The sequence below is a fragment of the Gymnogyps californianus genome, chromosome 14 (assembly GCF_018139145.2).
Source record: "Gymnogyps californianus isolate 813 chromosome 14, ASM1813914v2, whole genome shotgun sequence".
NCBI lineage: Eukaryota > Metazoa > Chordata > Aves > Accipitriformes > Cathartidae > Gymnogyps > Gymnogyps californianus.
In genome coordinates, this window is record NC_059484.1 from 21,884,265 (window position 1) to 22,011,783 (window position 127,519).

Below are 127,519 nucleotides of genomic sequence, written 5' to 3' on the forward strand. Positions count from 1 at the left end.
TGGAGGTGATCAGCTGTAAATGGAAAGTATGTGGGGCTATTTTCATGAAGGCACTTGGAGAAAGTGCTGCATCCCCTGACCTCTGCTAACCTTGGGGTTTGCAAGAAGCCCAAACACCAAGTGACTTCCTGGAGGAGAGCTAATCACCTATAAGAAGAGCTTCCATTAGAGCCTAACCCAAGCTCAGCCTGAACCGACCCTCCCTCATCTGAAGAAAGGCTCAGCCACAAAATCCCTGAGGTAGAAGTGATTAGCCTCTGATCGTATTTACCAGTATCTGTTTCGATGGGGGAAGCAACTGTAGAATAGCGGCTGGTTTTGATTCCATGGCAGCGCCGAGTGATCCTGTTGAGCTCAGTGGTGCTGGTTGGCTTCCCGCTTCTCCGCTGTTGTCCCCAGAAGCTTTGTCTGGTTCACGGACACCTCAAGGATTACTTTGAAAGTTTTCCTTCTTGTTCTTGTGTAAAGCAAAGAGTGACTCGTGATTTTTACGATGTATTGAAAAAGGTACTTTCTTTCTTTATAGGTGCTGAACCTGTAGTGTTGTCTTGTCAACTCGAAGTTACCTTTTATTGTCAGCAGATTTTAAAAGGCATGCCAGGGATCTGTAGCCAGGAATTAACTGTTTGAAGTAAAGCTTAGCTTTTCCTCATCTGCGATACATATTGTGCCCCCCTTTAAAAGTAAAACTGCAGTCGCTTGATTCTTACTGAAACATACACATTTGTTGGAGGCACTGGGAATGATTTTAATGAGGCAAGGACACAATAATTTTGGACTTCCAAATTGAAGGCTTATCTCTGGCATCACCTTGCTTATGACTTCGGGCAAGAAATGTATATTGGTTCTCCCACTTGTCACACAATAAACAACTTACCTAACACAGTGACTGAGCTCGCTGCTGGAGAAGGACTATATGAATGCCCTTTGTAAATGCTACACTAGACCATGTTAAGGGATCTAAAGCTATGTCGGAGTTCCAGAAGCCACATCTGAAGTACCTGACAGTGAGTGATGTCTGTAAAAGTTGTTAAGATTGCTTTGTAAGAGATTCTGTCTAACTCTGTTCTCTAAATTTCTTTCCCATAATGCCTCCAGCAGTAGGAGACAAGGAGTGTAGCTTCTATTAAATGCGAAGGAAGGCAGGAGACTTCTAGAGTTGCAAGATAAATTTTATTAGTGAGATTTGGCATTATTTTACGCTTTTAAAAATAATCTACATTACAACAATTAGAAGGTTCCCTCCTTGTATATGCTTGCTGAGAGCTCAATGTTAAGACTGTTGGGATTGAGAATTTTTATTAGATTATTTTTGTATTTAGACCAAAGGTACTCACAGGATGTTGTATTCCAGTTTCTGGGGAATAGAAGTTGAGGGGGTTTTGTAAATTGCCCTATAGTATGGTTAGTAAGAACTGTTCTGAATGGGTTTAGGTAACTGTGCCAGTCTTTGAACATCGGTGGTGCTAACAGAACTGAACTGATACTGATATTGGCATGACATTTCTAGTAGTAGTTATACTTGTGCGTGCATGTATGCTGTGTAGTTGAATAACTGGTATTTGGAGATCCAGTGTTACAAAAGTCTAAGTGAAAATGGGTTCGTACTCATAGCAGTGTGAGCGCCTGTGAATGCAGGTGTATTTAGAGGTGAATTTTGTTTGCAGTTACTGATGAACAAGCCTAAGAGGCAGCCATGTATATAAAGGTCATATGTACATGCGAAAAGGACATAGGACACTTGGAGACAAACCCAAACTGACATGTTTTGCTTTAATTTCAGTCTAGAGTAGGATTTGTCTGAGTGTCAAGCATTTTCCTATGTAATCCAGGACTTGACAGGAGGCTGCAGTTGCAATCAATAACCTTCTTAGTAGGGGTAAGGGGCTAAAGGTCCATAGTGAATATGAACAACAAAATGCTAATACCTTTTTCCGTATCAACCTGTCTTAGAGCACTAAAGTGGGGAAAGGGGAAAGATCGCAGTGCAGATGAGTGGAAGATGAATGCAGTACACTGTGTGTGTGGTACAGACGGCTCAGGGAAATCTACGCTGTTGTTCTCACAAATATCTTCACTGATTTGTGGAATATTGGAAAGAACAACATTTTTTTTCCTCCCTGTCACTCTCCACTAAATTCTGGAGATGACAGATGCTATTACACTACAGTCAAGAGTCTTGACACCTTTCTAGTCCCACCATATAGAGGATGGTCTAATGTAGATATTATAATATAGTATCATGGACTCTGTTTTCATTAAAGAATGGTAGCAAACGTGGAAACAGTGCTGTGTCTTGATCCAAATAGCCATATTTCACTAGGTAATTGGAAATACCAGCATTTGTACTCCTCTTTATTAAGAAGACATGATATTTGTTCCTACTGCATGGAAAGATGATGTTGCTCCTCTGTGCAACAGAGGAGATGGTTCTGCTCCATGCAGTGGTTTCCTTGCCCTGCCTGCCCAGGAAGCAAAGAGAAGGCTGGAATTTCAAATGGATATATTAACACTGCAGAAGGACAATTACTCTGATACATGCGATAATGCAAGATTCTGTAATAAGGTGCCTGACAGTGACTAGGAACCACAGCATATTACCTAGCTGGTGCTTCCCTGGCAACAGATAAAGCACAGGGTAAAAAGAAATATCCACCTGTTCTGCATCTATTCAGGATTGTAATATTGTTTGGCTGTGTATAATATTGTTCAGATCTGTTGTATCTCACAGGATGGGCAAGGGGCACTACATGTGTGCATGGAGGAGCTGCTTTGAGTTTCTAGCTATCCTGAAAGCGCAGGCTGGCTGATGAGGCAACTCTTGCACACAATTGACTGTGGACTATTAACCTATGCTCAGAAATCAATATTCACTTAACACCACATTTTAACAGGCAAAGGCAGTACAAAATAACAGCAGTTACACAGTGCACACATTTACACTCAGAATAAACAGGTCATGAAATAGAGCTTGGCAGAGGAGGAAGAGATTGGGCTGGCAGCATGGAAGGGGACAATGACAACTTGAGTATGTGGAGAGGCACAAGGGAGTTGCAGCTCCCAGAGGTTTTTGCAACTGAATGTCCCAGGGGTTTTGTGGTCAATACAGCTTCAATGAGCTATATGCATTCTTTAAGCATTACTAAGAAGGTTTGTCCTGAGGCCAGGCAAGGTCATCCTTTGCTAGATAAGACTTAATTTATGGGGGTTGAGCACAGAAATCCATCTTAACCCACAAAACCCAAGCCTGTGCTAGCCATGATAACAGATGATATAAGTAGGTTGCAAGGGGCAAAACAGAAAGGAGCAAGAATATAAACTGTAGTATAGTGCCCTTGATCTGGGATGGTATTTTTCGTATACTTAAAAGAATGGATTTGAAAAAGGAACTGAAGGTAATCCAGAACTGGTGTTTACCAGGGACTTTATGTGTATGTTTACTGAGCTTTACTTGCAACCCACCCTTGAGCGTGGACTTCAACTCTTTAGGATGGTATGCTGTACTCTGTGCCTTGACAGGCTTGAGGAGTGGACCCACGTGAACCTCATGAAGTTCAACAAGGCCAAGTGCAAGGTCCGGCACCTGCGTTGGGACAATCCCCAATATCAATACAGACTGGGGGATGAATGGATTGAGAGCAGCCCTGCAGAGAAGGACTTGGGGATACTGGTGGATGAAAAATTAGATACGAGCCAGCAATGTGCGCTCTCAGCCCAGAAAGCCAACCGTATCCTGGGCCGCATCAAAAGAAGCGTGGCCAGCAGGTCGAGAGAGACAATTCTCCCCCTCTACTCTACTCTACCCCACCCCACCTGCAGTCCTGCGTCCAGCTCTGGGGTGCCCAGTACAAGACAGACATGGACCTGTTAGAGTGGGTCCAGAGGAGGGCCACAAAAACTATGAGAGGGCTGGAACACCTCTCCTATGAAGAAAGGTTGAGATAGTTGGCATGGTTCGGCCTGGAGGAGAGAAGGCTCCGGGGAGACCTTATTGGGGCCTTTCAATATATAAAGGGGGATCATAAGAAAGAGAGAGAGAGACTTTTTACCAAGGCTTGTAGTGACAGGACAAGGGGCAACGGTTTTAAACTGAAAGAGGGTAGGTTTAGATTGGACATAAGGAGAAGTTTTTTACAGTGAGGGTTGTGAGACACTGCAACAGGTTGCCCAGAAAAGTTGTGGATGCCCTCTCGGTGAAAGTGTTCAAGGCCAGGTTGGATGAGGCTTTGAGCAACCTGATCTAGTGAAAGATGTCCCTGTCCATGGCAGGTGGGTTGGACTAGATGATCTTTAAAGGTCCCTTCCAACCCAAACCATTCTACGACTGTATGCCTGAGGAAGAGCTCCAGAAGGTGGGGTGGTAGGACATGCTGTCAGGTCCCTCCCTGCAGTCCGAAACTGAACCCTGCACAAGTTCTGACAGAAGTCTGACTTTTGTTTTAAAATACTGTGCTGGAATATTAGCCTGACTGTTACTCAAAATGCTAACATGGCAGAAGCAATGGTGGGCACCATATCTGCAGAGCTCAGTGCAAACTGGTTGGGGGGAGGTTTTCAGTGACTGCCATTCTGGGTTAAGGCTGTTCCATTCCTCTTTTCTGGAAGCCTTCTGTTTCCCAAAGGTAAATCAGTAGTGGGAGGTGCCTGGATATGGAATAAGATTAATAATATGGGATGGAAAGATGCCATTTATGCCAAGTTAATGTTGGCTCAGCAACAGGGGCAGGAACAGAGCCAGAGATGGCCAAAAAATAGCAGCTCCAGAATATACAGAGGAGGCCATAGGCATACTGCTGTGTTCAGAGATGTCTCGCTGTGTCTTCCCTTCAGCCACCTAGGAAAAGGAGGAATGAATCCCAGTTAGACACATTTATGCTTAAACGTCTGGCTGCAGAGTCTCCAGTTCTGAGCACTAATGTGAGACTACAGGAAACTCCTGTGGCCAGGCAGCACAGCCTCCTATTTCTGCTTGTCTGTGGAAGGAATAGCTTGAGGTAAAGTGGTCCAGGGTTCTGCATGCATGTGGCATCCCTCGCTTTGATGTCCAAAATCACCTGTTTCCAGATCCAAGGTTTTTCAGCTACTGTCTGTAGGCCACTTGACTCGCTGCTTTGTGAAGGCAACAAAGCAATGCATACCTGGGACATTTCTGAAGCAAGAGATGCGCTGGCACTGTCTCCTTGGAAGCTTAAGGAAGATGAATAAAATAAGTCTTCCTGTCTTTCTAGAGCTGTCTGCTTCAGGTGCATTTGAGACCAAATAGTATTTTCTGCAAACAGAAGTAAAGCAAGAGTCTTATTGTACTTTTCTTGTGCACACCTTTGAGTCTAGTGAACAGAAGTCTAAGGAAGTTACTTTATGAAATGCACTCATAGGCTGCGTGGCATTGATTTAGAAAATACATATTCTCTGTTCAGTGAATGGCCTGTTAGTTTGTGGGTTTACTTGTGCAGTTGAGCAGGCTGCAAAGCCAATTTGCACTGTACTTGAGGACCTTTGGGTCCCTCTGGGACTTTCCCAGCTGTCTGTTTTGTAAGGGACAGGTATGTAGTATCTCAGATGGGATGTTTAGGTTGTAGGTGTATCTATAGTGCTGGGTGTAAGGCTTTTCTACACAGCAGGAGGTAGGTTTAAATATTAATCATTTATTTGGCTGGTTTCTTTGATATCCTTTGGAAGCTTTTACAAACATAAAATATTTAAATCTTATTAAGGTCTGTTGCTAAAATGCTAGGGAGATAAAAGAAATACAGATTTAGGATTACACAGTTGCATGTAACAGGATTTTTGTAACTGCTATGCTGCTGAATCTAATAACAGGGGCTGTGTCAGGAGCTACTTATCTTGGCCAAGTAAGTGAGGGACAAAGGCGAGCATAGGAAAGGAGGGGGAGGAGAGGAACCCCAACCCCATAATCCTGGTGCACTGACGTGGTTACTCAGCAACCTATGGATACAGCATGTCTGACCTCCCCTTGTGATTTTTTTGCAACCCCTTCATTTGAATGCAGTTTGGAAATAGCTTCGTGGTGTTTGAGATGAACAGAAGTGTTGCCAAAAGATACAGAAACACTTCTGACAGCAGATCCAGGCTGGTCCTATACGTTGGATAGGAGATCATGGAGAAACTGCAGAAGACGACAGAACTATATGCAAGAGCAATGCACCGTAGGATCTTGAAATCAACAGGATTTGAATTTCCTTGTGCTGAGCTGTTTCTCTGATTCTGTGACATGATTGATGCTTACCAAGGCATTTGTTGCTCTCAAACATGCCGAGTATCTGGTCACACTTCTCCTTCTGGTTGCCGCTGCTCTCACAGGTACACCACAGGGAGACCTCCACACTGGAGTTACTGACATAGTTGGGTGTCATGGGCGTGCCTGTCCCAAACCCCCAGAAACTGGAATCAGGATTTACTTCACCAAATGAAAGAAGCATCATGAGTCCTGTTACACTAAAGGGAATGCTGCCCTGGAGGCAGAAGCCTTCCATTGTGATATGCACGTTACGCAGGGGAGGTCAGGAGCCCCTGCGAGGTGACCCAGGCCTGGTGAATCTACATGAAGTCTGCTGGGCTGTGAGAAAGTGTGGAGATTGCCTGAGTCAGGGGTAGCAATCTGATGGTGAGGTATACTGATAACTGAAGCTGGTGCAAGCATTAGATTGAAGGATGTGAAGCATCTGCAGGGACTCAACTGCGGTACTGGTATATGGCAGCAAAAGGTGCTCTTACTTCTTGTGTAGCTGGCAAAACCGTGTGGCCAAACGCCTTTTGCCAAACAAATGCTGCACACCTGTAGCGTGCCATTCAGCCAGAGTTCATTTAGCACAAAACCAGCAAAGACATCTGGAAAACCGGAAGGTATAATCTAGATTTACAGCTTCTGAGATGCTGCTGCTCTTTACAGCTCCTCTTTTGAGCCACTCTGAAAAAGTATTAGCAGGTTGGTAGTGAATACCTAAAACCAAAGACAACCTTCCTTCTAACAGCTGGTAGGGCCATGTTCTGGCTGGCTCTGAGAAGACAGTGTGTACAACACTAACAAACCATGAGCAGTCTAAAAGTCAGGCAGTGAGGGAATGTCATGTTTAATCGCTGCTGTGATGGGATGTAACTCCTGCAGCAGGAATGACTGAGTTCATACAGGCCCCGAGAGCCCTGCTGGTCAGGCATTTAGAGCACTTTGCACCAGCTGATGATGCAAACAGGTGTCCAGAATTCTCAGGCAAGTGCTGCTGATTTGACAGCAGAGGATGGGACAAAGTAGAGTGATAACTGCCATGGAAGAGCTCTCTTTGGGCTGCATTTACCTCAGAAGCAAGAGGGAGCACTAGCATCAATTAGGCTAAGGCATATTCATTGGTATACTGAGCGCTATCTCCTGCAGGAGAGTGAGATGGTCCTTCACAGCGTCAGAGTGTGCCTGCAAGTTTGTGGCCTGAAAGCATCCACCCTGTATGTTCCCGTGGATATCACTTACCAATCATCCCCATGTAGGCCTGCAGGCACGCAGCATGGTTGTGCTGAGAGCAACCACCTGGAGACATGTCTGCAGGTTGACAATTTTGCTGGAAGTCAGCCAGCCGGGATCTGTAGGAAGGAAAATGAGACTATCAGTGTCTATGCTGTTCTCTTCTCTTGGCTAACGTCCGCTGCTGCCAGACCTACTTGCAGATATGGTCTTCCAAGCAGGAGTCCAGAAGCCAGAGGCAGTTGGGTTTGGTGTTATACCGGAAGGAACAATCGGGAACAATAGTTTTCCGGCGTCGTTCTCCACAAAGTTCATCTTGACACGGACAGAATAGGATCCTTTTGGTGAAATCCTCAGGGACTTTCTCAAAGAAATTCCTTAGCCCTCTGTGGCATTTGCGACGGTCACACAGGTCTTCACTTCCTGCTCCTTTGGTGCAGATGGAGGCATAGTCTGTGCGCAGACGAACACACTTCTTGCTCAGATTACAGATATGAGTTGCTTTCAGGCATGGATTTGTTGCATCTCCTGCTAACTGTGAGCCTATAAAGCCAAAAGAAACCCAGAAACAATGAAGCAAGTCTCCAGAAGAGATTCTGTGTGGAAACAGGAGTAGCCCTTACTTGATGGTCAGATTGGGAACATCAAAAAGAACAAAGCAAATTAGTCCTGCTACATGCCTGTAGTATGACATTGCAGTTATACTAGTTACAAAATCGTATTTTTTATTGGTTCATGTTAGGGTGTTTGTTTCAGAGAATGCATCATTGTGGGTTATTCCCTGTTCCATAGGCCTGGATCTGTGGCTATATTTGCGCTTGGTAGGGGGAACAAATTTAGGCAAGTATCCAGAGCAGGTGTTCCTCTGATTAAAGGGGCCATTACCCCAAATTGTTCTTCTTAATAATTTTCAGCCCCTGAAAAGATAAGAAAGGGCAGCATTATATCATGTAACCATTACAATCCTTACCTGATAACAGAGCTGCCAGTTTATTATAATCTGTCTTCCAGTGTTCTTCATTTGCTGGATTCTCATAGGGAGAGGTCTCCAAATTGAAATAACCTAGGCAAGATACAAGATATTTTATGCAGTGGGAGAAATGCTTTGTGACCAGCTTTTTTTTTTTTTTTTTTTTTTCCTTCTTTCTTAATTGATTTTTTTTTCTTATTTGTGCCTGGCTGTTTCCTCAGGCTGGAGTTCAGAGTTGCTCTGTCTTCCTCAAAGCCAAATGCCAAGAATGGTTCTGCTGGAGATGCAAAGGTATTACTGTGTAAAAACAGCACTACATTTTGTCATCAGACTTCCTCTGGCTGGAATTTGGTCTATGTTGACATCTGGGTTTTTTTCAGCCTCAGTACTAGTGAGGAGATGTGCAGCACAGGCGGTCTTTAGTGGGAGGCAAAGCAGAAGCATCCCACTAAAGCTGGAAAGAAGCAGCATGCTCAAGGATGCCATTACAGTGTGTGTCATAATCACACGTCCGTTTTCAGTGACGGACAGACGTGACCATTTTGAGGCGATTTTCACAGCGGTCTACCCTCACAGCACTAAATCGAACTGCCTCAGAGTAGCCATCTCTGACTCTTAGGGTCCCTGGTGTATTTGAAGGGCCGGTCCCAGACCAGATCAGCTTTCTCTGCTTACCAAACAGAGCAGTAATGAGGTCTCTTCACTAGGAGATGTGGTTCCAAAGTGATACCTGCAGTGTTGGGAAGTGGCCTTTCGCAGTTGTTTTCAGATGGGGGCAGGGGTGAGCCTTACCTAGTACCTTGTAAACTCATATTATTTCATCTCACCATCTGTCACGCTGGAGTGAACGGTCCAGAAAACACGTAAGCAGTGCTCCTGTCTCTTCATGCGCCGGTGACACTTGCAGTGCAGCAAAGAGCTGTTTCCGAGGTCTAGCTCTGCGTTCAGACATCTGACCCTGCTGTCGTGATCCAGCGGAAGGAAGCGAGTCTTAGCCAGGGCGCAGTTTTCCAGGATCCTGTAGGTAGCATTGCAGGCAGAGTCCGAGAGGCACAGCTGTTCTGCTGCTATGCAGTCGCTCCTTGGCAGAGCCAGGAGGTCTCCTGGTCAAGTAGGGAAAAGACTGTTAGGATCACAATCACGACGGATGCCACACAAGCACCTTGTCATTGTTCTGTAGGCATCCTATATTTAGTAAGGACTCCTCTCAAGAGGCAGAACAGGTTGCGGTCTTTCATATGGAGTAGTAAGGAACAAGAGCTGTCTCCATTTAGAAACAAAAGGATGACTATTCACGTATGAAAGAGGGAACAAAAGGTTAAAAAAAAAGTCTCAAAAATAATTTTGTTTAATAAACCTTTTTTTAATCACCCTTAACTCTTTCAACGTGGCCAGGATCCCGGACAGCTCTGTATGTTATGGAGTAGTAAATCCGTGTGGAAACCTTGGTGTTGCTGAGGCCTGCTTTGAAGAAGCTCTTCTATCTGGGCAATGAAAACTGCAGTGCAATAAGCACACAGTGACACCATACTGTGTGCTGTGAGTCAGTGCTGCTGCCATTGCTAAAGTATATACTGGTCATTAAGAGATGTACTGAGAACGCCATTTGTAGGGTGTAAAAACAACTGCTTCACTGAGCTTGGAAACTTAAGAATAAGAATGCATATTTTTTGCCTAATAGAATAAATCCTTAACATAAGATGCAAGTAGCTTCACACAGAAGTGCTGATATGCAATCAATTTAAGTATATAGAACCGAGTCCCTGAAACCCCTGCCAAAAATGCTGGGATGCAGGCTTGGCCTGCCGGCTTTCACCTGTTGGTTGATTGTGAACTCTGACTATATCTCTGTGTGTGTATATTTGCATAACACATGCATTGATGATATATATATATACACACACACACATGCACCACCTTATGTGGAAGTATTAAATAATCTCAATCTAACAATGTAGTCTTTAAAACTAGACTTTTTTTTCAGCTTTTTAAATTTTTTATATGGACTGTTGTCTCCTATGGCTAATACTGGGGTGATACCTGGCATAAGGTTCTCACAGGCAGGTGAATTCAGTCCGTGATCTTTCTTCATTTCTGTAGTATATGAATCTGTGTTTACAGTAGAAGTACAATGAAGACCTGGAACAAGACTGCTAATAAAATTTATATATAGGCCAGTATGTTTCTTCCCTTCAGGACAATATTGCTTGGCTGGTTTTAGGAAATGACTGTGCTGAGCCTTACATCTACCCTTAATGTTCTTTGGGTACATGATCTTACCTATCATTCTCTTGTTCAGGAGATGCAGTAGTACTATTTCTGTCTGCCTTCACTACAGATTAGAAAAAAATCTTGGTACAGCTCATATTACCTGGTATACCATCTTCACCATCTAATTTGTTCTCCTACTTCCCTCACTTTTGCTGGCTTCATCAGTTTATTTGCTGTAAGCAGTAGGCTGCATAATTCTATGCTAGTCTGCTTCTCAAACTTTCTACTTTTCCTATAGCCTGGTAATGCCATCTAGGTGTCTCTGTCTCACTTGTACAAATTTCTTTGCTTTTCTAGCTACTTACTGTACTTTGTTGTTCACCTAGCTGTTATGTAGAGACTGTATGACTTTGTAAGCTCCCTGAAAACCAAATCTCTCATCAGAAATGCAGAACAGTGGGTTTTGGTTAGGCATTACACCTAGGCGCAACCTTAATGAACATTCAGAGTGTGATTACATCCTGTAAGGCTGCAATCAGTGCAAATTCCCAATAGCAAATCGGTCCATTCTCTCCAGCAGCTTTTGCAACCCTAAACTGAGCGAACGGATCTACCCCACCAGGCCAGACCAAAGTACCATCTCCCCAAGTATCCCATCTCCAACAGTGGCTTGCAGCAGCTGTTGTAGGAAGTTCATAAAAGGATGGGATGCACTTTCTTAGCCTTAAGAATTCTGCTCAGCAAGCACCTGAGCTTGAAGTGACATTTTTAAAACTTTAAAGTGATACGGTAATTGCCGGGGTAGAGCAGAGCTGGGTATAAGTGGATGGACTGTGTTTCTACCACAGGCCTGTACCAGATGCTTCAGGTGAAGCTGCTGTAAACCTCAAATTTAAAACAGTCCTACCCTACAGACATCATCTAATAGCTATGCATTGTCTTAAGCCCTAATACTTGACATGTTGTTTCATTTTTTAAAACCTTATCTTAGTATTCCAGATAATAACGTGAAAGAATGAGAAAGCTAATTCTTTCCTAGACCTATGGTCTAGGTTGCAGAACATGTTAAAGATGCATGTGTATGGGAGTCCCTTCTGTAGTTTAAAAAAAAAAAAAAGGTTAAAAGGTAATAATCAATTCACAGACTATGATTATTTATACTTTAGAAAAAAGGGATAGGTAATACAATATCCCTTTATTTTCCCTTTTCACTCCACGTCCTGTCATATACATATATATGTATTGTTTTGATGCCCCTGGTTCACCACGCTATTGAAAGAGAGGATGATTGCAGAAGGGAAACCTTTCCTTTATTAAGCACAGTTATCAAAGAAGCATTTGTATTTGGACATGGAAAATTGTGGGAAATCTATTGTAACCATGTGGCTGCAAGTGCTACTGAGGTCTCGGTGCAACAGCCCATTTTTATAGTAGTTATTGTGATATTCAGCAGCTGCAGCTTTTTCTGAGTGTAAAGCACTGACATCCCGTAGCCAGGGTCTAGGAATGCTTCAGAGCAGCTTCGTAATTTCTGTATTTCTAGTCACATCAGCCACGAAGACTGCACAAGAGATGAATTGGAAAGAGGAATAATTTCTATCCTCGGCTCTCGTGACTTGGCAGTAGTAGAAGGCAGAGTAGAACAAACAGCTGCATCTCTGCAGGAGCTCCTTGGGTTGGTCTTTGCAAACCGAGCCTCATCTCAGAAAACTATCATCAGCCTGAAGCATTTCAGAGGGGGAATGCATGGAGGGTAGGTATCAAAAAAAGCCCTCAGCAAAGTCAGTGTGAGAGAGGTACAGCAAGGATCTGTTAAGGCAGGTCCAGCCAGAGCAGATGCTCGCTCGCCCGCTTTGTGCCTTTTCTGCCGCCTTGAGGGATCAGCTCCTGGCCTCTGCCCCGCTCCGCTGCGAGTGAGAGGAGCGAGGCGTCCCCCGCCGCCGCCTCAAGCCGTGCCTCGAGGACAATCGCCTCCCCTCCCCGGAGCGTCCCTCCAGCTCGGTCCCAGCCACGTTTGCAATTCACCCTTCGGGTCCAAGCAGCAGCGCGCCTTTCCTGGTCTGAAAAGCGGGTTCTTCCCCGCGGCGTGCGCCCGGGGCAGCGCGGCGGCAGCGGCAGCCGGCGGCCGGGGAAGGGAGAGCCGGGCAGCGGCCGGGCGCCCCGAGCCGGGCCGCGCTGCAGGCGCGCCCAGCACCGGGGGGAGCGCCGGCCCCGCGGCCCCGGCGCCGCCTCTGCCGCCCGCAGCCGCCCGGCGGCAGGCACGGGACGCCGGCGGCCCCTCGGGGCGGCGGCGCGGGTGCCGCTCGCCGCCCGCCGGGAGAGGGACGGGGGACGCGCCGCCCTGCCCCACCGCACTCCGCAGTCCGCCCCGAGCCCGGCGCCCGCCCCGCCCGCCGCCCCGCGCTCCGGGCGCTGTTACCGGCTCGGGAGAGGAGCAGCCCCAGCAGCAGGGCGAGCCCCATGCTGGAGCCCGGCGCCGGCGGTCGGTCGCTCCGAGCGCTGCGGCCGCAGCTCACATGCTGCGCGCAGCCCACCGCCGTCTGAGCGGCCGCCGCCCCGCCGCGGCTCCGCACCGTCCGCCCGGCCCGGCACTGCCCGGCCCGCCCCGTCGAGGAGCGGGCGGCGAGCGCCGCCCCGCGGCCCGGCCCGGCCCGGCCCGCCCCCGGGACCCGGCTGGGCGGGGGGGGGGGGGGGGCCGCGCTGCCCGCCGAGCGCCGCGCCCGTCCGCCCGCGGGGGTCGCGGCTGCGGTGAGAGCCGCGGCGGGCGGAGAGGGCGGGCGGTCGTCGGGCCGGCGGCGGGGTGGGGTAGGGCGGCGGGGCAGGCGGGGCTGCGGGGCGGCCCGCCGCGGCTGTCCCCGGGGCGTGCGGGGGAGCTGCTGGGCCCCGCGGGGCAGGCGGTGCGGGGAGGCGCTTCCCAGGCACGACTCGCCAGGACGTTTCAAAAGGGGCGCGTTTGAAAGGGGTTGTGGAAGACGTTTGTTCGTTTGTTTATTGATCCGTCGTAGCACTGAGAGCAAAGCTGTGATCGCTCCGTGAGGAGCACCCACAGCGGTGTACTTTGGTAGAAGAAAGTACGTCTTTGCACAGAGGGAGTGTTCTTTGAGGGGACAGATGCTGACTGGCTTGTGAATTAACTCCCTTGGTGCTTCTCTGGTCTGCAGGAGGGATGGGCGAGCTTCTGGCTTCTTCCTATTGGCTTTGTTGTGAAGGGTCTTATTTCAGTATCTTACCTGTTGCCGGCTCTGCCTTGAGTGAGCTATTTGTCTGTATCCACACTAAGGATGGCATTTCGGAGAGCCTACCCGGCATTTAGGCAGCTGTGCTTCTTTTTGAACAGATCCTTCTTTTTAGTTTGCATCCTAAGGTCAAATTAACCAATGTGAAAAAGTAACGCTCCAACCTGTGCACGTCAAACATTAGTATATGAAAATGAGGCAAACCTTTTGTAGGTCGATCGTTCGCACAAGTAGAGACCTACCTCATCTGCCCGAAAAGCCCAACAGAAAGGGTAATAATTGTGCAAATAATGCATTAAGTATTCGCAATCCAATTCAGTGGTGACCTCCTCTTCCTGGGTTTTGAAAAAGATTAGCCCTTCTGCTTACTGCAGGGAGCTGCTGTGAGAGAATTCTTCTGAATGTGAACAAGTTGTCCACAAACACTGGAGGCTCTTACTTCATGCTTAAGGAGGAGAGAAAAATTATTCTCACCATGGCTCAAAGTCTAAACAAACTCCAATAGCTGGAGGAGCTTAAGGAAAATGGTGGATGGGATGGAGTCTTTTTGACTTTGTAGTGAATTGTTTGCAGTTACCATTCAGGAGGAGGAAACAGAGTAGTTAGACTGAAGAGAAACTAGAAGCAAAGAGGTTTACTTATAATGACGACGTGAAAAAACAAGTGGCTTGGTCCTGTGAACTTCTCTCTGTTTTTGTGAGAAATGATAAGAATAAACAAGTGGATCTGAAAGTTTTTAATCATGATCCAAATTATAACTGTGGCACAGTAGAGACCTGTTTGGATGATTACTACGGCTGGAATATTAATATAGTAGTGTGCAACTTGTGAGGAATAACAGGCAGGAGAAGAAGAGGAGATGTTGCCTTCTGTGTCATGGATTTGTATACTTGCTTTAAGACTGTAGGAGGATCTTTTCTAAGTGATTTGAGTGATTGTAAAAGGGAAGAAAACTGGGCACTACCATTTATGTTCCAGGCTGCCTGGCAGTAAAACCAAGCAGAATCATCCAGTGCACAGCAGTGGGAGATTATTGCTGCCCAGGCATCCCTTGTTACAGGAGTACCGGTGGTACAGGAAGTTTGTGGAACGTGTTACTGGCTTTCTTGGTACAGAAGATGATGACAACCACAGGAGGGGAAGCTCTGCTAGCCCTGATTGTAGCTGACAGGTATAGCTTTTTGAGAATGTTAGTGTAAAGGGCAATTTGGATGGTAGTGGTTGTCAGTCTGTGATCCTTAGTCTGTTGTTTCTATTTTGCTGTTTTTACGCTTCTCCTAAGCAAAGACAGATTTCAGTAAACTCAGTGAATTGATAGCCAACATCTCACAGGAGAAAAGCCTGGAGAAGAGAAAACAGTGTGTGTGCCTTGAGAAAGAAAAGAATATAAACAATCTTAACGTCAAGCTCTAGGAAAATTCTGGAATGCATAATCTGTTAGCATGTGGAAAATAACAGGCTTGCTATTTGTCTCCCAGATGGATTTGCCAAGGACCAATACAATTTCTTCTACAACAAGATAATAACTTTTATGGGGAGGGAAGAAAAAGAAGAGATCATATGTACTGGGGATCTTTAAGAACAGCTCTAGACAGGTCAGTCCAGCTTGGTACGAGAGAATAGTTTAGAGGATCTTTCAAGTTCCTTTCCAGACTGTTTTTCTGATTCTGTGATTATAAATCTTCACCCAAAGCCCACTGAAATGATTCATTACTCAGCTTTGAATTATGCCCTGCAGCAGGTAAAAAAGGAAAGGGAAAATTCTTCCTTCCATGTTAAAGCTGAATGCTGTAGCAGTGTTTTCAGGTTGCCTTGGCAAGTGGCCAGGTAGAGGAACCCTCACTCAATGTCTGGTGAAGGTTGGCCAATTCACTACGCTTCACTAGTCAGCACAGCCTATGACTGCAGCGGAATGGTCCCTTTCTCGATTTTTGCACGCTTGTATGTATCTTTGCCTGGGACCCCTGACATACAAGGTTATTTGGTTATTCCTCCCTCCCCACACACATGCAGAGCAGCACTGTAACTTCATTACAGGTCTCAGAGAGTTGGATAATTACCAGTCTCTCACGACCAGAGCTTTCATCACTCTTTCCATTTGAAATTGTATAGGCCAGCTCTGACCTGTGGGGGTCATCTACCAGTGTAATGTATAATATCTCAGGAATCAGTTTCTCTAATTCTGTGCAAGGTCCAGGCCTTTGACCTTCTCCAACAGCTGCAGAAACAGTGATCAACTCTGATCTGATTTCCTCAGCTTTTAGCACCAGTTCCATGGTTTATGTTATCTTTGTTGCTCTTTGCAGGTTCATACAGGTCCTGGCTGATTCGGGGTTAGTGATGTCAGCAGGTCCTGTGATGACAGATGACACCAAGTTGGGCAGAAGCGTTGATCTGCTTGAGGGTAGGAAGGCTCTGCAGAGGGATCTGGACAGGCTGGAGCGATGGGCCGAGGCCAATTGTATGAGGTTCAACAAGGCTCAGTGCTGGGTCCTGCACTTGGGTCACAACAACCCCATGCAACGCTACGGGCTTGGGGAAGAGTGGCTGGAAAGCTGCCCGGCAGAAAAGGACCTGGGGGTGTTGGTCAACAGCCAGCTGAAGATGAGCCAGCAGTGTGCCCAGGTGGCCAAGAAGGCCAACAGCATCCTGGCTCGTGTCAGCAATAGTGTGGCCAGCAGGACTGGGGCAGTGATCGTCCCCCTGTGCTCGGCACTGGTGAGGCCGCTCCTGGAATGCTGTGTTCAGTTTTGGGCCCCTCACTGCAAGAAAGACATTGAGGTGCTGGAGCGCGTCCAAAGGAGAGCAACGAAGCTGGTGAAGGGTCTGGAGAACAGGTCTTATGAGGAGCGGCTGAGGGAACTGCGGTTGTTTAGTCTGGAGAAAAGGAGGCTGAGGGGAGACCTCATCGCTCTCTACAACTACCTGAAAGGAGGTTGTAGCGAGGTGAGGGTCGGTCTCTTCTCCCAAGTAACAAGAGAGAGGACAAGAGGAAATGGCCTCAAGTTGTGCCAGGGGAGGTTTAGATTGGATATTAGGAAAAATTTCTTCACCGAAAGAGTTGTCAAGCATTGGAACAGGCTGCCCAGGGAAGTGGTTGAGTCACCATCCCTGGAGGTATTTAGAAGACGTGTAGATGTGGCACTTAGGGATGTGGTTTAATGGTGGACTTGGCAGTGCTAGGTTAACGGTTCGACTCCATGATCTTAAAGGTCTTTTCCAACCTAAACGATTCTATGATTCTATGAAATAGATATGTGACTAAGGCTCATAGTAAGTAAGTTCTTGTCAGATCTTTGCCAGTATTTTATTTTATGCAAAATTGAAATGTTAACCTTGTGCATCAAGGTTGCATGGGGATTAAACACATGCAAAAATTGGACACCTTGTTCCTTTTCTTCTTGTACTGGCAGATTTGTCCATAGCAACTTGTCAATACCTACTGCAGTAAGCACCATTCTATCCATAAGGCTAAGCAGTACCTGGGTGGTGTATCATCACTTAAGTACTTAAACACACTCACTTAAACACAAGCTTGTGAGAACTGTTACCATTTACACATGGGACCTTGAGGCACAGAGTTGCCCAACTCATCAAGGAAGTAAATTTGCATGCAAATTATTTGAGTCCAGAGCTATGCAGTCACATTCATGTGATCACACTCTTTTCCTAGCGTCTAAAGAGAGTTTGCTCCTCAGCAACTGGTTGGAGGGTGTCATCCCTGCACATATATGAGCGATGGGCTGTCACTTCAAAAGAGCTGAGGGAAACATTCAGTGAAGTAGTCTGTCATGGTCAAGTAGGCAATCAGTTACCTTACAGAACCAGAGCCAATGTTATTACAGAGCTGCAGTTCCTTTCTACTGAATCCCATAAAAATAGAACTTGCGCTCTGACTCTGGAGTGAACCATCTTCCTCTGCTTTTATTCTCGGAGGTAAATGCTGCTCTGCCTGATGTGCATTGGGATCGAAGAGGACAGCTGTATGCAAGGTGATCAGGTATCAGGTTTGCATTGTCTGATTCATCATTATTTCGTCCTCACGGAGGTTGTGTGGTTTTGAGTGTTACACTGAGAATCATTAGCCAAAGAGAGCAACTGCTTTTACAGCAGTCGTAGGAACTCCCTCTCCCTCTTGGTACATTAGAGGCAGCATGACCAGTACAGCTTTGTACATTTCCTCCCCGCACCGCCCCACCTCCTCCCCCTGGAATACTGCCTTACTCTGCTTTTCATTTTGTTTTATCATTCATGAGTCTGGATCCTGTGGTCCTTGCAGTGCAGATTACAGTCCAGTTGCCTCTAATGGAAAATATTAGCACCAAACCTCATGTTCTTGAAATTCATTGGAGCCATCGCAGTTCATCTTCGTCATATTGTTTTCAGGCTATAAAGGACTTGATACAGTGCATGCAAGTTTTTCCTCTAACACATTAAGAACTCATTCAGCAGGTTTGGGCACATGGCAGGCCATATCTATGTTATGTCTTATCACAGACTGTGTGTGAGGTGCACGCAGGATCCTCTGTGAAACAAGAAATCCATTCACCGTGCTGGTGCTGTTTCCTCATTAGTTGTTCCTCTCTTTGGTGGCAGGAAGATCCCTACAGTATCTGCAGGAGGATAGTTTCAGTTTCCTCTTGGCGATGGACAGTCCTTTCCACTACTGGGGAGCCCTTTTGAACAAATCGAGAGCACAAATCATTAGTTTCCCTCTGAAATGACTGTATATCACTGTATTAAAGCACGTAGCAGTTCCAGTGATGTGCTAGGCGTTTCTTCTCTACATCTGCGACTGCCACAGTCAGTGAAGAGCGGGTTTGACCAAGCAAGTATTTTGTTTGCAGTATGTGCTGAGTTACTTAGTTGTACCTTATTTTGTGTAGTACTAATCTTACGAAGATTATAGCACACTGGTCTTTCTGCTGCTTTTTTCAGGATTTGATCACGACAACCCTTCTTGAGTCAAAACCAGAGCGTGTTACTGTGCAATGCTGAGGCTCTGACAGCTGAGCCTGGGTCATTTGTAAGGAGTACTATCAGAGTACTACTGCAGGAGGCAGCACAGAGGAGGGCTGTGCAAACACTTCTCTGCCTGGGCTAATATTTACAGCGCCACACTCTGCTCTTTACAGGGCTAGAGACAGACAGCAGACACTCACAGCTCATATTAACACCTGTACACTACAGAAATATTAACCTAATGCAAACAGCCCAGCAGAAGTTAATGTCTATATTCATAGAAAACCAAATAAAAACCTCTTCCATTTCCTAGCATGAGTGCTAGTGCCCTGAACAGCTCTGGCTGCTCATTGCCAAAGAAGGTTCAGGGGTTTGACATCCATAGCAGCTACCCATAGTTTTCTGCTTCAGTACCTGTGGTATTTGGCCACTTCTGGCTCAGACAGTTTTATTCTTTTGTTCCTGTGAATAACGCATTCAAAGCTGCTCTTGTATTTTAGCCTCAGTGTGGTTCAGGAAGCAGGAAGATCAGAGACATTTAGGTGTCTGTCTGGATAGGTACAAAAAGTCATATAGCTTAATGGATAGACTGTATCTTTGGTGAGAATAACTGTCTGTAGGTCATCCTACAGGAAAAAGGAATTAGTAAATTTACGATGATAATAATTTAGGGTGAGCAACTGACATGCTGAACAACAGTGGAGTTCTGTAACAGGGCAGGGTGACCCCACGCATCTGTTCTGGCTGGGGACTGACTGGCTGAGGGGCAGCCCCACTGAAAGGACCTGGAAGTTGCCATGGATACCAGTAAGCTCTGAGCCTGAATAAGACAACCCCCACACCACACTGTATTAGGAAGAAGATGGCCAGAGACTGAAGGAAGTTATTCCTGTCTGCTTAGCAGTGGTCTGGCCACCCGGACGGCTGTGTGGAGTTCCTTACCCCTGAAGTTCAAGAGGGATGCGGAAGAACTAGGGAGGGTCCAGTGGAGGGCCACCCAGGCGGTAGCATGTGACGTACAAAGAGGTTAACAGAGCTGGGCTTGTTTGCTTGGCAAAGAGGAGTTTCAGAGGCGATCTATATCAGCCTACAGCTACTTGAAGGTGAGCTGCAAAGGCGACAAACCCAAACTCATGTTGGCAATGGCAGGTGATATAAGTGATGATGGCCACAATTTCTAGCTTGGGTTGTTCAGGCTGGATACTATGAAAAACTTCTTTGCTAAGAAGTCGGTGCAGTGCTAGGTTATCCGGAGACATGTTGGAGTCTGTATCCAAACTTGTAGAAAAAGCCACAGCTGACTTGCTCTTGTGTTGGTGGTAGTACTGCCTAGCACACAGGTTTTGGATTACAGACTCTGTAAGTCCCTTCCCACCAACTAGTCAAGGCAATGGTTAGTGTGCGCGTGCTTGGATGACAGATTCAGAAGCAATCCAAGTCATGAGCAGCTCAGAGGAAAAATTATATGTAAAAGGAAAGCCAAAATATTTCTTCAAGAGAAGAAAGGAGCTCCTTAGAACAGCACTGCTCTGCTACCTTAAGTCTAAATTTTTTCAGAGACAATAACATAGAAAAAGTAAGTAGCTTTAATAATGCATTACACTAGATTTTGATTCAAAGACATTTAAGTGATGCACTGTCAGCCCATTGTTCTGATCCTGGTATATCCATGATGCATATTGTCAGAGCAGCTACTTGCTCTCTCCTTGTCTCAAGTGAAGCTAAATTAGCATGCCGGACAGTGGATCTGGCAGTGGCAAGACAGACCCAGGCCTTAGGGTAGCAGCTGTTCAGAGGCACCTACTATACTGAACATGATAACAGACAGAAAAGTAATGGAACTGAAAACAAGATTTTACTGTTCCTGTAGGTTGGCAAGGTACTTAAACAGGTACGAGAGCAATCAAGTTACAGAACATGTATTAGATTATTTCCCCTTGATTCGGTAGCAGCCCTACCGCTGCTTTCCGCAATGAAATGGACTGGGTTTCCATTCATTCAAGCCATGAGGCAGGGGACTCCACGGCACATTAGGAAGCAAAGATCAGCGGTCCCACCCTGCTGCCACCGTCACTACTTTTCACTGCTGTGGAAGACAGAATCGGAGGCAGCAGGCTCCAGCTGCTTGCGGTAGGTTTTTATTTTAATCACTCCTGTACATTTTCTCTGCTTTGCTTGTAAAAGAGATGGGCACACGGCAGGGCAGCAGCACAGGGGCTGTTTACTTTGCATCTTATCAGCAGCATTAGGTGCTTTAGAGACTACCAGGAAAGACCCAGGTACGAGCCGCTCCCACATGGCAGGACTTTGGACCACAGCATAGAGCTGCTGTGTCCAGATGGACGAGGCTTTCTCTACTAGTTCTGCCCCTGGCAACAAGGTTTCTAGGATTTCCAATTTCTTTGTCTGTCCCCAGAAAACCCCCCTCTTCCCTCCTATCCCTCGTGTTCTTTTTAAGCATCCAACAAAGTACTTGCCCTAAGAGCTATCAGCAAGATACTGTTGACAGTCCAGGAGGATACCTCACTGCGCTCAGAGAGGTTTTAACTGAGACTTTTTATACAGAGGTGAAGATCAGTCAGCATAAATGTAAAGGGAGACTCCATGTGCCATACGCAATTGTGCTCCAGAACACTACGGCTGTTTGGCTAATAGGTGAGAAGGTAACGCTTGCCTCTGAGATTTTGCATGCAAGTCAAATGGGTAAAGCTGTCCAATTTTTTTTTTTTAGTAGCAGCATACAGACACTGTTGTGGTGGTGTTTTTTTTAACTAACTCATGCTGAAGGGAAGCTGTGCCAATAGCTGAGGCACCATCGCAGGTATGCTCATGCACCTCTTTTACCCCAACAATCTAGATAATTTGTAATAAAATGGAAGATGTTCTAGCTAGATCCCCAGGGCCCTGCTCAGTGGCAGGTCACATGGCTGGGGAGGCAGGATAGCTGGGAGTAACACAAAGGAGTACAGCACCATCTCGTCTTGATGAACACACATACACAGGGGCTACCATACTGGAGTCTGTAGCCCACCTAATGCCCTGGGGTGAAAAAAAATCCCCTCATGCAGGCCTAAGGCAGCTCAGGAACGTCAGGTACTCTGCAGGGCTCTGCAGCTTCTGTTTGTGCCATCTCTCGGGAGAGACCTGTCCGAATCCCCTTTTCCTAGGAGTGAGACGTGCTGGAAAAGCCATTGGCTGCACCAGGTCGTGGCCGTGGCTGCCTGCTGGGTCCCGTCCTTGCACCGTGCCCAGGAGCCCTGGACGGAGCCCCGCTGGGTGCACGGCAGGGCTGCGCTGTGGGTCACCTCAGCCCTTACGGACAAGCATGCACAGAGCGGTGTCCAGAAAACACTGCTAGGGACAGTGCTGTGTTTATTTCTACCATCTCTAGAGGACATGCAGAAAAGGTGAAACTCTCTTCCTAGCGAGCACGATCTTCAGGCTCTCTTGCTCTCAGGTGCGTTTTGTTAGACAGGAGCTGATAAATGAATATGGACACATCTTCTGAGAATCACAGCCTTCAAAAGTATTACTTCATAGGGCAGGAGAAAGTTAGAACATACATGCCTGGTAGACTGCAATTCATTTTACTCTGGCACCTAACGGAATTCTAACAGAAAAGCAGTATTTTCTTTTTTAACTCTACTGTCATCACCCCCATTTCTTGCCTTTTTTAATTGTCAGGAGCTCTGTGGTGACAGGTAACTTAGCTGTAAAGCAGAACACACAAGCTCATTGTGTATGACGATTAACTCTCAATTAGCATCAGTATTTCTTTACCTCGATGATTTTCTTTCTTACTACATACCACCTCAGAACCCATGCCAAACCGTCGGAGCCGGTCGGCTCAACTCGCCAGGCTCAGGCCCAATTATCTGGAAGAGGGCAGTGCGGCCATTTCCCACGCTAAATCGCAGGCTCTTAAAACTGGTCCGTCTCGTCAGCACGCTGGGCTGGGGGTTGCGCGAAGGGGCCACAGCCGAGCCGCCCCGCCGTCGGGGAAGCCCTAAGCCCGGAGCCAGGGCAGCAGCCCGGGGCCCGCCCCCGCCCGCCTTACGAGCCGTCCCGGCCCCGCGGCGAGGCCGCCCAGCCTGCCGGCGGCGGGGGGAGACGTCAGGCGGGGACGCGCCGCCGGGCTCCGCGCCCGCCGCCGCCAGGGATCCCGGCGACACCGGGGGCGGGCGGCTCGGCGGCGCTCGGGCCTGACCGCTCCGGGCGGCGCGGGGGGGAGGCCCTAAGAGGCACGGCGGCGTCAGCGCGGCCCCGCCGTGGCCCGAGACCCGCCCGCCCGCGGCCCCCGGCTCTCACCCGGGCACGGTGCTGAGGCGGCGGAAGCCGCGGGCCAGGCCGGCGAGGGGCACGCAGAGCCGCTGCGGGCTGCCGGGCAGCGAGCGGCCGGCCTCCCGCGGCAGGCTCAGCAGCAGCCCGCAGCGGGCGCGCAGGCCGAGGCGCGGACCCTGCCCGCCCCGAGGGCGCGGCGTCCTGGCCCTGGCCCCGGCCATGCGCCGCCGCCTGCCCCTGCCCCTGCCCCTGCCCTGCCCCTGCCCCTGCCCCTGCCCCTGCCCCTGCCCCTGCCCCTGCCCCGTCTCCACCGCCACCACCGCGGCACCGCCGCGCTCGAACGCGCACAGCGGCCCGGACCCCGGCCCAACGGCGGCCGCCGCCGCCAGAGGGCGGTCGGTGCGGCCGGGCGGCACGCTCGGAGAGCGGCGTTCCGGTTGAGTCGCGACCACGTGACTGGAGGACAGTGCGCCGCTCAAGAGGCCGTTAGTCTCGTGGGCGGGGCGTTCTGCTTGCCAGAGGGCTCGGCGTACTTAGCGAGCCAATCACCGCCCTCGGCGTAGGGGGGCGCGGCCTGCGGCGCGTAAAGGGTGGGCGCGCGCAGGTGAGGCGTCAGGCAGCGTGAGGAGAAGGGTCGCGGCTGCGCCGGTCCGCCCGGTGCCCGCCCGGTGCTAGAGCTGTTGTAAGAGCCAGAGGGTCCCTGATCGCCGGGGGGGGGGGGGAAGGGAACCGTGGTTCTGCGGTTCTGCCCGTGGGCTACCTGCAATTCCTCCAGCACTTTGGGTAATGAATGACCTAATTTGCAGAGCCCCTTCAGCTGAACAGATTTCCTCTTGCTTGGGACAGGCCTTGTTGTTGGAGCCCTTTTCCTCTGCTGTGAACGTGACAAGCGTTGGTACGAGGCCAGGCATCCCAAGAGAATCCTGCTCAATGTCCAGGTTGGCACTTGGGGGCTGTGCCTGCAGCATCTCTCCTGCCATGTCTTAGTGCTGGCTGCTCCCTTCCCAGATCAGATGTTGAGAGGGATGAGGTTGTCCTGCAGAGGAGGCAGAAGCAGATTGACTATGGAAAGAACACTGTGGGCTACCAGCTCTTCCTTCAGCAAGTCCCCAGGTGAGATAGTTCTGGGTCTATTAACTTTCCTACAACCCTTATGATTGTGGCCGGTTGCAGATATTACTGGGGAACAGTACCTGAAATACCACTTGAAGCATCCTCTTTCCCTTTGAATGAGCTAAAAGCAGCTTCACTGCCCTTTCATATCCCCCTGGAAGGGGGAGAGGGGAAAGGAGGAAGACTTGCTGCCGGATAAGAGGAGTTTAAGAAGGTTTCTAGTCACTTACGAATACTGTGCTTTGCTCTGTGCTTTTGACCCCCTGGCAGCCAGGGGTTCATCCTCACACTCCAAACAAGTACAAGAAATATAGCTGCTGCTGTTGGGATATGCAGATCAAGCTGTGGAGGTGAGCTCTGTGTGCCTGGGACCCTTGTAACAGGTATCCTGCTCAAGATGGACAAGGACTTCTGGAAGACACTTCTGTACATTGTCCTAAGTGCCTATTCAGTCATGTAAAGGAAAGATGCCCTTTGGGAAGGCTTTCCTCTCTGCAGTGTCCAGCACCAATTCTGCCATCCTGCCAGCTGCTTTCTGAGGACTGGAGAAGAATAAAGTGCGGAGTCTCCTGTGCTTGTGCAGTCACCCATCTCTGTCCTGTCAGTGCTGTGGGAACTGGAGTCTGGCATGCTCCGGGACATGCAGATCTAGGCTATAGGCATCTGTGATCCTGATGTCCACCCAGCAGGTGTTCTGCTGTGGCATGAAGGGAGGGGACCTGACCACTTTACCCCGTTTCAGAGAAACAGCCCTGCTTGTGATGGCATCAGGGAACGGCATGCTGTTTCTTGCCTGGCCTGGTGAATGAGGTGGCTGCCTGTTCGAAAGGCCGGGGCTGGCTGCTCTCCTGGGACCCGCAGTAGCGTGCTCCAGCGACTTGCAACCTCAGGAAACGCTGCCCGGAGGAGCCGTGGAGGGACCGGTACGTCCGAGCCCTGCTAGCCAGCGGTGCTGAGCCGGCCGGGCGGCTGATGGGCCCGGCGCCCTCGGCGAGCTGCTCCTCGCTCCGGCTCCGCTGCTCGAGCCGGCGCCCCCGGCACCCGCGTCGCCGTGACTCCCCCCGGGACCACCGCGTTGCCCGGCCGCGCCGCCGCGGCCCGGAGCGCCCCCGGCACGGCTCGGCCGCTCCTCCGCCCGGCGGGCCGGCGGTCGCGCCCCGTCTCCTCCGCTCCCCGCGGCGGGAGGGGTTGCGGCCGGCGCAGGGCGGTGCCGGGGGGGCTGGCTGAGCGCCGGAGCTCTGGGAGCCCCAGCTCTCCTCTGGCCCTCGGTGAAGCCCGGCTGCGGCTTCCTCCTCTGCCGCCCGTCCGCGCCGTGGTCCCAAATCAGGAATGCAGTGGCCATTGGCAACCAGGAAGTAAACATACTGGCGTACGTTTGTATCCGAGTTATTAAATTATGGTAATGCCTTGAAATATTCTAATCTGTCAGCAGTTATAATTGTTACGCTACACTGAAATGCTCTTTGTTCCATCGAGTCAGAACAAGTCAGTCTTAGTGTTCTGACAGTGACCAAGAACTAGTGCCTGAGAAATCAAAAGAAACCTGATTGGAAGATTTTCCAGCAGCCATCCTGGTTTCCAGTGATCTGCCACTCCAGGATTTCCCAAATTGGAGGTGTTTAGCAGTCCTGAGTGGGCTTCTCTTTTGTGAATGTGATGGGTGGGAGGGGTGGTTTTGTTTGTTTTTTGATCATTGTAAACTTGTCGCATCCCTAGCGAGGAGTTCGACTGTTCAACTAATTGGGGAGGGGAAGGATATAAGTATTTGCTCGACACTTGCTTGGAACCTGCCAGTTCCACTTGGTACTCATACTCGTTCTTCATTCACTCTTTCCAGACAATTCAAGAGTCTATAGAACTCTGTCTGCCCTGCCTCACTGTCTTTTCCAAACTTAATTAATTAACTGTCTTAATCAATTTCACTGCTTTTTGTACAGAGCTGTTCCACAGCTTTCCTCATTCTCAGTGCCTTCTGTAGTGTTGTGAGTGTGCACATGCACTTATAGAAGGTGATTGGATAGCTTAACACCTATTCTTATGCTTGCTTTCTGCATTGTTGGCAAGCTGACATTTGGGGGGACAGGGAGAGGGGGAAGAATGGTTCTCCTATCATCTTTTATCTGCCACAGAGCCTTCAGAGATTGCTGGAGGTAGCAAACCGCTGCCCACTGACTTAATGGTCTTTGGGTCAGGATCTCTACTTGTAGAAAAATAGAGCTAGAGGGAACAGGTCGAGGTCCTCTGGTCTATTCTCCTCTCCCAAGGAAGACCAGAAGTTCTCCTGTTGCCAACCTGGGATACTCTCACTGTGTAAAAACAAGCATGCTGGGTCAAACGAAAATCTTACTAACCAATACGCTGTTTCTGAAGGCACCTGTAAAACAGTTTTCATTCTCAGCACTTTCCTTGATTGTTTTTGTTTGTTTAACGTATGCTTTTATTTGAATTGTCCGTAGTTTGTGTGCTCCCAACATCCCTGGATAGCTTATGTTTTCAGCATTGATTGTAGTTCATCCTTATGGATGATGTTCAGCAGCAGATGCCTTGGGAAGCACAAAAGACAGGGTATGTAATGATACTACCCTAAAATGCTGTCCAGCAGCTTGCCACTGAGTAGTATTAATTACAAAGACCTTTATAGTGGTTTAATCTAGGTCATGATTCACTAGCTTGATGACGATATCCCATAAAGCAGCTTCAGAAGGCTCACTAGAGTCAAGTCAAGTGATCTTTTCTGCTTCTCCCTTATCTATAAGGGCTGTTACTTTGAAAGAGAAAATAGGTTAATTCTTGACAAACTGTGTTGGAGATGAGTAGTAGTCTTATTGCTTTCCACAAACAACTTACATGCACCAGATTTTTTTTTTTTTTAAATTACAGGCAAATTCCTTGGTTCATAATCCTTAGCCTATCTTCTTGTCTCTTTCTACATAGGCAGGTTTTGGCCTCTTTCATGCTTCTGGTATCTGACTCTCTCTTCATGAATCTGTCATTATTTCAACTAGTTCATGAAACATCCTGAGACGTTTAAGGGTCATCAGACCCAGTGAGCCTGAAAATACTGCATTTTTTAAAGCACTTTCTACGCTTTTGTTGTATCTTTGCCAAACATTCTTACCTTGTTATTGTTTAACTGCCCTAGTCACGAGCTCACAGTTCCCATTATCACCACGTTGCCTTTTGCTCACCAAACCCCAACTCACAGCAGGAGAAAGGCAAACGGATTTGTTAAAACATACAGTGGTATATCTGAATGGAATTTGGGAGCTATTGAAGAAAAGGGCCATGTTAAAGTAGATCAATTGTATGGACTTCAGATCAGGTACCAGGAATGTTTGTATAATAAATGGGTTGAATTTGTTCTTCAATAAACTGTACAGCACTTGCTTAGTGATGTTACTTCCCCTGTGCTTGTCCTAATCTATGTAGTGGATTCTCAGGGTGAGTAACTTTTTCTCCCTTACCTGGACTGATCCTAAAGTTAACAGATTCTCGGATGTGGTACAGGATCCATTTAGTTGATTAAGGTTTTTCTCTACATTGGCCGGGAAGGAGGGCAAAAATAACTCATGATTTTGAGGCTTTTAGAGAGGCAAAGCTGGATCTTGTGTTGAACCTGTCTGTAGTCAGCAAACGTGTATGTTGTCTTACGTTGTGGTCAGGCACAGCAAGGGATGTGCCTCTCTTGATCAGACTCTCCCAGAGACTCCATGGAGTTTCCAGGGAACACAGTAAACAGAGCTGCAAGGGAGGCAGGGACAGACGATTTACTCAGTGCTGACCATGCTGATTCTGTGGATTTAAATTTTCTCATTTTCTGAATTTACTCTTCCTTGTGCTTGCTCTGCTTTTCTGAGGAAAGGTATGTGATCTGGGATTTGTGAAAGGTACAGTCATGACATGCAAAGATGGGTCCCTGGGCATTAGGGGATGATGTGGGAGGAGGATATAAAAAGGGCTATATCTTGCTATACTGTTTCTGTAGGCAGAAGAAGTTGGAGTGGCTGTGCCCAGAATAGCCCAGAGCAGAGGAGGCAAATGAATGATGGATATATATGATATACTGGTAGTCGTCCATGTTAATTTTCTTCCCCAGCTCCATCATGGAGGTCACGGGAGAGGGAAGAAGCTTGCTTGTTGGATGGGAGTTGGTTTACTGACTAGAAGACTACTTGTAGGCTAGGGGCTTGCTCTCCAGTTAGAAGACTGACTTGAGCAAGTACTGAGTGGAGCAGAAATCTGCTCTTCCACAGGGAGCTATGGTGAAAATCGGCATGGCACGCTTCACTGCTTAGGGTTTCTGGAGCTGGCCATCACTACTGTGTGGGCTGGTGCAAGGGGTTTTGGTCCCTCCGGAGATGTGGTGACTCTGTTTCCCTCCATAGCCTTTCCCTGGTCACCCAGATGTGGCCTGTGATGGCAGTTCCTCCAACTCGCAACTGTTAATTTGTCTGGATGGATTTTACCTGTTTTACCCACATCGGTCTCTTCCCACCTCCAACTCTTTTGTGGTGGGCTTTGTTGTTGTTGTTGGTTTGGGTTGGTTTTTTTTTTTTACTGGTTTAAATAGTTATCAGAGATGAGGTCAATACAAACGTGGAATGGATTTGATCAGAGGTCAGTTTGCAAAGTGGGTGTGTAAGTTTACGGAGTAAGGAGAAATGCTCAGACCCTTTTCTGGCTCTAGGAAGCACAAGACTGAGACTTTCATAGAATCAGAGAGTGGTTTGGGTTGGAAGGGACCTTAAAGATCATCCAGTTCCAACCCCCCTGCCATGGGCAGGGACACCTTCCACTGGATCAGGTTGCTTAAGGGCCCATCCAACCTGGCCTTGAACACTTCTAGTTGCTTGAACACTTTCCTCTTGTTTCTTTTGTCTCAAGACTGTGTTTCACCATATGTCTAGTCTTAACTCTCTTTGTCCCACCATGCATGATTTTGGCTTTTCTGTGGCATCAAAATTAGCAGCTGGACTATTTGCTATGTGACAGTTCTTTAAGGTTGCTCCTGTTGTTCCACAGCACAGGCATGCATGTCCTATGCTCTCATCTCTGTCACCTGTATCCAGAACTGCAGCTTGCCTGTATTTGTTCAGCTGAGGTTTTGGTGATGTTAGTAAGCAACTGAGATAATCAGCTTTTCAGCATGTTGCTCAAATAAGCTTCTTTAAGAACTGACGGTGCAGCAGCAAGGCCTTGTGAATTCTGGGAGCTGGGCAGTGACTGTGGCATCTGCTGCACTTCAGTTTGGTGCATTCAGACTTGTGTACGCACTTACTCACAAATTTCTTTGTGCTCAGTTTCTTTTTTGAGGAAAAAACGGTAGCGAAGGAGGTGATTGCATGTCCTGGTTTCGGCTAGGATAGAGTTAATTTTCTTCCTAGTAGCTGGTATAGTGCAGTGTTTTGGATTTAGTAGGAAAATAATGTTGATAACACACTGATGTTTTTAGTTGTTGCTAAGTAGTGTTTGTACTAAGTCAAGGATTTTTCAGCTTCTCATGCCCAGCCAGCAAGAAGGCTGGAGGGGCACAAGGAGTTGGGAGGGGACACAGCCAGGACAGCTGACCCCAACTGCCCAAAGGGATATTCCATACCATAGGATGTCATGCCCAGTATATAAACTGGGGGGAGTTGGCCGGGAGGGGCAGATCGCTGCTCGGGAACTGACTGGGCATCGGTCGGCGAGTGGTGAGCAATTGCATTGTGCATCACTTGTTTTGTATAGTCTAATTCTTTTAGTAGTATTATTGTCATTTTATCATTACTATCATTATTTTTCATTCCTTTCTGTTCTATTAAACTGTCTTCATCTCAACCCATGAGTTTGTTTTTTTTTTTTTTCTATTCTCTCCCCCATCCCACTGGGTGGGGGGGAGTGAGCGAGCGGCTGCGTGGTGCTGAGTTGCTGGCTGGGGTTAAACCACGACATCGCATCTCCTCTTTCACCTCCAAACTAACTGGTGTATATTAATGCTCGGCTAAGGGAAAAGCCAGTAAGTTTTGGATATCCAGAATGTAGGCTGGAGTGAGGAAGGCTTGTCCAGTCTGTGTCCTCACTCACTTTGTCCCGCCTCCTGAGGCTTGCTCCATTTGTGTAATGTCCTTTGCTGCCCCACCTATCTCACAATGATTGCATCCTTTCTTGCTTGGTCAGAAGGAAACTGTCTCTGTTTAGGGCAATCTGTGCAAACAGGACAGATTCTGGGACCCATGCCTAGAAATAACCAGCTCCAGCTCTTTGTGGGCATTGGGTAACAGTAGTAATGGAGACTGTTGTGGGCATAGCTGGGGAGCTAGAAAATTAGCCTGCTTTGTGATACTGTGCAGCTCGTTTGTACATGAAGCGTGAGCAATTGTGGTGACTAGATAAGGGAGTTGAACTGTGATGTTAGCACACACTTGGGATCAAACCTTCCTCCAGGAAAGGCAGTCAGCGTGACGCAGTCAGTGGCAAGGTAAGTGCAGGATATTACTAGATGGGATGCAGAGATGGTGGAGGGGGTATTGTAGTGCTGATCCACTCACAGGACCATGGGACGAGTGTGGGAGATATGGCTGCAAAGGTGGCAAGAGAGAAGTTGAGCTGTTTTGAATGGCTCCCCATTTTGTCTCATGCAGAGAGAGCTTCCTGGGAAGACCTGAAGCTATATCCCAGGATCCACCTTCCAGGCAATACAGGCTTTTGTAACCACCCTTCCTGGTCAGCTCCTTGCAGCCAAGACACTGCTCTCCGAATGGCAAACTTGGATCTCAAACATCTGCTGAGTAGTCTTTTACTTTGGAGAAGACTTTAGTTCCCCTTTCCAAGAGGTACTGCAGAGGCAGAGCCGAGCCAGGCCCAAAAAGCCTGTGTTCTCAGCTTTGGCGAGGCCTCCAGTGTCTCCTTTCTGCATGCACAAGGCAGTAATGAACAGTCCCCCTTTCTTTAGTCCGGGCCTATGCTGGGAATTCCCTGTCCTCCAGTTTCTGAGAATTGGAGACATCTTGGATCTTTACAGACTGCACTGCTGCTTCTCGTTGTTGCTTTTCATTCTTGCCCTTCCAAGAGAGTTCATGTGCCTCCATGCCAGACGTGCTGAGATACCAGCGACCTCAGGGGGCACACAAGAACACGTCACAGGCCCCCACTCAACTTACACAAGATGATCCACGTGAGGTGGTGTCGGAGGGCTAAAGGGGCAGAAGCAACAGGGCAGCCTAGCTGCGCTTTCTGGCTTCTCAGGTGAAGGACTTGGGCTCCTGCCTCTAAAAGCACAACAGAGGCAGAGAAAAAGATGCCCCCAGCGCAGCGCAGGCTAGGTGCCACCTATGGGACGCTTGCCGGTCTGGTCACTGCTGCAGCCGCGTTCTGAAGGCAGGCACGAGAAGCCATGTAGCTTCTCCCGCTTGCCTGAGCGTTCTGGTTGCTCGTGAGGATCCTCGGGGCTGACGGCCGCCGTGATCGGTCCCCCCAGCAGCCGGGGCTCGGGGAGGCGCCTCTCTGCAGCCGTACTTCTCTCCCTGCCCAGCACTCGCGCACCCGGAGGGCCGGGAGGGCTGGCGGAGGGCCCCGCCGCCGAGCGGGCCCGGCAGGCCGGAGCGCGGGGCCGGCTCCGGGCGCGCAGCCCCTCCCCGCGGGCGGCGCCGCGGAGGCCGCGCAGGTCCCGCCCGGCGCGAGGGGCGGGGCGGGGCGGCCGCCGCTCTCGGCCCTGCTCTGCGCTCCCTCGGCGCCCGGCGGCCCGCGGGAGGAGGGCGGCTCCCCGGCCGGGCCCGCAGCCCGGCGGGCCGCGGCGGTGGTTCCCGGCCCGCAGGCGCACGCCGCTCCCGCAGGACCCGGACGGCCCGGAGCCGGCTATGACCAAGGAGAACTAGGGCCGGGAGGACCGAGAGGCCCCAGGGCGGCGGCGGCGGCGGCGGCGGCGCCCGGCTCGCCCCTGCCCTGCCGTGCCGTGCCGTGCCGGCGGAGGCCGCTGGGCCTCGCTCGTCGCCTCACCGCAAAGGTTTGTGGGGCGGGCCGCGGCGGCGGGCGCGGGCCGGAAGCGGAAGCGAGCGGCGCCCCAAGCTGCGGCGCCTCTGTGGCGGCTGGGCCGCTCGGCGCGGGGCCGCGGCCCGGCCCTTCCGCTTCCTCCCGGGAGCCGGCGGCGGGCGCGTCTGCGCGGGCGGCGGGAGCCGGCGGCGGCGAGTGACGGAGCGTCCCTCCGCAGCGCTGAGGGGCGGCGCGGCCCGGCGCGGCCCATGGACCGGCACAAAGTGAAGCGGCAGCGGCTGGACCGGATCTGCGAAGGTGAGGCGGGGCGGGCGCCCCTCAGCAGCGGCGGCGGCGCCGCGTGGGGCCACGCCCGGCGGCGGCGGCCCAGCGCCCGGGCGGCGGGGACCAGCGCCGGCCGCGGCAGCGTGCTCTTGTGCGGCGGAGACCCCGGCCCGGCCGCTGCTCTCCCTGTCGGGCTGAGGTGCCCGTCCGGCCGGCGGCGAACAGGCCTGCCGGCGGCTTGTCCGGGTCCTGCTGCCTGCGGGTGGGCTGCCACCCAGCCTTTCTGCAGCACGCTGCCTGCGGCCCTGCTGCTGGGGGGCGTCGGTGCCCCGTCCTTCTAGAAAGGGACGGCTGCCAGTGACTGTCAGAGGCCCCGTGAACGTACAAGTCCTTCTGCTCACTTAGGGAGGAAATAGACGTAGTATCTTGGCATGCTGAGGTGGGGCGGGGGGGAGAGGTTAATGGGGAGTAGGCCTGGAGTGGCTTTATAACTAGCTTCAGGAGCCTAGAGTGAGATGGCATGCTTCTGAGTAGACCACCTCTGTTATCTCATTATTGATAAAACATGTTTTGTTTTTCTTTATATAGTGGTGGCAGGGGTTTTTTTTTCCCTAGCTTCATTTCCCTGTGTTTGTTTCCTATTTATTTCTTTTGCTTTGACTAATCCCTTCCTCAATACTCTAAAACTCTGACAGAACTAGTGACTTGTTGGACTAGCAAATGAGGGTTCCAGAATTCTTGTCTTTCATGTAATCACTCCTGCCGACTTTCTTAATAGGCATACGGCCTCCTATTGTGAATGGCCCAATGCCAGCACGGCCACTGGTTGCACTCCTGGATGGACGAGATTGCACTGTGGAGATGCCCATCTTGAAGGATGTTGCTACAGTGGCATTTTGTGATGCTCAGTCAACTCAGGAAATCCATGAAAAGGTGGGCAAGAAAATGTGCAAGCATTCAGACATAGAGCTCTGCCTCTTAGCGTAACCAAAGCAGAGACTGATTTGGACTGGTTTTTGTTGTAGGTGCTGAATGAGGCAGTAGGAGCTCTGATGTATCACACCATTACCCTTTCTCGTCAGGATCTGGAGAAATTCAAAGCCCTCAGGGTCATTGTGCGTATTGGCAGTGGCTATGACAATGTTGACATCAAATCCGCTGCAGAATTAGGTATGATGACACCGTTAGGGCTCTGTTGCAATCAGAATTGAATGTGAAGTGGAACACTGCACATGTTTTTCTGTTTTATAGCTGAGTGCATTTCAAACCTTTTATGTAAAAAGATTTGGAGCTGCTTAGTATCAGGCATCTTCAGGAAGTTGACCAATATCGGAGCTGGTAGGTGGCTTGAAAAAAAAGAATCTCAGGTCTCAGATTTTTTTATATGCAGGTGGGTTCTGATTCAACACGTTATTATTGATCCCTTTAGAGCCCTAGGCATGTGAAGAGCCTGTGGATCAGGTGACAAAAAGCTGCTATTTATTAAACGTGTGGCAGTGAGACTTTTGGACCTTGTAGTCTCCTAGGTGAAGTGGATCATCTAAGTACCCTGCCTCTTCTTTTTTAGGTTTGTGTCAGTGATTTGAAACCTTTCTTTATGTAATGCAGATCAGATTAAGCTTAAATCAAATGCAGATATTTATGTATAAAATTGAAGTAGGCATTACAATTTCCAGATCTGTAAGAACAGATGAATTGCAAATAAATGAAGAGTGCATATTTGTCTAGTGCTTGAATTAGGTCTAAAGAGTCTTCTCATCTGAATGATTCAACTGAATAGTCTCAAGAGTTCCTGGCAAGGTCTTTGGCTCTCATCCAGCCATTACATTTTTGGGCTGAGTTTGGAACCTAATCTGCTCTTAGGGTTCTCTACTTAAAGTCACCATCCATATCTTTGATTCATTCAGATTCAAAGCTTTCCCTTTCCCCCCACTCCACACTCATTAACCCAAGGAGAAATGGGTCAAAGTTCTTTCACCATCAGGCTGCTGCTTGCCACTTTTGCTTTGGAGCGATAGTATGATGACCCTTACGCATGGCCAGATTTGCCTTTTCATGGACAATTAATGATTATTTTCATGCTTAGCCAGGCCTTTTAATTCATTCTGAGGTAAGATACTGTTCCTTATGTGTTCTGAATCTTCAAATCAGACCAAAGGGCTGTTGTGTGTGTTTGCGTTTTCTTACATTTAGGCGTAATACTGCATGTAAACACAAATTTGTGTCTAGCTGTGTAAGAGATGAATGCATGTGGCTTGTCTGAAGTTGAATGAGATGGTAACCAGTGAGATTAAAAGAAGTTGGCTTTCCCTGTCTCCCCTCCTCATGTCCTCCGAGTTGTCAGTGTGGCATTATGGCACAATTGTAAAGGATTTGATAGAGAAAAGGAGTCAGATGTCTGGGATTGTGGGTGGTCATTGCTCTTCTAGTTCTCTTGGGAGAGTGTGGTCTGAGTTCAGTTGAATGTCTCCTCTGTAATAGGCTTACAAAAGAGTGATGCATTGCTGAATTTTACGTGCCTTCAACCATTGCCTAGATTTTATTCCTAGTTTTTAGATAGGTGGTGGACTTTTGAGGAGGAAGAGTTTCCTTGGTTTGGCAAGTGGCTAGGGTTAGGTTTGGGAAGGGACCATTTGTTCATCCAGTTATTTTTATTCTTGGCTGGTTTGTTGAATGAAGGGTAGCAGCAGTGAAGTGGTATGTTGCCAGCCTCCCCCCCCCCCCCCTTTTTTTTTTAATAGACTGCTCAGGAATGACCAAATTTTGCTACAGTGTTCCATCATTGCCTTTCCTGACAGTAAGTTGTGCTTCCAGGACTTTAACTCTGTTTGCATTAGTAATTTACCTGATAGTTCTAGCTGTGGGTTTTATGGTCCCTCGTGGTTGTATGTTATTCTAGAGTGGGAGTGTTATGTGTTGTTATTTTTAAGTGTAACTTCAAATGGATTTAGAGAGGCTCCTGTGGCTTCTCTCTGCGTTTAATGAGTTAGTTACTTATTGTTGCTCCTGGGGAAGCTGATGCTTGCAGTGAGCATCTGGACTGTGAGGCACGAAAGAGCTCAACCATCTGTCTTAATTCTTCTACAGTCTGCTGGTTAATCTGTCAGGAGTATCACTGGAACGAGTGCGTGTTTTTGGATGCAGATCTTCTAAAACAGTCAGTTTATTGCATCACTTGTATGACCCAGTTTTCTCATTTCAGCCTGTTTTTTTTTTTTCTGGTGAGTGTGTCAATCAAATGGATATTTATAAGGAAGGAATGGTATTTCCTTGGGGTTAAAAAGCTGGCTGGTTGCATCTATGTTGCTGTAGAATGAGCTTCTGAAATGAATCCTGTGTTTCTTGGCAGTGGTTCTGGAGCACTGAATTGTCTTTCAGAGCTTATGCCTGAAGAGCTCTATGTTGGTTTAGTGTTGTGATGCTAAAAATCTTATATGACCTCTATGGCTTTGTAGGCATCGCAGTTTGCAACATCCCTTCCTCCTCAGTAGAGGAGACTGCTGACTCCACCCTCTGCCACATCTTGAACCTCTATCGCCGTGTTACTTGGCTACATCAGGCTATGCGGGAAGGGAATCGAGCCTCCAGTGTAGAACAGATTCGAGAGGTGGCTGGAGGTGCTGTGCGTATCCGTGGGGAGACTTTGGGCATCATTGGACTAGGTAAGTGATGGGAATTGTTAGATTGAAAAGTGAACTGTGAAAGTTTTTGGGAACCTAAGAGTCACAGACTGAAAAAAGTGATAATTTCACAGCTGTTCATTGTGAAACACACTGACTCATAAGGAATGCTAGTGCCCTATTCTGTGATGCTGGATATCTTCAAGAGTTGGGTGTATGTCATGGGATTGGGGATTTTTTTCCGTATTCAAATGGATAGAAGAATTGGAACATTCAGACAGCTCTTCTCGGTGACTGTTTCCCTGTGTGCTAGGTTCTGTATCAGTAACAAAGCCACCTGAAAGCTACCAATTCTTTCTCCAAGTTCCTGTAATCAGATTGTTACTGCCTCTGACTCAGGGTCCAGATTTGGTTTGAAAAACAGAGCTCCTTCTAGGCTAAGCTCTGGCTATTGCATGGGGAAGGACTAGAATTAGCCACATGGGATCAGCACTGAATAACCTCCTCTGGATCCCTATGGCAATCCTAAGGGTCTCCAGGGCTGCAGTACCTTGGGCCCTGGCAGTAAACTCCAGTGTACGCTCCCAGTCTACCCCAGTATCTTGTCTTTTAAAGTTTGTTTTACCTTTCCTTGATGATTGTGGGTTTTCTTTTGTGAAGGCCGAGTTGGACAGGCAGTGGCTCTGCGAGCCAAGTCCTTTGGCTTCAACGTGATTTTCTATGATCCCTATCTGCCGGATGGAGTGGAGCGATCCTTGGGTTTACAACGAGTAGGAACCCTGCAGGATCTACTAATGCACAGCGATTGCATCACATTGCACTGCAGCCTGAATGAACATAACCATCACCTCATCAATGACTTCACTATTAAACAGGTGCAGCAGGAGCTTGATTTCCCCCACAGAGCACTGTGGAAATGAATGCAAACAGAAACTGCTGCTTTCACGGAGGCTGAGAGCGTGTGAATCCTGCTGCCTCTGTTGTGTGCCTCCGGCTGCCTTTGGAGGCTGGGAGCGTGTGGATCCGGGTGCCTGTGCTTTGTGCTGTATAGAATTTCATGTTAAGAGAAGAATAGGATTGGCTCTTTTTGCCAAGTAATTTCATTTATAAAGAATGTTTTAGGTGATTCAGTAATTTCAAATTACCTTTAAAGTTCATAATTGACTCTGCTGGTTAGAGCCAGACGTGGTGTGGCTGGGACTGTGTAAGTGTCTTTACACAGCTCTGCCAAAGCCTCTCTGCCCAAGCCCACTGCAAAGTCAGTCTCGGGCTCTACTCCACTAGCCTATGAATGCTTTTCAGTGCTTTCATGAGAGACATCTGGACGTTGTAGTCCAGTTTTGTATAGCTGGATACTTGATTCATGTCCTCTTTCTTTTTTTAATGTAGTAGGATGAATATGGAGTGCAGAACTTGAGAGTTCCACTTTTGCCCTTGTTGTCTTGTGGTTTTGTTTGTTCATTTTTAAAGCAAATTTCTCAAGCATTGCTTGCAGGCATTTCCCCTGTGGTTAGCTTTGCAGTGAGAGCACTCCTAGTTCGTCCAGGCCTCATCTAATCACTGCAGGCTCCTGCTCATTTCCAGTAAACTTCCCAAGATTCACTTAGCTTCCATGAAAAGTCTCATTCTCAACCCACTTAATATTTTTCTTCTTCCAGATGCGCCAGGGCTGCTTCTTAGTGAACACAGCCCGGGGAGGGCTGGTAGATGAGAAAGCCTTAGCGCAAGCCTTGAAAGAGGGGAGAATCCGAGGAACAGCATTGGACGTGCATGAGTCTGAGCCTTTCAGGTAACATTGCACCTGCATGCCTGCTGCTATGCTGTGACTCGCCTACGCTGGATGATTCTTTCGTTTTTTTGTTATTTGAGTTACAGTGATACCCGAGAGGACAGATGGAGTTATCCCTTCTGGAGAGAAACCACCTTTTTCTTTTTTTTTTTCCCCACAGCTTTGCTCAGGGGCCCTTAAAAGATGCACCCAATGTCATCTGCACCCCTCACACTGCCTGGTACAGTGAGCAGGCTTCCATTGAATCCAGAGAAGATGCAGCTAAAGAGATCCGCAGAGCTATTACAGGTAATGAGGAAGACCGTGTGCTCTGCAGCTGCTGCTGAATTAGTATTCTTTTGTTAGTTCACTGCAAGGATTATGCTGATTGTTCTGAAAACTTAGACTCAGTAACTGGTTTCTGGAACTGGAGCGTAAGTTGATACTTGTCTCTTTGCCTTCTGAGAATCTTGTAACTAATGCTGGAGTGGCACTTTCCTTCCCTGGGGAAGCCTTGTACCTAGTACATCTTCCAAATCCTTTGCAATAATTCCTTTGACAGTTATACTGTACACCTTTTTTCTGGAGTAGTACATACTGTCTCTTGGGGAAGGTGAGGCTTGGCAATTGCAGTTTGTGGCCAATAATTTCCACAAGATCACACAAGTGGGAAGGAAGGATCAGTTTCTTGTCTTCTCCAGAGACGGTTTGTTTAGAGGAGAGTCTCCCCTGCCCGGTGTTATCCTGTGGAGGTAGATGGAAAAGATGTTGCACGTTCCCTTTCTACTTTCCTTTGTAAATGCTTCAGGGAACGAGCCCCTCCTACTTGTGTCCTGTTTTTTTGTCATTCTTGGCGCTCTTGCAGGTCACATACCCGATGCTTTGAGGAACTGTGTTAATAAGGAGTACTTGCTGTTAGCAGCTCAGTGGTCCAGTATTGATCCTGCAACTGTCCACCCAGAACTCAACGGAGCTGCAGCTTACAGGTGAGATATGTAGGTTGTCCAAGTTATTGTTTCCAAGCGTATCTTCCTACTGAAGTAGGCCAACATCCCTCTTTGGGTTTGAGAACTGCTTGTACCTGCAAGCAGGTATGTTTCTGTTCCTGTATACTCTGTATATGAGCTCTTTCCAGAAACTTAAACAGCAGCATTTCTGAAGCTGCACTAGGATTTAACATTTACTTGGTCATATTTAGTTCCAGCTGCATACTGGTTAATTTTTCCAAATCCTTGCCAGACCTGCCCAAGAGATATCTTAATATAAGAAAGTCTGCTGGGTGCCTGAAAAGAGGTCTGGATCTTAACATTTAGACGTTGTGCATATCATTAGGGCTGTATAAACAAAGCACAGTTCTTATCTGTAGCCCAAATATGAACTGTTAAAGAGACATTGTCCAGTGGATTTGGGCAGTGGCCTAAATAGGGTATATTTCAGTTTATTTGTCTGTTACAGACCTGCCAAGTGATTGTGGGCAGGTCGCTTCCCTTCTGTTTTCCTCCCATCTGCAAAGTAGGAAATACTCTTCCCTTCTCTGAGAGATCTACAGAGGTTCAGATACATTTATGGAGAAGGCGCAGGGAGGCAGAATGGAAGTAATGGAAGAATGGTTCATGAGCAATTCACGGGTATTGCTCTCCTATTTTTCATCTTACGCCTAGCTGTTTTATTAGTTCAGCTCCTTACTTTTTCTATCTTAGAGCCCAGTGAAGGATAACTGGCCGCTTGCATTCCTCCTGCTGATGGGGAGGGAATTTCCAGCCCTTCAGGGTACCTTCATACAGTGCCTCACGCTGTTTTCCACTGGAGATAAACTTTGTACTTGTTTTCCGAATGCTTAGTGTGTGACCTGAGACTATTTCTGCCTGTCTGAGAACAGGTGTCATTTGGTATTAGGTTATAACTGCTACTCTTCAGCTCTGGAGACTTTCCCTGTGTTCTGTCTCAGAGCATTTCTGTTAGAAAGAGGGATTTGTATTCAGCAGGTGCCTGAGGGCACGGCTCCTTTCCCCTTGCATAACTCTGTTGGACAAGCTTGTAATTTCTCTGTTTCTATTGGTTTTAGGTTTCCTCCAGGAGTAGTGGGAGTAGCCACCCCTGGGCTACCAGAACCGCCAGTAGTGGAAGGGATTGTAGCTCACGGGATCCCTCCTGTTTCTCACTCTGCACCGCGTACCCCTTCCCCAGGAGAGACGAGCAAACTGGATGCAGACAGAGAGATTCCTGCAGACCAATAGCGGCATCTTTCTCTCCTCTCCTCTGGCAGCAGAAAAAAGTAGGAGGGTATCTCCTCCTAGGACCTTCTTTAACACCCTACAGAGACTGTTTCCTGTTCATACAGGATGGGAGAATGCATTTCATTACCGGCAAACTTTAGCTCTTGCCTTTATTTTGTAACCCTTTAGTTTTAATCTCTCAATGAATCTTTCTCCTTCTCTGGGGCAGGGCAGCAGCGACCTTGCCTCCCCTCGGAAATACTTGGTTTAACGAATGAGTTTTCCCATATATCTGCCTCGGTTGTCTGTGATGGGGAACTGTCCGTGTGCACTTGAAAATAGAAGTGGAGCTGCCTGATCAGGGATGGCCCTCAGTGTTCCTAACATCAGACTTCAGTGCACACTTTTCAGTTGTGACTTGTAGCTTAAATTTAATTTGGCTGAACCTCTCAGTGTAGCCATGGGGAATATTAGAAAAATATTAGTGAATTGGAGAAGTTGTGACTATTGTCTTTATTATGCCCTTGGTAGAATGCAGCCTAGGCTCAGCTCTGTGTATTACTTCGCTTGTTTTAATTAAGGTTTCCTGTGAGAACAGACATAGCGCAGGCATTGCTAGTTCTTGACCATACAAAGTTTTGTCTATGCAGTACTAGGCCTGAAGTTAAAAGTAACAGTCTCAAAGCCAGCCTTGTAAATAATTTGGAAGGGATTAAAATGTCATCAAATGTGTTCTGGTGGCCACTGTGTTTGTGAGGCTTCAGAATAGTTCACCCTGGAGTCTGTGTAACTCGGAGAAGGCAAGAGAATGCAGAAATGGGAAAAACTTGCACTGGGAGACAGCAAGTAGCAATAACTTGCAGCTGCAGTTGCTGGTTCCTCACACACACGTACCTCACAGTCTAATGGCGGTGTTTATCCACAAGGTATCTATCATGTTAGAATTCTAAGCTTTGTGCTAGATTTTTTTTTTTTTGGCATAACTGCATCAACTAGAAGTAACATACCACTTGTCTCTATGGCGATGGAGAAGGCATCTTTTAACAGTTGACCAAATTACTTTAGCTCTGCTAGCATATACTGCATCTCCAATAGCGGGCAGGGCAAGACAGTGTTTTTTTACGTGAATAAGCTTTGTGATACTAAAGGAGAAAGAATACTCTTAGCTTGTCACCTGAAGCCAAGGCAGGATTGTTGCTCTCAAGTCTTTTCCCATTTCCCAGATGACTGAATACGAAGCGCTTCTTTGAGGGGTGTGGCCTCTTCAGCAAAACAGGTTCCACAGGAGATTTTCCTTAATTCCAAATCTTCCTTTAATTTCATCTTGTTACACTTTAGTTACAGCCTTTCCGTGCACAAGATGTAACAATTCCCGATTGATTTGTTCATGTTGTGTGGGTATATTAAAGTAGGTGCTATATGGGAGGCATACCCTGTGTCTGGGTTTGTCTGCCTATCCTTGATTCTTCCCTCTGTTGTGTGTCTGTGACTGGAAGCTGAACAGCTGGGAACAGACTGGAAATACAGCTTGAGGTGTGGACAAAATCCTCTGTTCAGGCTGTTTACAGTTTGGGAAGCTGAGGAAAGCTTTCGGAGCCAGTAAGTTTTCAGATCCTTTCCTAGTTTTAAATTTTTCTCCAATACTGCCTTTATATAATGGCTTACTACTGATACAGTGAAGTGATTCATTCCTTTCTCCTCCACCCCCCCCACTCCCCACAGCAATTCAAGAAAGGAAAATAGGCAAGAAGTAAACTTTGGGTGTTTTCTTACAGATTTTACACTTTAACTGTTTAGCATTAGTGAGATGATACTAGTTCTCTAGTGCTGAGTGTCTTTTTTGATAAGGATTTGTCTCGGTGAAGGTTCTTGGCTTCTGTGTTTTCACGGATGATGCTGATTCTACTTAAAATTCATATACCTCCTTGGCTGCTCAGGTATAGCAGATCAGACTGGGACTGGTGGTGGGCATAAGTTACAGGAGAACTTTTTCTAACAGAAGCTTAGAGCTCAGAAGCACGTTGATTGCAGCTGTACCTAAAATAACCAGCAGCACTTTCCTGAGTTCTCTAATCTCTAGGAAATCTAAATTTAACCAGCCACTTCTGACAGGCAGATGGGGGAAAGTTTTCAGGGACTGGGAGCTCATCTTCTGTCTATTACCACATTAGGGAAGCAGTCTGTCAATAACTACTCTTTCCTTATTTGCTGCTGAAAATTCCTGCCCCGCTTAGAGGTTCAGGTCTGAGATTATTTTGTGGTAAGGGGCTTCTAATTAAGAGCTTTGTGAATACAGAGGATCAGAGTACATTGACCTTGTCTCTTCTAGAGCAGAATGCAAGATAGATTTATTTTTTTGAAAGAGGCAGTAATTTTTTTTTTTTCTTAACTGCAAGTATCTCTACAGACCAGTCAAATAACTGAGCAGAGGAGAGTGGAAAGATCTCATTTGGGGGACACTTGAGTGTCTCGATTCTTACTTTTCGTGCCTAGATATACTGGTGACTAGTAAGTGTAGGAATTAAATAATTGATGTCATAAGAAATATTTCCAGTTATGGGTACTAAGGAGTTGAAGCTGACGGCATTGATAGTGGCTCTGTTCTATCCAACACTATGTAGGCTTGTGATTGGATATGAAGGCAATTTTCCCCTTGATTAAAGCCACAGCAGAAAATGTTGAGGTAAAAATGAACAGAACCCTTATCATGACCTCAAAGAAGGACTCTCTTTGTGCTTACAGGATTACTCTGCGTGTATGCCATTTGTACCTTTGCTTATAGACTGAACCTATTATCACCAAAGGCTGTTCTGAACAGACAGCTCAAAGAAAAATTTACTAGTACTAAAGTACAGTGGTCTTCTCCATCCCAAGTCCTTTGTTAGCACGCTCTCCTGTGTGATACGCTGACTTGCAGCTCCCCCTCCCAAGCTTAGTGCAGTATACAGAAGTGGAAGGATTTTTTTTTTTTTTTTTTTAATGCCTTCCTTCAGAACTGGCGCAGAGCTTTAATCCCAAAGAACAGAAGTCTCCCAGGGTGAGGCAGGAGTGCCCTAGCTGCACTAATCTGCTTACAGGAGGTGCTCACACTGTCCCAAGGTACATTCTGTTTGTCAGGGTCACCGTTGCTGACCAGCTTTTTTATAGAGGACTCAGAGTTTCAGAAATATATTTTTGTAGACAATGACTAAACTGTGAAACATTGAAATAAAGCATGTAAACAAAAACTTACAGCACTGTCCTCTGTACAGATGTTTTTCTCACTTCAGTTCTCTCCTGACTCATTAGAAAATGTTTGATTACTTCTTGGATATATTTTAATAAAGTTCTCCAAAGAACATGGCTGCTGTCTGTGGAAGGGGTGGCCTTAGATACAATATTGACGGGGAGGGTTGAAAACCTCTGCGGGTGAGTGTCTGCATCAGTCCCGCTTTTCTCAGAGGAGGTAAGCTGGATCTTCTACACAATCACTCCCTCAATCAGCCACTCTGGCAAATGACTTTGGATTCTGGAGCATTGACCGTCAATCAAGGCTGTGAAGGTGGCAGACTGGAGAAAAAGCCATCTTCAGTGGTTAAGGGGCAGCTCTGGATGTAGCCTGGTGCTTACTTCTCACGAGTTGAAATTGTGGTAACTGGTTTTGCAGCCTTTTAAGTGTGTAGTTCAAATATACATGTCTAAACAGCAGTAGCTGTCTTCACCTTTTTACAGTAAAATAGTATTTGAAATTAATACACAAAATTAGCCCATGAAACTAATTTTTCTAACATATAATAAAAGTTGGTGCAACAGAATTAGCGTAGAAAAGTGGTTAGGTATTTCATAAATTGAAGTTAATTCATGTTCCATGGCCTCTGCTCCCTGTGTCAATCATCAATGAAAGTTGGAAGCCCCTTCCTGCTCTTGGCGGATTATATCACTATTGTCTTGCTGGTGCTGCGCACCTTTAGAATACGCAGCTCAGGAGATGGGATATGGGAAATGCCGGCCTGCTTTATCATGGCAATTTCAGTCTTGGAGCTGGTGGAATGGGAAGGGGACATAGGACCATTTGGAATCTTTCACATGGTGATAGCATTTCTAATACATAGCTGATGATCTTACCGTTTCAGTAAAGAAACTTAAGACACGAGGGTAAAGCCTGGTCTTCAAATAATGTAGTACTGATTTTGGATTTACCATGACAATCACTTAGATGCAAGACATAATGGCTTTGCTACCCTTCAGTAACGTTTCATGTAGGTATTGGCTCCTGCACTTTTTTCAAAAAAAAAGGGGGGGGTGGTAGTAAAGCTAGTGGTGTGTAGTAAATCAAAACTCACAGATGCTGTACAGCAGAGGAGGCTAGAGCAGAGTTCTGATGCCACTAATGTTTGTTCCTAAGTTCTATGTAGCAAAATACCAAAGGCTGACCCTGCTTCCAAAAAAGTCTTTTGAACTGTCTCTTGAAGTAATAATGAGTCTTAGAATCTGTTCAGTGTTTTATCTGCGTGCCACATCAGGACTAAATCACACCATTAAGAGTAGAGATAATGGGATGAAATACACTTCTGAGGACAGGCACATTGATTGGGCATCGCCTTACCCATTTTCCAGTACCGTAAATTGCATCCCTCTAATCAGAAAGAGAGAAATGTTGTCATCTACTTAAAACAACCTGGCACAATCAGTTTGAATAAATGAAAGTCAAAGCGAGCAACTTGCCTTTGCTGCTGCTAATTCAGTGCCAAATGTGGCTCTCCCAGAGTGAGGAAACAGTACATGCACAAGAGGAAAACAACTGATTTCCACAAGAATATCCTTGTTCTGGTATGGAGTATAGCATCTGCTCCTCATTCCAGTTCCTACTAGTGCTACTGTGTCTTTACTGTACAAGCAGAAAGAGAAGTAAAGTTGCATGTCATTTCTCTAACAGGGTAGGATTCTTAACTACTTTGTGGTTATTCAAGTATGTTGAAAAGGAGCCGGTTTAGGGCATTGCACTATTCTACATGAGAACTGTTCAAATGTATCAGCTAATCATGACATCCCATTAACAAAATGATTTTGTACCTTAATCACCCCCTAAATGCACGCCTTTTCAAAATCTGCCTCACTGAAAAGCACGTACACCTGTGACGCACTGCTGTTATTCTGGGGCCAACAGCATTTACTCGTGCCAATCTGAAACATTTAAAACCGCAACTCAGACCCCACATCTCAAGCTGTCACTGCACTGTTTTTTGCGTGTGTTTACCTCGAAATTTAGCTAAAAACTCCTTAATTTCTGTGATAATTTCAGCTTTTGAACTTGGCGTGAAAGAGAGGCCCTGCCGCGGGAAGGCCTTCCGCTGCGGCTCCTCCCCGCTGACCGGCTCCCCTGCCCCGCCGCGGGGCCCGTCCCTCCCGGCGGCCCCTCAGCTGCGCCGCTGCTCCGGCTTCCCTCCGCGGCCGCCGCGGGCTCCAGGCCCTCCCGGGCCGGTCGCTGCCGAGCCCCAGCGGCGGCGGCGCCGCTCCCCGCTCCTCACGGCCGCCGGGAGCGCGGTGCGAGGCGGGGCGGCGCGGGGCATTGTGGGGCAGAGGAATGGGGGGGAGACTGTGCGAGCGAGGTGCATGCCGGGAACGGGGCGGGCGGCGCTCGGAGGCCCAGCGCGGGGCAGTCGCTTGCTCGGTGTCTCGGGGCGTCGGCGGCGACCGGTGGGCTCGGGCCAGCGGCGGCGGAGGCGGCTCCTGCCCGTCGGGGATGGCGGACGCGGCGGCCTCCCCCGTGGGGAAGCGGCTCCTGCTGCTGCTGGCGGCGGGGCCGGGCGAGGGCGAGGCGGTGGGGCCGGAGCCGGGGCCTGCGCTGCCCTCCCGGGCCTGGCGGAGCGGCACGGTGCGGGCCATGAGTGGAGCCGTGCCCCAGGACCTGGCGGTGAGGCCCCGGCGGCGGGGGGGGGGCGGGGGGGGGGCTGGGGCGGCGGGCGGCCGCGGGCGGGGACGCCGCGGGTCGGGCCGCCCGCGTGGGCCGCGGCCTCCCGCCGCCGGCGCGGGCCGCTGCCGGGCCGGGCTGCGGTGCGGGCGCGGCGGCGGGGCCGGGGCCGCGGGGCGCCGCCTCCCCCGGGCGGGTGGCGGCAGCGCCGTGCTGGCGACCTGCGCCCTGCCTGGAGCGCGCTGCCCGCCGCTCCCCGCTGGGCCTGCCGGGACGCGCTCCGGGCCGAGGAGTGGCGGGCCCGGCCTGCGGCGAGCGCGGTGGCGGAGCGGCCCTGCGAGCTGCCGGGGCACGGGTCTCTTCGGGGCGGAGGGGGTCCCGCAGCCGCAGGTGCGGCGGTTGGAAGGAACGTACCTGTGAAACAGACGCGTCTGGGGCGTCTCTGCTTTCTGATGCTGATGCGTCTGTGTGTAACTTCTGAGTGTTGTTGGGTTTTGTTTTGGCCTGGTTTTTGGTTTTTTTCCGGGAAGAGGTTAAGCGTTCTTGGTCAGACTGAACGATGCCCCTTGTTTGAAGGTGTAATTTTGAGCGGGGATTATCGATTTCATTCTGTCTCAGATTTTGTTTTCAGCTGTAGGAATTTGTGCTTCGTGTAGCGTGTTTAAACGCTCTTTAGCGTTTGTTTGGTTTATTTGTAGTGTAGCTCAGTGAGATGTTTGGGTGGAGATCTTAAAAAGAGCTCTTAAAAGATATATGTGCTGTTTCTCTTTGCATGTGTCAGTTCTGCAAGTATTCGCTGTAAGTGATGGCATGCTTCTGGGAACTGTGGCTGTTAGAATGGCCCATGGTAGGGGGAATGAGGTTCTGTGTTTGTGAAGAGTTTTGCTAATTCTCTTTATGATTAGCTTTTTAAAAATTTGTTGATGTTACAATAAGTTCTTTGGGCTTCTTTGTAGAGTTCCAACTTTGAGAATGTTCCTTGACTTCCTACAGTGATGCTGCTTTCTTTGGCCTTGTTTTGGAACTACAACTAGGGCTATCGGTAGGAAGTAGTATGCTGGTTTTAGCTTTGCAAACCCAGGTGGCCTGGCACCCTGCGTCTGCAGTTGAGGGCTGTGGTGATGTGTTCTAGCTGCTCCCTTATTTGTTTAAGGAGAAGGGGGAAAAAAAACCCCAACATGCAGAAAGGGGATCTTCAAAAGGAAAATGGGACAAGTGTTTGAGACTGTCTGAAACGTGAGAGTGTATTGGGGCTAACTAAGACCTGGTCTGGAGAGCTACTCTTGTAGCAGACTGCATTTGACATGTGTATCGTCAGTACTCTTGCATTATGGAATCATCCATCTCAAATATGAGTATGATGTAATGAATTTTTGGTGTGCCTGATCTTATGTTATTACTATTTTGCTGGAAGGACTGGTGGAGTGTTGCCTTTTTTTTTTTTTTTTTTACGTGAATCTCTGTCCAATAAGAGGTAGTCACTTGTTTGCTGGTTAGTCATTGCTGTCCAACCATGTGACACCTGTTAGACCACCCTAACAGAGGAAAAATCAACTTCTGTGCTTGATAGCATGGGAAAAATAGTATTTTTTTGGTGTGTGAATTCATTACCTTCGTTCAGCACTGCAGTTCTCACCCCAGTTCTTTTCATCAGTAACCTTCCACTTAGCACAATTTCAGTGATGCAGCTGTCTCTAAACAGTATATTCTCCAAATCTGTGCAAGAACTTTTAAATGTGAACTGTGTAAAATACTCAAGACAGATTTTTCAGAGTTCTGTCACGTGGAATATTTAGTGTTGTCATGGAACCTTCCATGCATAACGAACACTGCTTTGACAACGATAACGATGTACTATCAGAAAAATAAGTCTTCTTTTTAAACTCATTCTGCCAGAAGAAGTGACGAGTTGGCACCAAGCAGTCAACCACAGTTTAGGAAATACTCATCTAAGGTAAAGTAATAACATGGACTAGGTCTGAAAAAGGCTAGGAAAAAAATCTGTTCTGCTCTTTGGGTTACTTAAGTCTGCACTTTCTCATGGTATCCTGTAAGGATGGTTTCACTTACTAGCCCGCAGTCTGACGTTGGGCTTTTAGAAATACAAAGCTGCGGTCGAATATCTACACCTTTCCGAAGCAGAAAACTCAGGAATAGACAAGAAGTATAGAACTTAGAGTGTTTCAGAAAGCAGCTGAAATAGCTGCTTCTTTTTTTTTTTTTTTTTTTTTTTTTTTTTTTAAATATTGGAATTTTAGGAAACTATTACTTTTTCTGGTGGGGTGAAGCCTCTGAAAAGGTTTTGCTTTTTTTCCCTGTATAAATTTGGTTTTAGAGAGTAGCTCTTAAATATTCTTACTTTGATAAAATGTAGAATAATTTAACAAAAAATATATATATAATGGTCAGTCCTAGTTGTGCCATCTTCAGAGCACCTAGAAGAAATCCTGAGGAAAAACTGTGTTGCTATTAGAAAACAGCTTTGCCTCTTCTAACTAGAAACAGATCTTACCCTTTTTCTCAAAATGTCTATTAGGACAGAATCATAAAAGACCTGTAAAACAACGTGTTACATGTTAATGGCAAAATAGCTCAACGTGTCACATGCGGGACTGTACTGCTTTTGCCTATGTGGAAGACAAAAGTGTGTGAGATGACTATTTTAATCCATACACAAGCTATACAAATACCGTGGAAGTTAGGAGGCCTAGGACACAAGGTGTTTTGAGTAGGACCGTTTGGGAATAATCCACATATGCTGCTTATAGTAGAGAAAGGGTTGGGGTTTTTTTTTCCCCCTTTATGGATAGTAAGTCATGTCTCTCACAAGTTTTTTTTATGTCTGAGTTTCTGTCTATTTCCTACAGTAATCTGCACATATAATTGAATGTATTCTGAAGACATTTTCACTTGTACATGATATGTAGATTATACAGCTTAATGAAAACATGTAGTGATCTGAAGTATCTTATTCATAAGGGATTTCATTGAATAAAGTTGATATTTAGAAACGATCTGAATTGTGGAATAAGCTTAATTTACTTTGCAAGTATCAGAACTGTTTGACTTAACAATAAATATCAGGGTATTTCAACTAGTTTTTTCTAACTAGGTCACATTGGAAAAGAATATCTTTCTGTCTGGAGACTGTATGTAGTAGATGAGGGACACTGGAACCCTACAAGACTGGATTTAGATTTACGTGCTCTCAAGCAGTTTTCGGATGCTACTTGAAAGTCATCCTGACAGTAGAGAAAATGTGCATATACTGTCCGTTTGGGATAGGGCCTGTGGAGGTTCTTGCCAGCTGTGCATATGTGTCTGCTGCAGAATTTCCGTTCTGTGATTGCGTCTGAATGGGGAGTTTGTAGAGGCTTTCAAACTGCAGTAGATATGGAAAGAGGAGTTTTCAGACAGGGGGTTGAAACTGGCACTCTGTGGAAGTGGTGGGAAGGGTCATGACAAGCTGGGGTTGTATGAGTCTGGGATATCCAGATTGCTTTCTGTGCCACTGTACTTGTCTTCATTTCCTTCTGTCCTGCAGAAGTCATCATGTTCCCAGATCATTCTTCCTCTCAGCAAGACACTTGCATGCTTTTGCGTATTGAAAAGAGTATATGAGGGGAATGGACCACAGAAAGTGGTCTAGGCTTTGTCTCACTCTCTGAGTAATGTATCTTATTGCTGCTGTTGAAGGCAGGATACCGGGCTGGATGGATGTTGGTAAGACCAGTAGGCATATCTTTAATGCTTCGGGTTGTAAAAGAGATGTTTAAGAACAAACAGGACGTGGAACATTTTTTCAAATAAATTTTTGCTTGCTTTGCAAGTAAAATACAGTTCTTCGAAGGAGAGCTGACTGCAAAAGTAGTGGATGTACATTTTCTCCACTTACTTTGTGATACTTTATTGGTGGTCTAGGTACAAAGTGCTATGAATGCTTGTTATGCCACAGTTTTTTTTCTGATAGCCTTTCTGTCTTCCCTTGTGTGGAAGATAGACATCCACACCGGAGAATTTGCATTCATATGGTGAGCAACGTCTTCTGTGGCTCCACTGATTACTTTTCTCAGGGCTCGGTAGGGTTATGAGGGATTCTGTAACCATTTATACTACTGCAATGCAAGGAGCAGGGATGATAGGAGGGGGATGGAATACCTCTGTGTTTGTAGCTTATGTAAGTATAAGTTTACGTGATTTATTTAAAAAAAAAAAAAGTCTTGGCTTCTTTGGCAGTGTAACTGCAGTAGAGGAAACTCGGTCTGACTTGCAAAATTCTCAAAAGGATCTTGGCAGATCTGAAGTGGTTATTAAGTTATAGATGAGGAATGGGGTGGAAACTCAAGCTAATGAGCCTTCCCTGTCCTGTGCCATCTCTGGTGTCCCTGTGTCGTGCTCACCGAATAGCAAGGGGCAGGGCAGATGGTGGCTGTGGAAGGGATTGATAGGGCTGATCTTGGCAGTGGTGTTACCAGGGCTGGCAGTGGGACTGGGAGGTGAAGGGCTGTTCCTCCAAAATACAGGTTATGGAGAAGTAACTAACAAAATTTGTGTGGCAGTGTACAAGAAAGGCTTATTAGCCTGCACACATTTGGTTAAACCCTTTGCAGAGTTGTCCTTACACAACACTGATTCCATGTCCCCTGGGTACCTTCTCACCCTGCTGTCTTCCATGTTTCTGTTAACTAAGACACTCCAAGTTCCTGTCTTTTTTTTTCTCCCCTTTTCCTTATTTGAGGATACTTGTTATAATTTCTTGACACTTGGTAGCAATTACTGTACATGTGCAAGAGTTTCAGTTGAACTGCTTTATTCCTGGGAATTATGGAAATGCCCGCTTTGAATGTTCACGGTGCCTACATGGCGTTTATGCAGTGTTTCTGATATTTTAGGAAGTGTCACGCTATTGAACACGTGCTATGCTGATCTGCACGTGTGCAGTAATTTCAATACATTTTAAACCTATTGGACTTGCACAAAATAAATACGTTTGGGGGAGTCTAGGTAGAAATATGGAAGCTCTAGATTGAGAAAGTAAGCTTCTAAGAGAAATGCTGCCTTTAAATACAGCCGTCTGAGTATTTTTCATTTGTGTCAATGAAAGAACAGTTGTACTGGACAAGGGCAAAGGTCCACCTAGGCCCCCCCTCTGCCCTGTCCAGTCTTGCACTGGTCAGATGTGGATGTCCCTACACAGCTGTGGAAGGAATCAAAATTGTTAAGCTTCCTACCAATAGGCTGCCAGGTGGGAGTTTTCTGAAGTGATACTTAGCTGTAAAATCACACACAGCATGACTGCTATATATTTGCATCAGTGAAGGGCTATAAAATAAGTTTTGGTTCATCTGATAGCGGATGCTCTGTAGAGCTCACTGACTTGTAAATATTGGACTGACTTTGGAGGGTTGGTCTCTTCCTCCTCTGTGTGGTGTTTGTTGCAGCAGAATCAAAGATTTCAGATTCCCTAGTTCAGACTTAGTGAACCATGGTTATTTGAGTTTGGAAAATTGCTGCGCAGGTAGGCTTACTGCTTAAAATGTATATTCAAGGAATCTTACTAGAGTTAACCCATCTTCTTTATAGTTAGTGGTAACTGCATCTACAAGTTTTATTTATACTCATGTAAGCGATATGAAAAATTGTAGTGTTCTTGCATGTTAAATTAATAGGAGTATTCAGATCCAGCTTTTGCAAGTGAAAGCTGGAAAGTTACTGTGTACTGGCAAAGTGTCGGCAGGAAGCTCCTTGTAAGTGTTTGCATTTGCAGATCAAACTGTTTGCCTTTGAAGAAGTTGAATGTTCCAATTACAGGCAGAAGAGATTTAGAGATTTCATCCAAATTATTTGTTTTGACCTTTTTGAATATTGTTTTGTAGTGTTGAAGTGTAACAACAGAAACAAGGAAAAAAAGGCTAGAAAAATAAAATATACTTTGGCAAGACCTTAGATTTTTTCCCATCATTGTCAAAACATAACATATTTTTCCTTTGGCAGTTTATTTTCTTGGGTGGACAGTGTTGACATGGTATATACAGGGCTTGCTTTTTACCAAGTAAAATGCCATAAGCTGGGAAAGTAGAAACCATATGTTTTACGATCTGTTTGGTGAATATAGAGTCACTTCATTTAGCTGAATTTTTAGTTATGGCTACAGAAAGCAGTAGACTCAGTAAGAGCTGTGCAAATAGAGTAAAATTTAGGTCCCTGTCTTGACACATTTGTTGGTATGTTTTTCTCTAAGGTGGTTGTATGTGTGTCACTTCAAATAAAAACGAAAGACTGAATCATGCATTTGTAATGACAGTAGTTCAGCACTGCAGCTGACAAGGTTTTTGAGCTGCAGGTTGGCAGCTGGGAGTCCATTTTGTCATTCAAATGGTTGCAGAAAGTCAAGTTTCTGTAATCTCCATACTAAGATGTTTTCTCAGTTTTCAGTGGAAGTACCAGTGGACATACTAGAAGATCGAAAGGTTTCTTTTGTTTGTTTGTTTATGCTTCTAGGTGTGACTGCAGGGCACTGCCTGATGCAGGAATTCCTGTGGAATACTAGCAGTTGCATACTTTTTTCTGTCAGGTTTCAAATGGAAGACTGATTATTTCATAGGAGGTGAAAACACATGGACTTGTGGGTATGGAGCAACTTCTGCTTGAAATGCAAGTGATTATGACAAAGTTGTTTGGGGTTTTTGTCTTATTGCTGTGTTACATCTCTCTGCTTTGATAGCAGTCCATTTCCTAAACATTTTGGATGAAAAAGGTAGGCCAGTGTTTTAACCGAGCAACTACTTCAAGAAATCTATTTTGTAGTTTTAACTTCTTAAGGTACAAGGCATTAATTTTTTTTTCTGTAGGAAAACACTCTTCTACATGTGGTATGTATATACATATTCCTTGGGCAAGTTCTGTGTGCTGAGTAGCTGTTTTCTTTTGGCTGATGTTGTTCTGTGCTTCAGTGAATTCCTTGATTATTAATTAGACTGACCATTCTTTTTTTCCTTCAAGGTCTGTCTTGTGATTGTTCACATTTCTAGGGTTTTTCCATGCACATATTTTGACTTCTCCCTGTTGCTACCATGTTTTTACAGAGGTCCCACTTTTTAAACCAACTTCCAAGCTGATGGTGGCTTCAAAAATATTTTTGTATAGCCACATCATATTCTTATAGAAACGTTTGGAGAAATGTCTTTCCAAGAAGACTTAGCCAGCATAATGAAAGTTTGTGTATCATGTTTGGTTGTTGAATAGCTTTATAATGTGGTCATAAAATACATTTGCTCATACAGTAACTTCTCTCGATAGTGTTAGAGTGCTAAGTAGTCTTAATGCTTCCAGTTTCAACTGCCGATTACAGAACCAAAACAAAACTCACTTTTACCTCCACATAGCTATTGTCCTGAGGTCACTGTGCTTGTGACTCCAGTTACTTGCGCAACGCTTCATGCTTTCCCTGTGAACCTGCTGGTGTCTGCATCTAATAATTTGCGCTACCTCCTTTTGATTATGTTGCGAATTAATCTGATAAAATAATGATGAAATAATCAAAATTTGATTCTACATATATAGAAGAGTTATAAAGCATAGGTTTGTTAAGTTTGAAACAATTAACTATAGAAACTTCACTAGAAATTAATGGCCTACAGAAACTTCACTACAGATTAATGGCTTTTTGTTTTGTTTTAAGAAACCAAAGTGAATGATAGTCTGCTTTGTTAACGGTCAATGAAGGACCGCGTAGTGCTGCCAAGTTTAAGTGAAACTAGGGGAAAGGTAATTCCGGCAGGGGGAGATCACGACCGCTGACTCGTAGACCACCGACTCAAGAAACGCACCGACCCAAAAAGGTTAAGGAAGTAAAGGTCTCAAAAATCGTAATGGGCATGCGTAGTAATTTACATGGCAGGTGAAGAAATTTTAACCAATCATTTAGTAGAATAACAGTGAATATGTATTGAATGATTAAATGTGTCAACATCTCGTGTATAAAGTGATGGGTTTTGATGTGAAGGTGAACACGGTCTGGCGGAGCTTTCCCCTGTGTTCCCAGTGCTGAGTTAAAGGAGTGCCTGCTCATCTGCGTCTCACTGGTGTTGATAAGTTCTTTCCGTCTCGTTTGGTGACAATTAGATGCTCTGTCTAATCAAGGCATCCAACTTTTCAATCAGTGGCAGATTTATTTTTTTCTGTAGTTTCTGTTTCATTTTGAAACTGTTCTTATCGCAAGCTTATCTGTAGTTGGAAAAAATCTTACTACTTCTGTCTTGTTATCATTGATTAACTGATGATGCTCTTCTGAGGTAGCGCTGCTTGGTAGCGACTGCCTTGTTGCCAGTACTTGCTGTTGGGAGTCCCTTTTTAGTATCTCACCTGCACTAGATGGTGAAGTTCCTTTTGCAAAACACACAGAAAGATGGGGAGGTTTTCTTGTATAGTCAAGTCGTCTTTGCAGTTTTTGCATGCTTAGCAGACCTTTTGCCATCTTTCTGAATTTCCTCCAAAAAGCCATGGTTTTGTTGATGTCCACCTTGTTAATTTTGACATTAATAACAACATTCAGAGATGAGTTTCATTTGTTAGAGTTGCTTAGTATGCTAAATGACATTGAGATGGGTGATTCTGGAGAGAGGCTGACAGTTTCTTAGACATTATTCTAAAGAATAGCATAATATTCTAGTTAAGAAGAATAGCTTTGGTTTCTTATTTTTAGATTGTTGAGAATGTGGCATTAAGCTCCAGGTTAAAGCTTTTCTTTGAGATCGGATTTCTTTTAACTATAGTCATGTGGTCTATCATCTAAGAACCTAAAATAATTTTTTTACTTTATCCAATTTAATCTAGAAAACTCAGCAAAAATGAGATATGCTACTACTTTATCATTAACGTTTTTTCAAGGAAGATGCCAAACTTGGAAAGCAAAGGAAAAAAAGTGAGACAAACCAGAATTAACAATTGGAATAGCAAATTTTCAGAGGCTGTGATTGTAAGAACTTCCAAAACCTCCTCAGATTCTTCTCTGGTCTGCATAAGGTACTGTTAGACTTGAGGCCAGGAATGTGTCTGACGAAATTTGGTACTTTTTATGCCAGCTTTATCAGTGACATTATTAATTATGTTGCAATAATAATTCTACTGCTTCAGTGCTTGCCATTTTAAAACTAATAATTTTCATCCTGATTTTACCATTCCCCTTAGACTTTTGTAAATCCCAGCCTTCTTCATTTTCAGTGCAGTGCCATTTGACGCTTTGGATACTCAAGTTCAGGTTAGATGCAGTAAGAGAAAGTTCTTCATATCATATGTAAGCTATGTAGTTAAAACTTTCTTTCACTTTTAACTCCTTCCATTTACTGCCGTTCTTTTTTTTTGCAGCCCCTCCCCCAGCCCTCACCTGAAGCTTATTCTAATATTTGGCAAACCACCCGTATTGTCTTAATAGACTAATAGTTATCAGGTTCTTTTTTCTTATTTTTAAATACAGGTGTTGTATTTGCCACTTGCCAATTATACAGGTACCAATTTTAAATTGTTTAAAAAGTCTGGGTATCAAACCTGCAATTTAAGGTGTTGCTTTTCCTTCAGAGTTCTGAACTGGAGGTCCTCATCCTTTTCTTGCTGATGATTGAGTTGTAGAATACTTGAGATTAGGAACAGCCTGCTTGAATTTCTAGGTGATTTGTTTTGTGAAACAGAAGATATCATCATCTCTACAGTCCAAATAGCTGCAGAAAGAAAAAGTAGTCAAAAAAGATTGTCATGCTATTATTTCACTGAAGTTGGTTTTTATGATACTTTGATTGGGATGCAGGCAGACATCAGGTAAAGATGCATTTTAGAAGAAATAACAACAAAAAGCACAGTATTTGACAGAAATAGGTACGTGTTTCCAAAACAAATTTATTCTATGAAACTCACACTTTCCAATAGCTCAAGTATTTCAAGTTACTAATAGCAGAGAAAATTCAGAACTGTTAATTTTACTATAAATTAAGGAAAAAAGGTGTCACTTTTTAATGATAGGCCTGGGGAGGGGTGAATGAGTTCTTAGTGTACAAAATGAGCTGGTGCTGCTTCAAAAGGCAGTCTGTCTCTGGCTGTGCAGCAAGGAGATCTCCGATGGCAGGAAGTTTCTGTAGGAATGCAAACATTTTCTGAAATAAAGTTCCTCTTAAAAAGCAAAGCATAGTGATTAACATATTTGGCTCTGACTGATGTAAAATATACCACAATTACTGGATTCATTTCAGAGTGCGAGGAACATTACATAACTGGCTTGAGATATGGCTTGCATAAAGTGGTACGGTGTCTAACGTGCATGGCGTTGCAGTTTTTGATTCAGTTGGTTTGATAGACTCATGTTGACCATGCAGCCACAGGGTTACTGTGGTTACTGTTAGATCCCAAATTTGACTTGGATAGCATTTGTTATCAGAGATACCTGGCACAGTCATTTTCTTGTTTAGTGGAAACCAAAACTGTCCAAATCAGCTCATATCTGGAAGTGTTCAGCTGCTTAGCAGTTGTCATGAGTCTTACTGGATAAAGTGGAAAAAAGCAGTGCAGCATGTGGGAGAGACAATAGTACAGTATTTTATGTTCCTGCTCTTAATGTGTAAGAAACAACTTGTCGATGAAGACTTCAGTGGAAGAGTTTGGACTGATGTTATTATTAAGTCAATACAGTAGCTAGCTACTATCAAAAAAAAAAAAGTAATTGCCCTTCCTATCTCTTGTGCATGATGCTTCATTGGACCCTTGAGCAAACAGCATGGAGGAAGATTGCAGGAAATTAACAGTTCCTTGTGTGTGCTTGGTTTCTAGGCCACACGTTCCCTAAATGTACACACCATGGAGTCAGCTGTGTTGCTTGTTCAAGGGGAAACAATGGGACTGTGTAGTGACAGCAGTGAGGCAATGTCCTGGCGCTTTCAGTAACAGCAAGCTGCTAGAGTGTGATTTTGATCTTCATCTAAGCTGATTCTAAGGGTTTTTACCCATCTAAATTTCTAAAACACATTAACTACATAAACTGACTACAAAGAACCTCCAGCATTTTTTCAAAGTACTGTTTTGAAAGTAACATCTTAAAGATACTTTGCATACAGAATTATAAATGCACATATTTGTTACTTGCTGTGTATCAGGAGAATAAAGCTCTATGCTACTTGGAGACTTTTTAAATTTTGAATTTTGGACAGCTGCTTTGCTTTGACTAATGATCCTGTTTTCATGGTGGCCTAGTCTCACGGGGAGGGGGCACCCTCAATCTGCCTTTTGCATTTGGATTGTATTAAGTGGAGTCTTTGGAGTTCCAGGCTCAATGTGAATCTGCTTGTACTTCATCTTGTGTTGTAAACAAAATCGTACATCAGTTTTGAGTAGTGTCTTGTTACAAGGATGAGTTAGCACCGGTTGAGGCCAAACTAGATTGCTCTCACATTCATACCTGTGATAATTAAGGTCGTGGACAGTCTCTGTGTCACAGAGGCACCGACAGGGCTGATTGTACAGGGCTCTGAGTGTTGCTCATTTTTGTTAAAACAGGAGTGTGGCAGTTGTAGTGTGCTCTAAGATGACTGTGAACTGAAATCGGTACAGAATGGGGTAGGGCCTTTCCAAAGATGAGACTTCTTCCCTTGCGTTTTGTGGTTTGTGTGTAGTTTCCAGCACTAATTTTGAGCTGTGATACTCACATTACTTGACATTTTCCTCCATATGTGTGGCCAGCGTTAGGGCCAGTAGTGATGCTCAAGCTGGAAATGCTATAATGCTGAAAGAAATGGCATACTGACAGAGCGCTGTGGTAGAGTCTGTTTGTTTTGGCACTTTGTCATTCTTTCCTACCGACTTAACCCAACTCATCTAAATACATATGTTTTTGAGCCACATAAAGAGGTGCTGGAAGACCAGTATTTTCAGGAATGGTTTCCTCTACTATTTTTGCTGAAATAGGTTTTGTGGGTTTTGGGATGGGTTTTGTTTGTTTGGTTGGTTGGTTTTTTACTACTTTTAAAGAGCTTATTAAACCAGATCCTGCCTGGAACTGTCTGGGGTTTTAGGATAATTACAGAATTTAACTACGGTGTTCTTGTTTTGCAGTTGCTCCTGATTCCCCCTATAATTCTGTTACTTATTAATGTTGAAATGTTTCTTTTTCCTCCTTTGTCAAACTGAAGTAAAAAAAAAAAACAAACAAACAAAAACCAGAAAGAGAAACTTCATCATTGTAGTGTCAAATGAACAGAGTAAACAAACTCATATTTTTCGGATACGCTATATTTGGGTGCTTTAAGATCTAAATTTTACTGTAGAGTTTGCCATATATTACTGTGGTGTCAGACCGTTGTTCAGACTTCAAGTGTAATAATCATAATGTCTGCGAGGAGAGATTTAAATTCTAGGAAGCTTTTTTGATTCAGTAGTTGTTTGAAATGGCTGTACAACTAGTTATTTCTGTATTGGCCCCAACAACTTGCTTGTATAAAGAGTGTTCCAGAAAGGTGTCCAACATTGATTTGATTCTCCATGTCATATTGTGTTCTGTCACTTTTTACTCTTATTCGTATAAGTGGTCACCTTTGAATAATGACATGCGTGTGTCCCCCATCTCTCTGTTGTCATTCCATCCTGTTGCATCAAACCATCATTGGTTCTACCATTGCCATTCCTGACGTGTTTCTGTAGCCTCTTTTTTCCATCTCCACTATATAGAGGTCTTTACAGTGTCCCTGCATAGCCTCTTCATTGCTTCTGTTCTTGCAGTCTGTCATTCAAGAAAATTTTCTTACCCAAGTATTTCTAGTTGAATCTTAATCCCAATATTGTCTCATCTCTATAGTGGACAGATCAAATACGATTATTTATTCTCTTTTTGGCAGGCCTTTCATGAAGAACATGTTGCTAATTCCCCTTTCAGTCTTCTTTTTTCTTGATAAAGCAACCTAATTTGACCACTCCGAAGTTTGCATTTTCTAGACCTTTGATCGTTCTTGTTTGCCACCTTCTGCTGTCTCCTGTTGTTCTGACCCAAACTGGTCATAAGTATTTTAGCAGAGGACTTACTGAGGCTGAGTAGAGAGACACTCACTTCAGGTGCATTGTGCACTATACACCTGTTTATGTATGTGTCTGTCCTTTTTGAAACAGCATGAAGTGGCTGAGTGTATACCACCTCATGATCCATTATAATCTGCTCACTTGTTTTTTCTATAAAACTGATACTTGTCCTGTCACTGGTAGTTTCTGGCTTTGTTTAGCACCTTGTGCTTATTTTCGTGATTGTGTTGTGCTCTGATCTGAGGCAGTTTCTCAAGTTTGTCAAGATAATTTTGATAATTTTGTCTTCAGGTGTGCTTGCAGAGCTTTCCAACGTGATCTTTCTGCTGAACTTTGCAGTCCTGCTGTTAGTTACAACGTTCAATGGCTGTTCTCAAACACTTTTGTTTTTGGAACTAGAACAGATTCCTATGAAGACTCTCAGTCAAATGCTTCCATTTTATCAGAGAATAGGTGATTTTTGTGCTCAGCATATAGGCTATCTTTTCCTGGTGTGAAATGTTATACAAAAGTGTTCCAAAGCCTAAATTCAAGGTAGCAGACGTGTATTTCTCTACTTAGAAGACCTGGTAATCTCTCTTCAGGCAGAGAATGACAGGGCCTTTAAGTATCTAATCTGTATCTGCCTGTGAATGTGTTTAAGTAACTTTTATATGGGAGAGTTACTGCTCGCTCTTTGTAGCAATGGATTAGCAAAGCTTTTTCATATTTTTCTGGGAAAGCTTGAATAGTAAAGTGAGGCAAAATTGTTTTTTGTGTTGTATGCAACTAAAGATTATAAAAACTGTATTTTGCAAAAAAAGTTGTCCATTTAAAAAAGAAAGTGAATCGCTCGGATCTGTTGAATACTCCAGATGCATTGCTTTTCAGGGTGCAATGCTTTGTTCTGACTATATGTCCAACATCTTATAACAAAGAAATAGGCTACTCATTTCTGACTGACAGTGCAAAAAATGTATTTTGTGATGCCATCAGCCTACCAGAAAAAGTGAGGTAGGACTGTGCTGTCATCCTTGTTGTTTCCTTTGGAAATTTTTAAATAGGCTGCCAGCTTTGTTATTGATAATGTGTTTCTGGGTCATCAGTGCATCAAAACTAAGCAACATTGGACCAAATACCAATGTCTGTTGAAATTCACATGAAGTACTCCAGTGTTTGAGATCCATTAGGTTCATGGTTTTTATGTGTTTAACTCGTACTCTTGTATGTATTTTGTACAGTGTGACACTAATAGTTTACAGAAGTAAAAAAAAAAAAAGTTTGATTATTCAGCAAAATAATAATTTTATCAAATCGAATTTGAGATAGACCCATCATTTTTATAGTTTTGTTTTCATTTTCATGCTGTCCTCTCTATTTTGGCCAGAACTGCACTGAGGCTAGTAATCAGATTAATTCCGTGTCCTTTTTTATAACTGGCTCCTTAACTGTTGAAATTGGTGAAAGAAAGGTTTTTAAAAAAGTCTGAAGTACATGAAGGCAGGTATTTTGTTAAGCTCTTGCAAAAAAAAGTTACTGTTACCTGGAACCCATTGATTCATAAACATGTTCATCTTTATTAGAAAGTGTTAAGTACTGTTGTAGATTACTGTGCACGTTAAGTGTTGACTCACATGATACCAATGCTCATCTTCAATCGCAAAACAGAAACACTTATGATAAATATTTGTGGCCATTTATTAGCAGCTCGCTACCCCATAAGGTAATGGCTTTAGTAGACTTAAGATTTCTCTAGCTCCTACTGTTTTAATACTATTTCTGGCCTAGATCCTGTCAAAAGTGTTTTTGATTGTTTTGCTTAATTATCATTATGCATTATAAGCATAGGAAAGTGCCAAGGAAGTATAAAAACTATGTATGTTTTCTAATTTCAGTAATATATTTAGTGTCTTCACTAAATATATAGTGTCTTAATCAGTATCAGCATTTAAGCATAATTGTTCTGTCTAATAACTCTGGTTTCTTGGTTATGTGATGAAATCTACTTTTTGTCTGGCTCGGTACAAATTATTTCAAAGGAGGATTTTTCTCCTTAGGATTTTTCCTAATTTTCCTGGCCTTGGGATCAGCTGCAGTAAAACACCTAGTGTGTGTGTGTATATATATTTCAGATCGGATTTTTTTTGCCTTTGCTTGTGTCCTGATTTCAGCTGGGATAGAGTTAATTTTCTTCTTAGTAGCTGGTACAGTGCTGTGTTTTGGATTTAGTGTGAGAATAATGTTGGTAACACCCTGATGGTTTAGTTGTTGCTAAGTAGCGCTTATCCTAAGTTAAGGACTTTCCAGTTTCCCATGCTCTGCCAGCAAGCAGGTGTGCAAGAAGCTGGGAGGGAGCACAGCCGGGGCAGCTGACCCCAACTAGCCCAAGGGGTATTCCATACCATAGAACATCATGCCCAGTATGTAAACGGGGGTGGGAGTTGGCCAGGAGGGGCGGATCGCTGCTGGGGCATCAGTCAGCGGGTGGTGAGCAATTGCACTGTGCATCACTTGTCTCTTCTTGGGTTTTCTTTCTCTCTTTTTTTGTTATATTCCTTTTCATTACCATTATTATACCTTTTTTATTATTGTTAGTATTATATTTTATTTTACTTTAGTTATTAAACTGCTCTTATCTCAACCCACGAGTTTTACTTTTTTTTCCCTGATCCTCCTCCCCATCCCACTGGGAGGGGTGAATGGCTGCGTGGTGCTTAGTCGCTGGCTGGGGTTAAGCCATGACAGCTTGTAAGAAATAGTTTGAAGCATGATTACTGGATTGGAATCTAGAAGTTTTCTAAGCATCGGTGCGTACGTCATCTTTGTCTCACATAATGGATTCCAAAATAATAATTTGATTGCATTAGAAAACTATTAGAAAACTACTGTAGTTTAATTTTTTTAATCTCATTTAATAGTGGTACTAGCTGCATGAGATCTCAGATGTGTCTCCCAAGTTGAAATCTCAGTGTCTACCTTTCCTTTTTTCCTCTCCCACATGTTGACAATGTAGTTCTTTCTACATCGTGAGTAAGAGGTCATGGACCAACTTGTTACCCAGTTTTACTTGGTAGTCTGCAACAGATTCCTACCAGTGCCTCCTTTCTGGGCATAAGTACTATTATTCCAATTTACAGATGGGGAATCTCAGCCAGTGAGACTAAATGGCTTGACCAAGGTCATGCAGGAAGCCTCTGATGAAGCAGGGAATTGCACCTGGGTCTCTGGCTACTCTCTAGCAACTGATGGACCATCCTTCCTTTCAAAACTAGGTAAAATTTAAGACCATTTTAAGGGATATTTTTGAACTTGGATTTTTTGCCATCTTCTGCTTTTTATAATATATAAAACCCTAAAATGTAAAGATTTTATGTTTTTTGTAGATGGCATCTACATTAGACCTTTGTGCAAATTCTAATGCAATAAGCTGCAGTATTTTTTCTATTATAAATCATGTTTAGAGCCTGTGTGTCATGTAATGAAAAAGACCAGTATATCTGTCTTATCTACACTATGGTCTTCCTATTGTTGCTGCTTTTATAGTGGAACTGATGTTGGAAAACTTTAGGGGAAATTCCATTTGAACCAGACTGTAGTTCTCTGTAGCATATTAAGGCCTGCATGTTAGAGTAGTAACTAGAAAAGAATGTGTCTTCTGGAAAAAACGCTTCAGGCTGTCTTTGTGTATCAAATAAAGCAGAGCAACAGCTCTGCTTTCTAGTGTCACTTTTTATTGGGACAGGCAAAAAGAGAAAAGGGGAGGAGGGGGAGAATTACAGGTTTGTATGCACCCTCTGTGTTTTATTTTGGAAAAAACCCTGGTTTTGTAGATTGAAAAAATAAACCCAAAACCGCCAAAACATAAAAATCTTTATTGTTTGCAATTAGATATTGCTTAGGAAAGGCGTTTTTCCCCGTAGGAGAACTTGGGAAGTCCTGCAGGTGCATTTTTGTCTAAGCAGCATTTTTTTATTGTGATACAGACATATCTGCACTAATTGCATATTTAGTTACTGTCATCAATACCACTGTTTAAAAGCATTGGTTTTAACAAAGCACCATTGCTGTTCTTATCAATGGCTTATCTAAACTGATTGTGAGCAGAGTTAGGAGGGTCAGCAGAAGATATTGTCGATAGATGTGACCCTATGAATTGATAGGGTCATTGATACATTTGAGAGATAATTTATTCTGATGTAGCCAGGGCTTTAGCTTTAGCATACAGACATTTCCCTCTTGACTCAGAACTATACTATTTTCAAATTAACATGAGGAAAAACCCAAGAAATTATCAGTTATAATGCAGCTGCTTTACTTAAGGCTTCCGGGTTTTTCAACAAAGGTAGAATATTTCTGTTTAACACTTTAAATATCAAAATGAAATACTCACTCTCAGGTGTGTCTCATCTGTCTTTCCTTGCTTTAGGCATCTCTTTCATGATTCCCTTAGTGTTTTTCTCATAGAATCTAAGCATATTGGGCATCAGTTCATGAATATGCTGTGGTTATTTTCTGTAGTAATACAAAGTGGTATATGCACAAACACTCGGTGTGCTGTGCAAGTCAGCTTCTGCTTCTTGTGCACCCAGTACACAAAGTGATTTCTATTGCAGATTCTGGAAACAAACTGAGAACGTAGCTGTTTATATTGAGGCTTTCATCCTTTTTGCTGCTGTGTGATCTGTTGGAAACTACTGACAATACTGACAATATCATGTGTGGTGTTGCATGGATCTGGAATACCTGCCCTGCATATCTGTGTGTAGGAAAATACTCTGTTGGGTATTGACTTAGAGTTAGTAACACCTTTTTTTTTAATGGTTGTAAGTCAAATTTTGGCAGGACTCCATTGCTTAAGTTGATTATACAAAGATTGGAGAAAACTGAATATTGAATGTAAAGCGTGTAAAACAAACTTGCCATGACTTCTCTGTTTAGCAGGGGAGAGATATGATCTTAATATGATAATGTTGTAAGTCTTTTCTCTCCTTTTGACCCAGTTTGTGGGTCTGGGGTTTTAGAAAGGAAAACTATAAGGTCTGTTTTATGAGTTAAGTGATGGAATAGAATAGTTCAGTTAGAAGGGACCTACAACGATCATCTAGTCCAACTGCCTGACCACTTCAGGGCTGACCGAAAATTAAAACAAATTAAGGGCACTGTCCAAATGCCTCTTAAACACTGACAGGCATGGGGCATTGACCACCTCTCTAGGAAGCCTGTTCCAGGGTTTGACCACGCTCTTGGTAAAGAAATGCTTCCTAATGTCAATTCTGAACCTCCCCTGATGCAGCTTTGAGCCATTCCTAGGCATCCTGTCCCTGGATCCCAGGGAGAAGAGCTCAGCACCTCCCTCTCCACATCCCCTCCTCAGGAAGCTGCAGAGAGCCATGAGGTCGCCCCTCAGCCTCCTTCTCTCCAAACTAGACAAACCCAGAGTCCTCAGCCGCTCCTCACAGGACATGCCTTCCAGCCCTGTCACCAGCTTGGTTGCCCTCCTCTGGACACCTCCAAGGACCTTCACATCCTTGTCAAATGGTGGGGCCCAGCACTGCACACAGTACTGACTACAGCGGGACAATCCCCTCTCTTGACCGGCTGGTGATGCTGTGTTTGATGCCCCCAGGATGCGGTTTGCCCTCTCGGCTGCCAGGGCACACCGCTGGCTCCTGTTGAGCCTGCTGCCGACCAGCAGCCCCCGGTCCCTTTCTGCAGGGCTGCTCTCCAGCCACTCCTCTCCCAGTTTATACTTGTGTCTGGCATTACTCCCTCCCCGGTGCAGAATCTGGCATTTGTTCTTGTTACATTTCATGCTATTGATGATTGCCCAGTGCTCCAATCTATCTAGATCCCTCTGCAAGGCCTCTTGTCTCTTGAGAGTCAGCAGCACCTGCCAGTTTGCTATCGTCAGCAAACTTGCTAATGGTGCATTCAAGTCCTGCATCCAGATCATTGATAAAAATACTGAGCAGCACTGGCCCTAGGATTGAGCCCTGAGGAACACCGCTGGTGACCGGTTGCCAGCCAGATGTAGCCCCATTCACTACAGCCCTTTGAGCCCTGCCATCCAGCCAGTTCTTCACCCAGCGCACCATGAACCTGCTTATCTCACAGTTGGACAACTTGTCCAGAAGGATGCTGTGAGGGACAGTATCTAAAGCCTTACTAAAATCCAGAAAAACTACATCCACCACCTTTCCTTCATCCACTAGGTGGGTGGTCTTGTCGTAGAAGGAGATTAAATTAGTTAAACAGGACGTTCCCTCTGTGAACCCGTGTTGACTGTGCCTGATGATTGCATTGTCTTTTACATGGCTTTCAATAGCACCCTGTGTGATTTTCATAATTTTTCCAAGTACTGAGGTTAGGCTAACAGATCTGTAGTTCCCTGGGTCTTGCCTCATGCCCTTCTTGTAAATTGGAATAATGTTGGCTAGCTTCCAGTCAGTGGGGACCTTCCCAGACTCCCAAGACCTTTGCTAGATGATTGAGAGGGGTCCTGCTGTAACATCTAGGATGTTACAGATGGCATTGCTACTGCTTTGTGTATGATGGGTGCACAGTATTTGTCAGAATATTTAGTGAGCCTCTTACACGTGGAACACCCATCTTGAGGTTCATCACAGGCTGTTTCTTGTAGCATTTTTCCTTTTTTTTTTTTTTTTTTTAAAACCAGGGAGTAATGTGTTAAATTTGCAGCTAAAAGTACAGCTGTTCCACTCCAATTTATAATGATTCATAGAAATGTGAGGTGTCTTATAGGTTAAGACTGGAAGAAATTTTCTTACAATCTTACTTCATGTGTGTCACAAGGTAAATTGACTTAAGTCTTGTGTGAAGTAATAAATTAAAAATATCCTTATTTATTTGGGACAGGGTGGTAAGCTGTTCTTTATTGCTTATTTGAATTTGTCTGCCTTTCTTTAGTGATCCTTGGCAACTAGTTTAAGGGGACGTGCTAGTGAGAGGTCCTGTCTGTGTAGTTACTTATAAAATCTCCCCTCCTTTTCATCAAATTGTTAAATATCTTGCAAAAAGGCATGTATTCCAAAGTGAGCATTATGCTAATAGTTCTTTTTGACAACCTTTTTTCATATAACCTTTATAAGAGAATCATAACAAGATTATTACCTCACTAATACTGTACATATAAACAAATAATTCAATTTTGTTATTGTTACGTGATAGTCCTGTCTTTGTCACATGCTACTGCCAAAGTAGCACAAATATAATATTAAGAAAGGTACAGGCCCGCTGAAACCGAAAAGGTGTTCAGTCCAATTTCCACTGTATTGCTGAAATTTGTTGAATTGAAGGAAGGATATCTTGAAAGGTCCAGTCTTCTTCCTCTGCAGGGCAGCTTAAGCAGTAATGGAGTTCAAGAATTCATCAGGAGAGTTGCTTCATATTCTCTCCCTCTCCCCTTGGAGTTTGAGATTTTGAGTCTGGGGAGAGGAGAGGGGAAAAGGAGCGTACGAGTGGTCTCTAATACCTCTTTTAATAAGGATTACTGGTAAAGCGGAGAGCTGTCTGTCTCCAGTTAGCGCCCTGTTACCCCCAGTGATCTTGTAATTATTACAAAACTCTAGTTTGACTGTCCAGCTTAAGGTGTTTCTTAACTTATTAGGAATTTCTTGCCGTTCATCTGACATATTTGATTATATTTGTGTAGCATGTAAGTTCTGTAGATGAAAGATTGGAATGCGACTGTGTTTTAACATTTAATAGTCCTGGTTGTTAGGACGTGGAATGAGACTTGTAACCTGCGTTCCTGTTCTTAGCATTCTTGCCATGTAGTTTCATATGGCTTTAACATTTGTCCTTTCTGATAGGAAAAAAAGAGGATGATATCTCAGAATAGTGATTTGGAATTGTAGTGTGGTTTATATTGTCACACTTGTAAATAAGATAATGAAAAATCTGGTGAGTAGGTATTTCTGGATAATCTCATGCCATCCAAAATATGTGCATTTGGTTCAGGGAGTTTAATAACGTACAAGGCAACACAAAACTTCTGATTTAGAGTGGATTTCACAAACACAAACTTTCCTGGCTGAAGGATTTAATTCTGTGAATGTCAGTTAACCATACTGATACAGGCCATTTGTTGAAGTGCCAAGTAAGAGTGTCTAAGTTCTCTAAAAAATCCCGATGTGAAAGAGGCTTACATTGGGTCATCAGCTATATTTTGGGATGAACAATTTTCACATCTTTAATTTTGTATGGGGAAATGCAGCATTTGGAGCCACTGATGTGTGTTTGGGGATAAATAATTTTTCATAGGTTAGTAATTGCTGTGAATTTGATTCCCGTTTCTTTTGTAATGTTTGATAGCTATGTACATTTGATGTTCTCAGTGTTATCATTACAATACTTATCCTGATTTTTCTGACTAAAGCTGCTGTCTCCTTATCCATAGGGATTGTAGGAATCTATTTTTTTCTATTTAGTGTCTGAAAAGAGCTGAAATGCCTTCTAAATTTTTTTTTTTCTTATCAGATCTTTGTGGAATTCGATGGCTGTAACTGGAAGCAACATGCCTGGGTCAAAGTCCATGCTGAAGAAGTTATAGTGTTGTTGCTGGAAGGATCATTGGTTTGGGCACCTCGAAATGATTCAGTTATGCTTCAGGGGACTCGAGTCTCACTGGCACAGTGGCCTGCACTGGTGAGTATTTGGCCAAAAGCTCTCATATCCTCAGAGGTTTGCATCAACTCTGCTGCGAAACACAAGGCTTGAATATCGTACAGGGCACCATTTTGCAGGTACCAAAAACTGCTTGCAGATGGATTTTTTTAAAATGGTAAATAGGAGAGCAGTTAGCTGGGAATTATAGTGCCTTCGGAAAAGCATCTGAGGGGCAGTATGCTTCCAGTTCCTGTCTCAGAAACTGAAAGCTGTTACCTCACAGAAATGAAATATTGTTTACCTGTGGGTCTCTGAAGAAATGTGGTACATATCTGAAAAGGTTGTTTTTCCCTATTTTAGAACTTTGAGTGTGTTAGGCTTTTCTGAGTTGTGAAAATAAGCCTTTTGGTCTTACTGTGGACTCTCTAGAGCTCTGCACGGTAAAGGTTGCTGCATCATTTTAATAGGTATTCCTGAAGGCGCTTTGGGGAAGAGAATAGACTCTGGGCTGTGCCTGACCTATAAGCTATAAGTTGGCCACTCCTAATCTAAACTAAAAATTTGATTTCAGTGGTGGTGTCAGCATTAACTAACATGACATGCAAAATTTTCTCCTGTTTCTTGAAGTGGTTATCCGTATTGTTGTTCACATGACAGTTACATGTCATGACACTTGAGACCAAAGCCAATGTTTTAGCTGGCATATCTGAGTATACCCATTCTGCAAACATCCTGATGAGTAATATGTAGTGAAGAGCATTCCTTACATCCTTCTTCCTTCTCTTAGTGGCTTCTGAAGAGGAAAGATCATTATATGTGAGAATCCTACTCTCGTTTTCATGCTGTCTAATTTATATTATTTTGCCCTCCTTTTGTTTCTTTTCTTCTCCTGCAGTCCTTGGACTGCTTGGGATCCTACTCTCTGCTTTTTAATACTGCATTTTGTGCATGGGCACACTGAAATGTTTTTTGCAGTCAAGGACCTTGTGCCTTGGTAGAATTTGAATTTAGTGTTTTGAGTGGACACTTGGGCTCAAAGCAACAAGTTCAGCACTGCATCTTTCTCTGAGGGTTTCTTTATTGCATTTGTCTTAAGGCAGAAGAAAACCAGGCTTTTATAGCAGAGATTCTGTATACAGTGTTTTTTCCATAGGCGGAATTTTCCTTTCAGTGTATTTCCAACTTGTCTCCAAGAGTGAACTCCAGTTTAATTTCATCAGGGAAACTGTGTTTATACAGGATCAATTTCTTTCAGATGATTCCCAAGTATCTTGATATCTGAGTGATTTGGGGGTGTTACCGTAGTCCGCACACTGATTGTGTAATGAGTTGTGTCAGAACCTGTTAGAAGACTGTTAGAAGCAAATATGGGTTCACTAAGATCCCAGAGTACTTCCACTATAACTCAAGCTATATGTGTAGAATTGCTGAAAAAAACATTTCTGTCCTCTGTACTCTGGACAACGATGTGAGCGCTCAAGCTTTCACTAAGTGCTGGAGGCCTACCTAAATAACTGTATGGGAATACAGACTGGAGTTAGCCAAAGCACCAGAGGATGTATGTGCAATGTAGACAATTCTGGGAAGCCAACTACTTAGCATTACAAAGCAGATGGTATTTTCTTTTGGGTGGGGTGGTGTTGGTGTTGGGTTTTGGGTTTTTTTTGAGATACATCACTTATGAATGTGTATAAGGTTATCATTCTGATTCTGCTAGGTATTATTAGTGGTTTGTCCTGCAGCTTGAATATCAATAGTACACCTGTTATGAACTTCAGTTTTGTACAAAATGCTAGCAAAAAAAAGCTCCCCTTTAATAATATGTGTATAAATTACTTACACCTGACTTCTATACGGGAATAAAAATGTTCCTTTCAGGAGGCTATACCCGAAATACGTAGCATAGTTTGAACCATTAACCAAAGCTTTTTTTTGTAACCTGAGCATCAGAAGGTGCTTACCTGTGAAAAAACAAATACCACAAAAGGTGTTTTCAGTTCTGCTTTAAGTTCCAATGAAGAAATGGAGCCAATTTTCTGTAATTCCTTCTCGTAATATGCCACACCTGCAAGAATTGTTGGCTTAGACATAATGAGTAATAATTTGCCTTAAAACTCAGGCACTGGGCGGTGCAAGTTGAGAAGTTAAACTTTTTATTCTTTGTGATACTTAAATATCATGTGAAAACAACTATTGTTGGCCTGTATGTGTGCTCAGTCATTTTTATAACCTTTGTTTTTTTGTTGTTCATCACAGACCTTCACTCCTCTAGTAGATAAGCTGGGTTTAGGCTCTGTGGTCCCAGTGGAGTTTCTTCTGGACAGACATTTACGTTTCCTGTCTGATGCCAGTGGACTACGCTTGTTTCAGGTATCTGAACTGTGTTCAGTTAAAGTGCAAATTTAACTTTGTGCTGTGCTTGTCAGATTAAATTTTTTTTTTTTACTGTTCCACTTACATATTCTTGTCTTCCTCCTTTCACTGCCCTGTCATGTATTTGTGTTTGTTTCCCTGCTTTTCTAGGTGCTTAGGCTAACCTCCATCTGCCTTCGAAAAGTCCTAGTTCCTCTCTATATTGGTCAGTTGGAGAGCTAGCTGTCAAGTATCGTGTAGCTGATAATTGCAATGGAAATTTTGCAACAGCTTTTGCATGGCTAGTCCTTTTTTTTTCCTCCTGGCATGTTCAGCGATGTTTTTCGTAATTTTACTTTTTTTTGGTTTGTCAGTCTCTGAGAGCAGTCCAAGAAGAGCTGTCCCCTAAAAACTAATGATTCTATTACCTTAAAAGACTATACTTTTATGTTAAAACTGTTTGTTGTTGGCAGATGGGAACAGAGAGTCAAAATCAGATTCTGCAGGAACAGCCTTCACTAAGAGAATCTGTCAATGCATTGATCAGTGACCAGAAGCTTCAGGAGATATTTAGTAGAGGTGAGACTGTGTTTTTCTCTCTCAGAGCTACTTTGTTGTGTAACAGTTAGACTATGTTGGGATTTGTGAAGGAGAAGTAATAGTATCTGTTACTGTTTGATTTGGAAGGTCAATTTTTTGTATTGTTTTGCAAGTTCTTTACAAAGAACCATTATTTTGTCACAGATACAGGTAAGCAGTTGCTGAGATACAGCCAGAAATACCTACTGGGAATGATCACTGAAGATGTAGTTAAAGTACGACAACGTATTATTGATAACGTCCATGTATTTACAACTTCCCTTATTTTAAGTTTTAGTTTTGAATTTTTAAAGTTTTGGTCCTGTTCTGTGGTTCTGTTCCATAATTCTGGAAATTTACAAGTGGAGTTACTCTGTAGTTGTTGATCTTTAAAAAATTTCTTTTGTTATGTCAAATTTAAGTTTTGGCATTTTGATAATTAATACATGAATTGTTTAAGTTGAAAATGTGGTGTGGCCGTGGCTGCTCAGCATAGAGTTAATACCTTAACTGTTGTCTGGATTGTGTGTTAGGGTTAAGCCTGATTGCAGCTTTTGTTGTCAGATTGGGGTCTTCTAGTTCAAGTGCTGAAATGATTTTCTATCCGGAGTTTGGGTTCATGGGCCAGGTGGCCACCCTAGAGGTAGGCCACTGTATTACGTTTGAAGGACGATGTAATTCTTAATGGGGATTTGGTGCCTTTTGCTTCAATAAAATGTTTATTGATAAAAATGCTGTGAGGACAATACTTCTTACATGAGCAAGTAGCTTCAGAATTGTCCGGTTTGGAGCCTTCTTCTGAAGCACCTAGTTCTGGTTGTATCAGATACAGGCTGTTGGATCATGTGGATTTTGATGATCTAATATTAACAAAGTTTTTTTTGTCTGGACTTAGGGTAGGAGGAAAGCTCTGCATGCTGATGTAGAGAGTGAGGGCAGGGTCGGAGGAATCCTTTCTGTAGATGATCCATTACCCGTGTCAAAGAACTAAGACTGGTTGGTTTAGAGACGTTGGATATTTGTGCAATTCTATTAAATTTTCCACAGTTACAAATATACGTTTCTGTTCTGAACTGCATGCAGTTTATACTGGGATTTGATGCATCTGGACTGAGTCAGAATGCTACGACTGTCCACTGGTTTGATGCTTCATAATTACTGACCTGTAGGTTAGAAAGCAAAAGAGTTTAGTTAGCAAGGAGCCCCCATCTATCTTGATTTTGTCAAAGGAGTGAGTTTATTTTGATCTTTCGCTTTTTTTTATTGTAAACTGTATTAATTTTGTCTTTACAGTAGCTTTGAGTTACAGCAATGAGGGCTTATTGACTTTTTACAATAAAATGCTTGGTTTATGCAGGATTTGCAGCAGAAGCCCTAGCATTTTAATTTCTTTCCACCTGAAAGATGACACTTCAAGCCCTAATTATGTGCACAGAACTCTTTTTTTTTTTTTTTTTTTTTTTTTTTTTTAATTGTATGACTCTTAACTAGTATGACACAAAGCTTGTGTGGAAAATGTACTCAAAGTCCTTCTTTTCCAGGTCCTTACAGTGTCCAAGGCCAAAGAGTTAAGGTTTACCAACCAGAGGATGAAAATAGCTGGCTCTGTGGTGTTGTGAGCCATCAAGACCCAGTAACTCGTCTTATGGAGGTGTCTGTGACTGAGGTAAAAATATGAAGCACTGCTTTGGTGTTCCTAAAATACCATTCCTCAATATCTTGTGGAGAATGACAGCTTCACCAAAATGTGTACTTTTGGTTCTTTGTTATTTGCTTTAAAAGATGAGTAATTATCCATGTTGCGATTTGCAGATTTTTTTTTTTTCCCTTTTATGATGAGTTTCCACAATAAATGATGATACACAGCCCACTTCTATAAAAGAAGCTATAAGAATTTCTTTGGAAGTAAGCGCTATATGAAAAAATACTGGAAGTGGCTTTCTGGATGGGAGAGCGTGCTGATGTACAGAAAGCTACCTTCTGGGTCTGTGATGCTGTCGTCTTCCTATGCCTTCTCTAGCTTCTGTCTGACAGACTGTACAAGTGGTTTGAAACAAGTGTAGCATGGAAGATGAAGTCTTAGTCTAAACAAAATTGATCGATGTATTTTAGCTTAGACTGTTTACTTTTGCCCTGTTCCTATCAGTAAACCTCGTAAGTGTTGTAAACAGCACAGAAGATCTCTGCACTGCTAGAGTTATCTGGTTTGTATTATATGCTTCTCTGTGGTCTGACAGCTAATTCAGTCTTACCAGCAGCCTGCTCCTAATGGCTTCCTTTTTCAGGAGCAACTAGGAACAGGTCTGTAGCGCTGTGTGTAAATTACTGTAGCAGCAGCACTCCTCCCATTTTTTGGGGTCCTGTCCCGAGTGCCATGCCCCCCGCCCCCGCAGCCTTTTCCATGTGCAGTAAAATATGTGTGCAGAATGAATGCACTGAACGTGCCCAGTAAGTCCTGTGTACACATGCAGTAATCCTGTGCTCTGACTACTAGAGCTATTGCTGGTGCACAGGAAAAAAGTGTACTATGTATGGCAAATAAGTATAGTACTTTGGAGAGGCATTGAAATTGTGGAGTATATGCTTTCAGCAGATACATGCCGGGAAGCACCCAACTTACTGCGTATCTACTGTGAAATAAAAAGGTGACCTCCAAGCACAGTTACAGAGATTGGGTATTCATTGCTCCTTTTGGGGAGACGTTGATAGTTAGCATAAATTAATGTGCTTCCTTCCAGTAGTCTTTTCTACATCTAGCAGAGTGAATGTGCAGAAGGCTAGGACAACACTAAATCAAATTTAAGAAGAGCTGTGTTTAATGCAATGAATGCCTCTAGAGATGCTCAGTAGAACAAATATACAAGGAAACAGTGGTAGGAATCGAATCTGAAAGTTGTTGAAATAGAGGCGGAGCAAAAGGATAAAAGGTAAACTGGAAGGCTGTAGTATTACTAAGGAAGTGGGACAGAAAGAAAAGGCAAATGGAAGAGGAGGTGCAGAGTAACCCTGTGTTTGAGGTCTCTTATGTTGATACTACATACTCTGAATTAAAAACTAACCTCCTCTTTTCTTCCTCCTACCTCCTCAATATCAATCTGCATAAAAATTAGAGTGGTGAAATAAAGTCGGTGGATCCTCGACTGATTCATGTGGTGATGGATAACACTTCTCCAAGCGAGGTACTACAACAGTTCAGGTCTTGTATATACAGTGTGAAACTTCATAAAGATGTAGATACAAAACATGTAAAACATGGAGACAACTGAAAACTGATGCTGTGTTCATTGTGGGCTTTTGATAATGTAATTGGAAGAGGAAAACTTTCTTTACCGCTTTGAGAGATGGTCATAGCTTTCTTTAAACAATCTCCTCTATTTGTTCAGGCCTGTTTTACTAAGTTCAGCATGGATCTTGTGGGGAGGTTAATAATCATGGTTGTTGTGCTCCATTTTAAGGGGTAGTGCTCTGATAAAGAATGTCTCTGTGCTCACTGCTGCCTTCTAACGGGATCACTCTGTGCTTCTTCACAGACCTTTTTAGGCATTTCTAAAAATTACCATCTGGCTTCTCTGAAGCAGGCTTGTATGCTTGTGGCATTTCATTGCTTCAGTTGAGAGGCTCCATGATAACACTTGAACCTGTGTTTTTACCCTAGGCTAAAGGACAAGCTATCTCCTGTAGTTAAATATTGTAGGCTTTGGGTAGTGGACAGCAAGTGTGCCCTTCAAAAGAACTGTGGGGATTAGACTTGAAGCAAAAATTAGTGTGCAGATAGTTTTCATACATTAGCAAGAACTATGTTGGAGTATGGCCATGTTGCGTGTTTCCCAAAATCTGCCACGACATGGTACGTGCTACAGCAAAGTATCTCAGCTAAAAATCTTATTGTGAAGATCCTGTTCTAGTACAAAAAAGACAAGACTGCACTTATGCTGGTGCTCTGTGTTCACATAGTATCTTTCCTTAGATGCCTAAATTTGTGATTAAATGTTCCTAAGCTTAAGAGCAGTGTAATGTATTCTGTTCTAACAGAAAAGTGTTCTTTAAACAGGTAACCTGATTGTTCTGTTTAGTGATTGCATAGTTTTGTCTGTTATAGGGAGGGGGCCTAAAAACAGCTAAATCATCGAAAGGGAAAAAGAAGAAGGAAACTCTGGAGGGAAAGGATGGACGGAGGAGGAAAAATGCTTCAGATTCTGGATGTGATCCTGCAACAAAGAAGCTAAAGGAGAGGGGTGAGGTGGATAGCAATGGTAGTGATGGAGGTGAGGCAAGCAGAAGTCCTTGGAAAGGAGGCTCCAGTAGTGAAACAGGACTGGATCCAAGGGCCAAACAGTTGCCTTCATTCATTCCTCAGATTAATCGCAATATTCGCTTTGCCACTTACACCAAAGAGAATGGCCGAACACTAGTAGTCCAAGATGAGCCAGTTGGTGGTGACGCACCATTGCCCTTCACTCCATTTTCCTCTGTGGCTGGACAAGCGTTACTAGTTGGATCTGGATGTAAAGAGGCAGGAAAATCACTGGAACAGGTTGGCCAAGGCACAGTGACTTCTGCAGCTGCAGTTACTACAACTGCTTTGACACCGACAACTGTGAGAATCTCTGATACCAGTTTGCCAGCTGTTACTGGACAGGAGAAACTGAAAACAGGCCGATCACAAGCCCAGGGAGAGGTGAGTAGCTCATGATCCAGCATATTCAAGAAAGACATACATATTTGCAACAGATGTTCTGCAACATATTCCTGTTAAAAAGTGTGTCCATGGAATTGAGAAAACGACTTTTCTCTGATGAATCCCTCCCTTCCCAAAGGAAACCTTTCTGTTACCTGATCTAAGAAAGAACTCAAAAGAAAATGAAGATATTTGGTGGAGGAGTTGTAAGAGACAACTTCGTAGCACTCTTATCTTTATTCAGCCTTAATCTGAGAAATGCAGCCTTAAAGTCACTTTAAGTGCTGCACTCAATATAATTAATTTTGTTGTGTCATATGGAAGGTAAGCTACTTAATATCTCTTGCCTTTATATAAACAAATATGCATGAGAATGTGCACTGAGTTGAACATTTAAGTTACTTTAAAAAAAAAAAGCCTCAAAACTGGAAAAACAATGAGGCTACATTTAGAGGACCTTTTATAGATGCCCAACTTGTCTGTTACAGCTATGATATCTCCATAGTAGAAAAATGAGCTGGTTGCATCATATACTATCTAGGGCTGAAAACAAAGAAATCATTAAAACATCTGAGATGGGTACCTTTAGAATAAATTTTAATAAAGAGCTCAGTCTGGAAGCAGCTTGAAGACCTTTTAGTTATGTCTTTGTTTTCAAGGGGAAAAGTGGAAAAGTAGAAGGGAAACCCTGTTAGAAACAAAATAGAAGACTTTTTAAGTAATCAAATGAAGGCTTATAAAAACAAAACAAAAACAAAACCCCACCTCAGTAAGTACAGCAAAAATTAAGAAACTCGTAGTCTACTGTATAAAAAAAGTAAAGAAAATGGGAGATGCATTAGAGAGTCCAAGGTGATTGACAGGAAGTTGAATGGATTACTTTGATCCCTGTCTTTTGTATTAGCTAATGGAATGGGGGGAAAGGTGAGATGTTTACCTTGGGATAAGGATTCCTAGGTGGTAAGGTGTAAAGGAGAAAGAGAATTGTAGAAGACAGGAGTGTTACATAATTAAATTTTCATAATATAAGCTGCTCTCTCTTCCACCCCCCCACCCCCCAAAAAAAAGTTCAGAGTTGGGAGCAACTACAAATTGTGTAGGTGAACGGTCAAAACTGTATCTATCATCAATGGTATTAAGGAATAACTTTAATTGTACTGAGAAGTTTAGGTACGACCTCTCCTTCCCTCCCTCTCCCCAACCCCAAATCACTGGGTTTAAATCCTTATTAATAATCTGGCTTCAGACTTTGCAGGCAGACCACTAGTCCATTTCAAACCGTATTTTCCTTGAGGGAGGGAACCTGACATAAATCAGTAAGAGTGTTGTAGATAGTTCACGTGTTATTGCTTCAGACTGTCCGCTTTATCGTAGTGTGATTTGGTACTTGAGATTACTTAATAAGCTTGGTTTGCATTCATATTCATATGCTTTTTAAAACTGTTAGAGCTCAGTTTGTGAAAATTACTTTGGCTCTAAAAAGAAATATCTGAAATTCTAATATCTGGAAGGACTGTTATGGGGGACATTAATATGTTAAAGTTATTACAGCTGGAGGTTGGTAAGGAGGAACAAGCTAAACATTAGTTTGCAGTGCAGCAGGTGTGCAGTGACACTAATGAGCAGCAGGATGTGTTGCACAGAGGCTGTGGTTGTATTTAACATGGCCTCGGAATAAAAGTGTATTAATCATGAGTATTCCTCATGAGAAGATTTCTAAGTGGAACTCAAAGAAAAGGAATAGAACTGATCAGTTAGTCGCAGAATATAATCAGTTACAGGACTGTGAGAATTGGAAAATCTGAATAAGTATAAATTGAGAAGAGAGCAAGTGAATATTCCGTATCACAGTTATGCGTCTAGGAGAAAACTGGAAGTCGGAAAACTTTCCAGTATTTGAAGATCATAAAAATTAAGCCCTTTGTGCTTCACCTCTACTGAGTAATCCCCTGGCAGGCACCACGTCATAGGCATCTATCTACCTGTCAGCAGATGTGGCTTGCTGTGACCAGGAACAGTTTGTTCACTAACTGCTAGAGGGCTTTCTTTGCTTAATTAACTTTGCAAACTAAGTTAATTATTTCAAGGGTGCTGGTTAAGTAGGAGAAGCTTATCAGGATGATCTTGGGGGAGGGTGAAAGATGGGAGATTATTGAAAAGCAGTTTCAATTAAGGTTCCCTTCTTGCTGATTTGAATTAAAACAATCAGCAGTTTAAATAACTTGCTTTTCTGTGAATTAGTTCACCTTGTCTTGTGTCTCACTTTTGTTCTAAAGCGTGACAAGGCATTAAGTGTTCATTTTCTCCATGTGTCTTTACGTAATGGACACCGTTAGCTCATTAGTTTCAATAGCTTCTAGGTAGGAAAAATTAGTCTAGCAGAATCTTTAAAGAAGTCTCTTCACTGTAAATAATTCTGCTGGAAGTTTCTATTAGAGGTGGATAAGTAGAATGCTAATTGTACAATTAGGTGAACCAAAGTATTGCTGAATCAAACAAGAATCCTTTAATAGGCTAATGCTTCTTAATTTTGTTTCAGAATTCCCGAAATTCACTTTTGGCTTCTTCTGGATTTGGAGTGTCTCTCCCAAGTGCTTCCCAGTCCTTGGTATTTGGGGGTGGAAGGAGCCAATCAAATGGAGTGGTCACTCCAGAAAGCAAGCCTTCTGGATTTCCTTTTGGCTGTAGTACTGGACAAGAGGCTCAGAAAGATTCTGATCTGTCCAAGAACTTGTTTTTTCAATGCATGTCCCAAAATCTACCTTCCAGTAACTACTTCACGGTCATTTCAGAGAGCTTGACTGAAGATGCCTCTAGTCGGGACTCATTCAAGCAGTGTACAGAGAGCGTGGGTGCTGGGATCTGTAAAGGTAAAATTCTTTCAGCGGACACTAAACCAGGAGCCCAGTCTGGCAGTTCTGTGGAGCGGAAGCTGCCTGTGGAATCTATGCCTACCCTCACTCCAGCCTTTTCACGAAGTCTGTTGAATACTCGTCCTCCAGATAGTCATGAAAACCTATTTTTACAGCCCCCAAAGCTATCAAGAGAGGAACCCTCAAACCCTTTCCTGGCATTTGCTGAGAAAGCAGAACTTAGTCCTTTCAGTGGCTTTGCATCTTCATCTCAGACAGGGATTTCTACTCCCTCGACACCGGTGGGTCATAAGGCCACTTCTGGCTGGCCGGAATCACTCACCTCTGCAGACTCTTCTCTAGCTAAGAAGAAAACCTTGTTTATAACAACTGACTCCTCAAAGATGATCTCCAGTACTCCTGGTTCAACAGTTGCTGCTGGTGTTCAGAGCCCTTCCACTGTAGGGAACGGCCGTTCCAGCTCACCAACCAGCAACCTGACACAGCCTATTGAGATGCCCACGCTTTCCTCCAGCCCAACAGAAGAAAAACCAGCTGTTGGGCCTGGGCAGCAGGACAATCCTCTTCTGAAAACTTTTTCTAATGTGTTTGGCAGACATCCACCTGCCTTTTTCTCTTCACAGGCAGAATTTCCACAGGAGAACAAAGCCCCTTTTGAAGCTGTGAAAAGGTTCTCTCTAGATGAGCGGAGCTTGACATCCAAACAGGACTCGGACTCCAGTACCAATAGTGACCTGTCAGATTTGAGTGACTCTGAAGACCAGTTGCAGGCCAAGGCTTGTATGAAGGGAATCCCAGACCACTTGATGGCAAAGCTAGGCCCCAATGCAGAGCGCAATGCTGAATTGCTGCTGGGGAAAGGAAAAGGGAAGCAAGCCCCAAAGGGCCGGCCTCGCACGGCTCCCCTAAAAGGTGATGACTTGAATGCAGGGTGTCTTGGAAGCAGAAGGAGGTGGGATACTGGGGTATCTCCTGTGCGATGCACTATGTGAACTAACCACAGGTGTAAACCTCATTTACGCTCAGTAGGCAGCACACAGGATATTTATAAGGCTAAAGCTTAATGCTTCTTGTATGTGAATTAACATGTTCACTTTGAGAAATGTTTAAGCCTATATTTGTCAGGACAAAAGTGTGGTATGCTGCATACTTCAACAGGCTTATTGGTTTTGCATGGGTATGAGCGTACGGGTCTCTGAAAATATGTTTGTTGGGGTCAGTATCCTTTTGCTGTTGCAGTTAACTAACGGATTTTTACTTCTACTTTGACTCACCCAGTTGGCCAGTCTGTGCTGAAAGATATGAGTAAGGTGAGGAAGCTGAAGCAGTCAGGTGAGCCTTTTCTCCAGGATGGCTCTTGCATCAATGTAGCTCCACATCTGCACAAGTGCCGGGAGTGCCGTCTGGAGCGGTATCGCAAATTTAAGGAGCAAGAGCAGGATGACTCAACTGTGGCATGTCGCTTCTTCCATTTCCGGAGGTGCTCAAATTCTTCCTTCCTTCATATGTAGTCTATGTGCAGAGCTTGGACCATGTCCAAGCACAAAGTAATTATGTTTTACTTATTTAATGTGCTTGGGTACAATAATGAAGATTTTGAGTGTCTTGCATTTCCCTGCATCACCTGACTGGAATTCCCTCACTGGGGCGGGAAGAGCTGCTGTTGGAAGATACAGCTGTATGATACTAAGTGAGCCTCCAGGTCCAACGTCAGGAGATTGAATTTGCTTTATTGGGTAGAATTTTACTGCTGGGTAGCAGTTTGTATGCAATAACTGTTCTCTTCCTCTTTCATAAGGGGTTCAGAACAGAGATAAAATTTTAATTTGGTGAACAAGTAACTAAACATTGCCAGCACGAGGCTAATGTTTGACTAGGTTTTGTTGAGTACAGAACTGATTTTTATGAGTATAACACTGCCTGTGTTTTCTCTCTGTGTTGCGTGCACATCTTACAGTTCTTTGACGTGTCATGCTTCTCTTCATCTTCCTTAACTGCCTATTCTAGCAAATGCTATACATCTTTTTCCAAAAAGATGTTTGTTCGCTTTCTGGCATATAAAGGATGAAGTAAATTTTTAGTATGTGCCACCCATCCAGTAAGGATTATAGCTGCTTCTCTTCCTGAACTTGGTAAAAATTAAGCTAGCTTTGAGGTTAAAGACAAGATTGGTTTTGCTCGAAAATGAAGTTACCTTTAATATTGGCAGGAGACATTCAGAGTTCTATAACTTATGTTGTTACACCTTTTACCACACAAAAATTAGGAGGGTCAGCAGCTACTAATAAAACAGTTGTGACTTGTCTGTCTGGAGAGCAGTGGCAAAAATAGTAGGTACGATAAGGATTTTTGTATGTCTTGTAATATGAACTGTTAGAACAGTTGCCAAGTGCTAGCAGCCCTAGCCAGAACTGAAATACTGGTTTCCCAAAAGTTGGGAAATGACTTTCTCCCGAGTTAAAATAGGGAATGAGAACCATGCATAATTTTACAAGCAGCGTCATGCAGCAGCCCAAATAAATTGAATTTTGTCATCTCTTTCTATTAATAGTATAGAGAAGTGTGACTTACTAAGCTGTAGCAATTTCCTGTATGTGGAATTTCCCATCAACGCTTACTGGGACCTGGGGATTCATTCTAGTGGGTTTTGCGGCCATTGCCTTTGTGTACCTTATTCTCTGTGTTATTTGGATTTGCATAATGATTGTACTGGCTGGAGAGTATAGCACTCTAGCTTAAGCTGTTCTTCCCCTTTCTGGGTTTATATTCTGACATAGATGGCATTATAAGTTAATTAAAGGTGGTTGAGCAGCTTCTCAGTTACTCCATCCTGTTTTCTGCAGGCTGATATTTACCCGGAAAGGTATTCTACGAGTAGAGGGTTTCTTGAACCCGCAACAGAGTGACCCTGATGCCATGAGCCTATGGATTCCTTCCTCCTCCCCTGCAGAGGGCATCGATCTGGAAACTTCCAAATATATCCTGGCCAATGTTGGGGACCAGTTCTGCCAGCTTGTTATGTCAGAGAAGGAGGCAATGATGATGGTGGAGCCACATCGTAAGCTGGGCTTTTGACGTGTTTTTTGTCCATCTTCTCTGTGTAATGTGTGTACAATGCAGTGGAATAGAGTTGAAAGTGTAATATAATTTTTTGTTAAAATGCTTCTCCTTTTCTTCCAAAGAGAAGGCTATATTCACTTCTTTGGGGTGTGTGTAATTGTGGGACCAGCATTTGGGATTTTTCTTTTCGATCAGTGCAACTTTACTACCAAGGAAGCTAACGGTAACTTTCCCAGACATTATTAAATTATTTTTCAATAAATAAATGCAAAAATCAGCTGACCCATGCTCCTAAGAAAATAGAAATAAGTCTAGAACACTTATCACACTGACCAGCTATGCTTTAATGAGCAGCTTTTCTTACATATTCCTATCCTGTTATGCTCCAGGGACATCACACAAAAGCTCAGGGTTTTCTAGGGAGGGAGCAGTACCTGCATTCAGCCTGCAAGGACTCAGCTGAGCAACTAGTAGCGAGCGTTGCCAGTACAAGGGGAGTGGGTTTAGAAAAAATTTTCTAAAGGTATTCAGTTCAGCCTATCACATGGATAGCTCTGACTGTCTGATTTTTCCCTTTAGCTTCCGGAATGTACAAGGGCAGCCATTTGGAGAGGACTTCCCTTTCCTCAACGAATGTGTTGGTTTAGAATCCGAAGAGTTGACAGGCATCTGATTAGTAAAACTAAATATGCATTCTTTGTAGTTTTACAAGTTCACGTTATTTGTTCATAAAGCCAGCAGAAGTTTTATAATTTTGCTGTAAGTTCTGTAAGTGCTCCTTGAAATTCAGTTACTACAGAACTCTGTAAGGTGCTCCATTTCCTTGTAGTGTGTGCATTTTGGGACTTGACCTTACCCACTCTTAGAAATGGGGATTTTAATAGTGTCACAAGACTAGCAACTCAAAGCATGTGTCTCGATGTAAAAAGTATGTGTTTCTATACTCTGCCCTCAAGTCATGTTTCTGTGAATTGTTTCTTTATCAGTGTTACTGTGATATTCTCAATTAGATGGGAGAAATGCAAAATGTCAAAGCAATAATTCCTAATGTTCCTTCTCTTTATAGAGAAAGTGGCATGGAAGCGAGCAGTACGTGGCGTGAGGGAAATGTGTGATGTATGTGAGACAACACTTTTCAATATTCATTGGGTTTGTCGCAAGTGTGGTTTTGGAGTCTGTCTGGACTGTTACCGGCTGAGGAAGAATCGTCCACGTAGCGGTGAGTACTGGATTTTTTTCTCCCACTGTAATCTTTGAACTGGCTGGCTTTCAGTGGGTATAGTTTCTGGGAGGTTGCTGAAGGTTTTGTGGGAGAGTTAGTGAGTATCAGCTTGGGAGGCCGGAGATTTGGAACTTTGGCAGTACTGTCTTATATGCTGCTGTTCCATTGTTCGTTTCCTTAGATACCGGTGTTTTATCTATTTGGTTAGAATTTGATTATTTAAATTATTACGTCAGCAGGCATAGGCTGTGTACTGAGACAGACTGCTGTATAGTTCTATCTTTTCCTCAGAGAATATAAAAGAAAAATTAATATCTTAACAGTTTGGAACCATCACAAGATGAACTAGTCAGCAGACATTGCAGAGAACTCCTTTCTGTAACGAGTTAGATTGGAAAGTTTTCTTCTTTTTTTGATTCCTTGATGCACTAGGGTTTGTATTTCAGGAAAAAGTCCATTAAGTTCTATTTCTAACAAATAGAGGCACACTGTGTTTACAAAAGTGAATACCTAGTTGCTTTTTTGTGTATTTTACTGTATCGAGACTGCTTTGGTAGCGTGGGTGCTCACAATGGACGAGCTTAGTAAGCGTAAGGCTATTAGTGACAGTTACATTATTATATGGAACAGATGTACAAAATACTGGATGTTAGTAAGTGTGAGTACTTCTGTCTGTTCATTATGATAAAGGTGCCAGAGAACACTGAATGAATTATAAAAGCAATGGGTTTTTAAAAATAGATAAAAAGTCACTTATTTTTATATCATTGTTGTGGGTTAACCCCAGTAGGCAGCTAAGCACCACGCAGCCACTTGCTCACTCCCCCATGGCACTGGGACTGGGGAAAGAGGAAAAGAAGAATAAAAGCAGGAAAACTTGTGGGTCAAGATAAAAGGAGAAATAGAAAAAGAGAAAAAGAAAACAAAACAAAGCAAGTGATGCAAAGGCAATCACTCACGACCTCCCACAGGTAGACCGTTGCCCAGCAGTTTCCCAAGCAAAAGATGGCTAGCCCCCTTAAACTCCCTCCTCTCTGTTTTTATTGCTGAGTGGGACATTGTACAGCATGGAACATCCCTTTGCTTAGTTTGGGTCATCTACCTGGTGGTGTTCTGTCCCAGCCTCTTGTGCACCCCCAGTCTGTTCACTGCGGCGGGGTGGGTAGAGTGAGAAACAGAGAAGACCTGGACATTGTGCAAACACTGTTCAGCAACAGCTCAAACATTAATGTGTTATCAGCATTGTTTTGGTCAGAAGTCTAAAACACAGCACCACACGAGCTGCTATGAATAAAATTAACTCCATCCCAGCCAGACCCAGTATAATAATGAAGCCTATGAAATTACTGCCAGAATACACCAGAAGAGAGCATAACAATCTTTAAGATGTGGTTAACCAGGGTACAGTGAAAATAGTTGAAAGTAAGTAGAATAGGGTTTCTTGTATCTGGCACTGTACATGTTTGGAAAAAGCTTTTGGGACTGAATATATCACTGACAGAATGCGGTATAAAGATGTCCATGATTCAAGGGCGATAGTCTCCTAACCCCTTTTCTTCTCACATCAAGGAAATAAGTATGATAACCTTACCCGTGCCAGGTGAAAATGAAGAGATGTCCTGGGCATATGAGAAGTTTTTACTCACTGGTGTACAGAGGAGGGTCAGCATTGAAAAGATTGATATTTTACAATGTCAAATGGTAGTGGGGGTGTGTGTGTGTGTATATATATTGCTTATCAATGATGTCTTCCTGAAAACAGTATCGTAATTACGGTTTATTAATCAAGTCTGAAATTTTGGAGTGGGCCAAAATGTAGAACCAAGGCATTACTTAAATACAATTACTTGCCTCAAGAGGCTTCTGAACTTTGTGCTGTAGAAACAACCTATGCAGATACCAGGTCTAAAGGACCCTGAAATGAAGTTTGATATGATCCTTCTCATATTCTACCCCACTCACCCTTCCTCCCCACCTTCCTTTTTAAAGGAAGAGAATGGCATGCAGTTTATGCAGCTACATATTTGTAGGCCCAACTTGGTTTAAAATCTGAAGAGTTATAAATTTGTCAGACTACTTTTCAAACTATTAATTTGCTGCTTGTTAGCTTTGTAAGTAGATATGCTGACAGGAGACCTTAGTTTCCTCTTCCTGGAACTGATCTGCAGATACTTTTTGTTGAAAAAGCTTGGGAGATGATGACAAGAAAAAATAGAATTACTGTATAACTGAGGAAAGCATAATGAGAACAAGAGTATGATATTTAAAAATCGAGGCTAGAAGGCAAGGTTTTTAGGTGATTGAAAATAAGAAGCTACTAGAGATGAAGGGAAAATGACTCTGGTAGTTTTATAATCTGAAGAGGCGAAGAAGTTGCTGTAGATCCTGTTCTAATGGTCTGTATGTATAGTTTATTTCTGAGATCACCAGGTTAATCTCCTGCACTGTAAAGAATCTAAAGAAACAATAATGATGCAGAAATATTCTGTATTGTAAAGTTTTAGTGACTTTTGTGCAAAATTTTACTTTTTTTTGTGTCTTTATTCCAGAGACAGAGGAGATTGGTGATGAGGAAGTCTTCTCATGGCTGAAGTGTGCAAAGGGTCAGTCTCATGAACCAGAGAATCTTATGCCGACACAGATCATTCCTGGTACAGGTAATGCTTGAAACCTTAAAGGGAAAAATTCCAAATTTTGTCTCAATTCTGAGCAAGCAAGTGGAAAAAATACTAAGATGGTTGGTATTCTAGCTGATACCTTTTCTAGCATGGATTTAGAGGAGACTTCCACTTGCTATAGTGGAAGGCTTGAAGGGAAGGTAACCCAAGTCAGATCAAGCTGTGGGTTTGAAGTGAACACCCCTTTGATGCTAGCTGTGACTTCTTGTGCTCAGCTGTTTTTAGTTGTGTCAGTAAATTTGGTTAAATTGCAAGAAAGATCTTTTTTTTCTGTTGGGGGGAGGGAAAGTAAACGGTCAGTGCTGACCATTTACTTGACTGTTTATGTAACTGGTCCTAAAAATCATAGAATCATAGAATGGTTTGGGTTGGAAGGGACCTTTAAAGATCATCTAGTCCAACCCACCTGCCATGGACAGGGACATCTTTCACTAGATCAGGTTGCTCAAAGCCTCATCCAACCTGGCCTTGAACACTTTCACCGAGAGGGCATCCACAACTTTTCTGGGCAACCTGTTGCAGTGTCTCACAACCCTCACTGTAAAAAACTTCTCCTTATGTCCAATCTAAACCTACCCTCTTTCAGTTTAAAACCGTTGCCCCTTGTCCTGTCACTACAAGCCTTGGTAAAAAGTCTCTCTCTCTCTTTCTTATGATCCCCCTTTATATATTGAAAGGCCCCAATAAGGTCTTCCCGGAGCCTTCTCTCCTCCAGGCCGAACCACGCCAACTGTCTCAGCCTTTCTTCATAGGAGAGGTGTTCCAGCCCTCTCATAGTTTTTGTGGCCCTCCTCTGGACCCACTCTAACAGGTCCATGTCTGTCTTGTACTGGGCACCCCAGAGCTGGACGCAGGACTGCAGGTTGGGTAGAGTAGAGGGGGAGAATCAGTTTTCTCGACCTGCTGGCCACGCTTCTTTTGATGCAGCCCAGGATACGGTTGGCTTTCTGGGCTGAGAGCGCACATTGCTGGCTCGTATCTAATTTTTCATCCACCAGTATCCCCAAGTCCTTCTCTGCAGGGCTGCTCTCAATCCATTCATCCCCCAGTCTGTATTGATATTGGGGATTGTCCCAACCCAGGTGCTGGACCTTGCACTTGGCCTTGTTGAACTTCATGAGGTTCACATGGGTCCACTCCTCAAGCCTGTCAAGGTCCCTCTGGATGGATCATCCCTTCCCTCTAGTGAATCAACTGCACTACTCAGCTTGGTGTCATCCACAAGCTTGCTGAGGGTGCCCTCAATCCCACACTCTGTCGTTGATGAAGATATTAAATAGTATTGGTCCCAGTAAAGACCCTTGAGGGATACCACCTATTACTGATTTCCACTTGGACATAGAGCTGTTGACTGTAACTCTTTGGGTGCGGCCATTCAGCCAGTCCCTTATCCATTGAATAGTCTATCCGTTAAATCCATCTCTCTCCAATTTAGTGGCAAGAATGTTGTGGGGGACCATACTGAAGGCCTTACAGAAGTCTAGGTAGATGACATCCGTTGCTCTTTCCGTTGTCCAATGATGCAGTCACGCCACTGAAGAAAGCCACTAGATTAGTCAGGCACGATTTGCCCTTGGTGAAGCCATGTTGGCTGTCTCTAGTCACCTCCCTGTCTTCCGTACATTTTGACATGTTTTCCAGGAGAATCTGCTCCATGATCTTACTGGGCACTGCAGTGAGGCTGACTGGTCAGTAGTTCCCAGGGCCCTTCTTTTTAGCCTTTTTAAAAATGGGCGTGATGTTTCCCTTTTTCCAGTGACTGGGGACTTCGCCTGACTGCCATGACTTTTCAAATGTGATGGAGGGTGACTTGGCAACTACATCAGCCAATTCGCTGAGGACCCTGGGATGCATCTCGTCAGGTCCCATGGACTTGCGAATGTTCAGGTTCCTCAGGTGGTCTCGAACCTGACACTGGTGCAGCCCCACCTTGAGTACCGTATGCAGGTTTGGGCGCCTCAGTACAAGAAGGACATCAGACTATTAGAGTGTGTCTAGAGGAGGGTGACCAAAATGGTGAAGGGTCTCGAGGGCAAGACTTATGAGGAGTGGCTGAGGTCACTTGGTTTGTTCAGCCTGGAGAAGAGAAGGCTGAGGGGTGACCTCATTGCTGGGGAGTGACCTCATCACAGTCTACGCCTTCCTCAAGGGGGGCAGCGGAGGGAGAGGTGCCGATCTCCTCTCTCCGGTGACCAGCGATAGGACACGAGGAAATGGAATGAAGCTGCATCAGGGGAAGTTCATGTTGGACATTAGGAAAATGTTCTTCACTGAGCGGGTGGTTGGTCACTGGAACAGGCTCCTCAGGGAAGTGGTCACGGCAGCAAGCCTGTCAGAGTTCAAGGAGTGTCTGGATGATGCTCTTAGTCCTATGGTTTAGTTTTAGCTGGTCCCACGAGGAGCAGGGAGTTGGACTTGATGACCCTTATGGGTCCCTTCCAACTTGAGATATTCTGTGATTCTCCTATGATGGGAGGAACTTCATTCCCCCAGTCCCTGCCTTGAGGTTCAGGGGCTTGTGAGAGGTGGGAAGAGAGAATACCATTGAAAACTGAGGGGAAAAACATTGTTGAGTACCTCAGCTTTCTCCATGTCAGCTGTCACCAGCTCTCCTGTCTTATTTAGTGGGGTGGGGGTGTGTGTGTACATTTTCTTTAATCTTCCTTTTCTGGCGAACATACCTGTCAAAGCCCTTATTATTCTTTGCATTCCTTGCCAAATTCAGCTCCATCTGTGCCTTAGCTTTTCCTGATCCCATCCCTACACATCCAGGCAGCGTCCCTATATTCTTCCCAGGATACATGTCCCTGGTTCTACTGCCTGTGCATTTCCTTCTTACATTTTAGTTTGACCAGGAGGTCCTTACTGACCCATGCCGTTCTCCTGCCTTCCTTGCTTGATTTTTTACACATGGGAATTAAGAGCTCTTGTACTCTAAGAAAAATGTTCTTAAAGAGCTGCAAGCTCTGTTCAGCTCCTTTGTCCCCAAGAGCAGTTTCCCGGGGGGTCCCATACACTAATCCCTCAAGCAACTGAAAGTTTGCTCTCCTAAAATTCGGTGTCCTGACTCTACTCTTCACCTGGCCCATATCCCTCAGGATGGTGAATTCCACCGGGGCACAATCCCTGCAGCCCAGGCTGCCACCAATCTTGACATGTCTGATTAGTTCTTCCGTGTTGGTGAGCAACAGGTCCAGTAACGCTTCTCCTCTGGTCAGGCTGTCTGTCTCCTGGATTAAGAAATTATCCTCAACGCACTCCAGAAGTCTCCTTGACTGTTTGCAGCTTGCTGGGCTGCTTTTCTGGCAGGTGTCAAGGTGATTGAATTTCCCTGAATCAGGATCAGAGCCTGTGAGTGTGATGCTTCCTGTAGTTGTAGTAAGAACACTTTGTCAACAGGCTCCCCGTGGTTGGGTGGCCTGTAGTAAACACCAACAGTGAGGTTTCCTTTGTTGGCTTGGCCCCTAATTTTTACCCATAAGCTCTCAACCTGTTCATCACTGTTTTTCAAAGACAGCTCTGTGCAGTCAATCCGTTCCTTTACATAGAGAGCAACCCCCCTGCAGTGCTCCAGTTGTGCGATTGGTTCCATCCTGTTTCAGCGATAGTGATTAGATTGTAGCTTTCTAGTTGCACAACGACTTCCAGCTGCTCCTGCTCGTTACCCATGCTGAATGCATTGGTATATAGAGGCACTTCAGCTGGGCTATCAACCTTGTCACCTCTGGAGAGGAAGATGCCCAAATTCCTTTGAGGCATTTCACAGGTGTTTCCCTGTTGGTTCCTAGTACATCAGCAGCCCCTGGCTCTTCTCTGTTGCTCAAATCTCCATCCCCTTCCCCCACTAAATCTAGTTTAAAGCTCTCCGTATAAGTCTGGCCAACTTGTTGGCAAAGACTCTCTTGCCCTGCTTGGGAAGGTGAATCCCATCAGCTCCCAAGAGACCTGGCTTCTCAAAGGTAGATTCGTGATCGTAGAAGCCAAAACCTTGAGTATGGCACCAGCCATGCAGCCAGGCATTCACCTGCTCAATTCATTACCTCCTTCCTCTTACTGGGAGGATAGAGAACACCACCTGTGCTCTAGATCCTTTTAACATTGCTCCAAGGGATATATAGTCTTTTTTGATGGTTCGAAGTTGCCTCATTGCAGTATCATTGGACCCTACCTGGAATAGTAGGAGCAGATGATAGCCTGTAGGATTTGCCAGGCTTGGCAGCCTCTCAGTGACATCGTGAAGCTAGTGTTAGCACAGTTCTCCACACTATTCAGAGACAAGTGTCCTGTTATAGCATGTGATCTTAAAGATACTTAGCAGTAATACTAAAAAAAAACCCCACCCCTCTGAATATATATTGTAGTTAAGGCCTTGTTTTTAGATTTCTTTACATGTGATATTAAAGATTTTAACTTCATTTCCAGCGCTTTACAATATTGGTGACATGGTTCATGCAGCACGAGGCAAATGGGGTATTAAAGCCAATTGTCCGTGTATTAACCGGCAGAACAAATCAGTGTTGAGACCGGCTGTCACTAATGGAATATCACAGGTATGTAATTTGAGGCTGAAATTACCTTGTTTGACATTACATTTTTAAGATCTATTAAACGTTAGATCCTTTAGACTAATCTGTTGTGAAACACAAACTTTATTTTCTCCGTATGTATTCTGAGTGTTTTAGCTTAGCAGAAATCTTCTGGGACATTTTTCGGGGATGTGTGCTGCAACTGTTATTTACCAAGTGGATATTTGAGCTAATACTCTTATGTAGAAGTTGGGTAGGAAGCCATTCATATAATGCTGTATCTTAAAACAAACCACTGTGAGTAGCTTGCAACATGTGCATTTATTTTGTTACGGTTCCTGAATGTTACGCTGAATCTAGAGGAGTTCTGTTACTGTTCACACAAAAAGTCCTCCTGTTTAAAAAAAAAAAAAAAAAAAAAAAAAAAAAAAAAAATCAAAAAGCCTGGGCTTGTGTTAAAAGATGACTAAAAGGTGACGTGGTAAGAATTCACACCACAATGCAAGGTTTAATGTATGCAGAGAAGAAGCTCCTGTACTCTGCTGCTACATAAGCATAAAGGAACTCTACTGTGCACTTAAAGCAAACGAACAAACAAAAACAACAAACAAAACCCAACGCATTGGATAACTAAAATGTCTCCCACGTTGAACTCTTCCCTTTATTCAACATTTAGCAGTTGTTTATATTTTTGTTTTAGCTTCCGACTGTAAATCCTAGTGCATCAGTCTCTGGAAACGAGAGCACCTTTTCCACTGGAGCAGGGACAGCAGGAGTGGGGCAACTAGAAGTGGACACTGTTCCAAAACCTGAAGCAACTGATAGTAGGATAGAAGAATCTGCAAAAACAGAGACATTACCAACCAATAACACTGGTGAAATAAAGACTAACAGACCACTTTGTCCAGAAACAGCTCCATCGTCAGCCTTACACTGGCTTGCAGATTTAGCAACACAAAAAGCAAAAGAAGAAACAAAAGGTGAGCAGAAGACATGCTCTCTGGGGTCGGAATTAAAAGATAAATGATAATGTACTGCTTGGTTGCTATTCTTTGTGAGAGTGCCTAGCCCTAAATAGAAAAAAACATGATCATTTTTCTTCCTTTGCCTCTTAGAACCAGTTTTCTTTTACAGGCTTAGGAATATGCAAAGCTGGAAAGATGATGATACAGCTGAAGACAAAAATACTATCTTGTCATTCCCAGTTTATTTCAGTGCCAGTTCTTGTATTTGTTTTTCTAAGTAATAAGCAGCTGGTATCCTGATGTAAAATGATAGTAAGTAATTTCAGATGCAGCTTTGTCACTTTATTGAAGTAAACAAAGCTGTTTTGTGTGCTATGTGAGGAGTGCATTTCCAAAGAATTGAGAGAGTAGAGTCCGCTTGGAGGGTCAGAGGAAAGCTTAGAAATTCTTTAATACTCAATAGTTTGAGTGTGATTCTCAATATGAAATAACTGTTTACAGAATACACCTCCCAGTTGTCAGAGGTAGCATGACTAACACAGGATTTATTCCTGTCCATATGTCTAGCAAGAACTACTTTATATGTCAGTGTTAAATGTTCATGACTCACTCGTTTTGCAGGGCTTAGTCACTGTAATATTTTGGCTACAGTTAAATTTGAAATATTTCATATTGAAACATTAATTCAGAAAGTCACAGAAATGTTTTTTAATTGAGTCTATTACAAAGTTGTAGTTTCTTGTGTATCACTTTCAGATCAGATCTACTGTGCTGTTCAAAACCTAAACAGCATATGAAGGGTAAAATCTATCTGAAATATATGATGTCTTTGATTCTCTTTAAGGTGCCTCATTCACTGTTGCAGTGATAACTTACATTTACCACAAGATTCTGTCAATATCCTATTTAATGCAAGAGCAAATAATTTCGGAGAACTTTGTGATCATTTGAACTTTGCCTTTTTTCTTTTTTCTTTTTTTTTTTTTTTTTTTTCCCCCAATGTTGATATTTATCTTGCAGAATCAGGATCACTGAGGTCAGTGCTTAATAAAGAATCCCATTCACCCTTTGGATTGGATTCCTTCAACTCCAGTACAAAGGTTTCCCCACTAACCCCAAAGCTGTTTAATAGCCTCTTGTTGGGCCCAGTGACATCTAGCAACAAAGCTGAAGGCTCCAGCCTCAGAGATCTGCTACACACAGGGCCAGGAAAGCTTCCTCAGGTCCCATTAGACACAGGAATCCCCTTTCCTCCGGTCTTTTCTGCAGCTTCTACGGTAAATAATTTTGTATTCCTTCAATGATATCTGTTCTAGGGAAGAATTTTGTGATGATCTAACAGTTTTCATACAAATGTTTTTATTCTTAAATGTTGAAACAAATGCAGTATCTCACCAAAACTCACCACCCCACAAAGTTGTAGAGAATTTTGATGCTAATTGTTAGGTTGTGGTTTGGTTTACTACTGCTGTGGAGAAGCTATTCCTTGCAAGAGACCAAGAAAGTGAGTTAAATACAGCCTTTAAATTGTTTAATTGATCATCAGCATCCCTATAAAAGCTCACTTTAAATTCCACATCTTTAAAAATACTGCAAGAGGATACCACAGAAAAAGACAAAAACCTATGAGCAAACCAGTTCCTTAAAAAACCTTACGTATACTTGAAAGGCATTTAAGATAGAATATGAATTTAAGAATTTAAGGTGTAGTTGCCATTTCTGGATGCTTATTCTGGAATAAGGATACTTTGTTTCTCTTTAATCCATTTTGGAGGAGATAACCTTAAAAAAACCCTGAACAACCCTGATATTTGAAGTGGTTAAAAGCATTTAGTTTAAGAGAAGGATAGATTCTGTGGAATTTATCAAGGCTTAGCTCTTCTTGGAGAATACTTTCTCCAAAAGCTTAGGCAGATAGAATGAGGAAGATGATGAAATGGCTTGTCTCATAGCAGTATTTATTTTTCCTCTGTGTCAGGCTGGAAGGATGGAACCTTAATAATAGTTCATGTTGTTTGTTTTTGGTAGAGGGAACTGTACAGCTGTATGGGAAAATATGTCGCTGCTACAGGAAAGCGAAGCCAATAATACTTCCACCCCCTGCCCCCTCTCATCACTGAGTACAGGCGAAGAAATTGTGATCACTTGTTTTAAAGCAAGTTATTCCTTCAAGGCGTGAGAGGGCCTGTCTCAACTTGTATCCCTATCCCTGCAACTCTATGCATTCTCTCACCATGTTGAATCAGATCTATTGTGTAATGTCTTTTTTCACTTTCTTGACTTCTGGTCTTCACGGAGTAATTTAGATATGAAAGAACTTGTGGGGAACTGTGGTCTAGCCCCCGACTTGAATGCCTGGATGCTTCATATAGAATGGGTATGAACAAAACATACCTGAGAAACAACAGTTGTGTTGGTCAAATTGAGAGGAATAATGGACTGCTGCTCATGAAGAGAATAATCTTGGTGTTTCTGGACCATTGACATTCTGTTGTGAAGAGTAGTTAGCATTGACTGTGATAGTTAAACTGCATATTATCTATTTCATGGCCTCTAGAGAGTCAGCCTAAAGGTACATTTTTAAGACCATCATAAGCGGATGATGTTATGATCTAGTCTTACTTGCATTAAGAGACAGGCTGTAGAAAACTAATATAGTGCCAAGCAGCAGTACAGGCTGAGGTCTGACTAGCAGGGGTGTAGCCCTTCTGAAAGGCGGCCGGGGTCCTGGAGGATAGCAAGCTGAGCATGAGGCAGCATTGTGCCCTTGCAGCTGCGAAGGCAAACTGTCCTGGGCTGCATCAGGAGGCGTACAGCTGGAGCACGGCAAGGACTGTGATTATTCCACTCAGCACTTGTTAGGCTACACCTGGAACACTGTTTCCAGTTTTGGTCTTCCCAGTTGAAGAATGACACTGAAAAATTGGAGGGGGTCCAGTGGAGGACCGTCAGGAATGATTAAAATGTTGGAGAGCTTGACACATGAAGAAGGGTTGAAGAAAGTGGTTCTCTTCATCCTAGAGAAGAGAATGCTTTGGGGATCTGGTCAATCTTATCATATCTAAAAGGTAGTTGTACAGAATATGGAGGTACTCCTTCCACAAGGATGCATGGTAACGGGGCAAGAGGCAATGGACACAAGTTGCTTCAGGGGAAATTCTATCTGGATGTAAGAAAAAATTCTCATTTTACATTCAAGCAGTGGAATAGGCTGCCCAGAGAAGTGATGTAATTTCCTTCCCTGAGAAGTTAAGGTTTGGCTTGACCCAGCCCAGGGTAACTTAAGCTGATTTCAACAGAAAGTTATACCAAATGATCTCTAGGTCTTCCTTCTGACCTAGACTCTTCTATAATTCCATGAATATTTTTTTACTGAATGAGTATCTTCAGTTATGGATAGTGTTATGTTTTAGATTGATAACTCTGCATATGGTAAATTTTCTGTCTATTGCACTTCAGTTTTAAAAAGATGGTAAAATTGTTCCAGTAATAGTTTTCCACTGTTACTGTTCACTCAGCTTCCAGTCCCTGTTTTTTGGTTTGTTTGGGGTTTTGGGGGGGGGGGTGGGGGGGTGGGGTGGGGAAGGGGTGTGGTTGGGTTTTTTTGGCTAGAATGAGAAACTCTTCGCTGCCAGAAATCTATCACACCCCTGCCCCCTCCCATAGATGTCTTGTGAATAATGATCCAGTTAGCGTTTCTCTTCTGTTGAATATATGAAATATATTTAATGTCTTAAGTATCTTGCTATAGGCAAGGCCTGTAGGCAGGCTTTTTTTTTAAGTTAAGAACACAATTTAAGATTGTGTTGTTAATCTCTTCCGAATTTTAAACATCCTTTGAGGAGTTTTAAACGTCCCTTGAGGAGCATGGATGCCATAACCAGAGAGGCTGTCTACTAATGGTTCTGTTAACATTATACATACAGGAAGCACTTTCTCCTTTCTGTCTGTGAGTGTTTATTTAATGTTCCCGTATTTGTCAGCTTACCTGTGCCAGGATTGAATTCACTTTCTTAGTAATGGAATGAGGAAAATGGGGAAATAGCGTTGAGATATTAATGAAGTTAAGAAAAATATGAACCATTTTTACCATTAAAGTAGCAGAGTTTAGATCACTTAAGTTTTCTATTCCGTTATTGTTTGCTGTAATATTTTTCTAGATAGCCTGTAGCAGGTTATTTTAAGTTTTACTACTATAAAACAGGGCCATAGCTGTTTCTGTTCTTACTGGATAAATTCCTGTCTCTGAGCTGATTTGTTTACTGTTGCATGTTTTTCTGATAGCGAGATGTCTGTGACTAGAATCTGAAAGAGAGCTGATATGCATTAATATTTCTGCTGTTGTAAGACTCAACTTACCTCTGGATTTACATCTTCTAGGGGGCCAAAGGTAAAGCCAGCCTGCCTAACTTCTTAGACCATATCATTGCTTCTGTGGTGGAAAATAAGAAGACGTCTGATGCTGCAAAACGAGCTAGTAATTTAGCTGACACACAGAGAGAGGTGAAGGAAATGGTAATGGGCTTAAATGTGCTGGATCCGCACACTTCCCACTCTTGGCTGTGTGATGGTAGACTCCTTTGCCTTCATGATCCTAGCAACAAAAACAACTGGAAGATCTTCAGGGAGTGCTGGAAACAAGGCCAGGTGGGTGATGACAAATAGCCAACCCTTACTGCTTATAAGTATCCTGAAATTTTAACCTGTACCTTGGTTATTGACAAGTCCATTCAAACTTTCGCCAGTTGCTCCTGAGTGAATATGATGAGTGAAGATTTCAACTGTAGCACTGTAAACAGGGTACACAGTGGCCCTGTCCACTCCATGCTGTACTGACTCGAGCCCATGTGCTCTTGCTCATTGAGCTTTCCTCAGCTTGCCAGTATGAGGGTGTTTGCTGTGACAGCCTTTTTAGTTGTGGTGTGGTTTGTGCTGAACCTGCTCTACTACAGCCCAGTAGTGAATCCACTATGATTTCCTGCACGCATCCTAGCACCTACCCCATACTTGATGCTTTTTAGCCTCAGGGAAAGGTCCATTCCTTCCAGCTGCAGCGTGTACAAGAATAAAGTGCTACATGCAGTAATTTCTGCTGAAATTTTGAGTGTACTTGGTGCAGTGTCTCATCCTGAGCTTACAGCCTGTGTGAACCCAAGTATTGTTTTGAACTCAACATCTCATGTATTGAGCACTCTCCTGGATTGTCTGAGGGGTCATCAACCGGTTAGGCCTTCAGTCAAGAGACCGGACTTTAGACCTGCTGCCAGCATAGCCACTTTTTCAGATCTCAATCTGTAGTGCTACAGCTTAGACTTCACCAGAGTGTCATTAAGATTGACCTGGTCAGACAAGCTGAATCTTAAAAAATGGGTGAGTAGCTGCTGCTGCAGAGGAAGTGCACCCATAGCTGTAACAGAATATGATGTCCATAGTGTTCAAACTGTGTTCTTGGCACTTGGTTCTGCAGCTACCTCTGACACCGTTACCTTCACCAACTACTCAGAATTGAGACCATGGGTGTTAGACAGTTATGTCCCTTATCATCTTTTCTGGAGAAGTCCTTATTGTCAGCTGTTCTGTTGTTACTGTGCTAATGCTCTTGGCACTCACATTCCATACTTATTTGTGGTTGCTCACGAGACATGCGGACTGCTGAGCTGTGGCAGAGGAACAGATCAGGCTGCATGTTCCTCTTGGCACTCAGAGTCCATTTCTGCTGCAAGTAGAGTACTTTTCAGTTAAGTTTAGCGTGTCCCATGGGACTGCACATTCTCTGGGTCCCCTGGGCACAAGCATAACTAGCACGTAGCCGTGAGAACTGCGGAGATGACTGTGGCACCACCAGCCACAGTTAGCAGTTCCTGTTTCTGACTCCCCTAGCCAGCTCCTAATAGGTGGAAGAGGCTACTGTGCAGCACACCCTCACTCCTCTGACTAGAAACTTAGCTTGCTGCTGGTATTGTCAGCTTTCCCCCTAATTGCAGTTATCTTCTTGTCCTGATTTTTTCAGAGTGCACAGGGGTCTCTCTCTCTCTCTCTCTCCCCCCCTCTCTCTCTCTCTCTCTCTCTCTCCCCCCCCCCCCCCTTTCTGATTTATGAAGGATTTCAGATCATTCTTTTGCAGTGCTGTGGTGTCAGTCATCTGCCTAACTTGGCAAAGAGCTCCTTAGTTTCTGATCAGTATACTCTGATAATTTTCTCAACCCTCTCTGTCAGCAAATAATACTGTCTCTCTGAGGAGGATCCTAAATATTTTGGGAATACTTACAAAAGATGTGCTTGTGAGTTTCTCTGCAGATGAGACTGGTTAATCACCAGGTGCAAGATGCTGCACGTGGCCCTGGGGTTCTTGACTGTTAATGAATCCTGAGAGACTCCTTATGGAGTCTAGAGATGTGATGACCGATGCTCTGTCAGATGTGTAGCTTGCAGTGCGCATCACCTTCCAAGTTGGCGCGCACCCTGAGGCTCTGGCTACAACTGTCATGTTCATGCACTATTTGTGACCCTCTGTTTTAGGCTTCGCCCCAAGATGTGCTATTGATGCTTCTGAATGACTTTATCATTCAAAGGACCCCTGGTATAGCAACAAACTAGGCAAGTCCCTTTGCTTATTCAAGGATTCTCCAGTGGTGTTGCACTCACTTGAGTTTCCTGCTGAAATGTGGAAAGCAACATAACTGAACCTCTGTCATTCCTGCACAAGAGAGAGCAGGTGACCCAGGCAGGCATCGCTGTGTTGACAAGGCTATTCTAAACAGAATTTCTTCAAGCAGAGATTCTCTCAACAAACTCTGCTCTGTCACAGTTCTCCCTTGGCTGACATCCTCCTGTACATCCCAGCTGCACCTTTAGAAGTGAAGTCAAAGAACATTAATTCCACCACCATCCCCCAAATCATCTTCCCCTTCCCATTTTGTGGGCTGGAAAAGGTTAGTTGGAAAAAACCTCTTAGCTACCCTCCCCAGCACAGTAAGTGCACACTGGACACCAGATCTGAGCCATATGAAGATCTTAGCCATGGTAGCATCCCAAATCGTTAAAAGAGAAAATTCTTTTCCCTTAGTGTTTGGATAACAAATGGCACTCTGTCATGCAGAAAGAGCAACATTTTTCAACTTCTTTGTCTTAGAAATTGTCAGAAATAAGTTAAACTCTGTCTTACCCCAGAATTCACTTGGAGACTGTAGGATTATTTCTTTCTGAAGCTGTTCTTCAAGAGCATTTCACTCTCCTGAACATGGTGGTTGCTCATCTGGGGATACTGTCAGGATTCTCATCCTATAGGAACCTGTTCTTTTCTGAATTTTCATGCTAGGCTTTCTCTTTCTTGAGATACTGAAGATTTGGGGTGGTGGTGGAGGTTTTTATTTGTTTTCTCCCTGTAGTCTGAGAGCAGATCTGGCAGGAAATGTCTACCAACCAAGTCCGCTATCCTTTTATCTTGCAACCCTAGCTGTGTTCTTCACTAGAGAGAACATTTTCTTTCTTCCATGAGAAATTCTCTGCTTAATACCTGGAAGGGTTCTACTAGGTTAAGTAGATTTTTTTTTTTTTTTTAATTGTTATGTTCAAGTGGTCAAGTGAATACAGCAGGGATCAAAATTTGTCATTGTTTTCCTGGACTGAAGAAGACTAGTTTATCCATCAGCTTAAAGTCTACCTGGCAGCAGTTTCCGCCCATCCTGTGAAAGGTACTGTTATTTTACTCCTCATCCATGATCCCTAGGTTTTTGTAGAATATGATTAAAATTGTTCCATTGCCTTAATGTTACAATTCCTGCTGGCATCAGGGAATATATTTAAACTTGGGATCAGTGTATCTGCTCTGTCATCTTAGGGAGGTTTGCTGCTTGTCAGGGTCTCACATTTGGGACATAGTGGAAAGACTGCCAAAGCTTGTCTGTCCCTCAGACATTTACCCTCTGCTGCTCTTCCGTATTGGCGTGAACAATACTACTGGGGAGACCTGGACAGTACCAAGAGTGACTATATGGCTCTGGGAGTAGTGGTCACAGCCATGGAGCCCAGGTGGTTTTATTAATCCTGCTGGTGAGGGGTACAGGGGTGGGCTGATCCTGCATGTCAACCATTGTTTGCGCAGCTGGTTTCAACAACAGGGTTTTGGGTTTTATGGTCATGGGAACCTCTTTGAGGATTGAGGATTGCTTGGAAGAGATGCGATCCATCTAAGTGGGGCGAAAGCATCTTTGCCAACAGGCTGGCCAGCCTGATTAGGAGAGCTATAAGCCAGGAACGACAAGGGAGGGAGAGTATGACCAGTGATCAACAAAGGAATTAGTTGATTGGGTTGGCAAGCAAGCAATGTGGGGTGATATGAACAGGAGAAATCTCATACTCAAGAAAACAGGGATGAAAGATGTTCACCTCAAGCATATGCACATAAGTAAGGAACTGTGTACATCACAGTATTATGAGGAAAGCTTTCATACAGTTTCTGGGAAATCAGCATGGCTAGGTATCTTTCTGAAGTGCCTGTACACTAATGCATACAGCATGAGGAACAAACAGGAGGAATTAGTGTGCAGTTGCACGGCTGCAATCTCGTTGGTATAACGGAGAAGTGGTGGGATAGCTCATGCAACTGTAGTATGGCGAGGGATAGGTACAGGCTATTCAGGAAGCACAGTTCAGGAATGGCAGGCCAGGAAGGTGAGGAGGGAGCATTGCTGTTTATGTGAGGGAGCAGCTGGAATGCATGAAACTGCGTAGGAACGGATCGTGAGCCATTTGAGAGCTTATGGGCCAGGATTCGTGAGCAGACTAACGTGGGCAACATTGTGGCAAGTATCTGCTGCAGACCTCTGATCAAGACAAAGTGATAAGGCCTTCTTCAGACAGCTGGAGGAAGCCCTGTGTGCACGTTTCCTGGGCCTCATGGGGCCACCCTCGTATCTGCTGGAGGAACAACACAACAGGTCACAAGCATTCCTGAAGTTTTTTGGAGTGCATTGGTGACAGCATCCTGACACAGCAGATCAAGGAGCCAGCTACGGAAGGACACTCTGCAGAACCTCATGCTTACACACAAGGAAGAACTGGTTGTTGGTGTGAAGGTAAGGGGCAGCTTTGGCTGCAGTGACTATCAGATGGTGGTGTTCGGCTCAAGGTCCTGAGAGGAGGGAGCAAAGCAAAAAAGCAAGATCACAAGCCTGGGCTTCAGGAGAGCAGACTTCCACATTTTCAGATATCTGCTTGGAAGAATCCCATGGGATATGGTCCTGAAGAGAAGAGGGGCTCAGCAATGCTCATTGAATGATGCTTAACCTGTCTTGTAGCCTTCTGTGATGAGACGACTGGCTTGGTGGATCAGGGGGAGAGCACTGGATGTTTTTTATCTTAACTTTAATAAGGCTTTTGACACTGTCATAATGTCGTCAGACAAACTGACGAAGTACAGACTAGATAAGTGGACAGTGTGGTGGATTTAAAACTGACTGAAATGCCATGCTCAGAGAGTTGTGATCGCAGTCACTAGTGGTGTACCCTAGGGGGTCAGTACTGGGTTGAGTACTATTTAACATCCTCATTAGTGACCTAGGTGGGACAGAGTTCATACACCCTCAGCAAGTTTACAGATGATACAGAACTAGGAGGAACGGCTGATACACCAGATGGTTGTGCTGCTATTCAGAGGGACCTGGACAGGCTGGAGAAGAGGACCGAGAAGAATCTTGTGATGTTCAGCAAGGGAAAATGTAAAGTCCTGCACCTCAGGAGGAATAACACCCTGCAGTAGTACATGCTGGGGGGCAGCCAGCTGAAAAGTAGCTTTGCCTGGAAGGACCTCGGGGTCCCGGTGGACAAGGAGGTGACCGTGAGCCAAGAAGGCATCCTTGTGACAAAGAAGGGCAGCAGCCTCCTGGGCTGCATTAGGAAGAGCATTGTCAGCAGGTGAAGGGAAGTGATCCTTCCACTCTACTCGGCACTGGTAGAGGCCTCACCTGGAGTACTGTGTCCAGTTCTGAGCTCCCCAGCACAAGATGTGGACTCACTGGAGAAAGTCCAGCGAAGGGCCACACACATGATTAAGGGACTGGAGCATCTTTCATATGAAGAGAGGCTGAGAGAGCTGGGACTGTCCAGCCTAGAGACGAGAAGGCTCGGGGGAGTGTGGGGAGGAAATCTTATCAATATGTATAAATTCCTGATGAGAGGGAATGAGGAAGAGGGAGCCAGACTCTTCGCAGCAGTGCCCACTGACAAGACAAGAGGCAACGGGCACAGATTAAAAACCAGGAAGTTCAACCTGAATGCAAGAAAACACTTTTTTTAGTGTGGGGGTGGTCCCTTCCAACCTAAATGTTTCTGTGGTTCTGTGGGGGTTTTTTACCTTTTTTTTGCCTGAAGTTGAGTAAAGTAACAACCCCTTTTTGTTTTCTTAAACCTCACTCTTCTGGAGTTGAGGTTTCATTGCTGCCTTCTAGAACTTAAGGGCTATGTTGTGTTGTATTTGAAAACCAAGGCCATTTCTGTTATCCCCAAAGCTGTTTTTGTTTTCCTCTATTCATTTCTGAATTAATAGTTGTCCTCACTGAGGGACTAAAATGGATGCTACTCGTGTTAGAGGCCGTTGGGCAATCCAGGTGAAGCAGTGGTTAGTTACTGGAGTGTTTTTAAGCAATGTAACTTTGGAGTTGCCTGTGTATAGCTCTGTAGGTATCTTTGTCTAACATGCTGATACTACTAGAACATCTAGGGGTATCTGTGCTCCTCAGGGTTGTACTGAGCTCTTCATGTGAATAAGCCCAAGATCCACCTTCAGATCATTGTTCATGTATAGGGCACAGCTTGGAACTGATTCAAACTTGCATAGACATGTGAACTGTCATTTGAACATAGGTAGCAGTTACTAAACCTAGAGTTCTTCAGGTGGGATAGTCCATGTGCAAGTTCACTTCATACCCTCTTTTCCTTTTCCCTCAAGTCTTGTAACTCTCTCTAGAGACGCAGGGTGAGAGGAACTGACAAGGTCTTGGCCAGTGTTGGGAGGATTGTCTGGTATATGTTTTCCTAGTATTATTAGTTTAGCAAATGCCTTGAGCATTTATGGGGAGAGGCCACTCAAATATCGGTGTGGAATGTATATACATGGTTAGCCTAAACATCTTAAAACCTCTTTTGCAAGTGAACAGCCACTTTTCCGCTACTTGGTTTTGTACTAGGGAATTGATGATGATCCATGACTATACGTAAAGAATTAGTGAAATAGTTAAAAAATTCATGTCAGAATATGAAAATTTCATATGAGAAGGCTTTACTACAAATGCTGTTTCTAGTGGTACTTGCATTTGTACTTAAAAAAAGGAGAGGTGGTGGGACTCAACACCCACTGTACTTCCACAGGTGAATTGACCTTGGCTGGCTGACAGATCCCTACCCAGCTGCTCTCTCACTCCCCCTTCTCAACAGGACAGGGGGAGAAAATAAGGTGGAAAAGTTTGTGGGTCAGGATAAAGACAGGGAGATCACATAGCGATTGCTGTCACGGGCAAAACAGATTCAACTTGTGAAAAAGGAATTTAATTTATTGCCAATTAAAAATAGAGTAGGATGGTGGGGAACAAAGACAAAGCTAAAAACACCTTACCCCCACCCACTCCTCCTTCTTCCTAAAGGCTCAACTTTACTCCTTCATCCCCGACTCTTCTATCTCCTCGCCCCCTGGAGTGGCACAGGGGAGATGGAGAATAACGGGGCTTGCAGTCCGTTCATAACACTTTGTGCTGCTCCTTCCTCCGCACGCTTTTCCCCTGCTCCAGTGTGGAGTCCCTCCCACAGGATACCATCCTTCACGAACTGCTCCAGTGTGGGCCCTCTCCATGGGCTGCAGTCCTTCAGGAGTAGGCTGCTCCAGCGTGGGTCCCCAACAGGCCACAGTTTCTGCCAGAAAACTTGCTCCTGTATGGGCTTCTCTCCAGGGGCCACAGCTCCTGCCAGGAGCCTGCTCCAGTGCGGGCTCTCCATGGGCTGCAGCTTCCTTCAGGGCATCTCCCTCTGCTGCACTGTGGGGTCCTCCGCGGGCTGCAGTGTGGCTGTCTGCTCCACCGTGGTCCTCCACAGGCGGCAGGGGGGCAACCTGCTTTCACCATGGTCTCTTCCATGGGCTGGAAGGGAATCTCTGGAGCACCTCCTCCCCCTCCTCCTTCACTGACCTGGGTGTCTGCAGAGTTGTTCCTCTCGCTTCCTTCCCCCTTCCCTCTCCCCCCTCCGCCCCCAGCAGCAGCGGAGCATTTTTTACCCTTTCTTATTATCACAGAGGCGCCACCAGCGTCAATTATGGGCTCAGCTTTGGCCGGCGATGGGTCTGTTGGAGCCAGGTGGAACCGTCCGTGTCCAGCACAGGGCAGCTCCCAGCCTCATCTCCCAGAGCCCGCCCCTGCTGCCAGCACCTTGCCGTGTACACCTAATACCCTTGCCTTAGTAAGTCTAATACAATACCACTTCTAAGGCAACTGCACATGGCCTGGAACTGAAGTTTGCTTTGACTCTGGTTATTTGTTTGATGCACAAAAACTAGACGTGGATGAAAATAGATTTGTGGTGTCTTTTGTATGATGGTAGCCAGGAGTCTCAGCTCTTAAGAAAGTTTGGCTGCATGTGTAAGAAATTTGGTTACGGTGGAGTAAGCATTCATCTTTGTATTCTCAGCCCGTGCTGGTATCTGGTGTCCATAAGAAGTTGAAGTCAGAGCTTTGGAAACCAGAAGCTTTCAGCCTGGAATTTGGAGATCAAGATGTAGATTTGGTGAACTGCAGGAACTGTGCCATAATTTCAGACGTGAAAGTGCGTGACTTCTGGGATGGCTTTGAGATAATATCTAGTAAGTAATATCTATGGCTGACTAGTTTAACTGAGCAGTCTGTCTTGCTACCTTCAACTCCTCCTTTTCCACCTATTTTCTCAAAAAATAAAAAAATAATAATTAAAAAAAAAAAATCCAAATAGCTATCAGTCTCATCCAAAGAAGCCATTGCTCCTTATATGTAGCGCACCCTAGAAGATACTTCATTGGTGAAGATTAGGGCAGGGCTGCCCAAGAAAATATTGTCTACTACAGCGTGTTGGTGTGTGTTACTTTCATGTATCAAAAGATGATCTATTTCATGGGAAACTACTTTTTTTGAACTTTCCTCAGTGAAATCAATCATCAGTTACTGTTATTAAGACAGTAAGTAATTTGACTACCCTTACTCTCCTTCCAACCTCAGCTTTTATTGTAAAACTAAAGGGAACCTGCAGAGCTGAAACAGACTGAGGCTTTTGATGCTAAAACTCAGACTTGGTGGAATACATCAACCAAGTAAACTTGACATTGAAAATTATTTTTATAGTAGATCATTTGCGAGTACAAATACAAGTTTATATGTATTATGAATAGCAATGCTATATGCGTACCCCATGTAATAACACATTACTTAATGTTTGAGTTCTTCTTTGAGAAAACCTTCTGTCAAGTGTGGATGTGGAAGCCAACCAGTTAAAATTCCCGGGGAAGTAACTGGTCAGATTAAAGAGCTTCTGAAAAGCAGAGTGCTCTATTTTAGATTGCATATACCTAGATCAGAGTGGTGTTACATTTACAGATGTTCAAAGTTGTAACCGTTCATTGCAATGTTGCTGATTTTAGTGTTGTGTATAAAACGTTTTCTTTATTTATTGCTACGTGCACATAGCAGAACTGGTAAACTATTGGATGACTTAATGGAATGTTTGTTCAGCAGCGAATGAAATGATAGATTTGTAGACCAAGAATATTCCCTTTTCTAGTCATTCTCCAATCAAAGAGCTCCCAACTTTTGACTTGTTTTTATATGGTTCCAAGTACAGTCTTGTATTTTGTACTGTTAAATTTCATACTAGTTCTGTTATTACTCAGAAATAAATGGCCTAGAAGGATATAACAGTGTGGTCTTTCTGTGTATTAACAGTAATTGGGAAACTTCACAAACACTTTACTTTTGTACTAGGGTCATTAATGAAAATAGTAAATTTGTATGGGTCAAGTTATCTTTGAGAAATGTTATTTGTAGTTTGTCTCCAGACAGATATGCTCCTTTCAGTGAAATCAGCTGCTGCCTTTCTTTTAGACAATGCCTTTACCACACTTTATATGAGAAATGTTAGTGATCTAGGTTGGAAAACCTGATGACTTTTGCTAGTTTCTTTCAAATACATTTTATTTAGTGTTTTTCAGCCACGTGCAATCCCTAAATTAGAAGAGTATTATTTGCCACTAGTCCAGAGATTTAACACACTAACTCATATGAAAACTGTTTGCACATTATGTAATGACTCTGACTTCTCTGCATTACATAAATTTTAGATTTCTCAAATATGTGGCTGGTCGTGTTCCCCTGCCCCCCATTAAGTTGTTGAAGAGATGTAGAACAGCCACTGAATTTGGAGGTGGTATTGAGATACTACCTTAATTATTCTATATGATACTTTGTTTTAGTTAATTTTAATGTTGTGCTGTTTACTTTGAATATCTTTGAGTTCTGAGTGGACTTTTGGCAGGTCTAACTTTTTGGTTTGATTCTTCTTAGACCTGCTTTTCTTTGCTGATCAGATGTTTTCTGGGTGTTGTCCAGTTTTGTGTAACTTGTCAGATCTGTATGTTTTCCTCCAGGTAGCTCTTCACTCTGTCCTTTCTGAATAGCCTTCCTACAAGTTTCTTCTCCTTGTTTGGAAGAAAGATCCTGGATGAGTTCAAAATCTTGAATACGGGAAGTTCTGAAACATCTTTAAATTCAAGTCCTTGAGCTTTTCAGTTCACTTGCCTCTCTAAAATCCGTAGCTCATCAAAATTTGTTTTCTTTAGATCAGTCACTTTGGTTTACATATCTGCAGTTCTTAATTCCTTTTAATTTCAATAAAATAATTTTTTATATTGCAAACTAAGGCTGTCTTCTGTAGCCTGTTGATATATAATGCAGATGTGATTCACAGGTCTCCAAGTCCTAGTTTCTTAGATGTGCTTTCTCTTTTGGTGCTCTCAGCAGCTCTGCTAGGTCTAGATCAGTTGCTTTTTGTTTGGCTGACAATCCTTGGTAAGGTAGGAAGTGGTGAAGGATGTTACTTTCTGGGGAAAGGGGGATGTGAAGGTGTCGGACTGCAGTACACCCTGCTTTCCAACTGATGGCTTCATGTAGAGTTGTGAAGAATCTGGTAGGAGAGTGAACTTTGTTTCTCTCTAAATGTTATGCTGAGTCTTCTAAGCTGCCCCACGTACCGCTTCCAGATATACTCTCTTAGCCGTTGTAACATCTGAGGCAAAGCAGCAGTAGGTGTGGTCGGTGCTGTCATATCGCACATTCACTGTTGCGTACGTAATGTCATCTTTCTGTGCTACCAGCTTTCTCTGTTACCAGTCAGGACTTGTGTACAGCTCTTGAAGTGAAGAACAAATGTTTGAATTCAGCACCCTGCTAATTTGAGTGCCTCCAGCAAAGAAGAATTTAAAAAACTAAAGGCTGTCTTCCTCAGTAACCACCTGCCATTTAGCTTTTTTGAGTGTGGTGTACCATGATTTCTTGCTTTATACTGAGGTTAGGGTTGATTTCAGAGCATGATTTTATAGAAGCACCGCTCCTCTTGAAATGAAAGGTAAAACTCCTTTAGCCTTTGGTAAAAGTAGTAAGGCAGAACGCTTTGGAAAGGCTCGTTTTTGAAGCTGAATAAAAGCTATTCTAAAACTTAGCAGCTGTGCAAGATCTGTCAAACTTCTGCTGTAGGTAATGATATATATATATATATCTAATTGTTAAACTGTTGTTTGGTCATACTATGATAATGCTTGGAAGCCCAAAGAAAAATCAGGATCCATTTTGCTGTGCAATATAAGAGGTCTTGGTACAAAAGACTTACAGCTTAAACAAGGTAATGGGCTGTGGTAAAAAGATAATACATGAAGAAATCTTAATTTGTTTCTTGCAGAACGGCTCAGGTCAGATGATGGTCAGCCGATGGTACTAAAGTTAAAGGATTGGCCTCCAGGGGAGGACTTTAGAGATATGATGCCTACAAGGTGAGTAAACCTTAGTATCAATGCCTACTGGACTGCTGTAGGCACTGCAGGAGGAAAACATGCCTTTGTTCTCTTTTTGCTCTGTAGGTTTGAGGACTTGATGGAAAATCTTCCTCTTCCTGAATATACCAAGAGGGATGGCAGACTGAACTTGGCTTCTAGGCTGCCAAGCTACTTTGTCCGTCCTGACTTGGGTCCCAAAATGTACAATGCCTATGGTACGTGAGAATAGTTCTGCAGATGTTGATTTTTGTGACTCTTTATTATACTCTTTATTGTACTTAGGGCATATGCAAGGTTGTGGCATTAATCAAAACTGAGCGCTTATCCTAGAGCACACTGTCATTGTTTTAAATTGGTCCTGCGATCTATTCCTATGCTAGTCCTCTCTCTGTCAGATGTGCCCTTTTTTGCCTTGTGGTTTCCAAGAGATGTACATATGATAAGTTAAGTTTGCAAACAATTATTATTTAATACATATAATAAGCACAATACTGATACAGGGTTCAAGGAGAAGGTAGTATCTTTTTGAGACCATTTGATACATTTGAGAGGAAAATTAGCCAGCTTCTGGGCACTTCGATCTGTGCGTTCATGTTTCTGACCAGAGTTGTAGTTTTCTTAATCCACGTCTAACAACATAGACCATAGACAACATGCAAGAGAAAACTGTCACCATGTTCAGCTGCCTGAATTGGATAGTTTTGTCTTCTTAAGACTGTAATTATTTAGTAGGTAAATAGCATACAAATGGAGGAAGCCTTTGTCTGAACACATACCCTGCATGGGGCTGTGAAGCATTCAACTTTCAAAGGATTGTCAATGTAGCCGATTGTGGAGGATATATGAATAATTAATGCATGTCGTATCAACTTGAATTATTTCAGTTCCTGTACTGACTTTGAGGTCATGGCCAAAAGCAGGTTTTGGAGACTTTTAATTAAAAAGAAATGATTGTTAAAGTTCCAGGATACTTTTAAATAACCGATTGATTTGGAAGTATGTACTTTTGCAACTTTAGAGTAAGATAAATAACACTTAAAGTAGTTGCTCTTTGTATATACTGAAAAATGTGAAGTGACACTGATAAGGAGAAAATTGCAGCCATCTTGCAAAGCAAGTATGTGGAAGCAAACTTACCCTAATGTAACTTCTGTAGTTCTCTTTGAATATTGATGAGACAGGGGTGCAGGGTTTTTTAAGGTTTTGTATTTCAATTATCAATATACCTACAGTAGCAACTCACCTGAGGACATGAAAGATTTTGCATTGTTTCGTCTTTTTTAAAAAATGTTTTAGCTTAGTAACCAAATGTGGATTAGACTTTAGCTGGAAGCCAACGTATTGCAGTTCTGAGAAAGTGTTTGTGGGGTTATTTTGTGGTTTTTAGCAGTATGACATCACAAATAAGAATTAAAAAAAATAGGGGTTTGTGAACTTAGGCAAATTGAGCTTATTCAGTATTTAAAGGTGTTCAGTGTTTTGGTTTATGTATTACTTAACAAGTAAGTTGAGTGAAGAAGGCCATACACCAAAGAGCTTATAATGTAATCAGGCAATATATATATGAGTGCAGCAAGAAGCAAGGTAATCAGTGATGGCTAACTTGTCTTTGTGTATTGCTAGTTGCTAGCAATGGAAGGAATGGATTCATTTTGTTGCATTTATCTTAAATGTGAAAGTTTTCTTTTCCTTTGTATCAGAGTTTGTGGAGGGAGTGTCTCCCTCTACTATTTGATCCTTCTTAGATATATAGGTCTTGGTCCAAAGAGAGAAAGTATTGCACTTTGTTTACTTCCAAGTTAAAAGAAAAAATTTAGCTACGTCTGTCTTCAAAAACAGTTTTGTATCTTTTTGCTCTTAGCTGCTTTACAGACAAATTAAAGGGTGGACCTAGACATAAAACCAGTAATTCTGTCTATGGTGAATAAGAGTAACTTTTCTAGCGTATTAAATTATTTTGGTTGTAAATATATGGCTTTGTTCTGAGTATGTGGTGGAAAAAAGTTCTCAATAGTGAGGTAAAGTCTTTCATGTGGTTAGCATTTTAAATTTACAAACTGTCTAAATTTGCTGCTGTTTCTGGTCTGTTATGATAGGTACTGCACAGTGAGTTGAGTTCCTGTCCCCAGAAGTTTATGTTTTAAATAGAAAAGAGATAAATACGATGGTGATCCTAAAATATAATCAGTAGTCTTGTGGTCATACTTACGTTAGTGTTTGCTGATACAAAGATTTTTTTAATCTTTTAGTTTTTTTCCCCATGTTACTTGCTAGAGGAGATGGTAAAGCAAAAGTAGAGAGAGTGCTATTGAAGGGTCAGAGGAAGAGAGAAGAATGTGTTATATGAGAAGGTGAAAGAATTAAGCAGCAACCATTTGAAATCTCTTTCTCCATTACTCATAGCCACTTGAGAGGTGTAAGATCATCCAATGTATAAAGGTGTAAGCGCTTGAGAGTCTGCAGGTGTTTTTCCTTACTCAGTTGTAGTCTGAATTGTTAATGATGAGTTGGACGATAACTGCTGTGAATTCAACTGATCATACGGATTTTACAGCTGAGTATGAGAAAATAACAAACTGCTGGAGGCTTACACTTGTAACAGTTCAATGACTTGCTACACACAGTGTGATGCTAATGCCACTGACAGCAGTCGAGGTTTCTCTTAGAATCATAGAATAGAATCATAGAATGGTTTGGGTTGGAAGGGACCTTAAAGATCATCCAGTTCCAACCCCCCTGCCATGGGCAGGGACACCTTCCACTGGATCAGGTTGCTCAAAGCCCCATCCAACCTGGCCTTGAACACTGCCAGGAAGGAGGCATCCTCAGCTTCTCTGGGCAACCTCTTCCAGTGCCTCACCACCCTCACAGTAAAGAACTGCTTCCTTATGTCTAATCTCTTGTACCTCCAAGCAAAGGAAAACAGTGCCAAAGAATGCCTACTAACTTTGTATTATGAAAGCTAAGTTCCTTATGACAGATTGTATAAATGACCCTCAGAGAGACAAAATTGTAAAGTACAAGTTCAGGCTTTGTTTTTAAAATGCTTGTTTTCTCATGATGGGTGAACTATATTTGCTACTTCTATTTCCTGTAAAATAAAAACACTAGTTATCAGTAAACTTTTTACTTATGCCACACATGACATGAAAATAACTGTTTCAGCTGCCCTTTGGCATTGGTTTCTGCTCTCATTGCTGTGTAAAGTTAGCATTCTAGAAAGATCTTTCAGGCAGGTTATTTCTATGAGAGCTTGAATAGAATTTGATTTTATTTTACACTCTATTGTAGGCTTAATTACTGCAGAAGACAGACGAGTTGGTACCACAAACCTGCACTTGGACGTGTCTGATGCTGTTAATGTCATGGTGTACGTTGGGATTCCCATTGGGGAAGGAACCCATGATGATGGTAATGTTTGAGGAAAGCTGTTTTCTGTCCATTAAAAATCAATTGTGTGTGTAAGAAAGAAGGCTGTACCTTTTATTGTTTAAGCTTGTCATATCTATGATATAGAACCCAAATATACAAGGCAGTTTGCTACGTCTGCAGCACATATTTAAAAGTGCGGTAATGCTTCATTGGTTCCCAACTGTGGAAGCAGCAGAGTTTTGCTAGAAATTAGATATCTCCCTGAAGAAAGGAGGAGAAAGGGTGATAAAGTTACTCTTTCTTCTCCTTGTATTTGAATAATTGTAGTTAGTTCAGTTTGAACTCATGACTGAGCTTTGTGATTAGCTGCCAATTGACACGTTTCCTGAATTTTGTTAAGATGAAGCTTGATGTGCTTAGAAAGGGTACTATATGATGCGGCAGTTGCAGTAGCAGTGTGACTGGATTTAGCAGCTCAAAATGCTCCTTCCTCTTCTGTATGTCAAAAATCAGAAGCTTTGTAATTGTATCACTCTTATGTGGATTCCCCTTTCAGAGGTTCTGAAAACAATTGATGAGGGAGATGCTGATGATGTAACAAAGCAGCGAATCCATGAAGGAAGAGAGAAACCTGGAGCATTGTGGCACATCTATGCTGCCAAGGATGCTGAAAAGATACGGGAACTTCTCCGGAAGGTATGTTGGTTACAAAGGAGGCTTGAGCCTACAGGATTCCTTGACTAGCTTGCTTACAGCAGCTGAATGATACAAGTTGCTATCAACATCACGTGCATAGGTATTCTAATGCTGTCTTTGAGGACATTAATAGTTATTATGTTCCCAGGTTTTCAGCCTGGTCTAGAATCTTCATACTACTGCACATGTCACTAGTTAAGACTTAAATGAGCTTAATGAAAGTAATGTCCTGCCTTGAAATTGTTTGTTTGTTATGGGTTTTGGTACAGAGCTTTTTGTGAGCCAGCAATATCAAGGTGCTGTGTCATGGTTTCACCCCCACCCCATATCTTGGCCCTAGGTTGGAGAAGAACAAGGCCAAGAAAATCCCCCAGATCATGACCCCATTCATGACCAAAGTTGGTACTTGGACCAGACCTTACGTAAGCGACTCTATGATGAGTATGGTGTACAAGGCTGGGCAATAGTGCAGTTCCTTGGAGATGCTGTGTTCATTCCTGCAGGTGCTCCCCATCAGGTAAGTATGCCAACTCTAGGCCATATTGACAAATAGAATTGAATTTGAGGCACAACAGGACTGCGACTTCAAAATAGCTGTTAGTTAATATTGCTGACTTAGGTTCCTTTTTCTACATATGCAGTTCTTACAGGAACTATTTGAATTGGATCTTAGTCATTATATTAGTGTCATGGTTTAACCCCAGCCAGCAGCTAAGCACCACGCAGCCGCTCGCCCACTGCCCCCCACCCCTGGGATGGGGGAGAGAATCAGGGAAAAAAACCTCGTGAGTTGAGATAAAGACAGTTTAATAGGACAGAAAGGAATGAAAAACAATGATAATGATAATAATAATATGACAATAGCAATACTAAAAGAATTAAACTATACAAAGCAAGTGGTGCACAATGCAATTGCTCACCACTCGTTGACCAATGCCCAGTTAGTTCCTGAGCCGTGATCCCCCCTCCCAGCCAGCTCCCCCCAGTTTATATACTGGGCATGATGTCATATGGTATGGAATAGCTCTTTGGCCAGTTTGGGTCAGCTGTCCTGGCTGTGTCCCCTCCCAGCTTCTTGTGCCCCTCCAGCCTTCTTGCTGGCTGGGCATGAGAAGCTGAAAAATCCTTGACTTGGTATAAACACTACTTAGCAACAACTGAAAACATCAGTGTGTTATCAACATTATTTTCCTACTAAATCCAAAGCACAGCACTATACCAGCTACTAGGAAGAAAATTAACTCTGTCCTAGCCGAAACCAGGACAATTAGTAAAAATTATATAAATACCTGAATGATGTATACAGTACTGTGATGGAATTAAGAAAAAAAAATTAGGGTAAACAGTGGGAAAACATTCTCTGTAGTGAAACGTCAGCCAAGGGAACAGAATTCCAAAAAAGTGTGGAGAACAGTAGAGAACTTGCTTTGGGGAACACTAGTGTATGTGGGAGAATAGGGAACATGTGAGATGTCATGTATTTTGTTCTGGTTTTACTATTAGACACAATTCTGTGTGAGATCAAATAGGCTTCAGTTCCTGTTTCTGATAAGTAACTGTGGAAGAACCTAACATACGTGGGCTGGGGGGGAGTGGGGAGGTGGGGTGGGTTTGTTTGGGGTTTTTTGGGTTTTGTATGATTCATTCAGTCTTGATGTATCTGTCATTTGATACGGATTTTTTTAGGTCCATAATTTGTACAGCTGCATTAAAGTGGCAGAAGATTTTGTATCTCCAGAACATGTGAAGCACTGCTTCCGTCTGACCCAGGAGTTCAGGCACCTGTCTAATACTCATACAAACCATGAGGATAAACTGCAGGTAACCGTTTTGTGACAGTAGTCACTAAATATGTCCTGTATTTTGCCAGCTTTGTTCGGGACTAGAAATGTGTGGCTCGTGATTTCAGAACAATTAACAACTTTCCACAACTTTGGAGGTTCTCATGCGATAAGTATTTAAAAAATAATTAATGCACCTATGTCTACAGTATTATGTAAATAAAAATTAGTAATAAACTTTTGGATTTCCAGACAACTTTCCCACTATTGGACTAGTGCATGTGTTGGTATTAATAAGTTTTTAAATGACTGAATCCTGAATGACAGTGAAGCATAGCAGGAAAAAAAAAATAAAAAGGAAAAAGCAGTGCTTTGTTTTGAAGAGATACATTTATTTGACCAAGGACACTTGTATTTGTTTCTTTATTGCCTAAAGGAAAATTGCTCTGAAAGTGAAGGCTTGCTTATTTAAATCAGGGATATGGTTTAGTGGTGGACTTGGCAGTGTTAGGTTTATGGTTGGACTCCATGATCTTAAAGGTCTCTTCCAACCTAAATGATTCTATGATTCTAAATTAGTCCCAAACAGGAAAATTAAATGTGTTTTGCTTTGAAGAAGTGCGGCTGCTTAAACTAATAATTATGCACAGAACATATTATGCACTGAAGTAGTACATTGTGTATAAGACAGTAAGTTCTACAGAGAGAAGACCGTAGGAGACCTTTTTTGATTTCACCTGTGTATGCTTCTGAAGAGTTAGTATCTGTTTAGTTTGCAAATTTTGTTGTCAGCATTTTTTGTGTATTAGTAATCTCATGCATGTAAAATGAAGGAGGGTGGAGATCTGCAGAATGGCTGTTCTTGCAAAAGTGAGTACTCAATATATAGCCATTCTCCAGTATGTCACCCAAGAATGTCAGAACTTATCACATTAATTCTCTCAAACAATTCAGTGAAAAATTGCTATAAATTTCTACATGGATTTGCACAGGATTTTAAAGGAAAGAAGAAGTAGGATCAGCTCTCATTGTGGGGATCCACCTTCTAACACTGTACCTCTTCAGCTGTAGTGACACAGATGTGGAATTGTTTCTGTAAATGAATAGGTTGCAAATGAATAATGCTTATTATTAAAAAAAAAAAAAAAAGAAAAAGAAAAAGAAAAAAGTAACTGCTGGCAAAGTGGAACTCTACTCCTGTGAAAAGAAATACTGGTTGTATTTGTGCCTCACAGCCAAACTTTACCATTTTTCTGTGTCATTTTTCATGTATATTTTTATAGTATTTTTATATAAACATCTGTCTCTGTATTTTTTTATATATATTAAAAAATAGAGACAATAACTGTCGCATAAATGATACAAAAGACTGAGATCATATGTACAGCAGGAAAAAATGGTGCTTGGCAGTTAGTTGAGCAAGTGCAATTAAGCTACTCACTTAGAGGTGAAACTGTTCTGTTCAATACCTAGAAATGGAATTCAAATAAACTTAATCAGAAAAATCAGAAACAAGATAGAGCTTTGATAAGTAGCTAAGCATGGAACAGATTGCTGTGAGTACTAGTGGATTTTTCATCTCTGATCTTGCTTGCCTTTCTGGAAGATGCACAAATTAGAAGAATTTCTAGCCTCCATACAAAGACAACAGGATGATTTGTTGTGTCATCTTAATTTACATAGGGTTAAACCATATGATTTTCTTGCTCCTTTTGAGTTTGATTCATGTGAATCTGTAAGTGACTCGGATCACAAGGACTTTTTCAAAATAAACTCATATGCGTGACTTCATAGTATACTTCCTCCTAGCTCTCACAAAAGAGAGACTTTATCTTAAAATAACATGAGTAAATACATGTTGCTGGGTGACCAGAAAATGAGTTAATGAATCAGTGCAGGTGTCTAAACTATTTGTCATCTAACCGTGACAGATAAAAATTGTGCTGTTGATATCCTGAAGCAGTGATAGTATATACTTTGCGTATACTTGCCAACTATTACGAATTTAGCTGTCAAAGTTGATTGCATAGGTATGTGACTCTCCTTGTTAGTCTGTAGAAGTTGATTTTTTTTTTTCCCCTGTTACAGGTGAAGAACATTATCTACCATGCAGTGAAAGATGCTGTTGGCACACTGAAAGCTCATGAATCCAAACTAGCTAGATCGTAGGAAATGCTAATTCCAAATGCCCTGTGAAGTAAGCCTTTTGCTCACAGTATATACAGGGACTGCACATGACTGCCTCTGCAGGAGCAGAGGCTTCTCACTAAGAGCTGGTGTGGTCAGTATTACACACACTCTTCAGCCACTGTTTTCTACGCTGCCTCAACACTGAAGGTCTCATGGAAGGTCGCACTGTTACATGCAGAATTCCAGATTCTAACGAAAGGTGCCATGTCCCTTTCCTGTGGCCTTTTGCAAATTGGAAGAACATGGAAACCACTTGGTGTTCCTGCATATTATGATTAGAAATGGTATAAAGAGTGTGGATGTTTTTTTTCCTCATGCCTAGTTAGTCTCCACAAAGTTAGAAGGAATGTGCTGGAGGTGGGTTGTCCTACTGCAGACTTAGTTGATAGCTGCTGAAGGAGTGTGACCAACAGTAGCCAAACTGCAGAAATTTAAGCAAACTTCCCATGTGAGATACAGGCCAAGGAAAAGAATAAAGCTATTCTCTGCACTCCCCTTCTTGTAGCCGTTTCTCTATACACTGTAGACTTGCAGAAATAAAGGGAGAACCCACTTTTTTTCCCCCAGGAGACTCCAGAAATAGGAGAATTGTGTATTTAGTGAAAAAATAGGTTTGTAGTGAAACAGTTAATATTTCATGAAAGTAGATATTTTTAGTATTTTTGAAGTACCACAACTGTTCCTGGATTTTCAAGGAAAGGCGCATTACATTTAGTCTTCCTTTCAATAAAATCAAGAAGTGATTTTTAGAAAGCAGTCCAAAATAGCACAAAAACAGCCAAAGGAGAGTGAATAGAAATTGACACCCCACCTCCCTTGCCCATATTCCTCACCCATCTTCCCCCCTCTCCCTACGCCACCCTGCTTCCTCGGAATGAGAAGTAAAAAGGAGTATAAACTCTGTTCTCACGTGGAGATGTTGTACATCTCTCCCTGCACTGGTGACTGCAGGCAATAGTTCACCCAATACCAGTGCTAGCTGAAAACATCTATCCTTTCCAAAGTGAAGGAAAAGTTAACTTTCAGTGTCAACTTTGTCCAGAACTATTTTAAGTAAAATGTTCCTGCTTGATAGAACTGTATTCAGAATTTACTAATGTCAGCATTGATGCAATGGATTTCATTGTCCGGGTACATGGGGAAATGTATCTACCTTATATTCAGCTGTACTGTAGTGCCACCTGCAGGCCTGTTAATATGTTCACGGTTATTTCATTTTTTAAAAAATAAAAGTCATTTACTGTAACAGCCTGGGCAGTTTCTTTCAGACTTGCATGCTGATCTTCTCGCTTTGAGTTGGTCTCAGCTCCTGCCTCTGGTAACGTAGGCTGCCTGTTAACTTCTTGCCCTGTGTCTGACCAGAAGGCTTGGGTGTTTTACACCTCGTGTCCCAAGCGCGCGCTAGGAGCATACCAAGCCACCTGCAGATTCTTGATTCCCGCAGATAGTGTGGGTAGAGGATCTGTCTTGTCATAAACAACATCTCTTGTGCTCTGCTCCCCACCTCTCACTATCTTCCGAACAGGCTGGGGGTCAGAGCTGCGCTCTCCACTGGAGATACGGATGGGGTGGTAAAGGTTCCCTGGTTTCTGACCCTGGAGGTCGTGATGGCAGCAGCAGTTCTGTTCATTGACTCCTGGCATGCTGGCAGCTTCTCAGGTTGGTTACTGGGTGCAAGTAGTTCGCTCCCGGGCTTTTGCGGCCTTCGTACCCTTGCAGCTATACTGTGAATATGGGCTAATTCAGTCCGCTACAGATGAAAAGGATTATGCCAAACCCATGAACCATTCGACTTCACCATATTCCTACTGTGCAGAATTTCTTGTGCGCTTCTGTTGTACTCTGTGCATACAACCCATTCTGATGGGTTAATTATAGCTGAGATGTTTCCCTTATTTGTGTGTGTGTGTGTATCGGCAATTAGAATTAGATAAAGATCAAAAAGACAAAGACTTGGCTATGTGTAATAATGTGCGGTGATCTACACTGAGTTCTGCATCTCATGCTGAACCTTTGTTTGGTTTGAGTCTATCAAACGTTGTTTCTGTCTCTTGAATTTCCTCTTTTATTAATCATAGAGTACAATCAACCTAAAGCAATTTTCAGCCAAAATAAGAGGAATGATTTGCACAAAAATTATAGATTAAAATTAAGAAATATGTAGCAGTCCAGATGAGGACAGGAAGAATTTGTAAATTGATCTGGCAAATCAGTTCCAGTAACTTATATTTGAAAACTTTTATCCTTTATCTGGATTGTATGCATCGGGAGATGGAGACTACCACTTCTTTTGGCAAGTTCTTCCAAGTAGGTAATTTTTTTATATGGGGCACAAATTTGCATTTCTGTAGATTCAGAATCCACTTACCAATTCTTGCTTGTTTTCCACTAAGAGCAGGTCTTCAGTTGAATAAAAGCTGTAATTGTCAGCTCTTAGAATTCTGTCCAACTAATTAAAATTTAGCTGTTACTGTACAGCAATTTCAGAATTTCTGAAATAGAATTTTCATGTATTGTGTATCTGCAAACACGGGTTTTTATTAATACTAATCAAATATATATATATAGATTATATATAACTTCATGTATTTAAGGATGTATATATTATACATTACATATATTATCTATTACACTCTATATGTGTGTATATGTATAAACCCCAGACAACTGCAGGCGTTTGTTTTGGGTTTGTTTTCTTTCAAACATGCTTAGCTTCTGCTCTCTGCTGTAGCCTTACATGGTCAGGGATATTTTACGGTACTTGTAATTAGACTGTGAAGCTCGCTGCAAGTCTATCACGTTGATGCTGGAAGTAACTGTATTTAGAGCTTCTACTACATCCTTTGACAGAGTTGCAAGATTTAATTCTGCTTTGTTTGAAAGTACGTACCTTTGTTAGCTTAGTAATTTAACTATGCTCCAGAGCCTTTTTTCCCCAAGAAGTGTTTGTTCTCTGTCTACCCCTTTGACCATTTTCATAGCTTCATAGTTCTTTTATGTGCCATTTCACTCCCCCGATGCATCTGTCTTCCAAGATGAACAGTGTTGGACTGTAGAATCTTTCTGTAGAACCTGCTCAGTGCCTCTGATTGTTCTTGTTGACTTTCTTGTGCCTGCTTTTTGTTCTGCTACCCCATTTTTGAGGGAAGATGATTCAAGCTACGTGCAGGGTTTTAAAGTTTGTTCGCCATGCATTTCTGTGGTGAGATAACATTATTCATTTCTGAAACGTTCCTGTTGCTGCATTTCTTACTGATGCTAAGCATTGAGATTTCCAGTAGCGATGACTGTACTATCTTTCCTGAGTAGTGACAGCTAATCTGGGGCCTGTCACATACACATTTATACGTATATGGTTAGGGTGCTGTCAAGGGCATGTGTTAGGATTCTCTCTTAACAGTGTTTGTGTGAAGGGTCAGGATAAGCACTCACCATCCAGTACCCACCACTAGTTCTATCGTTCTTCATGTAAAGCTTATAGCAATAGTAGCCAGCTGAAGTGATTATAAAATTGTTTTAAGATGTACAATCAGTAGTTTTTATCACAGTATTTTCTGGTTACAAATTTTAAGCGGCAGCTGATACGTTACCTGGAATGTAAGCAGATTAAAGGAGACATTAGAAATCAGAAATTTTTGAGCAGAGGGAAAATAAAAACTTCAGTTGCATGTCTTAAAATTTAGTTCACTGCAGTCATGACACTTGTTCTATTGAATTCTCTCTTGCCTTTACTAAATAGAGCTGCACAAGACAGTGGGCAGGCACCATTTTTGAATTGCCTTTAGGCTCTGTCTTTTAGCCAGTGTCCTGTGAAAGTACAGACAAGTGGAAGCAGGAATTGAGGATTATATGGCCTGCCCAAGTGAATTTGGATTGCATTCACAATACTGAAGCTTGTGTGCTCAACCGTGCATACTCAGCACTGTCATTCAACAGTTTCACAGAGCCTTCAAAATGTTAGGCAGGACACATTCATCTTATTCTCTTAGTCTCAGATGAAGAGGAAGAAATAATGTCCCTGGTCTTTTTTTTTTCAACTTCACTTTTCACTTCTTTTCAACCCAACTGCTCCTTCCTTTTCTTGATATTGATTAAAAATGTAACAGTCTGCAAGGGTTAATTTTACAACACTTAAATATTTTTTTCTGTTTATGAGCTGTACTCTGAGGCAACTGAACCAGGCAACATAAATATAGGAAAAATTAAGTACTTAATACATCGAAGGTTGTGATCCATTTGTTGTTTGAAAGATTCTGAGACAGCCTCTTGTAGAACCTGAGGATGTGGAATGAGAATTGGAGCAGAGGAGTTAGGTGTCAAGCAGTAACTTGAATTTACCTGCAATACAAATAAGATGAAAGAAGTTACCAGGCGTGGATATTCTTTAAAATTATTGCTCCTATGTACGTACGACTTCCCTCTCCTTCCTCACTTCCGATAGCCCTTTGATAGGTCTCTGAGCTTCTACAGTTAAGAGGTATTGGTTGAGCTGTATGACACATGCTAGTGACTTACTTATTCATGCATCAAGCATATCTTATAAGTATTGCTTTGGTAGAAAAGGTGTGTGAAACTACACAGCGTGTGAGTGAAGCATAGCATGGAAGCACCTGTGGACAATGCATCTTACAGGCTCTGGTTACTGGTAAGTAATCTTATCTTCAGATTGTCAACTTCAGTGCTTTCCCAAACTTAGCCCCTGTCTGTCCGGGCTGCATAGACCTGCTTGTGGTCACTCTCTCCCAATGCATCTCAGAATCTGAAATCAGCCCACAGCTTCCTTCCCTCTTAATTAGCAGTGTCTTTAAGATCCCTATTCTCAACCTCTGAAAAAGAGCTGCACGCTCCCGTCAGGCATTTGAAATATAACCAGGCAGAACTCATCTTACTTGTCTCTCTCTCATCCCCCTGCCTTAAAAGAGCTTTTTATTTTATCTCTCTGCCTTTATATAGGCTAATACAAAAATGCTAGAGTGAGTTTCAAGAGCTAGATAGAACAAAATACAGCTGCTTCCCCTAGGAAGGTCTCTTCTAACTAAACAGCTTTCAATCACAAAGCAAAACAGGTAAAGAAGGGAAATGTTCTTAGAATAATTTCCAATTCCAGGGCCTTACCTCCCACAATGTCAGTTTATACTGTCAGCTCGTACTTTTTCTGTGTTTTCCTTACCCCTTTCAGCGTTTGATACTCTTCCATTACAATCTGCACCTTTAAGCTTCAGAGAGAGGATTCCTATTGAATTCTTTCACTTCACCCTTCTTCCTAAGACCCTTATTTACTCTGCTAAACTTTTCCACAGGCACTCTTGTGTTCTTGAGCCCTGGCTAATTGCTGTTCCTCTTCATTACAGCAACTTCTGCCTGAACCTCAGCTTCAGCGGGATCTCTGGATCTGACCTGGCGTTGTTCTAAATGTAGCTTTGCTTAAGCTGCCCTACTCAAGGAAAAGTTAGTTTGATTCCCATGCCTTATTGTTTAGGCCAATTTTATTTAAATAAACATTTATCAATGTTTATTGATAGATATTTGGTCACCTATTTTAACCATTTGTAGAACACAAATTTGTCATGAGTTATTTTGGCAGTAGCATATCTGCTAGAAAAAAATACAGCCTTAATTTGAAAACAACCGACAAATTGCTTTCCTGGGTGGGTCTTAAGATCTTAATTATACAGCACTATACAATATTACTAATAACTTAATAAAAAGAATACTACTAGTAAATCATTCTATTTTAATTTGACCTGCAGCTGGCTTTTGTTCCAAAAATAGCCCTTCAGTACCAGTAGTTTCTCCTTGTGGGAAGGTAAGTTAATGAATTAATTTCTCATTCTTCTTTCTGATATGGAAAGAAATTGAGCTACCTATTGCTAACTGTAAATTGCTAGCTTAAAATACCTTTCCTGAAGTTGCTCTAAAGCTCAACGTGCTACTTAACAATGAGCTGCCACTTAAGACATTCACAAGACCACCTGCTCTACTAATGTTGATGTTCATATTCTGTTGTTCTTACCACCATTTATTTCTAATGTACTGTAAATGTTCATACTGCTCCTTGGCACGTTAAACAGTTTAAAACACTAAGGCACATTTTATTTAGGTGCCACTTACCCATGCTGCAGTTATTTAGCACTCCCACACTCTTCATATGTTGTACTCGCCAGGTCTCTGAATTTTCTCTCTTCTATTTGCATCTTTCACTCACCTGAGTATGAACACATTATTCAAGTACCAGAGCTGTTGCCATGCTGGTCTCTGATAGGAAACTGGAGCGGTTAGAAATAGAATTATTTTGGTGAAGGTTGTGTGTGGTGGTGTTACTTGGATGTGTGACAGCAGATTCCTTTTATCCTATTTGTAGGTCAGGTATGCCATCAATGGTGTAAATTGTGCAGTCCCTTATGCAATCATTTTGTGGCCATTCATATCCAAAAGCAGACGATGACAAAATGTTCTTTGTCACTGTCTGTAGAGACATTTGTCTTTTCAACTCTTATATGTAATGGAAAGTTGCTAATATTTTGTATGTTTCATCATTGCTCATTATACTAAAGTTCATGCATTCATGAGAAAATTCTTCCCTAGCAGCTCTTTGTTTTTGCTCTGACTTTTTCTTTGGTCTCTTTCATTTTCATAAAGGCTATTTGGCAAGTAATGAGACTTTGCCATAGTGCCTTCCTTCAGGGTTTTTTCTGGTTAGCTGAAGAACCACAATAGTTTTCTAGCAAATAATTTTTTTTTTTTTTTTTTATTAAAAGACTGCTTATGTAATGGTCATCTGTTGTGGTTTAACCCCAGCCAGCAACTAAGCCCCACACAGCCGCTCACCCCTCACCCCTCCCAGTGGGATGGGGAGGAGGATCGGGAATAAAAAGTAAAACTTGTGGGTTGAGATAGGAGCAGTTTAATAACTAAAGTAAAATAAAATATAATACTAACAATAATAATAATAGTAATGAAAAGGAATATAACAAAAAAAAGAGAGAAAGAAAACCCAAGAAAAGACAAGTGATGCACAGTGCAATTGCTCACCACCCACTGACTGATGCCCCAGCAGCAATCTGCCCCTCCTGGCCAACTCCCCCCCCCCCCGTTTACATACTGGGCATGACCTTCTATGGTATGGAATACCCCTTGGGCTAGTTGGGGTCAGCTGTCCTGGCTGTGCTCCCTCCCAGCTTCTTGCACACCTGCTTGCTGGCAGAGCATGGGAAACTGGAAAGTCCTTAACTTAGGATAAGCACCACTTAGCAACAACTAAACCATCAGGGTGTTATCAACAGTATTCTCACACTAAATCCAAAACACAGCACTGTACCAGCTACTAAGAAGAAAATTAACTCTATCCCAGCCAAAACCAGGACAATATCCACCCCTTATTCTATACCATTTATGTCATGTCCAGGTCCCACACTTTCCGATACATTTCCAATTAATCACCACTTTTCCTGTCTTTTAATATATACCTACAGATATTCCCACAGTCTCTGGGCCATCGCTATCAAATGTCTGGTGAGTTCGTTCAGTCCATGACGTTAGGCTCCATCTGTCATAACAGTCTGTCTGGGCAGGAGGGACGACGCAAAGTCTGCTCAGTCGGCAGAACAGAATTGGGCTGCGGTGCGGCAGGTGGGTGACATTGGGCGCAGCAGCAGGATGGTGTGTGGTGTCGGATTGTTGCATGCTGCAGTCAGTCCTGGTTCCATCACTACTGCGCTTTGCTCAGTTTTATCAAAGTTAATTCTTCATTAATCTAAGTGATTCTTACTGTAATACCATTGATTTGGCATATAACAATTATAATAATGATGACATACAGTGGCAGGGTTATAGCAATCAACATCATACAATTTAATCTATTGGCTGTTCTCACCTAAGATCAAATCCCCTTGAGGCACACATCGGACTTCCCCATCCTTCCGCATCACCCACCAAGTGCACCCAGGTCCTTGAGCAAAAGCAATCCCACGAACGGGTTTGCCTTTGCCTGAGGCAGGAGTAACCCAGACTGTCTTCCCTAGCATATTTTTTGTGTGCACTACTGGGACTTTATCCCCTTCTACAGTACGTAAAAGTTCTGATTGGGCAGGGCCAGCCCGACTGGCAGATCCTCTAGTGTTGACTAACCCGGTGGCCTTTGCTAAATGTGTATCCCAATGTTTAAAGGTCCCACCACCCATTGCTTTCAATGTAGTCTTTAACAACCCATTGTATCGCTCGATTTTCCCGGAGGCTGGTGCATGATAGGGGATGTGATACATCCACTCACTGCCGTGCTCTTTGGCCCAGGTGTCTATGAGGTTGTTCCGGAAATGAGTCCCGTTGTCTGACTCAATTTTTTCTGGGGTACCGTGTCGCCATAAGATTTGCTTTTCCAGGCCCAGGATAGTGTTCCGGGCGGTGGCATGGGGCACAGGATATGTTTCCAGCCAGCCGGTGGTTGCTTCCACCATTGTAAGCACATGGCACTTGCCTTGGCAGGTTTGTGGGAGTGTGATATAGTCAATGTGCCAGGCCTCCCCATATTTATATTTCAGCCATCGTCCTCCGTACCAAAGAGGCTTTAACCGCTTGGCTTGCTTAATTGCAGCGCATGTTTCACATTCATGGATAACCTGTGCGATAGTGTCCATGGTCAGGCCCATCCCTCGATCACGAGCCCATCTATATGTTGCATCTCTTCCCTGATGGCCTGAGGTGTCATGGGCCCACCGAGCTAAAAATAATTCACCCTTATGTTGCCAGTCCAGATCCACCTGAGCTACTTCAGTCCTAGCAGCTTTGTCTACCTGTTGTTTTGATGTTCTTCAGTGGCCCGGCTCTTGGGTACGTGGGCATCTACATGACGTACTTTCACAACCAAGTTCTCTAGCCGGGCAGCAATATCTTGCCACAATGGGGCAGTCCAGATGGGTTTACCTCTGCGTTGCCAATTACTCCGCTTCCATTGCTGCAACCACCCCCACAGAGCATTTGCCACCATCCATGAGTTAGTATAGAGATAAAGAATTGGCCATTTTTCTCGTTCTGCAATGTCTAAAGCCAGCTGGATGGCTTTCACCTCTGCAAACTGACTCTATTCACCTCCTTCGCGCAGTTTCTGCAACTTGTCGTATAGGACTCCATACAGCCGCCTTCCACCTCCGATGCTTTCCTACAATGCGACAGGACCCATCAGTGAACAGGGCATATTGCCTCTCATTTTCTGGCAGTTTATTATACAATGGGGCCTCTTCAGCATGTGTTACCTCCTCCTCTGGCGATATTCCAAAATCTTAGCCTTCTGGCCAGTCCATGATCAATTCTAGAACTCCTGGGTGACTGGGATTTCCTATTCAAGTCTGTTGTGTGATCAGTGCAACCCACTTACTCCACGTAGCATCAGTTGCATGATGTGTAGAAGGGACCTTCCCTTTGAACATCCAGCCTAGCACTGGCAGTCGGGGTGCTAATAGGAGCTGTGTTTCAGTACCAACCACTTCTGAGGCAGCTCGAACTCCTTCATATGCTGCTAATATCTCCTTTTCAGTTGGAGTATAGCGGGCCTCAGATCCTCGATATCCCCGACTCCAAAACCCTAGAGGTCGACCTCAGGTCTCCCCAGGGGTTTTCTGCCAGAGGCTCCACGTAGGGCCATTCTCCCCGGCTGCGGTGTAGAGCACATTTTTAACATCTGGTCCTGCCCGGACCGGCCCAAGGGCTACTGCATGAACTATCTCCCGTTTAATCTGTTCAAAGGCTTCTTGTTGCTCAGGGCCCCATTTAAAATTGTTCTTCTTCCGGGTCACTTGATAAAGAGGGCTTACAATCAGACTATAATTTGGAATATGCATTCTCCAAAAACCTACAACACCTAAGGAAGCTTGCGTTTCCTGTTTACTAGTCAGTGGAGGCATAGCTGCTATTTTGTCGATCACATCTTGGGATGTGACGACGTCCATCTTGCCATTTTATTCCTAAAAACTGAATCTCCTGTGCGGGTCCCTTCACCTTACTTTGTTTTATGGCAAAACTGACCTTCAGAAGAATTTGGATTATTTTCTTCCCTTTCTCAAAAACTACTTCTGCTGTGTTGCCCCATACGATGATGTCATCAATGTCCTGCAGGTGTTCTGGAGCTTCACCTGTTTCCAATGCATTCTGGATCAGTCCATGGCAAATGGCAGGGCTGTGTTTCCACCCCTGGGGCAGTCAATTCCAGGTGTACTGGATGCCCCTCCAAGTGAAAGCAAACTGTGGCTGGCACTCTGCTGCCAAAGGGATTGAGAAAAATGCATTAGCAGTATCAATTGTGGCGTACCACTTGGCTGCCTTTGACTCCAGTTCATATTGACGTTCTAGCAGGTCTGGCACAGCAGCACTCAGCGGTGGCGTGACTTCATTCAGGCCACGATGGCCTACTGTTAGTCTCCACTCTCCATTACACTTTCGCACTGGCCATATGGGGCTGTTAAAGGGTGAGCGAGTCCTGCTGATCACTCCTTGGCTCTCCAGTCGATGAATCAGCTTATGGATGGGAATCAGGGAGTCTCGGTTGGTGCGATATTGCCGCCGGTGCACCGTTGTGGTAGCGATCGGCACCTGTTGTTCTTCGACCCTCAGCAACCCCACAACCGAAGGGTCCTCCGAGAGACCGGGCAAGGTGGACAACTGTTCAATTGCCTCTGTCTCCAAGGCAGCTATACCAAAGGCCCACTGATACCCCTTTGGGTCCTTGAAATACCCTCTCCTGAGATAGTCTATGCCAAGGACGCATGGGGCCTCTGGGCCAGTCACAATGGGGTGTTTCTGCCACTCATTCCCAGTTAGGCTTATTTCAGCCTCCAATACAGTTAGCTGTTGAGATCCCGCTGTCAGCCCAGAAATACAAATGGGTTCTGCCCCTTTATAGCTTGATGGCATTAGGGTACACTGTGCACCGGTATCCACTAGAGCCTTATACTCCTGTGGGTCTGATGTGCCAGGCCATCGGATCCACACAGTCCAGTAAACCCAGTTGTCCTTCTCCTCCACCTGGCTGGAGGCAGGGCCCCTCTAGTCCTGGTCATAGGATTCTCCACTCACTTCTTGTAAAAACGAATTAGAATTATTAGAATTCCTTCTCATAGTATCAGGAATAAAATCAGCCCTTTCACTCTGTCTGGCACACTGCTCACACTGCCCACCTGAGACTGGAGCAGCAATTTTCCTGGAAGAACCCCCATTTGTGATTGGTTTTCCTTGCAATTCACATACCCATGCATCTAGGACCGAGGCAGGTTTTCCATCCCACTTCTTCATGTGCTCTCCGTGCTCACGCAGGTAAAACCACAGGGTACCCTGTGATGCGTACCTTCTATCTCCTCTTTCTTGCCCAGAGGAATGCCTGCTCCTAATAGCTGAGGTACTGGTCCGTACAGGTGGGAGGCCAAGCTTATCCTCAAATCACTGGAACTCCCGGGGCAGTTTCTCGGCTAGTATGTCTGGCAATTTCTCCACAGCCACGACGAGGGAGGAAGAGAGACTTTCTTTGTATTGCCGGAGTCGGTGAGCCAATTCATCCACTGTTGGTCCCTCTTCGTCTTTCCAGTCCATTACTGCCAATGCGTTGGCATATGACGATGGTGCACTCCATACAAATTTCCGCCACGTGGGTCGTGCACATTGGACTTCATCTGGATCTGTGGGTAACTGCATGTTGTCTGGGTCATAATAAACCATCTCCTGGGTGGCTAATTCCCTCAAGTATTGGATACCTCTTTCCATGGTGGTCCACTTGCCTGGTTGACATACAACATCTTCCTTGAAGGGGTACCTTTCCCTCACGCCTGATAGAAGTCGCCTCCAGAGGCTGAGGGCTTGTGTCTTTTTTCCAATCGCCTTGTCAGTGCCACCTTCCCTAGAAAGGGATCCCAGCTGCTTGGCTTCCCTACCCTCTAATTCCAAGCTACTTGCCCCATTATCCCAGCATCAGAGCAGCCAGGTGATAAGGTGCTTGCCTAGACTACAGCTGAAGTCTTTTCGCATATCTCACAGCTCACTCAGGGATAGGGATCGGGTGATTATCTCCAGTTCTGCCTCTTCCTCCTGTTCTCCTGATGACTCTGGTTCACCTTCATCCTTCACTAAGCAAGCTGATTTTTTTGTATATTTCTTCTATATAGGGGTGACTGATACTGGCACTGGTTGATTCTCTGGTTCAGCTGCCTCACCCATCGCTGGGGTCTGAGTAGCCACAGTGCCTGTTGCCGGGGCCTGAGTAGCTACAGTGCTTGTCGCTGGAGTTTGAGTAGCCACAGTCGTGGGGGCTGGAGTAGCCGCAGGGCCTGTCGTCGGGGTTGGAGTAGCCACAGGGCCTGTCGCGGGGCTTGATCTCTGGGTGTATTTTTAAATAGTTGTTTAACCCTAAACAAGACCTGAACCACATTCAGGAACGTGGTGGTTCCTAGCAATAGGACCATGCTGAGTTCAACATCCCAAGGATATTCAAAATTTGCAAGCTCCTCAAACACTATTGTAATTAACCTGGCGGGGAAGGGGAAGATGTGGGAAGGTATCTCCCCAATAGGTTGGCTCCCCGAGGAGAAAAGGTAGAAAGTGCAATTATGAGCAGTCTCCAGCAGATGGTACCCGAAGTACAGAGAGGGCTCCTCCATCGATTGGCTCTCCGAGAACAGGTAAAAGCTGTATTAATAGTTTCCCGAAGTACAGAAGTGACGGCAATGCTGAGTACAAATACCAAATTAGTTTCACGACCTGCACTTCTATCATAAGCCAGTGTTACAAACAACAACAACATAACTCTAGCCCAGTTCCCACAGGTGATAAACAGCGCAACAGGGAGCATATACGGCAAGTAAGGTGTTACATAATGCAACTTGAAG

General features: G+C 43.7%; 3 protein-coding genes across 3 annotated transcripts; 2 read left to right on the forward strand and 1 right to left on the reverse strand.

Annotated features, from left to right (window-relative positions):
• Positions 1 to 4,699: 4,699 nt before the first annotated feature.
• Positions 4,700 to 13,117, reverse strand: GFRA3 (GDNF family receptor alpha 3). The gene is made up of 8 exons (XM_050905631.1): positions 13,075 to 13,117; positions 9,272 to 9,547; positions 8,445 to 8,537; positions 7,672 to 8,017; positions 7,484 to 7,593; positions 6,248 to 6,382; positions 5,139 to 5,269; positions 4,700 to 4,834 (listed from the first exon to the last, which is right to left on the reverse strand). Exons 1-8 carry the CDS (start codon positions 13,115 to 13,117, stop codon positions 4,700 to 4,702), a joined length of 1,269 nt encoding a protein of 422 aa, XP_050761588.1.
• Positions 13,118 to 32,021: 18,904 nt separating this feature from the next.
• LOC127021791 (C-terminal-binding protein 2) lies at positions 32,022 to 43,425 on the forward strand. The gene is made up of 9 exons (XM_050905033.1): positions 32,022 to 32,512; positions 33,258 to 33,412; positions 33,505 to 33,649; positions 35,935 to 36,141; positions 36,760 to 36,974; positions 37,758 to 37,888; positions 38,049 to 38,176; positions 38,733 to 38,853; positions 39,933 to 43,425. The coding sequence occupies exons 1-9, from the start codon at positions 32,464 to 32,466 to the stop codon at positions 40,102 to 40,104; spliced, it is 1,323 nt and encodes a 440-aa protein (XP_050760990.1). The 5' UTR covers positions 32,022 to 32,463; the 3' UTR covers positions 40,105 to 43,425.
• A 2,380-nt stretch (positions 43,426 to 45,805) lies between these two features.
• KDM3B (lysine demethylase 3B) lies at positions 45,806 to 115,902 on the forward strand. The gene is made up of 24 exons (XM_050905079.1): positions 45,806 to 45,976; positions 67,502 to 67,669; positions 69,887 to 70,000; positions 70,456 to 70,561; positions 72,103 to 72,227; positions 73,672 to 73,740; positions 74,661 to 75,239; positions 77,779 to 79,024; positions 79,391 to 79,592; positions 80,956 to 81,170; positions 82,239 to 82,391; positions 84,944 to 85,051; positions 89,495 to 89,622; positions 90,299 to 90,578; positions 91,584 to 91,840; positions 94,944 to 95,210; positions 103,236 to 103,407; positions 106,524 to 106,614; positions 106,702 to 106,832; positions 109,909 to 110,028; positions 110,546 to 110,685; positions 111,026 to 111,202; positions 112,372 to 112,506; positions 114,555 to 115,902. The coding sequence occupies exons 1-24, from the start codon at positions 45,806 to 45,808 to the stop codon at positions 114,633 to 114,635; spliced, it is 5,235 nt and encodes a 1,744-aa protein (XP_050761036.1). The 3' UTR covers positions 114,636 to 115,902.
• The last annotated feature ends 11,617 nt before the right edge of the window (positions 115,903 to 127,519 follow it).

Coding starts and splice junctions, on each gene's coding strand:
- LOC127021791 (XM_050905033.1), top strand. CDS start 32,464: ATGGACCGGCACAAAGTGAAGCGGCAGCGGCTGGACCGGATCTGCGAA. Junction 32,513..33,257: donor GCTGGACCGGATCTGCGAAG/GTGAGGCGGGGC, acceptor CTTTCTTAATAG/GCATACGGCCTCCTATTGTG. Junction 36,975..37,757: donor ATGACTTCACTATTAAACAG/GTGCAGCAGGAG, acceptor TTCTTCTTCCAG/ATGCGCCAGGGCTGCTTCTT.
- GFRA3 (XM_050905631.1), bottom strand. CDS start 13,117: ATGGGGCTCGCCCTGCTGCTGGGGCTGCTCCTCTCCCGAGCCG. Junction 7,594..7,671: donor TTGGAAGACCATATCTGCAA/GTAGGTCTGGCA, acceptor TCCTTCCTACAG/ATCCCGGCTGGCTGACTTCC. Junction 4,835..5,138: donor TTGCTTCAGAAATGTCCCAG/GTATGCATTGCT, acceptor TCCTTTTCCTAG/GTGGCTGAAGGGAAGACACA.
- KDM3B (XM_050905079.1), top strand. CDS start 45,806: ATGGCGGACGCGGCGGCCTCCCCCGTGGGGAAGCGGCTCCTGCTGCTG. Junction 91,841..94,943: donor TCTTTTCTGCAGCTTCTACG/GTAAATAATTTT, acceptor TACATCTTCTAG/GGGGCCAAAGGTAAAGCCAG. Junction 111,203..112,371: donor CTGCAGGTGCTCCCCATCAG/GTAAGTATGCCA, acceptor GGATTTTTTTAG/GTCCATAATTTGTACAGCTG.